This window comes from Rhizophagus irregularis, chromosome 6, assembly GCF_026210795.1.
Source record: "Rhizophagus irregularis chromosome 6, complete sequence".
NCBI classification, from domain to species: domain Eukaryota; kingdom Fungi; phylum Glomeromycota; class Glomeromycetes; order Glomerales; family Glomeraceae; genus Rhizophagus; species Rhizophagus irregularis.
This window is the reverse complement of record NC_089434.1, coordinates 1,203,942-1,348,120: the sequence shown is the minus strand read 5'-3', so window position 1 is coordinate 1,348,120 and position 144,179 is coordinate 1,203,942. Positions and strand designations below refer to the sequence as shown.

Here is a 144,179-nt window from a genome sequence, read left to right as displayed (position 1 = left end):
ATGTTGCGCAGAATAATCTCCCTTTTACTGAATTCCACCTTTACCTTTAGTCGCTACGAAACCTTTCAACTTCGTCCGTTCCACTCTTCAAGCCAAATTTACGAGCGTAATCTGAAACAGTAATACAGTATAAAGAAAGGTTTAATCTAATATCAGAGGTCTTTTTCGCTTTGCTTCATAAATCACGTAAATGCATGAAATTAATTCTAATTTGCTTATAAACTTACCAACCAGTAGCAAATTTAAAGAATTCGCAAGAACGGCGTAAACTTTTGGAGATTGGAAAGGTTTGGGAGAACTATAAACCATTTGAATGACGTGAACAGGACCATGGTATAAACTGCGGGGCTTTTTTCCTTTATTTTTACTTTGGATTATCAATTATTTTCTTGTTTAACAGAATTTCAGGCAATGCATATCTATCTTAAAAGAAATCAATGTCCTCAAAGCCACTACAAAGATCTCGTCTGTGGACCTTTTACGACGTACGACTGTGAGTTTTACTCAACAAAGTTGCTCTTAAAGGGAAATACATTAGGATTAGCAGGAACACGAGAAGTATGAAACTCATTGACTGGGCTTCATGATGACTTGGATAAGATGCCGGAGGTGCTCTGAAAAATATACCCCGCCACATTTACTTTAGTAAATCAGATAATCAAGTCATCGAAATCCGAAATCACCTGCTTGCAACTTAAATAATTTGTACTACAAGTTAGATCATGAAATTGACATTGGCGAAATAAAGAAGGTACATCGCGTACTTTTAAAAGATACGCCAAAGGAGAATGTTAAATTTATAGATGGTAGGATTCAACGTGCAGGAGAGTTTCGGTCAGAAGTAGTAAAGGCATGTGGTTTTATTTAACCATTTATCCAGTAGGTTCTAGTTTACTATTTCTTATTTACTGAGATTCTTTATAAATAATCAACTATGACTTACTCCGTCCATGTTCTTTATAGTATCAATTTGAAGTACCTGCATTGACGGAAAAGTTTATACAATTTCGCAATGAATGTACAAAAAATCCCGGTGTTCATCATCTTATAATTACATGTCATATACTTTCGGCCTCCCTTCACATTCATCCATTTATCAATGATAATGGACGTCTTGGTCGTTCAATTATGGCATTATATTTCATTCGCAACGGTTATCCGCCAGTTGTTTTCCAGAAAATTCAACGATTAGAATATGCATTGGCGTTATTTCAGTCACAAACAATGAAGGAACCAGCTCCATTATACAGTATGATATTGGAAAATGTCTTTAATATTTTAATGAATAATCAAAAGTAGTGCCTTCCATGAAAAATAATATATAGCTTAGGATCATAGAACATGAATAGATTACTATGCATGTAATTCGAACTTATAATTACTAATATTAAATATAAAATGTCTTAATAAAAGAGCAATCCAACAGTATAGACTGATCTAGAGCGAATAACAAACAATTCTTTGTACTAGTATAGAGTGATTGACATGTCGTAAGTTTTAACCTAAATTGGGGAATGACTAATATTTTTACGTATGTTGTATGATTTACCGAAAATCGAGGTAAGTGTCTCGACCTCGTCTACCAAATCAGTTTTAGAATCCGATTTCAAGCCTATTACTTACGAAACAAAACCAGATTCGGAATTAATTATCAAATCCGCATTTCACATACTTGCAACTTCGAAATAGCTTTAGAAGATATGATAATTATAGATATACTAAGCAAATGCCATTTATTGCTTGCAACAGAAATCATAGAAATTATGGAATGTCTGGTAAATGGCACAGAAATAGAAAGGAATATTGTCTTAGCTGTAGCTGTTCGAGCAATAAGTTAAGTAGCATATGCGATCATGTGAAATTGATCACCTGAAATGCGCAGAAAGATATCGAAAAAAAATATCATGCGCAGTAAGTACGTCACCACTGTATCATGTGATTGTATAACCGCAGTCATCTGCATTACCTATTAATAAATTGGCCGAGAGTGCGTCATGCATTTTTCAAAAGGTTTCAAAAGATATGCTGATACAAAAGATATGCTGATAAACCATTAAAAATTATATATGTAGCGCCTGCAGTGAAGTTATCGTTGCTGGAAGAGAATATACTTTTGCATCTGATATTTATAGTATTGCAATACCCTATGTGGGAAATTCATCTGGATACACCACCATTTACTAATCATGAACATGATTATAATCTTGCAATAAATATTATTGATGGTATTAGACCGGAAATTGTGTCAGGAACTCCTCTAGAATATAAAAATTTGATGAAGAAACGTTGGGATGCTTAATCCATCAAAAAGACTTGATATATTTGCACTTGGAAGTACAAGAAATGAATTAATGAAATTATTCCAATCAGAAATAAATAATTTAGAAATGAATAAAGTAGAAGAAAATTATGCGAGTAGCAGATTATTTACAAGTAAAATTCACAACTTTGAAAATCTACCTGAATCAAGAAATTCAACAAAAGGTATAAGTTGTATTAACGATTTAATATCCTTATTTATGATAAATTATTGATTTATCATTATATATTTTTTTTTTGAATTAAATTATAATAAAACAAGAAGGTATAAATTTATAGTTTTTGTCTTTTTTTCTCTTTTAATTATCATAATTTAATCTAAAGTAATTTATTTTTATATAATAGCATTTCGTATACCTTAACATTTTTGATGATACAAAGTATTTATTAATATTACATAGTGATGCGATCTTATTTTTTTTAAAGGGCCATCTGGATTCCAATCCGGATCCAGCTCATCCGGATGATAATCCAGATCAATGGATTCGGATCCATCTGGATTAATCCTGTCCAATTTTTAGGATTTATCTTTAATTACAGATCAAATTTTAACGGATGATCCTTGTACAGTATATCAAAATTTCCAATTTACTAAATATCATTTATAAATTAACTAATTATAATAAATATTAATAAGTTTACGTTATTTAAAAAAATAATGGTGTAGTTAGCCGAAAAATTCAGCCGAAGGCGCAGTAAATTTTCGGCTAACAACCCAGCCGAAAAAAATTCATGTTGATCTAGAATATTTTTTGAATATTTTATTGGTTCAACATCATCTATTTTCGGCTAGATATTTACGGCTAACTACATTATTATTTTAAAAAAGTGTAGTTAGCCGTAAATATGTAATTATTACAATAATAATAATTATACTTTTCTTGATAATATTAATTTATATAATACAGAATTGTCAATTATTAAATGTTATTGTTTGGTGTAAAATTGTTTCTTTAAAATGTTTAATTTTAATATTTGCTTGTAAATAATTTTTAAATTCTTTGGTTTTCTTTTTAAAAAATTAAATACCAGGTTTTATTTTTTTTTGATCGATTTGAATTAGTTCTAACAATTCTAATGATCTGCATGGTTAATTATAGCTATGGGAAAATTATATTATAGACGCGGAAAATTATATTATAGACGTGGAAAATTATATTATAGACGTGGAAAATTATATTATAGACGTGGAAAATTATATTATAGACGCAGTAAATTATATTATAGACACGGAAAATATTCAATAAAATGGATTTAAATATAATCAAAGATAATTTTTTTTTTTTAATAAACTTTTTTTCTTTGTTATCAAATTTGATAAATTTACTGGAATTCTTCACTTAATTATGGATTCTATTTCCACTAAACAACTTTTAACTAAAACTAGAAAATTCCTTGCCAAATCACCAAGTTTAAGTGAGATAATGTCTTATGGACAAAAGCATAAAAAAATTCAAATTTTATCTTGTGATCTTTCATATTTAGATGTTTATATATCTGAGGATATAGTTATAGATGAAGGTGCATGTTTATTACTATTACCAGATGAATTTAATGGTTATATATGTGCTGATACAACTGCTGATGGAAATTATAAATTTTGTTTGAACATTTATTATAGCTTAATAAAGTATAAATGATTATAAAATTTTATATATTTTATAAATTAAATAAGTTAAATATATTAAATATATATAAAATCATCACATTTTGATGTGCCTCCTTGTCTTGCTGGTTCGCTTTGGTCTCCTGGAATATTATATATTGGCGTTTCTTGCGCTTCTGATATTTCGGCTAACTACACTATTATTTAAAAAAAGTGTAGTTAGACGAAAATATTCAGCTGAAAATAGTAGATGTTGAACCAATAAAATATTCAATAAAATATTCTAGATCAACATGAATTTTTTTCGGCTGGGTGTTGTTAGCCGAAAATTTACTGCGCCTTCGGCTGAATTTTTCGGCTAACTACACCATTATTTTAAAAAATATTTTATTAGATTTAACAAAAAATAAAATAAAATAAATAATTAATAAACAAAATTTAAATTTTCTGTGATTCGTCCCATTCTTTTGCAAAAACTTCCATTGAACGAATATTCCTTTTTCAAAAACCCGCCAAATTTGTACCCAAATGCGTTCTTTTAACTGAAATTAGATTACTAACATGTGAAAATAATCTTGGTATACCAAAAAATTGTGAGAATTTTGCTCCTATTATTTGTTTTGCGAAAATTAAAAAATAATAAAAGGGAGTTACCAGTCATAACTTAATACTTATGGCTCAATGAGAAAATTTTCGAAATAGTGAAATCGTAAAATTAAGAAAAATTGATAATATATATTTATCTAGATCTACTACCGCTATTTGCCTAAAAACGTCAGGTACGGTTCAATACGGATTGAGGGGGATAAATTCGGGTTGACCGGATTATGGATCACGAACACTTACATTTTTATATAATTTTATTTAATAATTGATATTTGTTTTAATTTTGATTTTAACAGATCTAATAAGCAAAATAACAACATATCATCAAAAAAGAATTAATATTTTTAATGGTAATTTATTTAATTTTATTTATAATATAATAATATGTAAATGAATGAAATATTAAATCAAAATATTAAATTTTTAATTTTAGAATATAGTGGAAAGTTGTCAAAAGGATTTAAAAAGTTACAAATAAATTTAAATAGTAAGTAAATTAGTAAATAAATTATTCATTATGTCAATTTAATTTATTAAATCATGACTATAATTATAAAAATTTTAGACGATTAAAAAGAAATAATTCAACAACAAATAGAAAGGAAAAATATTGATATTAGTGATAGATAAAAATCTTATATAATAATAAAATATTTTTAATCCTATTTGTTTATCTTCTTATAGATGATGATGAAATATCTAATTCTCATTCAAATGAACGGGAAATTTCTGAAAGTAATTTTAAATTGCTTTATAAAATTAATTTTTATTTTTTATTTTATTAATTTATTCTTATTATTAATTTTTATTCTTTAGATGGATTTGGATCTTTTTTTTTTTTTGATAAATTAAATTAATAACGTTTATTATTAAATTTGAATTTTTATCTTATTTAGCAACAATAGACAAGTAATATATTATACATTATTCTTAGTTCTCCAATTACAACAATGACTACCGTAAATTATAGCTATTTTTAAAAGTAGTAATCATTGATTTTTATTACATATACTCTATGATATACTTTACAGTATATATAAAGGAAATCAAGAAATCTGAAAATCAGATCACTAATCAAAGTTAAACTTTTTTTGTCATCACAAGAAATGCACACAGTCATACTATTATATGTTGCAGCATATTAAAAATATTCATTTGTAAAAGTCATGAAATCTTCATAGAAATGGTTGTCTGAATTTTTATTCACCGTTTTGAGAAGGTTATAGCGACTATATTTGTTGGGTAATTTTTACTGTTATGAAGTTTTTTAAAAAAAAGAGGGAATCGGGAGTTCACGTGAATTTCCATGATATTGTAAAACTACACTTTTCGAAAGCAGCTATAAACAATTAAATATTGTTTTACGAATTTAAAATAAATTTTTATTGAGATAAACATTATAAATCATGACAGATTATATACTGTAATAACTATAAATAAATTGTAATATTATAATGTCACTACATTATATATATATATTAAACATAATTCTCAATGTAATAATTTCTTTATTCATTCATTCAATTTAATGCAATTTCATCAAATTATATATTTAATTCAAAACCTTTATTTGTAATCCATATTTGCAACTAAAAAAAAAAGAAATGATGATTTTACAAAAGTTCTTTTTTAACTTGTATATTGCTTCTTTAAAGAAATATAATAAAATTGAAAGATTTCTTATAATATCTAATATCCGTTATTATTTAATATGTTGTTTATTAAAATAGATTCGATTGAACAAAAAATTTAAAAAGCACCAACCATGTTTATATTGATTTTAATAATATTTTATAATAATTTTAATCTATTAATTATATATTGGATATAAAATCAAATAAATTGAGAAATACTGTTTATTTATTAAATATAGAAGTACATATTGCTAATAATTTATAATAATCAGAACAATCTGGTAGTATTTGATTAAAATTGCCGTCACGAAGATTCACGTGATTTTTCATCCCCGGTAAACGACTCTAGCAAAAAAAATGGTAACCGGATCTGTTGTCTTGATCCTTGATCCGCGCACATGATCCGAATGATAAAACTTTTTATTGAACTTTACGTCACACACCACCTTTCTTTCTTTTACGAAATATTTTTAATATTTTTCTAAAAATTGTTAACATGTCATATCAGCAATAAAATAAGGTTGTAAAGGGTGTCATTATACTAGAGAAAGCTGGGAATTTTTTAATGAAAAAGGAATTATTTTGAAAAATGTTGCAAATGCTAAAATAATATTACAAGATCACATTCAATAAAAAAAACAGAAAATCTGACGCGACAATTAGTTATGCAGGATTTAACAGAAACCATATACAATTCCTTAGTCTCTTATGAATAATACTAATGAACTTTATGAAGGAAAAAATACTGAACTAAGCATGAGTTTTATGAGTTTTGTATTGAGTTATCAACAGTGAGTTATTGAAAATATTTTAATTGTGAATTGGGCGTTATATAGTATCTCTTATATCAGAAGGTGATGGTTACATATGGGTTTACATATTAAATCAGAAAAAGGACACTCTACTTTTGACATAACATGTTTAATAATTTTATTTTTGTAATATATAAGAACAAACTATTAGCGAAAATCAAATCAAGTTAATTATATTTACAAATAAAATACGTGATCCATTATAGCGAAAGTAAAATGTAGTATCTTAATAATTTATTATGATAAATAATAAAATTAAAAATACATAAAATAACTTAACATTTTTTTGTCAATAAAAAAATGCATCACAATAAATTTTTAGTTAACAGACCAAAAAATTTTCAGGTTTAATTATACAACTTGTATTTGTTTTTACATATTTTTTATTCTAGGTAGCGTAAATTTAGTTAATACAGTCAAACCTTTATATAACGATATGTCGGGACATATATAAAATTTTTAGAAAATATCGTTATATCAAAGTTATACCGATATTTATATGTCCTCACATAGAGTGGGAAAATAAAATTTTATCGGTATATCGGTATATCGAGGTTAGACTGTATAAATTTGCATAACTATACTTTCATAGGTAAAATAGCTTTTTTTTAATCAATAAGTAAATAATAATATAATAATTACTGAAAATAATCGTCCGGATCATGTGTGTAATCTAGTAACGGCACTCCTTACTTAATTTTAGCCGAATGTCATAGTACGGGCCATTTCGTGAATTTTTTCCTGGGGTAGTCTGGCGTAAAATACTGCGCCTCAAGGTTAATTTATATGGGGGTATTGATCACCAATTTGCATTTACTAATTTATCTCGGAGTTTTTGGTTAGTGAACGAACTTAAAAAAAATAATTCTTTCTTGATTACATTATGTCCACTCTTCGATATGAGCTAATTCATACAACAAATACCAAAGCATTTACATTATTAGATACTAGTATTCACGATGATATACACAAACAACATGAGTTTATGCGACAAACAGTACTTGCTGATAAAATTCTTACAAATGATGAAAAAGCTTATGCGATAAGAAAATTAACTAAAAGTTATGATCGAAATAAAGTTATGGATAATGTTGGTACAAAAAGAATTTGTGAGAATTGCAGTCAAGAATGTTTAGCTACATTATATTGTGAATATTGTGTTCGAAATTATTTAGAAGAAAATTTTTCAAATTGGACATCTGGAAATGATGATATTGATAATTTAACACAAAAATGTCAAATGGAATCACTCACGCCAAGTAGAATAGTTGAATGGATCCCATATAGTAATTTAGAAAATATTAAATATTTAACAAAAGGTGGATTTTCTGAAATTTATACAGCAGGTTGGATTAATGGACATTATGATGAATGGGATATTAAGGAACAACAATTAATAAGATCTGGAGATGAAAATGTAATACTTAAAAGTCTAGAAAATGTTGGAAGTGCAAATAAAAGTTGGTTTGAAGAGGTCTGTATAATTTTATTATAAATCTATTTAAAAATTTAATGTATTTTATATAACTTAAAAATTTTAATTTCTATAGGCTAAATCACATTTAACTATAAGTAATAAATGGGCAGATATTGTTCGATGTTATGGATTGACACAAAATCCATCAAATGGAAATTATATGCTTGTAATGACAAAAAGGGATATAGATTTAAGAAATTATTTACAACAAAATCATAATCAACTTACATGGAAAGAAAGAATTAATATTGCTTCTGAAATAATTCTTGCACTTTTTTATATTCATTTTGAGAATGCAGTTCATAGAGATTTGCATTCTGGAAATATATTATATTTCCAAATTAATAATAATTGGTGCATTAGTGATCTTGGATTTTGTGGACCTGCTGATAAACCATCAAAAAGTATATATGGAAATCTTCCTTACATAGCGCCTGAAGTTATTGTTGGAAGAGAATATACTTTTGCATCTGATATTTATAGTATTGCAATGCTTATGTGGGAAATTTCATCTGGACAACCACCATTTATAAATTATGAACATGAAAATGATATTGTAATGAATATTATTAATGGTATACGACCAAAAATTGTGCCAGGAACTCCATTAGAATATAAAAATTTAATGGTACAATGTTGGGATGCTGATCCATTAAAAAGGCCTGATGTTAATGTACTTAATAAAAAAATGCAGAAAATTAATTTATATTATCAAAATATGCCAGATGAATTATTCCAATCAGAAATAAATAATTTAGAAATGAATAAAGTAGAAGAAAATTATGCGAGTAGCAGATTATTTACAAGTAAAATTCACAATTTTGAAAATCTACCCGAACCAAGAAATGCAACAGAAGGTATAAGTGTATAATATTTTATTAATGAACGTATTTATTTTAAAATACATTATTAATGTTCTCTTTTGTTTGAATTTATATTATAATAGAAGAACAAGAAGGTATAATTGATAATTTCTTGTCATATTTTAATTATTATAATAATTTAATTTTTAAATACTTTATTTTACTGCTAATAGCATTTCATAGTAAATTGTATGACTTTAACATTCCTAACAATAGTAAGTACTGCATTTATTAACGTTACCATTGTTTAATTTTTTTATAATAACATAGGTTTTAATTAAATTGGTATTTGTTTTTAGTTAATGATTTTAATGGATCAAATAATCAGTATAGTAAGAAGTTATCAAGTATAATTAATTAAAATGATTTGTTTAAAATAAAAATTTAAATATTAAGATCTATTTCTACACTCTTATTTTAGGTGATAGTGAAAAATTACCCAAAGAATTTATAAATTTGCAAATAAATTCAAATAGTAAGTGAATAAATGAATTTATTATAGCAATTTCATTTATTAAATAACGTGACTTTTATTTTAAAAATTATTATGACGAAAAAGAAATAATTCAACAACAAATGAAAAGGAAAAATATTGATAATGACGATAAGTAAAAAAAAAAATAATAATAAATAATTCTTTTGTCAATTAATTTAATGTGGCTTTTATTTAAAAAATTTAGATGATGAAAAAGAAATAATTCAACAAAAATCAAAAAGACAAAATATTGGTGATATTGACGGTAGGCGAAAATTTTGTAACAATAATTTCAATTTTATACTAATTTTTAATATTTCTTACAGATGATGACGATGTATATAATGATCCAAACCTTCATTCAAAAGAACAAGATGATCTGGAAATTCCTGATGGTAAGTTTTTAATACTTTAAAAAAATATTTATTATTTTTTTTTGTATTTATTTTTCAATAATTAGTATTTATCTATTCATTAGACGGATTTTAAATTTTCCTTTGGCAATAAGTTAACGATATCATTATTATATTTGAAGATTTTATCATTTATTTATATTTTATCTTGAATTATTTAAACACTAAGACTAGAGTAGTAAAATAATATTTTACAAGATTCTTAGTTTGTAATTTAAATAATTATATAATAAATCAATTCGAATTATTAAATATGTAAATTATCACAAAAAAGAAAATGTTTATATGTTATAACTAAATTTATCGTTTCTTTTTAATAAGAAAACCATGATAAGAGGAGATTCTTTAACGAGATTTCCCTTTACAAATTTTCATATACATAAGAAAAGTAATGGATCGATTTAAACTAACCCAAGATCCATTGATTTATCTGTAGAAAATGAAAATGAAAAAAGGAAAATTATTATTTGGTAAATTATATAATGAAAATAGATAATTCTTCGTAAGTTATATGTATATTTTTTTGATTATTTTTTTTAAATCGATCGTTGTTAGAAAAGGTTGGAAATATATTCTTATATTATATATATACACATTTTTTTTTTAATACTAAATTATTAATTATTGGAAACTGTACGTTAAATAATTATAAAATTATGTTTTTAATTAATTGATATATGAAAAGTTGAATCTTTTTTTGGATGATTTCTAAACATATTAAGAAAAGTTCGTCGAAACAATCTAATATCATGTGATAAACAATCAACAAAATTTAAAAGTTATTCACGTATCAAAAAATAAAAGCTAATTTTTTTCTAAAAATAATATTTATATTATTTCTGTTATTCGAGGAGAATTAGCTAATGCAACTATTACCAGAGCAACCAAATCGATTTTGGCGAATATCGGGCGTCAACTCGATCCAATTCAATTAAATTTGTGAATGCACTCATTGTTTGTTATTTCATTATTTATGAATTAAAATTTTTTAAACAAATTAAATAACTATGTGAGTGACTAGGTATCTTACTCGAATCATAAATCTCAAATCTTTCTGATGATCACGCTAAAATTAATGGATTTTATTAATTACAGTACTAAATTTGATGCTTACATGTAAATTAATTATCTAATCATACATTATTATCAATACAATAAAAGTAAATAAGTAATATACAATATATAATCAACTATAACTATGATTACAAAGGAGCCAAAGCGTAAACTTTATTATTCACCGCTTGACCTAAAAAATAAAATGAAAAATCAATAAATAATTTTTTTTTTTATGTTTAAAATTAAAATATCATATTAAATACAAATTTTACTTACCATAACCACTTCCAACATATACAACACCATTAACAATACTTGGACCACAATTAAGCGCTCCTATGGTTTGAAATTCGAATAAAGTTTCACCAGTTTCAGCGTTTAAAGCAAATAATGTACCATTAGTATCGTAACTTGGATAATAAACTACCCCATTAGAATATGATATTGGAGCTGTTCCGCCAGATTGTAATTTATTTGCTGTTTGCCATAATATTCCTCCTGTTGTAATATCAAGCGCCACAATTGCACCACTATATATTGTAGATGGACTACCTGGTGCAGGTTTATCCAATACATATTGCAGATTATTAGCATTTGCTTGTGATACAAAGTATCTTTTTCCATCAGTCCTATTTAAAAAGATTTTTTTTTTAAAAAAAAAAGGTTAAAACATTATTCTTTGAAAAAAAAAATTCAATGAAAGATAATTACGCGCAGCCAAATAGAGATCCGCCTTACAAAAAAAGTACATATTAATATTATTTCTTTTGGAATCAACGGCTTTATTTTACTTAATTTTAACTTACCACCCACGGCTCCGGGACCAGAATTAGTAGACCAAATAATTTCGCCAGTGGCAGCATTTAATGCCCATGTAATCCCTGATTTTGCAGTTGCAATAACAAGTTGAATGCATTCGCCAGACGAATAACATGTATTAACAAGTAAGGGCGCCTGACCAAAATCTAATTTTGTAAAAAAGAAAAAAAAAGATATTTTCGGTATCCCAAAATTTTAATTTTCAACATAATAAACATCAAATAAAATTTACCATAATCAGGTCCAGCCGGAGTTGGACAATTTTGTGGATTCGTTTGATTAAAAACACAGGCAACAGTCCAATTATCTAATCCTGCTGTTTTTCTTGACCATACTATTTCTCCTGTATCTATATTTAATGCAAGTATAGCATCAAAATGATTATTAGGATCATGACATTTCATCATATCTACACTATTCGTAGCATTTGCTACGCAATCTGCTACATAGCTCGGAGTCTTTAATAAATAAAAAAAAAAATATTAATAAGATAAATAAATTACATTGAATTTTATTTAATTTTTTTCAATCGTCATACCTCATAATTATTTCCGGTAGCAATATAAACCAATTTATTTACAGGATCAATTGCTGGTGCAGAACCCCAAACCGCATTTCCAGAATATAAATCAGATCTACCATTGTTATCAGGTAACATAAAAGTTTTCCAAATAATATTACCAGTTTTTAAATCTAACTTGACAAAACTTCCTCTAAAAGTACAACATTGATAATTTGGTATACTTGATGAAGCTGCTTCTTCTTTTGAAGAAACTCCAACATATACGCCACCATCATAAATTGTAGCAGATTGTGTTATAATTGCATGAGGATGATTATCAAGTAATGTACTCCAAACAAGTCTACCATCAAGATCAACAGCTACGATATAAGGATTTGAACCATTATCTGAAACTTGAGTTCCAAATACTAATAATTTTTCTACGGGATCTATTGCAATAGTTGTGCGACTTAAGACTCTCGGATCTGATGGTTGTGGTATATATGATAGTGATATATTATAAGCCCAATTAATTTGACCCGTTTGTGCATTTACCGAATATAAATTTCCTGACCAATCAGGAAAATAAATATTATTTTGAAAAGTAACAGGAGTAGCTGAAACTGAACTCCCTGTCTCAACAATAAACTTAACCTATAATACGACGTCATAAATTAAACATGAATAATTATTAATTTTTTTTTTATTAAAGCATGAAATTCTAACCTTTAAAGAACCGACATTAATTGGAGAAATTATTTCCTCTTCATCACCGTTACGATTATTATTTATACCAGTTCCACCGAAACTAAGCCAATCTTTGTAAGAAAATACATTTATGACATGATGAGTGAATAAAATTGAAAAGAAAAATATCGTACGAATAAGTTTCATTATGAAATTAAAATTTATTAAATTAAATTAATAAAATTGGAAGTTCCATACTTAAAAAAAAAATTAAATTTTTTTCTCTAAACCATTAGTAGATAAAACTACTTTAATAGGAATAAGATTTTTCTTTGAAAAGTTAAACAATGTAACAGATAACAAAACTTTTTTTTGTTACGCGATAAATAAATTGTAGATCGGTACTTAATTTTATCATACGTAAATATTATGTCACGAGGATATCAAATAAAGCCATTTTTGGTTAAACAAAGATATTGAATAGTGATTCGATAAATCGATGATTCTGATTATCGTCCGGTTTTTTTTTTGCTTAGATAATCCGTTGACTTTAAATTATCCGTTATAGTAATTAGTAAGGCCATAAAATGTTGTAAAAAAAAATTGATTTGTTTGATATTCATGTTGTATAATTTTTTTTTAAACCGAATATAAATTATTTATCCTTATTAAATATTGAGCAAATTATAAATACTTCAATAATTAAAACAACGGTGGACTTTGCAAAGTGGGTTTTTGTGATTAACATTGGAAATGATTGTGTTGTAGTCCAAAAAGCTTTTAAGTTACAATGCTGAACTGAAAAAAAAAATTTTTTATAAAAGAGAATGTATATTATTTAACAATAACTTTGTGGTGCTAATTATAAAAATATTTCGTTCTAATATTATATAAATATGATACATTGATACCACAGTAAACAATCACCAACCTTTTACTCCTTTATTTTTATTATATTCCATTCTATTGTAGCCGAGGTAAAATATCGTTCTCTACCACCGAACAAATTTAATCTAATGTAAGCTATATGTACCGTGAATTTATTGATTTCTAAATAACAAGGAATGAATTTGCTAACTAAAAATTAATTATTAATTATCGGTGCCACTGAATTGTATTCCATTATTCCATTTAAATCGCAAATATATTTTCAGCGTTTATCTTATCATTTTCCATAAGATTGCACTTCAGTTCAAGTAAAGACTTCAATTGATACGTCTCTTCTTTTTAGACTTGATACATTGACGTAAAATTTATTTTTAATAAGTTTAAGTTCATCAAAAAATAGCAAGAGGACCTGTCGCAAGCTGATTACAGCGGAGGCGAAGTCTATACTCTATAGTTGTCCGGAGCGAAGCGAAGGACTATATATGTTTACGCACTATGATGATCTATGGAAATAACGTGTAAATTTTCAATCACGTGAGTTTCTCTGTCCAGGAATTCCAAGGCGTTATGCTGCTAATCAGCAGAAAATTACCGGAATTCCAAGGCGTTATGCTGCTAATTAGTAGAATATCGCTACATCTTTATTTATTATACCTCGCTCCGGACTTACAACGGTTCCCGTTTCCTAGTCATATGAAGACTAAGTTCCATGCGTAGTTACTGCAGTTACATAAATCATAGAAGCATGCTAACCTGGAATTGTTTTTCAAGACGTATTGCATTCTTCTGTGTATAATGCTATATCCCCTGCAACTGTAATTTAAAACTTTTTGTTAACGCTCGCCTTATTCTTGAAAATTCTAACAATGTAAATTATTGTCAGACGAAGCCAAATTATATCTTAATATAAATTTTATAGATTTAGCAGAATACAATCATAAACAACAAACTCAAGTGTATTATTCTTCTGTAATGTTGAGATTCTTAAAAATATCTGATCTCCCTCTTGATGAATTAAAAATTAAAAGTAGGAGTACAAATTATACTTTTGTGAAATTTAAATCCATCAGAAAGACTTTGCAATATATAGTACTAGGCTAATTATTTGTAATCTTTAAGATAAAGTAATTAATGCAATTGTTAACAGATTCTCACATTAATTGGTAAACATATCTTTATATCTTGAATTACATTAAAGGGGTAGTATATTCCCATTATAATTTACCCTTTACTTTGAAGCAATTCAAATATTTAGTAACACATATGAAGAGTTTTCCATAAGTTCAATCTAATATTTAGGATTACAAATTTACAATATTTTTTATTTATTAATTTAATGTTTAATTATACTGTAACAAATGATGCATGTCAGGTTGAATATCAGTTATCAACTGACGCAAATTGACACTAGAGGCAATAATTTAATATAAATCAGAAATTTTTTTTATTCATATCACAATTTATTTCCGAGATATTTTTTTTTATACACACTTTATTAGTCAAACTCATTTGGCTGCTAGTTTCTTATATATAAAATTATAATACTTTACTAATAAGCTAAAAGATAAGTAAAGATAATCTGTTACTATTTGTTAAAGAATTAAACTTGGGTCTATATACTGTACTAACTTAGACTTTTCTAATAATACTTCTCTATTAACCATAATTTACACTCCTTACAACTACATAATGATTGATAAAATCCTTGTTTTAATTCGACACCACCTGGTAAGATAATTAGTTGATTTTTGGGGCTGAGCGAATATACTACCCAATGAAAGATATCCATTATAAATGTTCTGTTTATCATATTACTGATATCTATTCCCATCAGGGACTACTTTGACCATTTGCCATTTCTCTTTTGAGCATGCCTTATACTGTAAATAAATAATAAATGTATTTTCCAATTGGAATATTTTCAATCTTTTTATTATTTTTCATTAGATTTAAAGGTGTCACTGGTTTCTTTTGTTAAGCAGAAATAGATACTGAATGGATAAGAATTATGATTGTTATTATATTGACAAATTAGAAACAATGACCAGATTCATGTTTTTAGTCTCAGTTTGTTCTCTATTATAACTTCACGTATTATTAATTGTATTGGACATTTTACTTGTAATACTTACTATAAATATGTTATGTCTGATTTTATGGAAATGTATTTTCATTTTTCAACTTGTCTGATTGATACTCAACTGAAAAGATATCAGAAAGTTGAGTCAGATCACAAGGAAATGGCGATACTACGGGATCATCGATCAGAAGCAGCACAAATTCTTTAAAAAAATTTTATCCGTTATTTCTGTAAAAACTTCGTAAAAATGAGCCTTTCACGGAACCATTCACGGAAAATGTAAATAATTCGATAAAAAATTCCGTGATATAAGTGATATTAATTGAGCCTTTTACGGAAAAAAAGATGGAATGTAAGGCTTTTTTTATAAGGAAAATGAAATAACTTGAATTGAATATATTATAAGTGAATATATTCTGAAGTAAGGTATAATAATAAAGATTATATTATTAAAAAAAAAAGAAAAAAAATGATCTTTTTATATTATTTTTAATTGTAATACAAGATATCAAATATAGACGTAATAAACTTTTTCTTATATGATTTAGTTGTATTGTAAAGGATTTCAATATTGGATGTCTAATAAAAATATTGGTAATTAAAATCCCGCATATTCCTTTTATCACATCATGAGAAAAAAAAAACACTTTTGGCATGAGTCAATTGCAGATTTTTTATATACAACAAATAAGTATTAGTAGCGCTATTCGTCACTGCAGTATTCCTAATTGGAGAGGGATATCGGTCTTCGATATTATGTAATGTTTTAACTTTCTCATGAGTCAATTATATTATAAATAAGTAATAATTGGGGACCTGTCTAGCAAAACAAGGGGTTGAGACCAAAAAAATTTTTTTTGAGATTTTATTATAATTGTAATTTTTAGTAAAATTGACATATAATTATCATATAAACTTAAAAATTTTTTTTTGAGACCAAATCCCTTGTTTTGCTAGACCAGTCCCCAATTATGTTGTAATAAATGTATTTTCGTCATTCGTCAACAAACATGATACTGCGCCAAAATTTGTTGAGGCACGTGATGTTAAGCATGTGACGAGAATCACGAGATTAATACAGCTACGCAATACGCAGCACCTAATCGTATCAAAGATTTTCTCGGCGAATATCAAATGCCGATATATAGCAAGAAAAGTAAGATATTTGGAACATCTATAGGGCCAGTAAATTGATTAGCATCATGATGACATGTTTAAAGAAGACCTCCTTATACAACATAGATCACGCGATCAAATAAATAGGAATAGGAAATGTAGGATAAACGATCAGCGTTGGTAAATATTGTAAATATGTAAATATTACGAATCATTTTTATTGTATCTCTTTTCTATTCATGAAATTCATAAAATTGGAAATTTCTTCATGGCGTGGCTTATCTATTGATTAGTTTATTTAGTTAGATAACGAACGCATTATTTTAAATTCTTGCAGTAATGACTTTATTTCGCTCAAGTTTCAATGATACAAATTTGTTTTAAAAGAAATTTTATTGTGAAATTGTGAAATTGTGAAATTTTTTTTTTTTGAACATAATCTTTTTTTTTAAATTTTTACCAATAAATAAAAACAGAAGAATTATAAGAATCTAACGTGACGTACACACACTTTTTTTTTAAAAAAAAAGCTACGTAACCACATAATCACGTAACCACATAACTATACATAACTACATAACTTACTGTACATAACTACGTAACTAAATAACTAAATAACTATACATAATAAACTACATTAACTAATACATAAACTACATTAACTAATACATAATATTACATATAATCTAATATTTTTTATCGTATCATATTTTCTTAAAATCCCATTTTCTTTTTCTTTTTCTTTTTTTTCTTTTACGATAGAAAATAAGTTTTTTTAGTACAATAATGCTTACAAATTTGTCTACAAAAATAATGATCACAATCTTTACATCTTTCAGTAGTTTGTTGACACCTTCTACAAGAGAATACCTTACATTTATAACAAGATTTTTGAGGACATGAATTACAAATTAATGCATCAACATGACAAATATCACATTCTTTAATTATTCTATTTGAAGAATTTAAACATTTTTCTTCATTACAATAAAAAGTGTAACATTCTAAACATCCTTTATCTAAATCACAACTCATACAAAAATTATTTTGTATAAGACAGTTCCCACATTCCATAGTAAATGTTATATTTTCTCTACATTTCTTACAAAGATCTAAAAAAAAAGGGGGTGATTAATATTATATAAAAACAATTTTTTTGGGGGAGGGGTGTGAAATAATGATTAATGTTATAATGTTATATATATATATTTAAAAAAAAAATTTAACATACCGATATCAAGTTGAATAGAATTTTCAGTATTTAACGTTTTTAAGGCTCTACTAAGTTCCACATAAACAAATTTATAATAAGAAACTCCAGAATCAATATTTAGATTTTGAGACATAAGTGATCTCGTATCCATATCCTTACACCAAAGTACCCTTAATTTATTTAATTTTAATATAGGTTGAAAAGGTTCAAACCATGTTAAAGCGGTTCCTAATTCACGAAGGGATAAACAAGAACAACCTCTTAAACTTATTTCTTCTAAATTCGGAAAGCCATTAATTGATTCCCAGATAGAAGTACAATTTATACTTGTAAAATCTAAATTAATAGTATTAACAGCATCTAATAAATTATATTTTTTAAGCATATTAATTAAATTTTTAATACATTTATCATCAATTCTACGTAATTTTTGTGGAATTGATGAAATATATTGTAAATTACTTAAATATTCTTTTTCAATTCGTTTATGTTCCTCAGGAGTTGTAAAATGAATGTTTCGCCATAATGGAGGATACCGTTGAACGAATACGAGTCCTTTACATGATATTGCTAATGAACGTAAAGAATATATGTCTATATATCGACAAATATCAACTATTATTTCGTAAGGAAATGTGATAAAATGTGGTTTGGTATTTTCATTATTTTTGGTATTATCATCATTGTCGTTGTTGTCGTTGTTGTTGTTGTTGTTATTGTTGTCGTTGTCGTTGTTATTCATGTGTGACTAAAGTGATTGATATTCTTTTGTTTTTTGTAGGATAAAGAGAATTAGAAATCGATTTAAATTATAAATTATTTTCGATAATGCAATATATGTACAATAAATTTTTACCTATCCAATTAAATCAAGCGTCATAAGAAATATATATATATATTAGAAAACGGTTACAATAGTAACATACAAAAAAAAAAATAATAATAATAAATAAATATAAATATAAATATATATTTACCTTTTGTAAACAATGAAAGTAAAAAATCTGATAATAAACTCCCAAGTATTATAAAACGAACTAAAAAAAAAAAAAAAATTAAAATTTCCGTTTAATGGATTGCATTAATTTAAATTTTTTTTTTAAACTTTCTTAAATAAACCAATGGGATTTTTTTAAAAAAAAATGGGATTAAAAAAGGGGTAAAGAATCTACAAAAAAATTATTGGTTTATATCAGTTAAAATGAAAATTATTTATTATTTTTTTTTTATTTATTTATTTTTTTTTTAAAAAAAAATAAAAATAAAAATAAAAAAAACAAAAAAAAAAGATTAAAAGATATTAAATTAATGCCAAGTATTATATAATTTACCTTTTATGGAAATGGCGTGGGAATTAAAAAGATTGATTATGTTACAAAAAGAATATTCAAAATATTCAAAATAAAAAAAAAAAAAAAATCGACGTAGAAATCGCAAAAACAACACGTCTAAACAATAAAAAAAATGGGACAAGGGTATCTTTTATATTTAATGTAGTATCACGTAACACTCTTTTAACTCTTACTTGAGCAATTTCGTTATACGACAATAAAAAATTGCAGATTAATCGTCGCTGTAATCATGAGAGGATCGACTGTGTAAACTTGGCCGAACTAAATATAGACATTTTGCACCTCATTCATTCCGCTTATTTCCCATATTAAATATATTTTAATTTACAGTACGAATAACACGTGGTCTTCTTCAATAGAAATTGTGCTCAATATCAACACATGATATTAATTTAACTTTCTGTAACCCAGGGTGTAGAATCGGCAATCGAATTATATATTTAACAAAATATCCGAATAATAATATTATTTTAATGATTTGCATTGTTAAAGTATTTATTTGTTTCATATAATTGGTGGTTATAATCTTAATATTTGAAAATCACAAGCAAGTAATAAATGTTGTAAAAGTTGTAAATATGTAAATTATAGTAATCATATATAAAATATTTAGTATTTATGAATTAAAACGTTAAGTCCGACTTGTTATACAAAGCGATAAACGATATTACTTTCTCCACGAACAAATTCGGCGGCGCAGAAAAATTTTCTGCGTTTTTTAGATGTCTCTTTTTATGCAATGGATCTCAGTTAAATCGTTAAATTATTATTGAATATAAACTTGAATTAATTCCACGTATTCATGTAATAATGCAAATAAACTCGCTCACACGATATACGGTAATTATTTGAATCATTAAGCGTTAAAATTTAAATATTACGAAAATAACAATCGACATTTTGAGAAAATATTTTAACTTTCAGGATTATTCTTTATTATTATAATTATTTGTAACTTCTTTGTCATTCCTAATAAATTACTATTATTTTGTTTCAAGGTACAGTCATTCCTTGATATGACGAATTTTCTGTCTAAATACTTTCATAATACGAAGATTCGGTAATACTATAACGAAATATTCTATATATCATAACGAATAATCTGTATATCACTATAACGAATTATTATTATTACTTTAAATATTTTAAAAGATAATTAATATAATTAATATTGGTACAAAAGTAAATTACACGATTTTTAAAATTTTTAACATGAAATTTTATTATATCACTATATAAATTCTTTTAAAATAAAGTAGAATTTTATTTCGAGCAAATTTCTTTCTTTTGTGCTGCTGTAAGAAGTTTATGTTTCCTAGGGACTTCATTAAGTTGTTTATTACTGGGTTTTACATGTTGGGCTTTCGGTATTTTTAAAAAACAGCCAGAGTAAAAAACGACGTAAATAATATGAACGTATCCATTATTTATTAATTTTATGATGTGTGATTACGACATCGAGAAATGTTTTGTGATAAGTAGTCCTTTTATATAGTAAGATTCATTTCGCAAAATTCTTCGTTCATAAAATTTTAAAAAAATTCGTTATAAAAAATAATTCTTCAGTATATTTATTAAAAAACCAGAAAAAAATCAAGTTGGAGAAAAATAAAAGACCACACGAGAAACAAAGATACTTTTGGAAATCAATATATGAGAATTCAAATCAAAAGGAACATAAAATATATTGTTTAATGATAAATAGTTAAATCACTTAGTTTAGATTAACGTAATTTATAATTTTATAGAACTGGTTTTTTAGAAAATATAGAAAAGTACAAAAAAAAAGATGAAAATGTAGAAAGAACAAAAAATATTAAATAAGTTAAAAATGTAAAACGTATTGAAGGAATTTGTTAGTATAGAATTACTACGGTATAATTATTTGCGTTATTTTCAGGTTTTTACAGTTAGGTCATTTTTCACATTATGTCCGAAACACTGTATAGGATATGGTGATGGCAAATAGCACATCACTTTGATATATTGGACGAGTATATAATTAGTTGTCCAATTATATTCGGTCTAAGTATTTATGTAAAAGTTCATGTAGTAATGTAACATTTTATATTTTTATATAATAAAGAAATCTCTTTTTTAAAAAAATTCGGTATAAAAAAAATTCGTTATATAAAAATTATTTTATATACACAATTTAACTTTGTCGAAATTTAATCAGTAAAATTCTGTTTTTTTTCGTATATTAAAATCCGTACCACGTTCAAAATTCGCTATATTGTGTTATTCGTTATATCAAAATTCGCAATAAAAGAATAAATGAAATTAAAATAAATATTGCTTATTCTAATTTTAAATAAGTTTTTGCAAAAAAAATTACAAAATTACCTAACACTACTTATTTTTTTAATTCCGGCGGGTACTGGTCGTCGAATTATTATATGATTCCGCCATTCATTCCTATTCTATATAATAAAGATGATATAGAACAACGCGTATACCGCCCGTATACAAATTAAATAAATCGTTATAACGTTATAATATCCTGATACGTCATTTATAAACGTAGAGAAAATAATTAACGAAAAAATCAGATCTTCCAAATCCAATGAATTTTTGGTCAATGATAAAGGGGCTCTTAAATAAAATTAGTAGGGTTTATTTTTGTTAATTTCTTTTATTTATTTATTTTCTTTGTCAAAAAAAAGAGCGAGAAAGAAATACGTGAAAAAGAATATTTCGTTATATTTATTATGTATCTTGTGAGTCGTGACAATAACATAATCTGCCGCCGCAAGTTTTAACTAAGATAGTTTTTATTAAATACTGTATAAAGTTTATTGTTTTACATAGTAAAACAACATGGACGAATTTAAACGCAATAAAGTCGATACCAAAAACTTTACACCCAATTACCCAAACCTAATAAACTTTAATATTATACAATTTATTAACTATTAATATGTTTATTTTGAAATAATCTATAATTTACATCATTCAAACTTATGAATCATTCTGATAGCCGAACTTCGATGATTTCGTCATTAAGTGATACCAACGAGTAACGAAAAATGCGGTCATGTATTTTCAATGAAAATATTTATTTTATCAGTAGATTTAAAAATGAAAGTAATAAAATTATAATATCTAATTATATCCATTACGAATATATTTTAAAAAAATAATTTCTTAATCTTATTAAGATTTCTTTAGTAGTAATAAACTTGACGAACTTGGTATAACGATCATTCTTAAAAAAAATTGAAAATTTTGTTGAAATTAATTAAATTATAATTAAAAATTAAAAAAAAATTGCTCTAAGAAATAGAGTTCAAATGAAACTTAATGGAATGTTTGATTTTCAATAAAGTTTTAATGAAATTTATAATAAAAGTATTAAATAATTAATTGTATCCATTATAATTTATATTACATAACCCACGTGCCATATTTGCACAGCATAATTTCTTCTCTTATTATCCATCATAAAGATTTAAGCAATGAGTAATAACAAAATCCACAAGAAAATAAAAGAGGCCTTCAATAGAGGATTCAATAATTATGTTATATTATTTTCATCAGCTGCAGGTAAGTTTTTACTAACAGTTCCTAAACTGATTTTGAATACTGATAAACTAGCAAAAAATCAGAATAAACTGTACTTACGTATTCCACGTCTATTGTAAATGTTAAAGAATTTATGGTATTGTCGACAAAATGTTTGTAAATTTTTTTTATGGCTCCTTTGACCTGTAAATTTATTTGTGATCACAATATACTTTGTACTTTTCATTGAGTATATTATTCTATGTAGTTAAAATCAATTGAAAAAATGTATAATACAATAAGTATTAACCACGAGAAAAAAGGGATGTTCTTCATCTACTAGTTTTTAAAGCTTAAAATAATATTGTTATTTCGTCATTATCACGTAAATTATTTTTTGTTAACATACATTTTTATGGTAAAATATAAAGTAATATATTAAATTCAATAAATTATTTTTATATTGAACAATTTTGTACTTTTTTGTGCTTTTGTTATAGAGGAATCATACTACTTAAGAGTCGTAAGTTCTTGTAATTTATCAGTTTAATGATATAAAATAAAAAATATAAGAAGAAAAAAAATCATTAAAATAAAATTGATTTTTATTCTTTCATAGCAGTTTTTAAGTTCATCGCTTCTTTTTTTTATTACTATAACTAAATGACCTAAATTATTGTTAATTACTTGTAAATTAGCACCCATTTGCACTGTTCTAACTCCACTAACTCCAACACCGGCAAAGTCTAGGAATTTATTTCGTAGAAAAAATTATTCGTCGCATCTGCGCTATTACCGCTCTCTAATATATCTAGAGATGGTCAGTCGGTCCTGCGGTCTTTGATCGGTCCTGATCGGTCTTTAGGAAATTTTTGGAAAAGTAATAAGGCTGTGCTTCCAATTTTTTGTAGCACAACAGAACTGATTAAAGACCAAAAAGTGGTAAATTTTGGTCTCGATCTAATCACCCAACTTAGAGCTAGGCAGGTTTTTATTTTGCCAAAACCAGTATTTTTTGCTTTTTTCGGTCTTTTTCCAATTTCGCCTCTGCTGGTCTTAAAAAAAGAAGTATAAAGGCCAAATTTTGACATTTATTGGTCTTTAGCCATACTTGCTGCGCCTTAAAAATTCAAGGGTGCATTCCTTATAACTTTCCCAAAGACCGGGCAGGACCGTCCAGGACCGAAAGACCGACTGACCATCCTTAAATATATCACTTTACAGTCTTTACATAGTAACATCATAGTAACATAATTTTTGATTTTTTTGGCGCGATCGGTGCGCGATCACTAATTTGTTGGTTTATTTTTACATCTACAGAAAGTACTTCGCTCTCTCATTTTATATCTTTTTTGCCCTTTTATTTTATAAAAAAAAACTTCTCCCTTTTTCTTTGAAGTACTAAACTTTAAATCAACTATCCTTCTCCTTTTAGGTGCATTTGAACACTTTAATTTAGTATTTTTTTTTAAGAATACAGCAAAATTTTTTTACTATAATTTACTTTCACCTCTTTTCTCTCACTTATTTTTCTGACCTATTTATTTTAAAAGTACTTCTTTTTTTTTCTTTAAAAAAAAGATGTATTTCACTTTAGGGACATTAGGTACATTGCTTAGGATTTTTTTTAAAAAAACATTTCTTTTCTTTAGAAATATTTCATTTTGGAAGTTTGTTTTAGGATTCGACACTTCAACTTTGTATAGTATTAGTTGCTTTTTGATTTTTGATTCATTATTAAATAATAATTTTTTTTCAGAAATTTAAAAATTTATTATTATTATTTATTGTAAATCGTTTATGACTTATGAGTTAGTATTTCTGCAATGGTGTAATGGTAAAACACTGTTTTTTGTTAAATGTGTTGAAATATTTAATAATTTAATAAATTGTAATTTATATAAGAAAGAAACAAAAAAAAATTATAATAACCCTTTAAAGTCCTTTTTTATTTTGCAAAATTTTAATTTTTATTAAATGCGATGAATATTTTCTAAATGTTACACAAAATTAATGGAAGTTAGCCACACTTTGAATCAATCATATTCAAAAAAGGGGTGCAGTGAATAATTTTTACCGCATGGCGACCATGGCGTGGTGCATAAATTTACTCTATTTCGTAATTTCTGTAATTATATAAGTCAGTTTTTTTTATTCATTCTAAATAATTAATACGCTTAAGCCACTACGATCATTGCAGTCATTTTAAAAGGTTTATTTATTAGGTTTCACTTTATCCAAGAAATTATTATAATAACGTGACAATTTCATTTCATGATGTGTGTAATGTGTTTCACATGAGTGTAGATCCATGTTTGGAGCAAAAAGCATTTTGTGCAATACTAGGTAAGTTGCACTGCATTATAAGTTTTACGGATTATTTCGGATACAAAACTCCGTTCAGACTTTTTTTTCTCGTTATAATATTTTTTTTTTAGCCCTTCTTTCGGAGCTTTATTTTAAAAAAATTCCATGTCTGTCATTCGAAGAGAATTTGCTTACGCAGCAATTAATCGATCAATTGCATTAATAGACTATAATGTTCACACTGATATGCACAAACAATATGAATTTAAGAAACAAACAGTTCTTGCTGATAATTCTCTTACAGAAGATGAAAAAACTTATGCAATAAGATGGGTATCTAAAGATTATGATCGAGATAAAATTCTTTTTAATTCAGGAACAAAAAGAACTTGTGAAAATTGTAATCAAAAATGTTTAGCTACGTTATATTGTGAATTTTGTGTTAGAAATTATTTAAAAGCAAAATTTTCAAATTGGACATCTGGAAATGATGATATTGATAATTTAATCCAGAAATGTCAAATAGAATTAGCTAAACCAGATACGATAGTTGAATGGATTCCATATAATAATTTGCAAAATATCAGGTATCTAACAAAAGGTGGATTTTCTGAAATCTATACAGCAGTTTGGATTGATGGAAAATATGAAGAATGGGATTCTAAAAAAAAACAATTAATAAGATTTGGAGATCAAGATGTAATACTTAAAAGTTTAGAAAATGTTGAAAGTGCAAATCAAAGTTGGTTTGAAGAGGTTTGTAATTTAAATAAAATTTAGAAGAAGCTAATTGACCAGTTTATTTATTAAATCTTTACATTTTTATAGGCTAAATCACATTTAACTATAAGTAATAAATGTCCTGAAATTGTCCAATGTTATGGTATAACACAAAACATATCAAATGGAAATTATATGCTTGTGATGGATAAAATGAATATAAATTTAAGAGAATATTTGCAACAAAATCATAATAAGCTTACATGGAAACAAAAAATCAATATAACTTTTGAAATAGTTAGGGCACTTTATTTTATTCATTTTGAGAATTCAATTCATAGAGATTTACATTCAGGAAATATATTGTATTCACAACTTAATAGTTGTTGGCAAATTAGTGATCTTGGATTTTGTGGACCTGCTGATAAATCATCAAAATGTATATATGGAAATCTTCCTTACATAGCACCTGAAATTATTAATGGAAAAGAATATACTTTTAAATCTGATATTTATAGTATTGCAATGCTTATGTGGGAAATTGCATCACAAAAACCACCATTTATTAATCATAAACATGATTACAATCTTGCAATGAATATTATTAATGGTATTAGACCAAGAATAGTATCAGGAACTCCTGTTGAATATAAAAATTTAATAGAAGAATGTTGGGATGCTAATCCATCAAAAAGACCTGATACCAAGACACTTGCATTTAAAATACAAGAAATGAACTTATATTATCAAAGTATGACAGATGAATCAGAAATACATAATAATCTAGAATTTAATGAAGCAAATAATTTAGTAAATAGTACAAATAACATATTATTTACAAGTAAAATTCATCAATTTGAAAATCTACCTGAATCAAGAAATGCAACAGAAGGTATTGTATTTAATACATATTGCTTTTATTATTTAAATAAATAAGTAATAATAATAAAATCTCATTATTCATACTAAAATAAAAAGAGGAGCTAGAAGGTACAAATTTAATATATAAAATCTTTTTTATTTTTTCAGATTATTTGTACTCTTATCATTTTGACTTTTTTTAACTAAAGTATTTCATTTTTAAATAGCATTTCATAGTAAATCATATGATTTTAGTATTCCCGCTAATAGTAAGTATTTTTTTTTATTATACTATATTGTTAAATATTTAATTATTAATTTTACATTTTTTTTAGTTAATGATTTTAATAATAAATCAAGTAATCAGAATAATAGTAGAACATCAAAAATAAATAGCTTTTTTAAAGGTTGGTGAATTTATCCATATATTTCAATGATTTATTTTTTTTTATAATAATTGAATAAATAAACAATGAATTATATTTAAATTTTTTAGCCAATAGTAAAAAATTATCCAAAATATTTAAAAAGCTACAAGTAAAAGATGGTAAGTAAATAATCTAATATTATTATTTAGTGCAAAAATTCATTAAACAATAATTTATTTCAATTTAATATAAACAAAAAACAGTGCAACAAACAAAAGGTCCAAATGTTAATTTTAATGGTAAGACTGACAAATATACATTTTAATTGACCATTCTTATATTTTATTTTTTTAATTATTCTTATTTTGTTACTAAAGATGATGAAGATGAAGTATACAATAACCCAAATCTTCATTCTGAAGAACAAGATGAATTGGAAATTCCTAATGGTAAAAAATTCATTATTTTAAAATGTAAAAATATTTAATTTAATTTACTGATTTTTATTATTGTAAATATTTTTTTTTTTTTTTTTTTAGATATTTAGATACAATGTTACCATCTCTTATTACAACTATTTTTTTTTCTATCATTGTTAATGATTTATATTTTTTTTATATTTTTAAAAATTATTTAAACACTACTAAGATTAGAGTAATAAGATTTCTTACAAATTTCTTAGTTTGTAATTTAAATAATTCATATGCGTAAAATTACTAACGCTATATTTTAAATAAAATTTTATAAATTTATATTTATATTTGTCATTCAAAAATATTTTTTTCTTGATAATTTTTAAATGAAATCTATTAATTATTCCAAAAGTTAAAAATGTGTTTAAGAGGTGTATATATTTAAAAAGTTTATAAGATTGAAGTTACATTTATGTGCGCAATCCAACATATCAAAGATTTATTTGATATTTATCTTAGATTGCTAAATTAGGACAAAGATTTTAATTTTAAACAATTTATATTAAACTATTGAAGGGTTAACATCACAAGAATGCGCAGGGTGAAAAAAATAATTATGACTTATCGTACGGAGCGAAGCGAAGGACTATATATCATATATGTCTACGCATTATGAAAAATGGTCGACCACGTGAGTTTCTCTGTCCCTCATGTGACGTCATCCAATGAAATCGCAAATCTAAGTTTTTTCGCTCTGAACTTACGACGATTTCCGTTTCCTAGTCTATTTTTATTACAAGTAAAAGGCCATTTTTCAGGAGGAGGTAGATTTAAGTGCGAGATATTTTCATTAAGCAGGCGCTGTAAACGGAACATGAATGATGTATTTTAAATTTATATTATTTGATTTTGAAAATATTTTATACTTCTTTAAAGTAAGACATGTATTGACTCGAAGAATAAACATTCGAAGGCGTAGTTGAACATAGAAAATTAAGTATTATTCACATATAGTACATTCCATACATCAAAATAGGAAATACGATTTTATTAAATAAAAAGGCGTCTTTTACTTAACAAAAGTACCTCTATACCGAATGATCACAGTGGGTATGATTGATGGTGTTTCGTATATACGACTTAATTTTCTTGTACAACCACTGTTTTGTTTGTTTTACACGAAACACTTCACCCTCTCTAATTTATTTCTTTTCATTTCAAAAAAAAAAAAAACTACTCACTTTGTTTTTGAGGCAAACTTCAAAACACCCTTTCTCCTTTTAGACACATTAATATAGTATTTTCTATTAAGAATGCAGTAAAAATTTTTTTTTGCAACTTGTCCACTTTCACTTCTTTTTTTCTCACTTGTTTTTCTGGTTTATTATTTAAAAAAAACTTTATAATAATATTTTCTTTCTAGTTTCTTTACTGAAACTTGCAAAATCGGGACTGTGTAGTAGCTATGTAGCCGCTATATATATTAAAAAAAGTAGTAGGCGTATCGCTATTTTATGTTTAACGTAGGGTATCCATATGGAGCGAATATAGTTTAAGTGTAGCCTATGTAATGCAAAAATGTAGTTTAAATGTAGCTTATGTAATGCAAAAATGTAGTTTAGTTAATGTAATAATATTGCAAAAATGTAGTTTAAATGTAGCTTATGTAATGCAAAAATGTAGTTTAGTTAATGTAATAATATTGCAAAAATGTAGTTTATTTAATGCAAAAATATTGTTTATTTAAAGTAATATTACAGTTTACTCAAAGTTATAATACAGTTTCATTGTATTAATTATCTAAATCTATATTAAATCTATATTAAATCTATATTAAATCTATATTAAATATATTTTGTATCGATATTAATCTATGCTTCTAAAGTTTCGAATTCCTTTTTTCGAAACTATACTTGGATTTTGGTTTCCAAGCTGGAGCCAAAAAAAAAAAGGAAAAAAATTAAAAAAAAACTTAAGTTTTGAATTCCTTTATTCGAAACTTACCTATCTCACGCGAGCGTCTAACTAAGAGTCGATTTCACCAAGACCCGTGTCTAAGCCGCCTAAAAAAAGGAAAAAAAAAGAAATTAGCAACCGTTTTAAAAGACAAAATAAAGATGGAATAAAACAAAAAAACAATACTCCCACCGAAGTCCCGTGTCCAAAGAATTAAAAACCGTCTAAAAAGAAAAAAAAATCAGTTAGAAAATGTTCGTCAAAATAAAAATCAAGAAAAAAATGACAAACTTACTGAAATGAGAGACCATATGAACCGTCTAAAAGAAGAAAAAATCAAAGAAACATTAGTAAATGTTTCTCAAAGAATAGTTCAAAAAATAAACCTCTACCCCTCCGAATTATCACGCGTATGTTCCTTGTAGGCTGGTGTGAGATTGTAAGACTGAAAAAATAAAATAATTAATATAAAGTTACGAAATTAAAATAATAAATTTCTCATTCTTACAAAAATCAAACTACAATTGCCCAATTTATCGCCGTCACGTGGTTCAGTTGGCATAAATCTGGTATGATGCCTCTTTTGCAATATAATACTATATATTAAGGGATTAGTAAATTTAGAAATTGTAAAATAATAATGGTAACAACATGACATTAAAAAACTTACAATGTTAGTGTAGGTCCCGAATTTCTGTACACACTAGCAAAGACTTCTTTAAGTGCTTTTACTTCATAAGTTTTTACATGTTGAAATTGAGTTTCACCAACTCCATCACGATAAAACAAAAATTTTCTCGGTAAAACTTGATTTCTTTGATAAAAAACACAAAGTAAATCGATTACTACTCCTTTGAGATCTTCAATAATTTAATTTCGAGGATCCTTATTAACACTAAATCTTCCAGCGTATCTAGTAGCTTTTTGAATTCAATGAGGCACATACAGCTACAATACTTGGCCTATTATCACCTCTTCCGGAATGGAAAACATTAGCGCCGAGTATCATTGTCAGTTCTGAAGATACAAAATCAATTTGATCGTTGGTTAATATTACATTTTGTCCACCTAATTTTGCGTTCACTTTCAAAAAGATGTTTGAACAAATTTGATCGATTCCATTTTTTCTCGCTAATCGTTTGAGTAAAATACATTGAGTTGGAACACCCAATTGCGTGTCCCAATCCTTTTAATTTCTCCATATATTGGACTCATTGATCCCAAAATACATATAATGATATGTGGAGGATAATTTTTGTTAAACAAAGATTTGTGACAAGCAATATTCAACGCTGTAGTAATTTCACTTTGAGGATATGACGTAAGGATCATTCGGGATGTCTAAAGACTCTGTCTTCTAAAAAAAGAAAAAATAAAAACATTAGTATATGTTAAAGAAATATATAGAAACATAAACATTGTCGATTTTCTCACCAAAATCCCACGCGTTTGAAGGGTGAAACGAAGACAAAACCTAAAAAAGAAAGTTTAATAGTTTAGTACCAAAAACGACAAAAAAACCTATAAACAATAAAAAAACCCACCTTAATTTCCACAAAAGAGACATTGAAACATAAAAAGGAAATACCGAACCCTAAAAAAGAAAGATAACACTGAAGGGGTCACCGAAACCTAAAAAGAAGCCAAATCTACAAAAAAAAGAAAATCAAAAGTTAATGACGAATACGAAGAAATAAAAAATGAAAAAAATGGACGCTCACATCCATTTTCAAATAGGAATGGCAAAATCTAAAAGAGAAAAATGAACCGTTAAATAGAGTTCGTTAAAATAGAGTAATTTATAAAAAAAAATACCCACCAGAATCCCAATGTTAGAAACTGTTCGTTGGCAGTGCGGAGCTGATATGGAAGGTGCGGAATTTCAAGACGATATACAGAAACTGAAAGAATTTGGAGAAAGTAAAGGTAAAGATGATAGCACTGGCTACGGCGCCACCAGCTAATCAACTGGTAAACTTTTCTACACCGTAAACACCTTCTGATTGAGGTTAGCAAATATAGCGGCCAAGAAAAACAAAAACTGAATAACACCAGTTACTGAAGACGAGGTAGTGGATATGAGAGTGGGAGAGGACACAGACTCGGACTCAGATTTGGAAGGTGATAAGGCAGAAGCCTCGACCAAAACATCTCTAAAACAAGATAACATTGCGCAAAAATAAAGTACGTTACTGTACGTACGATACCAAGCGCATCTGAAGGTTTAAAAAAGATGAAAGAGAAATTAACCGAATTGGAGGAGATTTTTTCAACAACCTCCAACGATATGGAATGGGAAGTTATCAAAAAGAACAGGTATCAGAACTTGGACGAGATGTTTTGGCTTCTTTTTTTTTACATTAACTTACTTTGTGATGGGAGAGTTCGGATGTGATTGTTCTTTTTTATATATGTTCGTGCAATTGCATGGGTACATATTACATTAGTGTTGACCCCTTTGTACTATTTAGATAGAATAATGCTTTGCTGTAGAGTTGCGTAACCTTTCTAATATCTACTCATACAAAGAATAATAAAAAATGCAGTGCAATTGTTAAAAAAAAAAATTCTGTTTGTTAGAACAAAAATAATTAAAGAAAAAATTGAATACTTACCAAATTCATGTTTAAGGAGACTAGGGATGGCAACGGTCACGGTCATTAACCGGTTATGACCGGTCATGACCGTGACCGATATCGGTCGGTCAAAGACCTCTGACCGACCGTTTAACCGATCCTGAAAATGTTTGCGAAACATAATTTAATAAAAAATGTTTCGCAAACGTTTTTTTAATTATTTTAATAGAAAATGTTGCGAAAACGTTTTTTATTAAGTATTTCAAACGTTTTTTTATTAAATTACGTTTCGCAAACGTTTTCAGGATCGGTTAAACGGTCGGTTAACCGGTCGGTCAGACCGGTCGGTCAAACGGTCAGTCGGTCGGTCAAAGGTTCTTGACCGGTTATGACCGACCGATGACCGACCATGACCGACCATTGCCATCCCTAAAGGAGACCGAAAAAACCGCCTACAAAAAAGAAATGTTCAATTAGAACGTTTCTAATGAAAAATACATATCAGATATATAATTTGGGTTAAGCTCACCATTTCAAGAGTGTTTTAAGCTCCCAAACTAACTCCCGAACCTACAAAAAAAACAAAGGAAACATTAGTAAACGTTTCCTAAAAAGCAATTTTTTTAAAAAAAATGACTTTTTAAAAAAGTTTCAAAGCGAATGCTTCGAAACTTACCATTTTGTTTTTCTGAAAAAAGGGAAGGGAAAGGGCGGAAGAAAGGGGAAGAAGGGATAGAAGTAAGGGAGGTGAGGGGATGAAAGAAAAAAAAAATTAAGCTTTGCCAAAAAAAGCTTAATTTTTTTTTTCGGTATACCGCAGCTTCAGCTGCGATAATTATTAATTTAATATCACATGATGCACGTGATATATATTTTATATAAATATGAGACTTTTCCCAAAAAAATTTTTTTTTTATAAATAATATTTATGATTTATATATGGGCGGACCTATAGCAAAAGGTGGGGCTCGGGCAATCACTTGATTTTGAAAAAATCGCACTTTAATATTATTGGTTAATTAATAAATTATAATTTATTCCATCATTTTTAAAGATTTTTAAAATCAATTGTTTGCAAACTAGGGTAAAATAGGTAATACAAGACTATAAGTATCAAAATTTGCAATAAAAATTAAGATTTGTAATTTAATATTAAGATTTGTAATTATAAATACAATATAAAAAATTAGGATAAAAAAAGTATGAAAATTTAATTAGATATTAGATAAATTGAAAATTTCACAATTAAACTTTTTTTTCATTTTAAAAATCATCATATTATTGCCTCTACAGATAGAATCTATAATTTTTTTTGAAAATAATACATATTTTTAAAATTAAAAAATAATATTGAATTAAGATGATTTCATATTTCCTTCATATAGCAAATGAATTCAAGTTTCACAATGAAACTTATCACTTTTCCTTAATTTTTCTGTTGATATTCGCCGCTAAGAAAGAGTGATTGGTTACGATCGCGTTGGAACATATTTTTAAATAAAGTTTGATAAGGAATTTCAAATTTATTGTTTACATAATACTACCCAGACAACCTAAAAAAAATTAAACATTATTTAACGCTTTTATTAAAAAGGAAACAATTGAAGTTTCGCAATGAAACTTACCTATTATTAAATTATTTTCTCTCTAATCGATATCCCAGATCATGGTATAATGTCAATAGCGTCATCTGATTTTGAAGCAGGAGGGTTATCGATCCTAATTGCTTGCATGGCTTTTACAATATTCAGGTGATTTCCAATTGAAAAAGTATCAATCTGTTCGTGGATTTTACTAATAGCTGATCTATAGCCAGCGATAGTATTCCCCTATTGAAACTTACTTGTCTATAAAAAAAAGAAAAAGATCGAAACGTTAATAAACGTTTCATTAAAATAAATAATTCAAATAAGCCTTCACTCACCAAGTTCCCACACGTCTAAAGAAATCAAAAGAAATGGCCATCTAAAAAGAAAAAAAATCAAATGTTAGTAGATATTTCGCTACAGTAAAATAAAAATTTAAATAATTCCTCACCAGTTTCTAATGCATTAATGACCCATCCCATCTAAAGAAAAGAAAAAATTGAATTTTTTGTTTTCAATACACTTGTTGAAATAACTTGTAGTGCGTGTCTGATACTGAAATTAATCCGAAAGATGTCATCTTCGATATCTTTTTTCCTTTGCCGTTATTCTGTAAGTATTTTACGTCCAGAGATACTTAAAAAAGAAACGTCTAAAAAAAAAATGAAAATGAGCAGTTAGTAATGCTCGTTAATATAAAAAAATCTGAAATAACTTCTTTTTTTTGCTTACCGGTATCCAAGTTAAAAAAACACCTAAAAAAGAAAAAAAAATGAACATTTAGTATTCGTCAAAATAAAAAAAATTGAAACAAATTTTTCATGAAACTTACTGGTATCCCACATCAAAAAAAAATTCCTAAAAAAGAAAAAAAAAATGAACAATTAGCAATGTTCGTTAAAATAAACAAAAGAAAAAAAAAATTCTTACTTACCGGTACTTCACGTCCAGAAAGACTTGAAAACTGCCTAAAAAAAAGAAACAAAATAAACAGTTAATAGTGTTCATTAATATAAAAAATAAAAAAAAAATTTTTTCTTACTTAACGGTCCCACATTAAAAGAGACTCAAAAACCGCCTAAAAAAATAAAATGAAGTTAGTAATGCTTATTAATATAAAAAAAAAATTTTAAAAAAAATTTTTTTTTTATTTACCAGTCCTACGTCCAAAAAGACTCGAAAAACGCCTAAAAAAGGAAGAGAAATGAACAGTTAGTAAATATAAAAAAATGTTGAATTAATTTTTTTTTACTTACCGAAAGTCTCCATTCAAATACCTGAAAAACCGGATATCTAAAAAGAGGAAAAAGAAACAAAACACTAGTTAACATTTGCATAATGTTTCGTTGAAATAAACACATATACCACACACTTACATGTATGGAAAAAATGAGAGACTGGGAAGGGAGAGAGAGAAGAACGTGTATTTGAAAGAAAGATCGATAATCATTAATACTATATATGTGATACACGTGATACATAATCTCCCGATATTAAATTTACAATTTAATTTAAATCATAATTACAAAAATTCCTTAAAGATTTTATACTTAGGAATCTTTAAGTGAAACATTACTATTACAATAGAAGTGTAAGGGTATAAGGGTGAACTCTTTTATTTTAAATGAGGGAAATTCAAGTATGGGAACATGTGCTAAAATGGGGACTTGCTCAAAGTCCTGAACTTCCTTTTGATATTACAAATATTTCAAAAGAAGATTTCAAAACTTTAAAGAATAATGTACGTCAATGTATTCCATTCATCAGATTTCATAATTTGTCTTCTGAAGAATTTTCGGATAAAGTATTACCTTACAGAAAAATTTTACCAAAGGATTTATTATATGAAGACTTATTAAAATATTTTATGAATCCTAATAAAAAATCAAAACCTCGTATGACGACTGCTATAAATGAATTTATATTAATTCCAAAATTATTACAATTCAACATGCCGAATTAATTTCAAAATGGATTGATAGATTAGAAATTACAGATGAGATAGAAAAAGCGTACAAATTCCAATTGTTACTTTGTGGATCTCGTGATGGGTTTACACATAAAAAATTTCATAAATCTGTGATAATCGACTTCGTACTATAACAATTATCAAAGTGAACAATAGTAATGAAATTCTTGGAGAATATAATCTAATTGTGTGGGAATCTAATGAGTCTGATGAATCTGATGATGAATTAGATGAAGAAAATTTTGGTACTACTAAAGATAGCTTTATATTCTCTTTTGATAATAGTGTCGATGTTGAAAGTTATATTTTAAGTCGTGTAAAAAGTGAAAAATATGCCATAGTGATCTTGGCCCATCATTTGGTGTCCGTGATCTTGATTTATATATCAATCAGTATTACAATAGGGGAGAGTAAGTTTATTTTATCAATCAGTAAAACAGTGCTATTACAATAGAAGCGTAAGGGCGTAAGGGCGAACTTTTTGTTAATCAATTAGTTCGTTGATATTGTTTTGCTCATAAAATATGAAAAAATTGAAAAATGAAAAATTTCTTTTTCTTACATTTTGATTTTTTTAAAAAATTTCGAAAGATGATATTTTTCATTTTCTTTTACTGAAGTAGATATAAAATTTATTGTATAAAAGTTTATTTATTAAAATATATATAGAGAAGCTTATTTATTAACATATATGAAGTTTTATATATTAAAGTTTAAATTATTCGCCTAAATAAACTTAAACAAATAGACTTTTTCTTACATTAAGTTTAAAAATAAACTTTTATAAACTTTGTTTCTTGATAATAAAATTAGTAATAAAAAAAATAATTTTTTAAATTTCGTAACTCTTCCAATTTTATAAAAAAAAAAACTTTTTAAATTATTATTTATTTTTTTAAAATGACAAGAGTACGAAAAGAACAAAAAACTACCGTGCAAAATGAAGCAGAAGTCAAAAGTAAATATTTTTATATAAAATTGCAATATAATATTATTACAATTTTTTATTTAGTACTTTTTAATTTAATTAGAAGGTCGTGGAAAAAATGGTGGTGGACGAGGTCATGGACGAGGTTGTGGACGAGGTCGTGGTTCAACCCAAGTGCTAAAGACTGCTGCGGGTAATGTCTTCAGACTTTTTTTTAAAAAAATTAGTAATATCTTTTCTTATTTTAGTAATTTTTTCTCAATTTCCGATTTGCGTTTACTTTAATTAGGTGATCGTGTCCGGGATAATAAAAAACAAGCGAATAAATGTGACACTCCGATTCAAGAATATGAAGCTGAAGCTGGTAATTAATTTTTAAATTTACCATTATTTTATTTTTATAATAAATTTCAATATTGAATAATGTATATTATAATTAGATCATGATAGTGAAAAGCAACCTTCTAAATCAGACCTTAATGTCATTTCTATTTCTGACGATGAGTTAGAACCAGCATTTGATGATACACCCAATGATTTAAGCATTTCTGGGCCTTTCAAGTTAGATTATAGCACAATTGCGGATAATTCTAAAAAGATTTGTGAAGATGATCGTGAAATAGAAACAGAAAGTGCAACTGCAAGTCGATCGGCTAAAAGTATGAATAAAAAACGGGTTTTATCCATCAGTTCTACTAAAAATAAGCGTCAACGATCTCAAGGAAATATTACTGATTTGCTTGAAGTCTCGGAAAGTGATGATGATAAAGGTAATTGCAAACTAATCCTTATGTAGTAACTAATATTACTTATACTAATAAATTCAATTCACTGATGATTATAGAAGATAGAGGTGATAGTGATGAATCTGCCGGAAGCTTAGATGAGAAGTATAGTGAAAGATGGAGAAACCAACAAGACTTAACATTGCATGATACAAGAAAAGGTAATTATTTCCTAATTATTGTTTATTATTATTATTATTATGTTTATTACGAATACTAATATTTAACAATTTATATAAATATACTTTTAGACAAACCTAAAGCTTTAAATGGAATGAAAAATATTTTAGAAGTTTGCCAGTGGCTAATAGAAAGACCGGATGTATTAGTAATGGCAAATCAGATGTACAACGCTATGAATACATCGTTAGATTTGCTTCTTGTAAATAACATGATGATACCCACTGCACCAATATCAAAAGCCACTGCAGCTATATCTGCAAATGACGAAAAGGCACTTGCTCGGCTTTGGCATGAGGAAATTAAATGTCTTTTTCTCAGATGTAGGGCACCTCCAGATGATGCTATTGAAAGTCTCGTAAAGACAATATTTAATTATGACCTCTATAGTAATAATGCTGAAGAGGTCATTTGCCACTCTAAACGGACTCTAACAGATTTTCGCAGTAAACTTAATAAAAAGATTGATGCAAAGGTCCATGAATTCAGAGAAATACGAGTAAAAAAAGGAAAAACTACTGCGCCAGCAAGATCAGAAATTGAAGAGTTTATGACCTCCGAAGTTGTTGAGCAGATATTATATAGATATCTAACAGGCACTGACAAGACTAAGCTTAAAAAGTGCGGTACTTTGGAACGACTTGTTCTATTCGTCAGAGAAGCGTTTAAAATACACTATACTAAATACGATGTCAAAGCTATTAAGGAGCTTGATAACATTACGAAGAATTATAAAGTGCCAAGTAGATCCGGTAAAAACATTGCCATGAAGCTTTCATTAGAATATTGATTAATTTATTCTTTATTGTTTGAACTGCGTAATATTATAAAATATACACACGCCCATTTTATATATATTCTTTAACTACTATGTACATTCTTAAAAATTGAAACAATTGTATTTTATTCTTGAATGGGTTCCCACCTTGTTATGGTTGTGTCACCAGGGGCGCTATGTCAACGGAAACTTAGTACGTTGATCGCTTAAAAATCCGCGGCAATCCAATCATAACAAGAGGAATTAATATTTATATAAGATATTGTACTATTTGTGTATGTTATAATTAAATTACAATATTTTACAATTATACAATTAATAATTTATTATTGATAAAAAAAATTATGTAATCTATTAAAATTTTAATAATTAATAATAAAATGCGTTACTTAATGGTTTGTATACAACTTATCGCTTCTATATAACAGATATGAAGTGAAATGACAGAATCTATAATTACATGTTTTTTAAAAATAAAAATAATTGTATTTTCAAAAATTAAAACGTATTTTTCACAATTAAAAAACAATTAAAGTTTCATATTACCTCCATGTAGAAAATATAAAGTAGTGAGGTAGAAACTGGACAGTCTAAACGAAAAAAATGCCACTAGCGATCGACCCTATAGTCACGTGATGGTCACATGCTAGAAGCGTTAAAGTTGCTAAATCAGAGGTTTCAGCAAAGTTAAGAACATTGGATATATTGTTTAAAAAAACATTTCTTTAGAAATATTTTATTTTGGAAGTTTATTTTAGGATTCGACATTTCAACTTTGTATAGTACTAGTTGCTTTTGATTTTTAATTCATTATTAAATAATAATTTTTTTTCAGAAATTTAAAAATTCATTATTATTATTTATTATGAAACGTTTATAACTTAGTTCTGCAATGGTGTAATGGTAAAACACTGTTTTTTGTTAAGTGTGTTGAAATATTTAATAAATTTAATAAATTGTAATTTATATATTAAAGAAAGAAACAAAGAATAATTATAATAACCCTTTAAATTCCTTTTTATTTTACGAAATTTTAATTTTTATTAAATGCGATGAATATTTTCTAAATGTTACACAAAATTAATGGAAGTTAGCCACACTTTGAACCAATCATATTCAAAAAAGGAGTGCAGGGAATAATTTTACCGCATGGGCGTACTAGTACATAAATTTAATTTCTGTAATTATATAAGTCAGTTTCTTTTTATTCATTCTAAATAATTAATACGCTTAAGCCACTACGATCATTGCAGTCATTTTAAAAGATTGTCCTTTAGGTTTCGCTTTATCCAAGAAATCATTATAATCACGTGACAATTTCATTTCATGATGCATGTGATATGTTTCACACGAGTGTAGATCTATGTTTGGAGCAAAAAGCATTTTGTGCAATACTAGGTAAGTTGCACTGACTGCATTATAAGTTTGTGGATTATTTCGGATACAAAACTCCGTTCAGCCTTTTTTTCTTGTTATAATATTTTTTTTTAGCCCTTCTTTTGGAGCTTTATTTTAAAAAAATTCCATGTCTGTCATTCGAGAAGAATTTGTTTACGCAGTAATTAATCGATCAATTGCATTAATAGACTATAATGTTCACACTGATATACATAAACAATATGAATTTAAGAAACAGACAGTTCTTGCTGATAATTCTCTTACAGAAGATGAAAAAACTTATGCAATAAGATGGGTAACTAAAGATTATGATCGAGATAAAATTCTTTTTAATTCAGGAACAAAAAGAACTTGTGAAAATTGTAATCAAAAATGTTTAGCTACATTTTATTGTGAATTTTGTGTTAGAAATTATTTAAAAGCAAAATTTTCAAATTGGACATCTGGAAATGAAGATATTGATAATTTAATCCAGAAATGTCAAATGGAATTAGTTAGACCAGATACTATAATTGAATGGATTCCATATAATAGTTTACGAAATATTAAGTATCTAACAAAAGGTGGATTTTCTGAAATCTATACAGCAGTCTGGATTGATGGAAAATATGAAGAATGGGATTCTAAAAAAAAACAATTAATAAGATTTGGAGATCAAGATGTAATACTTAAAAGTTTAGAAAATGTTGAAAGTGCAAATCAAAGTTGGTTTGAAGAGGTTTGTAATTTAAATAAAATTTAGAAGAAGCTAATTGACCAGTTTATTTATTAATTCTTTACATTTTTATAGGCTAAATCACATTTAACTATAGGTAATAAATTTCCAGTAATTGTCCAATGTTATGGTTTAACACAAAATATATTAAATGGAAATTATATGCTTGTGATGGATAAAATGAATATAAATTTAAGAGAATATTTGCAACAAAATCATAATAAGCTTACATGGAAACAAAAAATCAATATAACTTTTGAAATAGTTAGGGCACTTTATTTTATTCATTTTGATAATGCATCAATTCATAGAGATTTACATTCAGGAAATATATTGTATTCACAACTTAATAGCCTATGGTATATTAGTGATCTTGGATTTTGTGGACCTGCTGATAAATCATCAAAATGTATATATGGAAATCTTCCTTACATAGCACCTGAAATTATTAATGGAAAAGAATATACTTTTAAATCTGATATTTATAGTATTGCAATGCTTATGTGGGAAATTTCATCACAACAACCACCATTTATTAATCATGAACATGATTACGATCTTGCAATGAATATTATTAATGGTATTAGACCAAGAATAGTATCAGGAACCCCTGTTGAATATAAAAATTTAATGGAAGAATGTTGGGATGCAGATCCATCAAAAAGACCAGATACTACTACACTTACAATAAAAGTAAGGGATATGAATTTATATTATCAAAGTATGACAGATGAATCAGAAATACATAATAATTTAGAATTTAGTGAAGCAAATAATTTAGTAAATAGTACAAATAGCAGATTATTTACAAGTAAAATTCATCAATTTGAACAAAGAAATGCAACAGAAGGTATTGTATTTATTACATATTGCTTTTATTATTTAAATAAATAAGTAATAATAATAAAATCTCATTGTTCATACTAAATTAAAAGAGGAGCTAGAAGGTACAAATTTAATATATAAATCTTTTTCATTTTTTCAGATTATTTGTACTCCTATCATTTTGACTTTTTTTTTAACTAAATATTTCATTTTAAATAGCATTTCATAGTAAATCGTATGATTTTAGTATTCCCGCTAATAGTAATATTTTTTAAGTTGTGAATTAGTTATATAGCTATATATATATTCAATTATTAATTTTACATTTTCTTTAGTTAATGATTTTAATAAACCAAGAAATCAGAGTAATAATAATACATCAAAATTACACAGTATATTTAAGGGTAACTTATATTTTGATAATTTTTTAATGACAATGCAATTAGGTAAATAAATAATAACATGTATTTTCAAATTTTAGCAAATAGTAAAAATTTATCCAAAACATTTGAAAAGTTGCCAATAAAAGATGGTAAGTGAATAAATAAGCTTATTTATTAGTGCAAATATTCATTATTTATTAAACATAATTTATTTTTAATTTAATATAAACAAGAAACAGTACAACAAACAAAAGGACCAAATGTTATTAGTAAGTAAATATATATACATTTTAATGATCAATTTCATATTATTCAATTATTCTTATTTTTGTTACTAAAAAGTGGTTATTTGAAATAATATATTAAATTAAAATCTATTTCTTACATTTTTAATTTAGGTGATAGTGAAAAATTACCCAAAGAATTTTTTAATTTGCAAATAAATTCAAATAGTAAGTAAATAAATGAATTCATTATATTAATTTCATTTATTAAATAACGTGATTTTATTTTAAAATTACTATGACGAAAAAGAAATAATTCAACAACAAATGAAAAGGAAAAATATTGATAGTGATGGTAAGCAAAAAATAAAAAAAAAATGAATGACTAGTTTTGTCATGTATTAATTTAATATGGCTTTTATTCAAAAATTTAGATGGTGAAAAAGAAGTGATTCAACAAAAAATGAAAAGACAAAATATTGGTGATATTGATGGTAGGCGGAAAATTTTGCAACGATTTCAATTTTATATTTATTTAATTCTATTTATTCATTCTTACAGATGATGATGAAATGTTTAATAATCCAAACCTTCATTCAGAAGAGCAAGATGAGCTGGAAATTCCCGATGGTAAGTTTTAATTGCTTTAAAAGAAATTTGCTATTACTTTTTTTTTGTTTTTACTAATTGGTATTTATTGTTATTTATCTATTCTTTAGATGGATTTTAAATTTTCCTTTGGAAATAAGTTAACGATATCATTATTATATTTCGAAAGATTTTATCATTTATTTATGCTTTATTTTGAATTATTTAAACACTAAGACTAGAGTAGTAAAAAAAATGTTTTACAAAATTCTTAGTTTGTAATTTAAATAATTATATAATAAATTTGAATTATTAAATATATGAATTATCACCAAAAAGAAAATATTTATGTTGTTACTAATTGGAGTTTATCGTCTTTTTAATTCCCTTTACAAATTTCGTACAAATTTCGTAAATACAAGTAAAGTAGTGGAATAATTTTATTACAGAGTTCAACTAACACAAGGTCTATTGACATCTGTTGAAAATGAAAATGAAAATAATTTAGTTATTTACTATGCTATCCATAAGTAAATGGGTTGGATAATAACTCTTTACGAATAGCATTGTATGATTGTAAATAACTAATTTATCATCCTGGACACATAGTTGATCAGTGTTCACCATATATATAAAAATAAACCTTTAGTTTTTACACAATTTTCTTAAAAATGGCAAGCAAAACTACATCAAAGTAAGAACGCCTTTTAAAGGGAAAGTCAGGTCACCCTTATAGATCCTTATAGATTTAAATAAGAGCGCACAAAGTGACTCTCAATCTTTATCTCAAAATATAACTCTTGATTTGGAGGGAATGGAATTCACACTTCATATTTCTAATTGTAATGTAGCTATAAATATTAGTAAAATTAAACATCTATTATAATAATAACGAATCAATAAAAAATTGATAAATTATACTCAATTAAACTATAACTACTAATAAATTATTATGCTGCATACCTAGTTTATAAATGGCAAAAAAATTCTGGATGCCCGTTAGTGGCCGGGGATAAGGGAAATTGTTATTTGATAAATTATACAATGAAAGTAGATAATTTTTTAAGTTGTAAATATACAGTATATATAAATTTATATTTTGATTTTTTTTAATCGATTGTTGTTAGAAAGGTTAGAATATTCTTATATTATATATATTAATTTAGAAAGTGATAATAATAAATTATTAATTAATAGAATTATTAATGGTTATAAAGTTATGTTTATTAATAAAAGAACTGAGATTATTATTTACCAAGATAACAAGATTAGTCACAATTTTATTACGTGATTTAATTTGGAAATTTTGATGATTATATTTTTTGAAACAAATAAATAATATCAATACTGAAGGTGAATTAGTAATACTAATAAAGAAAGAAATATAATCATTAATAAATGTTAACAAAGTATTAATTTGTTTTTCAAATTGTACCTTCGTGAATCCTTTCATCATTTTGATGTTTACGGGTAATCTTAATTTAATTTTATGCTATCATTATATAAAAAGTTGCATATTTTTTAGATGATATAAATGATTGTCCGGAGCGTAGCGAAAGACTATATAATTTTACGAAGGTCGATGACAATTAGTGTCACGTGGCGATTTCCAGTTGTCCGCATGCGTCATTTCTGATTGGTCTGCACAGAATGTGTATTGAAATTTCGTGCTACATCAAAAATAAACAAGTAAAAAGTTTATGATTACCTTTTTTTTTAGATTTCGGCTAGTAAGTATATTTTTCTTTTAAACGACTTTCTTATTTTTTTCCTAGGGTTTCTGGATTTCTTGTACATACCGGACTGGTAAGTTGTTTTTTATTTGTTTTGCTTTAAAGAAACGTTTTTAGCGTTTCATTTTTATTTTCTTTTATCTAGGAACACAGGTTTTTTGTACATGCCGGACTTTTAAAGGTAAATTGTGAGGGCTTTTCTTACTTGTTTAACCTTAAAGAAACGTTTCTAATGTTTCATTTTTCATTTTTATTTTTTTAGGGATGCCAGATTTTTTGTACAAATTAAATTTTTAAAGATATTTGGATTTTTGTACAAATCTTTCGCTCCGGACTTACAACGGTTTCCGTTTCCTAGTATACTAAAAATATATTTATTTATTATCTTTATGCATGAGATTAGATTATTCCGACAAATCTTTTTTTTTTAAAGATGAACTAATTTAAAAAGTTCGAAGTTATTGTTCCTATTTCATTTTTTGTATCAAATTAAAAACTAATATATTTTTTTTTTACAAAAAATAATTATATTATGTCTGTTATTTGATTGAAAAGAATTAGTTAATGCACAATTAACAGAGCCATTATTTTTACAAATGTCGATATTCACAATGATTTAACAAACACTTTGAATTTCAAAAACAGACAGTTCTTGCTGATAAAATTCTCACAAGCGACGCAATAAAATTATTAGTTATTTGGTTATGGTCGAGATAAAGCTAATTTTGATCCAGAAACAAGAAGAATTTGTAATGGCCATATTATATTATAAATCTCGTGTTTAAAATTATTTAAAAGAAAATTTTTCAAATTGGACATCCGGAAATGGCGAAATTGATTATTTAATTCAAGAAAATATCAAATGGAATCAACACACGCCTAGTAAAATAGTTGAATGGATCCTATTTAATATAATAATTTATAATACACGACAATAAGCCACGTCTTTTTATTGTTTCAAAAAAAATAGGCCATCGGGGACTTGTAGTTTAAGCTTGTTCTACTTTGATGTAGTCATGCCTAAAATTGTACTAGCATAGCTTTGTCATTATAATAAAAATAAATATAAAAATAAAATATAATAATTTACGAAATATCAAAATATTATTAACATAATGTGGCGTCTCTGAAATTTATACAGCAATTTGGGTTGATTGAAAAATGAAATTCTGAAAAAAAATTAATAACATTTAGAAAATGTTGAAAGTGTAAATTACCGTAAAGTTGGTTTAAAATAATAGCTAGCAAAAAAAAATTCAATCTTAAACATTTTTAGACTAAATCACATTTAACTAGACGTAATCCAAATATTATCCCATGTTATAGTTTAACAAATGGAAATTATATACTTGTATTGAGAATAATAGATATAGATTTTAAAAAAAAATATTTACAACAAAGTTATAATCATCTTACATGGAAATTACTTTTGAATCATTGGTAGGCACTTTATTTTATTAACAGTATTTTTAATTGATAATTTTAAAATGACGACTAAGTAAATAAATAATAACGTACTATATTTTTAAAATGTAAAAAATATTTTACTTCAAATACTAATTTTATTATTGTAAAATGTAAATATTTATTTTTTTTTTGTAGAAATTTAGATATGGGTGATTTTATAAAGTTATTGCTATTTTTGTAAACTTTCACTTCTCGTTACAACTAAATTTTTTCGTTGTTATAAAATATTTTATATTAGTATTTTACTAAATTATTTAAACACTAGAGTTAGAGTAGTAAGATTTCTTACGAATTTCTTATCTTGTAATTTAAATAATTCATACAGTATATCTGATATTAACCCCAATTTATATAAATTTATAAATTATATTCGTCGTTCTAAAAAAAAAAAAAGCTTTTTCAAAATTAAAATACGTTTATGTAAGATTGAATTTACATCTAATGTGGTCAATCCACAATCAAGGTTTATTGATACCTACTAAATCAGGACATCAAAGATTTACGGTATTAATAATTATTAATTTTAAAAACAATTCATATTAAAGATAAGAATGCGTGAAAAAAATACGAAAAATAATTAGGATTTTATATAGAACAAATTGAATTTTTATTACAAATAAAAGACCATTTTTCAGAAGGGAATAAATTAAGTTCAAGATATTTGAAAACAAAAATTTCACTAAGCGGCGTAATAAACAGATTATGAATGATGTGTTTAACTTTAATATTTGAAAATATTTTATACTTCATTATTATTTTCTCTTCGTCGAGTTAACTCGTCCAAACCTGAAAAGCATAGTGCAGGCAAGAATTACAATTAGTACAATTAATCACTCGTTTTTAAATACATGACTACAATCATGTGACGCTTATCCAATTAAATTGAATATTGTGGCGTAATACAGTACATTCCATAAATAGGTCTTTTACTTAATAATACCTTTATACTACAATGGGGTAGTTTATTCCAAAACAAAAAATTTGAGTTGCAAGATCATCATGGAGAAAGGATCTAATGTCGTATTAATTAAAGGAAAGCCAAACTCAAAAAATTAATTATATAACAATTTATTATATATATCGATTAAATTGATTGATTTGCTTTTTAGTTTTTTTTAGTTGAAATTTTAATGAATCAAATAGCCAAATATTTGAATGTAAATTTTATTTTAAGAGAAAAAAAAAATAAATAAATTCTTTTATTTAAGCAACAGATATTTAATACATTATATCACAACTTGTCCTAAAGTATTTAATAAGCTACGAATATACGAATAAAGGCAAGAAACTTCAGTTAATGTATATTATCAGGGTTAGAATATCACCGAACTGCGAAGTATGTCGGATGATATTTTAACACCCGTAAATATATTGCTTATTATCATGATGTCATGAACGATCAATATCCAGTTGCAAATTGGAAGAATACGTAAAAAAATGCAACAAAAAGTTAGTCTCGGTAATAAAAAGATTTGTTAACGATATATATTATAAAATAATTATATTCTTTCTAGATTGACATCAACCATAACCATACTTATGTGTTATGCAAGGGTGTTTTGATAAAATTTATTCGTTGATATGTTAGCAGGTCTGGGAAATTATATTTATTATATATTATTTTGTCACGTTATAGTTGACTATATATCCCGAAATTTTCGCAGGTCAGATTATATAGTTCATAAATATAATTGTCCGAAGTGGAGCGGAGTACATTTATATCTATGCAATGCTCGTCCGTCCGGATACGTAATCAATGGCCTGCATATATAGTAGACTTCATCCATCCCGTCCAGAACGTGTTCTATGTTAAGCACGAAATTTTCTTGCAGCACCAGCTTATCTTGAATTGGATTTTTTATTATGTGCATTTAAATATATTCTTCTTTTTGATTTTGTGAAATTATATATACATATCATACCTGACTCAAATTTTGTAAAAGGTATAGTTAGGAAAGCTTTGTAATACTTTCTTCCAACACATCATTTAAGATATGAATAGGAAGTCAATTAGGAAAAGACTAGTTTATGTTTCGTGTAGCTAATTTAGACTTTAAATTAAACCATTTTTAAGTAATTGAGCTTAGTAAATATATTAATTAATTAAGTTTAAGTTTAGTAAAATACATTATTTGATTGAGCTTAATAAAATATATAAATACTAGAATAAATGTTGTAGTCTATTTTGACGTTAGTTAATTTATCTAAGAAATAAAAATTAAATAAAAAAATAAAGAAATAAATAAATTTATTGTATATTGTTTCATTGTTTTCACTGTTGATTGTTAAAGAAACTTTTCTATTAATAGGGCCTAAACTCAAAACATGTTTATAATAATTTTCATAATCCATATAACTAAAAAAATTTGTCTGACGTTTGGATTATTTTCTCCGTATAAATAATTTGAATTGTGTAACTTAAAATCCCATGCCATATAATTAAAACCCGTGACATGCCTCCGCCTGATCTATTTATAGTCAAAAACTATTCATTCCAATAATACTAATACAATTAATTCAGTTAATGAAATTTTTACCTTAACTAATTTTTTTTTGTCCGATTTTTTTTTATATTATTTTTTTTTTTGCCTTTTTTAGACCGTATTGTTATTTTTTTTAAAAAAAAGAATTTTCGATCTTTTGGACCGAATTATTGTCCTTTTTTTTCGGAATTTTTTTCAATATTTTTTTTCGGATTCCTTTTTTTTAGAAATTTACCTTTTTTCTAACCGATTTCTTATTTATCCTTCTTATTTCCCCCAAAATTTTTTTTTATTTTTTTTTCTTTTTCTTTTTATTTTTTCTTTCTTTTTCCCTTTCGGTTTCTTTTTTCGACCGATTTTTCTCTTTGTCCCTCTTCCCAATTTTTTTTTCGGTTTTTTTCGAATTCTTTAAACCTTTTTCTTTTTTCGGGTTGGCTTTAGCTTTTTTTCCAATCCGAAAAAATTTTTTTCACTTTTTCTTTTTTCAGTTTAGCTTTTTTTTCCAACCGAATTTTTCACCATTTAGGTTTGGATCGGGTGATCGGATCGGTGCTGCAGGCAACGGTAAGCACCTTTTTTTTCGTTTCTTTTTTTCTTATTGGTAAATTTAGGATTTTTTTTTTACTACAAGATCATTTCCGCGAAATAATCGAAATAAATATATTTTTTCTTTATTTGAATCTATATAACTAAAATGAAATATATTTAATTAATATGACTATATAATAATACTTATTTAAATATTGTTTTTATATATAATGTTACTGTGATACTTTTTTTATGTAAAAATAAAAATACAATTTTCTACAAATATAACGTGTAATATTATTAATATTGTTAATACTAAAATCTATATGTCTTCTCCCCAGGAAATATTTGAAGGTGAAGCACCTGAACAACGTAAAAAGAGATTGCATAATGAAAAGCAAGCACATTATTACTATGAAAAGAGGCAAAAAAGACCAAACATATATTAACATAGAGCATCATAAACTGGGAAGGATGAATCAGATTTGCACTCAATTTTGGATAGACGAAAGAAACCATAATAGCAGCCAAACTTTTCCATCTTTCACAATGTGCTGTGCTGGTGGTAAAGTCAGTTTACCACCTCTACTTGAACCACCATCATATTTGCTAGATTTCTATACTACATCAAGTTCTAAATCAAGTTCATTTCGCAAAAATATAAGAGCCTATATTAAATTCTAATATGGTCAATTTTTTTTAAAATAAACTGCAATTAAATTTTTTATTGATTTTTTTTCCCGATAACAATGGGCACGCCGATTTTTTTTAAAAATTATATTTTTTTTGCCAACAGATTTTTTTTTTAATAATATTATTTTCTTTAATATTAGTAGTATTCTTATTTTAAATTATATTTTTTTTTAATCAATAACAATAGGGAGGAATCATCATTTCAAAATATTCAGCCACAACCATTTGGTATTGAAGTTGCATCGAATCTTTTTAATAAACTATTAGGCACTTAAGTCATTAATTAATATTTATACTATTTAACAAATAATAAAGAATAAGAATATTCCTGTTTATGTTTATAAAGCAAAATATCATATAAAAAATTGCATTTTAAATAAAAAGAAACATTTTTTATCGCTGACAGCACAATCTGCAGCCGATCTATTCCATAATTATTAGTGGGTCATGTGTATATTCGATGGGCGATGGCCAATCTGATCACTAATACAGTTCCAGTTAATGAAATTTTAATCGAATAGTTTTTTTTTTGCTAATTAACAAAGAAAAAATTTGTTTTACTAATCATGTTTCATTTTTGGCCATTCCCACCCACCCCTTCAATCTGCTGCCAGCAGATCGATTACCGTAGCTATCCGAATGTGGATTTTTTTCAGTTAGATTGGATCTTTTTTTGTTTAATAATATTGGATTTTTTTAATATTTAATATTTTTTTTTATTTTTAAAACCGAGATTTTAATTATTTTTCTTACAATTTTTTTAAAACTGAATTTTCAATATTTCTTATCCTGTTTTTTTCTCTTTATAATAATCTATACAAATATGTTTTTATGTAATTTTTTTACATTTTTTTTATGTACAGATATTATCGTTATTATTTATTTCGTTTTTTAGGCTTAGACCTAGATCAGTGATTGGACCTTTAACGTACAATTATTTTTTATTTTCTAGAATCCATAGAAACAATAAATTTCACTAAACTCAACCTAGGTACTCATTTACGTTAACTTGCTTTCTACATGGTTAATTTTACTAATAATATTAATAATTTACTTTAATAATTCGTTTTTATAGATAAAAACAACTATAGAAAAGGAAGAAAATTCACAGGTTAGACTGACGCACTTAACTGCATTTTAATAATTTTTTTTTCTTTTTTTTCGTTTTTTCACCTCTTAGGTTTTGAGCGGCGTATATATACAGTATATATTTATATATATATAGTATATACAATCAAAATAAAATATTTTTTTATTGAATAAATATACTTTGTTTGATTTTTTTAATTAGAATAAATAAATATATTTTTTTCTTACTTAAAATCAAAAAAACATATTAATATTATAAATCATAATTTATCTAACTAAAAAACAAAAATAGTATATTGATTTAAACTCATTTAATCCTGTTGAAACGCAACAGGTTGCGGCTACTATTTTTTTTTTTTTTTCCAATTTAATCTTTATTAATATTGTGATAATTATATAATACAACCTATCACAATTTAGACGCAACGCATCCGTTAATAAAGTAACTACTCTAAATTTACACAATAAAATAAAATAAACAAAAAAACAAAATAAACTATCTATCTAAAAAATTTTTCGCATTAAAGTGCGGCTAATATTTTACTAATATTTTACCAAAAAAATTGTTATATGTGATCGACAAATAATCGGCATGGTAATGTCCGCCCCACCCCATTGTAAGGAATTAAAAAAAATATAGAATGATCAAGTATCATATATGCATCGTGATACTGATTCATTTTGAAAGCGGAAATGAAACACCTGAACAACGTAGCACGCGTCAAGCTTATGATTGGGAAAGAAGATGAAAAAAAATGGAACCTGCTTCGGACCCTCTAATCCATCACTAGTTTATTATATTTTAATATACACAAATATTATCATTGATAATTTTTAAACATTGTGTATCTAATGTTTTACATATAAATCAAAATTTTTTTTGTTCACTAATATTTTAGATAATTTTCAATTAGTTCAAGTTGATCCCGTTGCAAACCAAAGGCTTAACCGGTTAATTAACCAGCTTATAATATGAAAAATATCAAATTTTTTTTTTGCTGAAAATTGTACCGATTTTTGATATATATGTATATATATTGATTTTACCAACACATTTAGTTGAAAGAAGATTATTTTCATCAATACCATTATTAATTAATAAATAGGAACAAATTCGGTATTAAAACTTCGAGTTTGGGAACACATGACTGAAATTACCAAGTCTCCGGGCCACATTAAGCAAATCTGACCAGAATTATGGATTTATGGTCAAAATAGTTTTAACCGGTTAACATAATAACATTAACCGGTTCCAACCTCTAATGAAATATACGATGTACAAAAAAATATGAGCCTTTTTTACATATTTCCCACATATTTTATGGAACATTTTTTGTATACTGTGCATTCTCTATGTAATCAATGTATGTTTTCTGAACATTCTTTTTTATAGCGTAAGGACCCGACGCCAGCAATAGCCAATAGGTCCTGGTAAAGTCCAGAAATTTATTTAGTAGAAAAAATTGACCTGTTTCTGGTCATCAACTGCATTCCTAATATATCACATGACATAGTAATAAATATAGCTATGTATATATGGCTTGGTTTTCTTGCACGACACTGATTTGTTTATTTTACACAAATTCATGAAGCACTTCTCCTTATTCAAAAAAAAAAAACTTCTCCCTTTTTTCGAAGTACACTTTAAACATCTACTTCTCCTTTTAGACGCATTAATATAGTATTATGTCTCACTTATTTCTTCTAGCCTATTATTTTAAAAGTACTTCTTCTTTTGTTTAAAAAGAAACTTCTTTTTTAGGAATATGGGGTACATTGTTTAGGATTCTTTTTTTGTTTAAACATTTCTTTTCTTTGGGAATATTTCATTTTGGAAGTTTGTTTTAGGATTCGACACTTAAACTTTGTATAGTATTAGTTGCTTTTGATTTTTGATTCATAATTTCATATTAAATAATAATAATTTTTTTCAAAAATTTATTATTATTTATTATAAAACGTTTATGACTTATGAGTTGGTTCCATAATAGTGTAATGGTTAAACTCTGTTTTCTGTTTAAATGTGTTGAAATATTTATTAATAAATTTAGTAAATTGTAATTTATATAAGAAAGAAGCAAAATAACCTTTCAAAGTCCTTTTTTATTTGCAAAATTTTAATTTATTAAACGCTATAGTTTAAGGAGTATTTTCTAAATGTTACACAAAATTAATGGAAGTTAAGCGACACTTTGTGACTTTGAATCAAGAAAAAGGGGTGCGGTGAATAATTTTTACCGCATGGGTGTGGTATTATAAATAATTAATACAAGCCACTACAATCATTGCAACCATTTTAAAAGATTTGTTCTTCATTTCATGATTGGTGTGATGTGTTTCACATGACTGTAGATCCATGTTAGCATTTTGTGCGAGTTGCACTATAAGTTTGCGGATCATTTCGGATACAAAACTCCGTTCAGCCTTTTTCTCGTTATAATTTTTTTATCTTTCCTTTCAGAGCTTCTTTTTTAAAAAAAAGTTCAATGCCTATTATTCGAAAAGAATTTGTTCACGCAGCAATTAATCGATCAATTGCATTAATAGATTATAAAGTTCACGATGATATACATAAGCAATATGAATTTAAGAAACAAACAGTTCTACTAGCTCTTAAAAATCATAATTTATATGTTGATGATTCCCTTACAAAAGATGAAAAAACTAAAGCAATAAGACTGTTAACTAGGGATTATGATCGAGATAAAGTTCTCAGTAATTCAGGAACAAAAAGAACTTGTGAAAATTGTAGACAAAATTGTTTAGCTACATTATATTGTGAAATTTGTGTTCGAAATTATTTAAAAGCAAAATTTTCAAATTGGGCGACTGGAAATGATGATATTGATAATTTAATCCAAAAATGTCAAATGGGAACACTCTTACCAAGTAGAATAGTTGAATGGATTCCATATAATGATTTACAAAATATTAAGTATTTAACAAAAGGTGGCTTTTCTGAAATTTATACTGCAAATTGGATTAATGGATGTTATAATGGATGGAATTCTAAAAAACAACAATTAATAAGATCTAGGGCTATTAAGATAATACTTAAAAGTTTAGAAAATGTTGAAAGTGCAAATCAAAGTTGGTTTGAAGAGGTTAGTATTAAAATGTGCTTAAAGAAGTTAATAATTATCAGGGTTTGTAATAATACCTGATGTTTAAATTTATAGGCTGAATCACATTTAACCATAAGTAGCAAACGTGCTGCAATTGTCCGAAGTTTTGGTTTAACACAAAACACATCAAATGGAAATTATATGCTTGTAATAGGTTTAATGGACTTAAATTTAAGAGAATTTTTACAACAGAATCATAATCAACTTACATGGAAGGAAAAAATCAATATTACTTTTGAAATAATTAGGGCACTTTATATTATTCATTTTGAAAATGCGATTCATAGAGATTTGCATTCAGGAAATATATTGTACTCACAAATTAGTGATGGATGGTTTATTAGTGATCTTGGATTTTGTGGACCTGCTGATAAATCATCAAAATGTATATATGGAAACCTTCCTTACATAGCACCAGAAGTTATTAATGGAAAAGAATATACTTTTAAATCTGATATTTATAGTATTGCAATGCTTATGTGGGAAATTTCATCACAACAACCACCATTTATTAATCATGAACATGATTACAATCTTGCAATGAATATTATTAATGGCATTAGACCAAGAATAGTACCAGGAATTCCTGTTGAATATAAAAATTTAATGGAAGAATGTTGGGATGCAGATCCATCAAAAAGACCTGATACTACTACACTTATAATAAGAATAAGAGAAATGAATTTTTATTATCAAAGTATGACAGATGAATCATTTCAACCAGAAACTTGTAATAATTTGGAGTTAAATGAAGCAAATAACATAACAAGTAATACAGATCACAGATCATTTACAAGTAAAATTCATCAATTTGAAAATCTACCTGAACCAAGAAATGCAACAGAAGGTATTGTTTTTGATACATATTGCTTTTATTATTTAAATAAATAAAATAACAATAAAGGACTTATTAGTGCAAAAGTTCATTAAGCATAATTTATTTTAACAAACAAAAGAACTAAATGTCAATTTTAATAGTAATTATTTTTTATATTACTTAATTTATTCTTTTTTTTGTTAATAAAGATGAAGAAGATGATGAAGTATATAATAACCCAAATCTTCATTCTGAAGAACAAGATGAATTGGAAATTCCTAATGGTAAAAAATTCATTATTTTAAAATGTAAAAAATATATAATTTAATTTGCTAATTTTTATTATTGTAAATATTTATTTTTTTTTTTTAGATATTTAGGTACAAATGATTTTATAAATTTGTTACCATCTCTTATTATAAATATTTTTTTTCAATCATTGTTAATGATTTATATTTATTTATATTTATTAAAATTATTTAACCACTAAGGATTAGAGTAGTAAGATTTATTACAAATTTCTTAAATATTCATGTGTAAAATTATTAACGCTATATTTTAAATAAAATTTTATAAATTTATATTTATATTTGTTATTCAAAAATATTTTTTTCTTGATAATTTTTGAATGAAATCTATTAATTATTCCAAAAATTAAAAACGCGTTAAGAATTTATAAGATTGAAGTTACATTTTGATGTACGCAATCCAACATATCAAGATTTATTAATTTTAAAACAATTTATATTAAACTATTGAAGGGAAACATCATAAGAATGCGCAAAATGAAAAAAAAATAATTACGACTTTATCTATTTTATTACAAGTAAAGGCCATTTTTCAGAAAGGAGTAAATTAAGTGCGAGATATTTTCATTAAGCAGGCGCAATAAACGGATCATGAATGATGATTTAAATTTATATTATTTGATTTGAAAATATTTTATACTTCATTATTATTTTCTCTTCATCCGTTCTCTTTAAAGACATGCATTGACTCGAAGAATAAACTCTTGAAGACGTAGTTGAACATAGAAAATTAAGTATTATTCACATACAGTACATTCCATACATTGAAATAGGAAATACGATTTTATTAAGTAAATAATTATGAAGTAAAGTCGTCTTTTGCTTAATAGAAGTACCTCTATATCGAAAGATCACAGTGGATATGATTGATGATGTTTATTCCAAAATAAAAAATTTTAAGTTTCAATAATCAAGGAGAAAGATCAATTAGTGTCGTGTAGACTAAAGAAAAGCTAAACACAAAAAATCAAGCGAATTTTAAGTCATTTTTTAAAAATTTTCTTAATAATTTATAATTTAAAATAATATTTGATAAAATTATTCTTGATGTTTCATTGTACAGTCAAAACTCGATATAATGACTAGTATGCGATATAACGAATTTCACGATAAAGCGATTTCTTAAGATTTTATCTTTATACTACTGTACATGAACATATAAAAATCGTTATATCAAACTTATAAATTTTGATATAACGATTTTTATTCATCGAACCGAAGGGTTCGTTATGTCGAGTTCTGACTGTATGGTATTAAATATTTTTGATGAAATGACTCTAATATTAGTGTAAGCTTAGCTGAACTAAATAATGCCATTCATCCATTTTACTTACAGCCAACAAATTATTTATACGAACAACACCGACGTGGCTGGCGTATGATTTTCTTAAACTGAAATTGTGTATTTCAATTTTCATCCTGAGATAATATCGACATATGATACTTTTTGTAACACAGGGAACGTAAATCTTGACGTAACTATTAACGCCGAATTTGAATTGAAGTGAATGAATTAAATAGTTATATTAATTTAATTTGCATTGTTACAAGAATTTGTTGTTTAGAAATTTAAACTTTCAGTCATTATAATATCCTGATACGTCATTTATAAACGTCTTTGAAAAATATTATCTTCCGAATCCAATAAATTTTGGTCAATTTTAAATTATTTACAAGGTTCCATTTTTGTTAATTTTTTCTTATTTTATTTGTCAAGAAAAAGAAATTTAAAGAAATAATATTATTGTATTGAATTACGTGAAAAACGAAATGTTTCATGTTTACGTAATAAAATATCAGTGATCTTTTTACAGTATACTATCTGAGGAAAGTTTGATTAAAAAATGGAAATCAGGTTAGAAGTCAATAATATCACAGAATACATAAAATCATTCATAAATTTCTTTAGTTCCGTAAAAATTAATTATTATTCATGTGTCACGTAAATTATTTCTTAACGAAGTTGTTTAAATATTTTTGCTCGATGTATTATGTCGAAAAATAAGAAAAAGTTAATTTGTCAGTAAGTATTAAATATTGCTATTAAGCTAAATCATCAATTATTAAAATCAGAGAAAGTAGAGATTTTGCAGTAATTATATAATAAATACGTTCCAAAGATGAGAATTTCATTCTCATAACAATTTATTAATGATGAAATTGGTTTTTAATGTAAAAACACGAAGTCTATTCAAAAATAATAATATATTCTTTACCTCTTCGCGCTGAATTTTAAAAGAATGTAAGGATTTTTTTAAATAGATATCATTAAAGGTTCTATTTCATTAATTGTTGTTTCTATTTTGTTAACTTGTATTTGATTAATAAATAAATAAAAAATAATGAAGTTTGATGTTAATAAGATTCTTTAATTTTGCCCATAAATCACAGGCATATTCACTCTATCAATCGCATGACTTCTATAACAACAAATCAAAATGTCTAAACGTACTAACCGTGGTAAATCAATAAACAGTAATATAAGACATCTGAATTAATCTTTATAGAATATAATTTTGAATAATCATCCGATCCTTTTCACTACCGCTATCATGATCTGCGTCTTCGGTGTTAAAGCTTAAATTCTGTAATAAAGTAATAACAGATAATTAGTTTTAAAGATTTTTGCGCGAAAAGGATGACAGGAAACATCACATATAACCTGTCACGTGATCATACGTGTACACAAAATACCATACAGATTTACACTGTTTATTACCAAATAAGGAAAGACCTAGACCGATCCACGCGTGATATTTAACAATACATATTATCCATACACGACATATTATCGTAACACCCGCAAGGAGGGAGAGAACATTTTGTGCGACACTGGGTAAGTTGCACCTACTTTAAATAAATTTCGCTCAGCCTATTATTTTTTGTTGTACAAACTTATTTTCTCGTTTCAATTTATAAAAATCAAATTTTTTATAAAAAATTCTCATGTCTGCTATTCGAAAGGAAATTGTTGATGCAGCAATCAATAAATCATATTCATTGATTAATTATAATGTTCACAATAACATACACAAAAAACACGAATTTATAAAACAAACAATTCTTTCTGATAATTCTCTCACAGAAGATGAAAAAACTTATGCAATAAATGTGATAGTTCAAAGTTATGATCGAGATAAAATTCGTAATAATTCAGGAACAAAAAGAACTTGTGAAAATTGTAAACAAAAATGTTTAGCTACGTTATATTGTGAAATTTGTGTTCGAAATTATTTAAAAGCAAAATTTTCAAATTGGACATCTAGAAATGTTAATATTGATAACCTAATCCAGGCATGTCAATCGGAAACACACCATCCACGAATGATAGTTGAATGGATTCCATATAATAATTTACAAAATATCAGATATCTAACAAAGGGTGGTTTCTCTGAAATTTATACAGCATTTTGGATTGATGGAAGATATAATGAATGGGATTGTAAGGTACAACAATTAAAAAGACTCGGGAGACAAAAAGTGATACTTAAAGAGTTAGAAAATGTTGAAAGTGCAAATAAAAGTTGGTTTGAAGAGGTTTTGTAATCCAAATAATGTATTTATTATTACAGTTACTAGTTTTATATATTAATAAATTTTTAAAACTTACATAGGCTATATCACATTTAACTACAAGCAGTAAAAACTCAGGAATTGTCCAATGTTTTGGTTTAACACAAAATATATCAAATGATAAGTATATGCTTGTAATGGAAATAATGGATATAAATTTGAGACAATATTTACAACAAAATCATAGTAAACTTACATGGAGAGAAAAAATCAATATTACTTTTAATATAATTAAGGCACTTTATTTTATTCATCTTGAAAATGCAATTCATAGAGATTTACATTCAGGAAATATATTGTATTTACAATTTAGTGATGAATGGTCTATTAGTGACCTTGGATTTTGTGGGCCAGCTGATAAATCATCAAAATGTATATATGGAAATCTTCCTTACATAGCACCAGAAGTTATTATTGGAAAGGAATATACTTTTAAATCTGATATTTATAGTATTGCAATGCTTATGTGGGAAATTTCATCTGGGCAACCACCATTTGTTAATCATGAACATGATTATAATCTTGTAATGAATATCATTAATGGTATTAGACCAAGAATAGTATCAGGAACTCCTGTTGAATATAAAAATTTAATGAAACAATGTTGGGATTCTGATCCATCAAAAAGACCTGACATATATCGATTTTGGGGAAAGATAAGTGAAATGAATTTATATTATCAAAGTAGTACATCGGAGGAATAACTTCAATCAGAAACATATAATAATGTGGAATTAAATGAAACAAATAGCTTGATAAGTACGAATAGTAGATTATTTACAAGTAAAATTCATCAATTTGAAAATCTACCTGAACCAAGAAATGCAACAGAAGGTATTATGTTTAGGGTATATTTTTTTATTACTTAATACATAAATAATAATAAATTTCACATTATTTTATATTAAAATAAAAATAGAGGAATTAGAAGGTAATATAAATTTATTAATCTAATATCTATAAATTTTTTAATTTTCAGATTATTTATACAATAATTCATTTTGATATTTTGACTAAATATTTTATTTTAAATAGCATTTCACAGTAATCCATATGATTTTAGTATTCCCACTAATAGTAAGTATTTTTCAAATTGTAAATTTATTATATAGTGATATATTATTCAATTATCAATTATACATTTTCTTTAGTTGATGATTTTAATAAATCAAGCAATCAGAGTAATAGTAATACACAGTATTTTTAAAGGTAACTAATAGATTTCGATAATTTTTTAATGACAATTAGATAAATAAATAATAATACTGTGTGTTTTCAAATTTAGCAAATAGCAAAAATTTATCCGAAACATTTGAAAAGTTGCAAATAAATGATGGTAAGTAAACAATCTAATATTATTTATTTAGCGCGAAATTCATTAAACATAATTTATATCAATTAATATAATAAGAAACAGTGCAAAAAACGAAAGGATCAATTGTTATTTATAATGGTAAGACTAGAAAATATACACATTTTAATGACTATTTTTAAATTTTTTTTTTAATTATTCTTATTTCGTTATTAAATATGATGAAGATGAAATAAACAATAACCCAAATCTTCATTCCGAAGAACAAGATGAATTGGAAATTCCTAATGGCAAAAAATTCATTATTTTAAAAAATGCGGGTATTGCTAAATATCACGGTGGATTTATTATGTAATGCCGGCCAGTGTTTTATTGGATTTTAATTCCGGCCAAAAGTACATCACCACTGGTGAGATTTAGCAATTTTCAATAATATTTAATTTACTAACTTTTATTATTATAAATATTTTTTTTTTTTAGATATTTAGATAAAATGGTTTTATAATATTGTTACCATCTCTCATTACAACTAATTTTTTTTTCATATTTTAATAAAATTATTTAAACACTAAAGATTAGTATAGTAAGGTTCCTTACAAATTTCTCAGTTTGTAATTTAAATAATTCATATATGTAAAATTATTAACTCTCAAAATTTATAAATTTATATTTTTATTCATTGTTTTAAGAAAAAATGTTTTTTCTTGATAATTTTCAAATGAAATCTATTAATTATTAATTAAAAATGCGTTTAAAAAGTATATATACTAAAATAATTTATAATATTGAAGTTACATTTTAATGTGCTCAATCCACAATTAAGATTTATTGATACTTATCTTGGTAAAAATAATTCATATTAAACTATTGAAGAGATGAATAACATCATAAAAATGTGCAAAACGAAAAATAATTACGACTTTATTTTATTTTATTACGAGTAAAAGGCCGTTCTCAGGAAGGAGTAAATTAAGTTCGAGATATTTGAACAAAAATCTCATTAAGCAGCGCAGTAAACAGATCATAAGTGATATATTTTAAATTTATATTACGATATTTAATGTGTGAAAATACTTTATACTTCATTATTATTTTCTCTTCATCCATTCACTTTAAAATGAAATATTTATTGACTCGAAGAATAAACACTCAAAGACTTAAATTACAGCTGATTTCATAATGTACGGAACAGTCGGGACAGTCGGGACACCCATCATTTTTACTCCATGCCGAGAGAAACTCGGTAAGATTCGGTATAACTCAGAATAAAATAAAAACTACACCACTGTGCTCGGACCAGTGCTCCGAATTTAACAATATGGTTTTACCTTATTATGAACTTTACCGAGTTTTACCGAATTACCGAGTCGTCTCTCGGTAACTATTAGGTGTCCCGTACATTATGAAATCAGCTGCCAAACCCTAAAAGCATATTAGTGTCAGCCGGCACTATTAGTCACGCGTGACTGGAATCATGTGACATTTATCCAATTAAATTAAAATAATGTGGGCTGAATGAATGGACATTAAAATTTTTATTAAAATTATATTTTATTTAAATTAAATTAAATTATTTTGAATGACCATATATTTTTCATCTTATTGTTTTGAAATAATAATGAATAGACATGTTGATTTACAATTGTTAAAAAATTTTGTCATCATTTAAATATTTTAGATATAGGCGAATTTTAAGTCATTTTTTTTTTAAAAAAAAAATTAAATTATTTGTGAAATTTTTATTTTTTTATTTTAAATTCAGGGCAAACGTTCTTAAAAATTTTCTTAGTTTGTAATTTAGGATAATATTTGGTAAAATTATTCAATTATTCTTGAGCAAAATTTTGATAAAATAACTCAAACGTCACAAGAGAATCGGACTATGTAAGCTTAGCCGAACTAAATAAATTTAGACATTTTGCGCCTCATTCTCATGATGCAGAAAATTTTTAAGTTGTTTTTATTATGATGTATAAATCTTTAATTTATTTAAGTTACCTGAATCACCTGATCTAAATTCTTATGAAAAAATTCTATTTGATGAAGAATTAACTACTCATATCAAAACTTCTATGTCAAACCATAAATGTTTCTTTGTAATGAGTACTGTACTCATAGTTCATATTATGAATATACTTCATACTAGTATTCTATCAGCTTGAAATATGTTGTTATTGTTGTAAATGGAATCAAGTACGTCAAAATAAACTTTAGAATCTATTTGAGGTAAGGAAATTTTAACAACTTTCTGCTCAGGTCCCTTCAACTTCTTCTCCTCTGCTATCTTTTTATTAATATCAGCGATTAACTAATAGAATCATTAGCAACATTCATTAATAAACAATACAGATATATTGCAGTCATCATATTGGAACTTTCCAAAAAAAGTGTGCGTGACAGTCAAAATTAAAACACAAAAATTTACTACTCATATCAACGTAATTTTTCGAAGATTCCATTGAGTTGTAGAGGTTAACGTAAATGATTTATTTTTAGCGGAAGTAGAAGTAAAATCTACGATATCTGACATTTGTGTTGTATACTATACGTTCGGTTACAGTAAAAAAAGGTATGTTACGTTCGGAAAATGTTGATGAAAAAATTATTTGTGGGCAATTGATGGTATATATGAAAAGTATGCAAATTGCACGAACAGCGCCAACACAACCTACTCTCATGATTATGCGATAAAAATCACCGCCATAAATGAAGATATATGTATATATATATATAATGAATGAAGATATATATATATATATAATGATGTAAAATCCTCGAGCCATTTGAGATTAATGTCGGTCAGCACTATAATTTTGGCCTACATTTATACTTTAATTTTTTTAAAATATAACCAAATGATTAAATGTCATGCATTAATTAATTTAAAAATTTAACTCGTGAACTGATGAATTGCAATAATGTAAATATATTATATTCAGAATTAATCATATTTGATCATAAATTTTTTTATCACACTTCCCACACATTTCACAATTCATACGAATGTTAACTACAATGAAATTATTTACTAGCAAAAAAAAAAAATGAATACCATTGATGAATAAAAAAAATTGGACGGACGCTTTTAGTTGTTTAGTATAGTCTTCTATTGAACTTTCTACGTTTTTCCTCATTATTACAATCAACAATTAAGTATTTGGCAGCTAAATATAAATGACATAATTATTTGTAAGGTTATAAAAAGAAATAATTAATAATATATACCTCCAGTTAATAACCCGTGTTCCTTTAAGATACTCATACAATGAATCGCTGCTTCCGCTATAAAATCAAATCGAGTATTAAAATATAACGTGAAAATGAATTACACAGTATTGAATTAATTTTGACATTTTAACGTAAATACTATAAATAGCAAGATCGCGAGATCTATTCACTTCCCACATATGAAGAATATTAATTCAAACGGAAATTATATATGTTGCGTTTCTACAAAAAAATGAAATATACTTTTTGCAATGGATACAACATATTACCATAAAGAAAAACAATTTTATTAATAATTACTAATTATAACTTTATTAGTAAAAAAAAGTAGAATATAAAATGTAAAAAAGAATAGAATATATAATGAAAAATAGAATATATAATGAAAAAAATAGAAAGTATAATTATAACATTAAAAATCGTTCACTCCATATAAAGATCTAGTATCTTTATCAATTACTCCTTCATCATAATATTCCTGTACAATTTCAATATGCTTTTGGGTAAAATGATGACATTTATGAAAATGTGTGACAAATTTAATTGGGTTTCTACCTCTCCAACCTTCAAAAAAATTTTTTAGATTATTAACTGAAAATCTCCAATCTTGATCAAAAGCAAATTCATCAAAATTTCTTGATGAATAATTTAATAAATAATTTAATATTTCATCACAAATAATTTCACGTTCATGATCATCATCATCATCTTCAAAATTTATAAAAATTTCTAATTTTCTTAATTTATTACAATTTAAGATAATTTCTTTCACACCACCTAAATTTTTCAAATAAGTATTAATACTTAATCTTTCAATATTTGGACAATTTTTAGCAATTACTTTGAATAATTTTATCTCATATAAAACTTCTTCCCCCAAAATTCATTCCATATATTAATTTCTTTAATGTTTTGAGAATTTTCAATTAACCTACAAACTCCATGAGGTGATAAATATTGTGTTTCGAGATATTGAAGTTTTGGAAAAGAAGCAATTAATAAATACTTTTTCCATTCTTGTATATCTTGTTCTGATGAATAACAGCGACGTTCAATTATAAGCTTTAATTGCTCTAAATTTATTAATGATAGCAAGAATTTTGGTGAGAGCATGACGTTCTCTAAAGTAAATCGTTTTAATGTAACTGCTTTTTTTTTCTATTGTTTCACTTAATTGTATACATTTCATTTCACTTTTTTCGTTATGTAAGTAAAGTGATTTGTAAAATTTTTTGATTATCAATAAATTTTATTAATCCTGGAATATATTTATCACAATTCCATAATTTCAAATTTTCAATATCTTGACAAATTTGTGCCATTCCTAATAAATTATCTGAAATCAAACTTTCATTACATGTAATATAAAGGGTACGGAGTTGAGAAAAGCAAGTTGATGCCCCAGGATATTGATATAAGGGTAATGTTGTATACCAACGAAAATATGTAATATTCTTACAATTATTAATAAATAATTTATAATATTCTTGTTCCAATATTTTATATTTTTCTTGATATTCATTAGAATTAATTACTTCTTTAATTAATCCAAACCCCATATCAATGATAAGATTTGATGAAATTTCGGAAGAAAAACTAATATAATTAAATAATGGTTTATTTGAAAAAGGAATTGAAATTGAAATAACATTATTTTCAATTAATAACTTTTTTAAAGATGTTGGTAATAAGTCAATTATTATATTATAAAATTTAATAAATTGTAAAATTTCATGATTTCCTATAATATAAGAAACTCTTTTTAAATTTCGATGATTAAGAAGAAACTCATGAGGTTTTTCCCATAATATTTGTACTCCTATAATACACTAAAATCTATTCACCAAAATATGAATATAAAGAATTTGGAACATATTTCAATTCAGTAAAAATAATCCTAAGACAATCTTCAACGAGATGTGACATATTTCAAAATCTTGAAATGTTGGGGGAAAAAAAGATATAATTCTCTATTTATTATTATTGTAAGCCACAGATTTGAGTCGCACAATTTGAGTCACACAATTTACACAATTCTAAGATCAAATTAAAGCTTAAACCTTTTTAATCTTTTTATAAGGAGTCTCGACTTATAAATGAAAAGTATGATCAAGATCAAATTGTGTCTATTTAAATACTTAATAATCTTAAATAAATGTGTTTTTTTTTTAATTAATTTTTCTAAAAAAAATATCCCATGTCGATATTGACGGTTACAAGTGTAATCAAGTATATTTTTTCACACTGTATACTATAAATTATAGAATTCGGCTAATATTTGGCTTATAGCAAGTTTGCATAATATGCATGTTTACCTTATGAAATAAAAAGTATACTGCAATTACATTGACTTAATATTTTAACATATATTTAATAACCCAGTATTGCCAAATAAGAATTTTTTTACGTTCAATAGTATATGGTAATTGTATTTAATCGCTCTATTGGTCATACAGTAGAGTTTCAGATAGTCATTGTTCAATAGTCTAAAAGGAGGTAAACACGTTCCTTCAAAATATTACTACTTTTAGTGAAGTCTAGTGGCTTATCTGATATATGACAATTGACGAATAAAAATATTTTAGATATAGGCGAATCTTAAATCTTAAAATCTTGAGAAATTAAATAGCAATAATTATTTATTTATTATATTTATATAATTTATTATAATCAAATTTGAGTATCCATAATGAATCATTCTCATGAAAGTGGAGTTCGGAGTATTCCGAGATATTTCCAAAAGACAAATGTAATAGAAATAATTGTTAAAATTTTACTATTGTAACATTAGTTCTTAATCGATCTTGATCAATATCGATAACGGAATAATCAGACTAAAGAAAAACAGGCGCCCTATTGGACGAATTAGTTTGTTATATTCGAACAATGATTTGTGCTTTCTTTGCTTTATAAACAATTATTAATAAATGACTTTCCATTGTCAAAATTTCAAAGGTCAGATCAATATTTTGTAGTTACTATTAAAGTAGAAATTTGAATTACACTTCATTAAAACCAATTAACAATCAGTAAAACATACGTGTTGTTACTTTATAGTATAACAATAACTTTATTTGTAGAACAAATCCAAATACGAAAGAAAATTTAAAACAATTTACATAAATCAAAGATGTAAATTAAGGCTATACTAAATTGATGTAGATAGTATGAAATAAAAAAAATTTAACATTGCTATCAAATATAACTGAAGATTTCACGATGTATAATAATGGGGAAAATAAAAATAAAAATAAAAATAATAAAAATATAGAAATAATGATCTCCATTGACCAGTTTAAATATGATTACTTTCAAACTCTCCCAAAGGTGTGCTGAGTCCTGTTACTTTTCCGACTTTAAGATCTAAGCCTGCAACATTAGCTTCTACACCATCGCTGCTAATTGATGCACCTGTATCAACACTTGCTTTAAGACCTTCAGCTTCAACTTTTATCAAATCAGTACATTTTCCTGTATCAACATTAAGTCCAGATATTGCTTTGAGTCCTCCAGCTTCAAATTTTATCAAATCAGTACATGTATTTATTTCAACACCAACTTTTTCAGACATCTTAATGAATTGTAAATATTAATAGAAGTATATTGTTCTTTGGTTATCTTTATAGAAGTTACTTTATATTAATATAGGAAATATTTAAAAACTTTATTAAAAATAGAAAGTAGGACGTTCAGACAGTGGAGGAGAAGCAACAATCGCAATATTTACAAGATTTAAAAGATAACAACTTGTAATTAAATAAACAAGAAAAAAGCACTAGATTTTCTGCTCTTGAAACGAATGCAGCATTTTAGTAATGAATCAGGGGTATAAATAGTTAAAATGTTGATTATAAACTGATTTACAACCAAACTTTGCATATCAGCAAAAATTTTCCCGTATATAGTTGTATAAAAAACTAATGGAGGAAAATTCGCTTTGCAATTGACTATTCGGTAACTTTATGAATATGTATATTTTTTCGATTCCGAAAAAGTAAAGAAATCATCTTAACTTTCATTCCCATATGAATTTTTAATTTTTTTTTATAGTAAAAAAAAATTGCTTCGATTATCATTTACAATCTAATTTGGCATATTGGGCATTTCTTACCTTACGCCTCTTACGCCTATCAAAATATTAGCACCTAATTTTATGTTTATATAATCGTATTAAAGTAGTAATCACTAAGTATTAATTTTATTGGTTCAAAATTTTCAAATAATAAATTACATATTCGATATTATTTTTAAAAAAAAAAAAATTTATATGGGTATATAAAATTTTTAATTTTATAGAGAAATTTTAGGGAGAATTTTGTAATTATTTTTTGATAATGAACCATTTGAACCATTTATGATAAAATTTTATGACGCGTAATTTGTGTCGCACAAAAGATTTAAAATTTCCCTCGTGTCGATCACTGATTTTTCATTTACAACCTGATTCGACATTATTATTATAATTATTCCTTTATGAGATTTTGGTATTAATTCTTTTAGTAAAATCTAACCTGGATAGATGCCAATTATGTTTTAAACCTTGATAAAAAGACCATTTACGACTTGTTTGGAAATTGTTACAATACACGTAATTGAGAACATCATGAAAAAAAAGTTGGTAATTTATAAACGAATTTGTCAATAAAATACACGAACTAAAATATATTTACTTCACTATCAAAAGTATTCTTTTTTTAAAAAAATATGAATTATTCATCCACTTGTACTACAACATGGTTTGTGTTATTTTCAAATAAACCAACTACGGGCTGTTAATAATTTTTTAACCGACTTTAACACTTTAGAGATCATATGCCAGTATTATCTGCTATCAATCAAGGATACTTGCCAAAATAAGTGATTAACATAGTACAACGAAGTAATTCAATCTCAGAATCAAGTTAAAAGTTGGACTGACATTCTAGTAACTTCGAACTAGAATTTACAATAATTTCGGCCAAAATAATGACGTGAGAAAATTCTGCGCAAGTTACTTAATTCATAAAATTCACATATTACATAATGCAATAAGTGTTGTATCTACATTTAATACACGTATCTTCTTAACTAAACTAAACTTTAATTAGTCTATTCATTAAAACTTTGCGTATAACAATACCTTTGTTAAGAAAACTTACTTCAACATCGATAATTTGTAATTCTGACAATTTTTTGTTTTTGAACTAAATGAAACCTTACATAAATTCGTCATTTATAGTTAAAAGTTTGCAGGAAAAATTTCCTGTATTTGTATATGAAGGTATACTAGCTCTCCTTATATGTATTTCAACCGAATCGTTCAATCAAATATTAACTCGCCCTGTAAAAAATCTGATCCGTGTTTTATCTTTCCATGTTTTTTCCGTGAATGTATCATTTTCACGGAATTTTTACGGAAGACATGGAGAAATAATGGAAATATTCGGATAAAAATTTTTTATAGGGTCGTATATTTAAATAAACTCGCTAAAAAATTATGAATTTACAATTGAGCCCCGATCTAGAGGCAGTTCCTCCAAGAATTTATTCTAAAATTATTTGTGCCAGTTCTTTTTTATTTAGTCTAAATGATTGATCCAGTTTACTACAATCATTTTACATGATGAAAAAAAAATGATGAAACTTTTCAAAAAAAAAATAAACGTGATAGACAAATGACAGATAACGTGACTAATATTTGTTATTGTGTCATGTTGATCATGAGATCTCGGTGAAACATTTTGTGCGACACTGAGTAAGTTGCACCAACTCTAAATAAATTCCGTTCAACCTATTTTTTTTTTTTTTTTTTTGTACTAATTTCAATTTATAAAAATCTTTCACTTTAAATCTTTTTAAAAAAAAATTCCATGTCTTCTATTCGAAAAGAAATTATTTATGCAGCAATTAGTAAATCACATGCATTGATAAATTATAGTGTCCACAATGATATACACAAACGGCATGAATTTAAGAAACAAACAGTTCTTGCTGATAATTCTCTTACAGAAGATGAAAAAACTTATGCAATAAGACGGTTAACTAAAGATTATGATCGAGATAAAATTCTTTTTAATTCAGGAACAAAAAGAACTTGTGAAAATTGTAATCAAAAATGTTTAGCTTCATTATATTGTGAATTTTGTGTTAGAAATTATTTAAAAGCAAAATTCTCAAATTGGACATCTGGAAATGATGATATTGATAATTTAATCCAAAAATGTCAAATGGAATTAGCTAGACCAGATGTGATAGTTGAATGGATTCCATATAATAATTTACAAAATATAAAGCATTTAACAAAAGGTGGTTTCTCTGAAATTTATAAAGCAGTTTTGATTAATGGAAAATATGAAGAATGGGATTCTAAAAAACAACAATTAGAAAGATTTGGTGATCAATACGTTGTCCTTAAAGAATTAAAAAATGTTGAAAATGCAAATCAAAAATGGTTTGAAGAGGTTTGTAATTTAAATATTTTAAAAGAAATAATAATTAATCAGTTTTTATAGTAACCGACTCTTTTAATTATAGGTTAAATCACATTTAACTATAAGTAATAAATGGCCAGATATTGTTCAATGTTATGGTTTAACACAAAACATATCAAATGGAAATTATATGCTTGTAATAGGTATAATGGATTTAAGTTTAAGAGAATATTTACAACAGAATCGTAATCAACTTACATGGAAACAAAAAATCAATATAACTTTTGAAATAGCCAGGGCACTTTATTTTATTCATAAAGAGAATGCAATTCATAGGGATTTGCATTCGGGAAATATATTGTATTCACAACTTAATAGCCATTGGTTTATTAGTGATCTTGGATTTTGTGGACCAGCTGATAAATCATCAACGAATATATATGGAAATCTTCCTTACATAGCACCAGAAGTTATTATTGGAAGAGAATATACTATTAAATCTGATATTTATAGTATTGCAATGCTTATGTGGGAAATTTCATCTGAACAACCACCATTTATAAATTATGAACATGATTACGGTATGGCGATGAATATTATTAATGGTATAAGGCCAAGAATAGTACCAGGAATTCCTGTAGAATATAAAGAATTAATGGAACAATGTTGGGATGCTGATCCATCAAAAAGGCCTAATACTTATACACTTTGGTATAGGATACAAGAAATGAATTTACGTTATCAAAGTACACCAGATGAATCATTTCAACCGGAAATTAATAATGAGCTACAGTTAACAAATAATATACATAGTAGATTATTTACAAGTAAGATTCATCACTTTAAAAATTTACCAGAACCAAGAAATGCAACAAAAGGTATTATATTTAATATGTATTATTTCTATTATTTAAAAATATATTACAATATTAATTAACGTTACTATTTTTTATATTAAATAATCAATAGAAGAATTAGAAGGTAATATAAACTTATCAACTTTTATATGAATCTTTTGATGCGGTCCGATTAAATTAAAATATTTTATTTTAAATAGCATTCTATAGTGGTAACAACCCAAATCTTCACTCTAAAGAACAAAATTATCTGGAAATTCCTGATGGTAAAAATTTGTTATTTTTAAAATACGAAAATATATTTCTTCAAATTACTAACTTATATTATTTATAAATATTTATTTAGATACAAATGAATTATAAATTATTTTTATTGTCAACTTTCATCAATTCAATCTCGTTATAATTAATTTATTTTTCGTTAATTATTATAAAAATATTTTAAATATTTTAATTTTTTTTTACTTGTATTTTATTTCAAATTATAAATTATTTAAACACTAAGATTAGAGTAGTAACTTTTCTTACAACAGTTCTTAGTTTGAATAATTCGATTTACTTTTATATATATAATAAATTATTAACTCTTTATTTTAAATAAAATTTAAAATTTTTATGTTTAAAAAAAAAAATGTTTTCTAATCATTTGAACGAATTCTTTCAATGATTGAAATTGAATTTGAGAGTAAAAACTACGTGTACTTAAAAAGAATTTGTTGAAATGTTATTTCAATATATTTGTTTTAATTCCACGTCAATATCCATTTTTAACATAACAGGTGTAATTCCAACATGAAATACCGCTTGAAAAGAAATAAGTTTATGAGATTATTTTTTTTTGATTACCACCTGATATAGTTTGAACATTTTGACCTGTGTAATAAATAAAATTGATAATAAATTAAGAATACTTTTTTGCAAGGAAATAGAATATAGATACGAGAATCCAAAATTTTATATTATTGCTAAATTCGTTTATATGGAAATTAATAGAGCGCTAAAAAATATTATGAAAGAAAAATAAATATCAGTATGTTTTCTTTAAGATCGTTAATGTTTTTATTTATTTTATTACCGGTATTATTATTTTTTATTTTATGTATAAGATATATAAATATAACATTTTCAAATTTTCAATCAAATGTGATGGACAAGAACCAGATAGATCATAGATGTATTCAACCAGATTGCAATATTCAGCGGTTCCAGATTAAAATCGATTGAAGAATCATTTGCGATAGTTTGTTTTAATTGACATAAATTAAAATTTTACAACTTTTTTTTTCAATTTTATCATGAATAAAATTTAAAATAGAAAAGATTCTTTATGCATTATAAAGTTTTTAACTGGTTATTTTGGATTTTAATCCAGTTAAGAAACTTGTCAACCGTATACGATCCATACAGTCAAAAAACATTGCCCCTCACGTCACTTAGATTTTAATATATAGCAATTTTGATATTAAATTTAGATATTAAATTAGACATTGTTATTTTTGTGTACGTATTGTTAAAAATGTAGATTCTAATGACGAAACTAACGAAGTTAAAAAAGTTTTCTATTAATTCATTTAAAATCAAAAAATCAAAATTTTTCATGAATATTCAAGTGATTAATCAATTACGATTAAAACTTTACAAAATTTTCATCATAACATTTCATTAAACCGCAGGTCAAAACGGATGTTCCTTAATCCTTATTTACTTGATTCTTTTTTTTTATAGTAATTACAAGAAGTATATTCAAATTCAATAAATTATTTTCACGTTGAACAGTTTTTGTGCATTTTTTATATTTTGTCTTTTTATTTTGTACAAATATCATTTAACTAAATTATTTTGAGAGTCGTGTAAATTTATTAATTTTTATCTTAATGAATAGTTTTTTTTCTTTGTGCATGTTTTTTATGAAAGAATAAATATTAATTACTAAGTTAATCGCTCATTTTTATTATAATGACCTAAATTATAGGTTATGCCTTACGGTGTCCAGTTCCGTCAATTTTAGCACAGTCATGTGAATTTGGGTCCGGATCATCAGGTCCAGTGATTCGCTTAAAATTACTTGGGTCCGATTGATTATACACGACTTTTTTTTTTTACTGTTCGCTTTATAATGAAAGTTATTAAAAAAATTTCATATTTAATGAAATAATGGTTTTAGTAATGATATAGTATAAATTGCTAGGAACCTCTTGTTTCAATAAATTAAGATGCAATTAATTTTTGTTAAAGTTTTTAACCATTTTATTGTATAAAAAATGTTTATTTAAATCTACAACTAATAATTATTAAATACAAAAAAAATAAATAAATAAAACATAAGATCGGTCATGAAAATTTAGTTCGGTCCGATTGACCAAAATCACAGGACTCGGCACAATACATTCAGTCGAAGTCTGATCAAAGTTTAAATTCGGTCTGCATCAAAATTTTCATGACTGTGCTAAAAATTGACATGACTGGACTCAGGAAGATCATCGGACCGGACTCAGTAAAGATATACTCTAAATTATCATTCATTACTTAACAGGTTAATAATTACAGGTCTTGGCAATTTATTTCGTAAGTTCTACAATTATTTACGTCTATTTTATTTCTTTTATTCGACCTAAGTAATCTAAGTGATTAACAAAAAACCACCACAAACATTTTAAAGAATTTTTTTTAAAAAAAATAAAATAAAATAATGAAACTAATGAATCTTCTTAGTACATAAGCCAAGAAATTGTTACTTTTTAAACATGAAAATAATGAATGAGACATGAGCATGTGTGTGTTGCCACCAATTCACGTTAAGTACAAGGTGGTAACAGAAAATAAAAGAATAGTTTATGATCAAAAGGTAATGGCTTGTGCGTTTAAAATGAGAATTTCAAAAATAAATTGAAAATGATGAAATTATGATATTGATGACTTAATACAAAATGTCAAATAGGACATGATAGTTGAATGGATTATGGATACCATGTCAAAATTCTCAAAGTATTCGTTAAAACCCAAAGAAACTTTAAAATTCTAAAAAAAAACTTATCTTTTTCTCTCCTCAATCTTGAAGAATATTTATAATGTAAAATTCTTAATGGACAATTTAATTAAGCGTTAAGCGTCAAATTTGACGATCAAATTTTGACTATGATATGCTGTGGCAGTTAGATCTACGTCCCACTCGTCCCAGTTCATCGACTATATAACAAAAATCTAACTAAATCTATAAATCTAAACTGAAAAAAAAACTCTTTCGGTCGATCTTTCTGACCAAACTTTTAACGGAAAAAAATATAGAAGAAAACACGCTTAAGAAAATATACGCAGCAAAAAATATACAAGACTTTACAGCGATAGGAATAGAAATAATGGGAACAAGCGAAGTAAACGCAAAGATTAACGCCTTTAAGGAAGACCAGACAAGGCATATTTTGTAGCATACTTTACAATATTATTCCGTCCGAAAAAATTTCAAAAAATTTCTTGAGAACAATAATTCTCCCTCTCACGCGGCCGCAGCAACAATTCGAAATCACGTGAGTTGGAAGTAAAAATATCCATTTCAAAAACGGACATGACCAATAAAAAACAATTAATAAAAACCACGAGGAGAAAATTATTAATTTGAAAAAAAATGATAATAATATCTTTCATATGGTTTGGACTTTTTGTCAAAGTTTAATTATTCCTTATGCGCTATGTGCCATAATCTTATGGCAAGATTAAAAAAAAATCTGCTGTACCTGATGTCTGATGAAAAGGAAAGATATTAAATTAACAATAGAGAACATATATGCAGTTGCAGAAGGAGAAGAAACAGCAACACACGTTGATTTTAAAGAAAGGTTCGGTGAAAATGAGGAACATAGCGAAGGAGAATTTACTGATGAAACGTATAGATCAGAATCTAGTGAGGAAGATGAAAATTCCGAGGAGGATTCAATATTATCAGAAATTTCTTTCAAACTTATAGTAAATCAAACAGTCCTGCAAAATGGGTCATTATTCAAAAAACAATTCTTAGAAATTTTTAAAAGAATTGAATAAATATATTCAGCAACAATTAGATCAATGGATCGAATTTGATGATTATATTACTACACATAAAACAAGAGTTTAGGTATTCAACTACCAGATGAAAAGAACCGGGAAAATTTTTACTGGAATATCAAAACTCAATTTCACGTAACAAGGAGATGATGGTGATCGCTACCGACAATTAAGTCTAATGAAAATGAGAATGTTAAAATTTATACAAGGTATATGGTATAATATTAATTATTTATAAATATATAATAATAATTTATGCTTATAATTACTTTATTTCAGGGAAATGGATAATATAACTAATACTACTGATGCTACTACCGATACTGCACGATCATCAAGAAAGAAAAGGGAAAGATCAAGTACTATTTCAAAAGAAATGTCTTTTTGATGAAAGGAGACAAATACAATGTTGTTAACTCAAAAAATTATTGTAATGAACATGATAGAACATCTTTGGTTCGGGAACCTGCCCTATATCAGTATCAACATGGCAAAATGGTGGATTGATAGCAAAAGAAATAAAAAATATTATGTACTTTACTATGAAATCAAAGAACCTGGAATCCCACTTGATGAGGCGTTAGAATTATATTCTGAATCAAGTTCGGATATATACCAGAAATAATATATCTGAAAGCATCTCAGGATAGAGAAGTAACAGTGAAAACATAACATAAAATTTTTATCATGTGAGATCGATGCGCAGTTGATATCAGAAGTGTGACGTAAGATTTGCATAAGTTCTCTTGACGAAGATAACTTGGCTAATCTCCATGATTCGCAAAGGGGTGGAAGATTAACGAAATGTTGAAATGCAGTACGTCATTAAATGGAGATCTCGGGACCGTTTGTTCTTGGAAATGTTACCTTTGATAACAAATTCAAAATAGAAAGATCTCAGCCATATACGCAAGGCAGTATGGATAGCACATACAGTACATCGAAGCACTTGCAAAAAATATTCTCAGTGCCCTTGCGGAAACACTGATATATCTATATTCTTCGTGTGAGAAGATATTTATATGAATGAATTCACTCCATACAAGAATTTACCCTAGTTTCATATGGACACATCTTTTACCAGAAGTGTCTTGAAAAGTATCTGGTGAGAGAGTGGAGAAACGATTTGTCCGAATAAGAAGTGTAACAAAGTTGTCAAAACTTTTCTTCCTCCAGATCTATTTAAGGGATCGCAAGACAAATTTTCAACTGCAGATGCCACCTCCAAGCCAGCGGACGAGGATGCTGATGTAACGCTCATAAATGAACTAGTCAGTAGGATTATTAGGCAGAGGAACAAAGTTTGTCTAAGACCACCGACTGACAAGACATCAAGATAAGCAATCAACTCTATTAAGATTTTAGTATTGCACCTGGCAATTCCAAAAACTTGTATAACTCACAAATCAAGTGCATATATGAGAAAATGTTAACGTACAGTTAGACCTCTATGTACCGATAATTGCCTGTACCGATAAATTTTCTATGTCCCGTTTCACAATTAATAAAAAAACCTCATTGTACCGATATCATATATAGTTTCATGATGTAACAATTGTAACATGTACCAATACTTTTGTTACGTAGTATAAAGATGTACCAATACTTTAGGTTACACTGTTATTAATTCGGGCCAACACTATAAATTTGGCCGAAGTTAACACATCTAAATCACATGACATTTTAATAGATTGAGTTTGCATAATTCTGGTAAGAATTGGATTTAGGCCTGCGTTATGATTCACTGATGACAGTATATGTATATGTAACGATAATTTGATATACCGATATATTTTCCCCAAAACAACAGTATCGGTCATAATCATGTATTTTTCCTAAAAAAATTTCCTAGTTCTTAGGAATTTAACACAATCCTAAATTACACCTGAGAATCACCCTTTTTGGAATGAAAACTGTGGCTTATTATTTTCAAATTAAGAGCATCACGTTGAATATTGGAAGAAAGTGAATATTGTCAGTATTTTCTTTTTATAAAAAAAAAACTATGAAACCTATAAATAATAATAACCATTGATATAATTGAATTATCATTATTGATAATTTAAAGTATATAAAATAAAAAAATTGTTTGACGCGACAATCGCGACATGATTTTATTTATTGAATCTTTACGTACAAGCCACAGTTTTCATTCCAAAAAGGGTGATTCTCAGGAGTAAAAAATTTAATTTAGGATTGTGTAAAATTCCTAAGAATTAGGAAATTTTTTTAGGAAAAATACATGATTATGTATCGGTCCGCCTGTAATAGGAAATCGTCTGCATCTACCGAAGAACCTTAATTTTTAATAGCTGATGATCGATTAATTTTTTCTATTTCTTCAACTTGTTAGTTAATTCTGTTTGAATTAATTATTTATTTAGATTCAATTAAAGAAATAAAAGAAAAAAAATTTACTAATTGGGAAGTTACGACATGAACTGGTGGAAAGAAGGTACCTAGTATGCTAAAAAAAAACTTATTGAAGAGTAATTAACTGATATTCCCGATCGTGATGTGAGTTTGGAAGAAATAAGTGAAAGTGCAATTAAGTATTTTTTGTAATTATTCAATAGATTGAAAGCGCCGAATCTAAAAATGAAGATTGCAGGTCAAGAACTTATTCCCTGCTACTTTGACTTTGGGGAAGCTATATTTAATCGAATACAAGAAGTTAAAACTCGTCCACGACAAAGATGGAGCTCAAGCTAATGAGGTAAAATAATTCGTTATTTTGCAGTGTATTTAGCAGAGTATTTAGCAATTTTCAATGATTTTTTATTAGACTTTTTCATTATTAGGAAAAAAAAATAAGAAAAGTAATTTAAAGAAATTAAAATTCAAGATATTTATAGGACTTAAATTCGCATTTTTTTTCATTTTGTATAGAGATTGTAATTTAATATGATACTGTAATAAATATTAACGAATTTAAAAATATATATATATATTACATTTAAAGGAATTGTACAATCAATAACTTATCTCCTAAATGAATGTTAACACTTGTTATTGACATTATTCTAAAAGTCACTTCTTACGGTAGTTGAAATAGAGCGATAAAACTAAAGATGAAAGCGAAACTATGAATTATTAAACTTCTTATCCACGGTGTTAATTTCATTGTTACTGATGAATTTATGAAATTCACTTAGTTTACTATAAGTTAGAAAAATATCTCATATAATTTATATCATTTTAGAATTTAGTAAATATGCGAATAAATAAATAAATACGTAAAGCAAGTTTAAATATAAAAGGATGTCAAATCCAAGTACTACATTTTTTTAAATAAATTCCTTTTTTTTTATTTAGATTAGTCTGAGGGGCAAAAGTAGTACCTTATTGTAAAATATATGATACGGGTCAAGTTAGCACCGTGTGGTGGTTCAAGAATGATACATTTGCGTCCGAGAGTTAAGTAATCTATTATCAACTTGCTTACTTGCGTATTATTTATTTATACAGTATATTAACAATTCGCGAGATTTACTATAAATTTATTTTAAATTGTTACAATATAGTGAGCTTTATACTATAATTTATATAAACACTGATTTGTTATACAAAATTTTTTTTTGGCATTATTTTATATTTTTATATGCAAAGAAAAAAATTCTCTTTTTATTTTCCATTATTGTACAGTTACTACAGTACAAATGATGTCTTCGCCTTCTTTCTGTTTCCTTTCTTGTTAATTTATACTTTCCATCATTAGTATCTTGCTTCTATGCTAAAATATTTAATAGTAGTTAGCCAATACTTAAAGATATTTATTTTCACTAGTATCTCAAATAAGTAAAATGATAAAGGTAAATGCATTAATTACATTGTTTTATACATTTACTCTGATAAAGTACTTCTATAATATTAAACGGACTATTCCGTAATACTATGGTAAATTCTCAAAATTCCTTGAGAATCTAGAAATACTTTCCGTATCTCCAACAAAAAGTTCAAACCTCTGATAACGCATAATTCAGAATAAATAAAATATGTACGTTCAAAATTTCATCATAGTATATCTTACTATTTATTATAAAGAAAAGTCAAAATGGAAAAATCAAGTTTTTAACTATTGCATGAGTTTCACTTTGTTTAATAAATAAAAATAAATTAATTAATGACAAAGTAACATAATAAAATTATAATATTTATTTATAGCTATGATTAACAATTAAACATGTCTAAAAATATTTTATTTCGTCAATTTTTAAAATCAATCTCATAACTTCGGGACAAATATAATCACGTGCAATCGGCCTTTTATTATTGTTGCGCAAGTAAAGTAATACAAAGAATAAAAACAATATATACAAATAATTACGTCATCATTAAGTATAAATATCAGTACCCCCCGTGGCTTATCCTCTTTAGGCCTTTTTTTACTTGTTGCGGTTCGCTCTTGAGAAAAAAAGTTAAAGTCTCATAATGACAGAAGATAGTGACAATACTGATAGTAATGAACATAATAATGAACGTACTGAAGAACCGAATATCGACCAAGACTTATATTTGGACGACTCTGACCATGCCTCTTGGACACCAAGTGGTCCTATAGCTGAACTCCCTTCAGAAGTCTTCAAAAAGAATTTGTTACCCACAGACTCGAGAAAATTTATTCTACAAAATGAACCCAAAAACAGAAATATCTCCTTTACACCACCTGATATGGACAGAAAGGTTTGGATTCATATGTCAAAAATTGCTAAAGATCATGACAAAGAAATCCGGCGTCTCCTTTACCGATTCTCAGCAGCTATACGTCCCATCGACAATAGCCTCAGACTTATTTATGCTTCAAAACCAGAAGACTCCGCTTCTCAGGAAACTAAAGATGCCTGGTTACAGTTGGAACAGACCACTCTTAACTCGCGAGCATTGGTTTTGGATGCATTATCGTTTGGTAACGAAATACGAAAAGAACAAGCCCTTAGGTCTATTTCTCCAGGATATCGGAAACAATCAGAAAGAGAAGAAGTATTTGGAGAGGAGTTACCAGAAATCATACGCAAAGAAAATGAAACCAACAAATTATTTAATGACGCAGCTTGGCAGAAACGCCGGGCTAATCAGTTTAGATCACCTCGCACACAAGCGTCTAACAATTTTAGGAATACATCTACGAATTCTTCTTCATATAAAGGGAAGTACAAGAATTCCTCTTATCAACATTACCAACACAAACAAGGCAATAACCAGTCAGGAAACCAGTCAAATGGCGGCTCTCAAAACCGCCAGAGTTCAGCTTAACAACCTCTATGGATATGGTGGCTGGAGGTCTTGGTTTGCATCAAGACCAATGGTCGGTAATGTTCAGGGAATGTTGGGCTACGTTTATTGTACACGAAGGATATATCCCGGAATGGTCTTCAACACCACCTTTAAGACGGACTCCTATTTCTCAAAGACGCTACGGAAGTACAGATTTGAACATGTTTTCTCACGAGATTTCAGAGCTATTAAAAATAAAAGCAATTCAAGAGATGGATCCAGAGGAGCCGTGTTTTGTCTCAAATCTTTTCATGGTTCCCAAGAAAGGTGGGAGTTTACGCCCTGTTATCGATCTAAGAAAATTAAATACATATGTCAAGTATTCGCATTTCAAGATGGAAGGGATAGACCTTGTAAAATCACTAGTGCGACGCGAAGATTTTATGGTTTCAATCGATCTCAACCAAGCCTTTTATCACGTTCCTGTGTTGACTGGATTAAGAAAGTTCTTTACCTTCGATTTCATGGGAAAACGATATTGTTTCAACTGTTTACCCTTTGGGTTTACAGCCAGTCCAAGGATATTTACAAAAATTCTGCGACCGATAATAAAGTTAGCATGAAGCAAAGGGATCCGAGTAGTGGCATACTTGGACAATATTCTGATAATTGCGTCAACCAAGGAACAGGCTCTGGCACACGCACAATTCATGATTTCCTCTCTTCAAAGTCTGGGCTTCACCATAAACGAGGAAAAATCTTCTTTAATACCTTCTCAAGTAGTCGATTATCTAGGATTTCGGATAGATTCCAAGTCCATGATGATAAAACTACCGAAACACAAGATCAAAGATTTAATACAAGAATGCAAAAAGACAAGCCAAAAGCCAGTAATTCCGGTTCGCAAATTAGCTTCTCTTATAGGGAAGATCACTGCAACAACGGACGCTGTGTTTCCAGCCAGATTGCATTCTCGCGCACTGCTAAGAGACAAGAACATTGGTCTGAAGATGCAAGGTTGGAATGGTATTATAGAACTTTCCCCAGAAAGCATCGCACAATTGGAATGGTGGATCAAGAACCTACCTCTATGGAACGGACGAAGTCTTATTCCAGAGGAACCAAAGACAATTCTATACACCGACGCTTCAACTTCCGGATGGGGCGTGTCCCGGGAGGATTATGTAATACATGGAAGATGGCTAAGAATGGAACAGCATCTTCACATCAACATTCTCGAGTTAAAAGCGATCTTGTTCGCTCTTCTAGCCTTCAAAGATTTAAAGGACCAACTGATTATGATACGCACAGACAATACAACATGCGTTGCTTACATAAATCATCAGGGAGGAACAACTTCTACTTTACTGTCAAAGATAGCGGAAGAGCTATGGACAGTTTGTCTGGAACGGAATGTTCACTTAAAAGCAGAACACATCCCAGGAATTCAGAATTCAATGGCGGATCGAGCTTCTCGAATGAAGATAGACAGATACGATTGGAAGTTGAAAACCAATTGGTTCAGGATGTTCAATCGAATTTGGGGACCACATCATATAGACCTCTTTGCAAATCACCACAATACACAACTGATGAGGTATTATTCTTGGACGCAGGATCTAGGAGCGGAGGCAGTGAATGCTTTTCATCAGAATTGGGCACGCATGAATTTGTGGGCCAACCCTCCATGGATACTTATTCTGAGAATATTAGCCAAAGTAATCAGAAACAAGGCCACGATAACGATATTAGTACCTTATTGGACATCAGCACCGTGGTTCCCACTGTTGTTAGACCTTTTGATTGCACCGCCGATTTTAATTCGTTCAACCAACATAACGGAAACAGACATGAGTCCTCATCAGCATCCTCTGAGGAACCCAAAATGGAGAATGTTAGGTTGCAGAATTTCAGGATTAGGTATCAAGAAAAAGGTTTTTCGGAAAAAGCTATTGAACTCCTATTGGCCTCATTGGACCAAAACTCTACAAGATCAATTTCCTCTAATCTCAGAGTATGGCTTCGTTGGTGTGAATCAAGGAATTTGGATCCCATTACTTGCGATTTAAATTCAATTTGTGAATTTTTTGATGATAAACTTAAGGATGGAAAAGCGGCTAATACTATCGCTGGATATCGTACAGCTATAAGTGAGGTTCACGAGCTAGTTGATGGACAATCTGTAGGATCTCACCCGGATATTTCTAGAGCTATTTTAGCTGTTCATAGATTAAATCCGCCTACGATTAAGCAAAATGATAATTTGGATATCTCATCATCACTCGAATATATTTTAAGTTTGGGTGATAACGATTCTATGTCTTTTCGACAACTAACGGTCAAGACTGCTTTTTTAGTAGCATTAGTAATGGCTAGCCGCCCTTCTGATATAGTTAGAATGGATTTGACGACATTGCAAACAACGGATAATAGTTATTCATTTGATTGCGTAGCTCCTAAGGAATATAATATTGCTTCGGCGCATTCAACAGCTACGACTAAGCGTAGAATTAAACGTATTTTTATAGGATCTTATTCAGATAACCTTTTACTTTATCCTTTCTCAACGTTAAAGGTTTTTTTAAGTAAAACGGAGCATTTCAGGGTGTCACCAAAACAAAAACGATCAATTTTTCTTATTACAAGACAGCCTTACTCTCCAGCAGCTATCGATACTATAGCTGGGTGGATAAAATCGGTTATTCAGATCTCATCTCCTGCTTCAACCGCTAAAGATGTTCGCGCTACATCAGCATCTTTGGCACAAAATGCAGGCATGGATTTATCAACAGTATTAGCGTTGGGAAATTGGACAAGTAACACCACTTTTCAAAGGTTTTACCAGAGGGGTGTACGCGTTATGTTAGAGAGGAATAATGTTTCTGGGCAAATTTTAAAGGAAGCCCTTTCTTGATTCCCTTTACTACTTTAGAAATTTTATGCATTTTATTTTTCTTTACAGACATTTATTAATATATAGGATTTTAGACTAGAAATATTTAGAACAATAGTTTAATTATTAATTATTAATTTTATTAATTTTATTAATTTTAATTTTACTCCGCAGTTGCACGTGATTATATTTGTCCCGAAGTTATGAGATTGATTTTAGCAAATGTACGAGTTTACGAAGTACATTTGTAAATCAATGAGTAACGTAGGGACAAATATAATCACGTGCCCGCCCTTACCCACCCATGACAACTAGAACAAAAAAGGCCTAAAGAGGATAAGCCACGGGGGTACTGATATTTATACTTAATGATGACGTAATTATTTGTATATATTGTTTTTATTCTTTGTATTACTTTACTTGCGCAACAATAATAAAAGGCCGATTGCACGTGATTATATTTGTCCCTACGTTACTCATTGATTTACAAATGTACTTCGTAAACTCGTACATTTGCTAAAATTTTTTTGTGTAATTGTAATTGTCATATGACAATCAGATCATACTAAAATTTGAATCTATAGTTACACCATTAATTTCTTTTTCTAACAATAAAAAATTTTTTCTTTTTAAACTTTTGTAATTAAATTACATTATGTCTACCATTCGATATGAATTAGTTTATGCAACAACTAGTAGAGCACATTCGTTAATTGATTATAGTATTCACACTGATATTCACAAACAATATGAATTTCAAAAACAATTTATTCTTGCTGATAAACTTCTTACAGATGATGAAAAAACTTTTGCAATGAAATATATAACTAAATCTTACGACCGAAATAAAATTCTTTTTAATACGGGAACAAAAAGAATTTGTGAAGATTGCAATCAAGAATGTTTAGCTACATCATATTGTGAATATTGTATTCGAAATTATTTAAAAGGAAAATTTTCACATTGGACATCTGGAAATGATGATATTGATAATTTAATACAGAAATGTCAAATGGAACTTTTACTCCAGATATGATAATTGAATGGATTCCATATAGTAATTTACAAAATATTAAATATCTTACAAAAGGTGGATTCTCCGAAATTTATACTGCAGGTTGGATTGGTGGAAATTATGATAAATGGGATTCTAAAAAACAACAATTAAAAAGAGTTGAAAACTTTGTAGTGTACTATGTAGTACTCAAAAAATTAGAAAATGTTGAAAGTGCAAATCAAAGTTGGTTTGAAGAGGTATATATTCTAAATTGTTTATTAAATTAAATAATTTTTGTATTGACAATAAAATTTTTAAATTCTTATAGGCTAAATCACATTTAACTATAAATAATAAATGGACAGTAATTGTCCGATGTTGCGGTTTAACACAAGATATATCAAGTGGAAATTACATGCTTGTAATGGTGAAAATGGATATGGATTTAAGAAAATATTTACAACAAAATAATGAACGACTCACATGGAAAGAAAGAATTAAAATTGCTTTTGAAATAATTAATGCACTTTATTTTATTCATTTTGAAAAAGCAATTCATAGAGATTTGCACTCTGGAAATATATTATTTTCACAATTTAATGATAGATGGCTTATTAGTGATCTTGGATTTTGTGGACCTGCTGATAAATCATCAAAAAGTATATATGGAAATCTTCCTTACATAGCACCCGAAGTTATTAATGGAAAAGGGTATACTTTTGCATCTGATATTTATAGTATTGCGATACTTATGTGGGAAATTTCATCTGGATATTCACCATTTATTGATTATAAGCATGATGATTATAATCTTGCAATGGATATAATTAATGGTATGAGACCGGAAATTATGTCAGATATTCCTTTAGAATATAAAAATTTAATGGTACAATGTTGGGATGCTGATCCATTAAAAAGACTTGATATAAAATTTCTTCGGGATAAAATAAGAGAAATTCATCTATCATATCAAAATATGTCAGATGAATTTTTCCAGTCAAAAGCAGTGAATAATTTTGAAACAAAAACTAGCACAAATTATACAAGCAGCAGATTATTTACGAGCAAAGTTCATCAATTTGAAAATTTACCCGAACCAAAAAATGCAACAGAAGGTATTATTTATTTAAGTTTTTTGTTTATTGATTAAGATATGATGATTGATGAGTTACTAATTTTTTTTTTTATTTAAATGATTATACACATTGTAGAAGAACAAGAAGGTTAGCTTTTTTATTGTTATTTTATTAACTATTATAATAATTTATAACCTATTTTTCTTATTTTTAAATAGCATTTCATAGTAAAACATATGATTTTAATATTCCTGATAATAGTAAGTATTTATTGAGATTTTTATTTGATGAAATAATTATTAAACAGATTTTCGTTTTTTTAGTTGAAGATTTTAATAATTCAAACGATCAGAAGATTAATAAAACATCAAAAATAAATAGTATTTTTAAAGGTAATTTATTTATATATTCAAAATTTTGAAATAATGATACAAATTTATCTCAATTTTAGGTGGTAGTAAAAGGTTATCTAAAGTATTTAAAAGGTTACAAATAAATTCAAATAATGGTAAGTAATATTATTCTAAATTTTAATCGTTTATTAAGAAATATTTGTTATATCTTACTGATTTATTTATTTAAAAATTCAGACATTCAAAATGATCATAAAAAAGAAACAACACAACAAAAGAAAGGATCAGTTAATGGTAAGTAAATTAATTTGCTATAAATTTTCATTTTATTTTTGCAATGTTTAAATTAAAAATTTTGTCCTTTTATAGACGATGACGAAATACATAATAATCCAAACCTTCATTCAGAAGATCAAGATGAATTTGAGATTCCCGATGGTTAGTTTCTTAATATTAATATTGTATAAATAATAATTTAATTGCTAATTTCTATAATTTCTATTATTTATATTTATTTATATATATATTTTTTAGATGGATTTTAAAATAATAATTATAAACAAGCGATATTGAATATTTTAGTTATTTTGAATTATTTAAACACTAAGGCTAGAGTAGTAAATATTTTTTGCGTTCCTTAGTTTGTAAATTAAATAATTTATATATATATACTATATATTATAGCTTACCAATAAATTTAAATCAATATTTTTCAACATGTAAATGAGAAGTTGACGCCTCACCACATTGATTTACGAAATAACTTTTTTATTGATAATAGGTTGTGACGTAATGGAAATTTAATTAATAGAGTCGAAACTATATATGAACTAATTAATATGTCGTTAATCAAATTGTGTTAATTTAAAGCTGTCCTGATTGCTGTGATAAAGTGATAAACAAGTTCAAAGTAACGAAGTATGTTTGGATTATTGTTGTCGTTATTACTTAAAAGCAGTGTTGGGGCTCAAGTTATTATTTAGAGTTGAAGATTTATATTATTTTTGTATACATGAAATCTAATAGCGCAAATTATTTGAATAATAATTCTCTTTTTGCTAAAGGAATGCTTGTTCCTTTAAGTAAGAGGATGTACCTAAAATATATTATCAGTTGGTCATTGTGAAACAATCTACGAGTTAATTTCGACGTGTTAAAAGAATTACTAGTTATACCCAACTTATTTCATAAATCATTAAATTAAAAAGGATTCTAACAAATCTGGGTTAATAGTATAGCTAATAAATATTTTTTATGATAAATTTATATGCAATCAAAAATTTCAAGAATAATTTTTAATGTTGTTCTATTTATATTGTAAATGGGATATCCTGTGACTTTACAAAGAAAAAATCGGTTTAAAAATATTGAATAATATTTATGATAACTTCTGCAACCTAATAATTCAAAATCAAATATTTCAATATTACATATTTATATTATTATATACCATATTTCTTCATTATATATATAAAAAGTAAATAAATTATCGCTATAAAATTAACAATTATTTTAATATCATCATCATTATTCGAAATTTAAAGAATTATATTTAATATTATTGTTCAATCGATTACTAAAAATATACGGGATTTTAACGCATTTATTCCTAATAACCAAACTATTCTTTATTCTTTCATCCAATATTATTAATTTTAAATTTTAAATTGATATATTTACATTCATATGTAAATAAAATCGACTATTTTTAAGACAAACGTGATTTTCATTTTAAATTAATTAATATAATATGAAAGGAATAATTTTTTTATAAACAAAAAAAAAAATTTTTTGTTTTTAAAAAACATTTTACCAGACTTTTCTGATAAAAAATTAATTTATACATCTTGTTATTGTGAAGAAAATATTTACCATTTATGTAAAGAATTAGATGATATAAAAAATAAATTTGTTGTTTTATATCAAATGAATATCTTACGGTAAAAAAAAAAGAAAATTTTATTTTATTTATTGATTTATTTTTTTTTTAATTGAAAATAAATTAAAATTTATAATAAAAAACTTTTTCAGGTCCCATTATGGAAACAACGTGCATCTAAATATTCAGATGGAATGATAATTTGGGTAAGGGTAATGGAAAAAAATAAATTCTTTTTTTTTTTAAAAGAAAAAATTAAATTTTTAATTAATTTAATTAATTTCACCTCATAATAGGATTATCATGTGATTTTGATAGTTAAGAAAAAGATTCGGAACAAAAGTATTTGAATTTGATATTTTGGATGTCACAAACCATCTCTTTTATTCTAAAAACATTTTTTTAATCAGGATAAATGTTTATGATCTTGACACAACACTTCCATTCCCATGTGATTTTTTCAACTTATACGCAAGAATCATTTAAAGTACTCAATATTCCACAATATAATAGGTAAGTAAATTTTAGAAATATATAATAAAAAGATTCAATTGTTGGTGAATTATCTATATACAGTATTAATTGATTTATCTTTTTATTTATAAAAAAATAATTGAATAAATAAATAATGAATCATATTTTAAATTTTAGCCAATTGTAAAAAGTTATCCCAAATGTTTAAAAATCTACTAGTAAAAGATGGTAAGTAAATAAGCTAATATTATTTATTAATGCAAATATTCATTAAACGTAATTTATTTCAATTAATATAAACAAGAAACAGTGCAACAAACAAAAGGATCAAATGTTAATTTTAATGGTAAGACTGACAATTATACACATTTTAATGGCCATTTTTTCACGCGTTCTCATGTAGTTAAAACACATGATCTGAAAGCATGTGTCATTTATCCAATTAAATTGAGAATACTTGAACAATGTGGCGTAGTCGAACATATCGAATAGGTAATATGAATATATGATTTTATTAAATAAAATTAAAATATCGATAACAAATAATTATTGAAGTAGATAGGCACTTTCATTTAAACAAAGTATCAATATACCGAAAAATCAAGTTAACTAAAGGAAAGCAAAATACTTCAAAAAGAGCTGAACGATAATATCAATAGCGTATCAATTAATAGATTTTTCGAAGATTTTAATAAACCAAATAGCTAAATGTTTGAAGGTAAATTTTTTTAAATTCTTTTTCTTTTCAAAAAAAAGTAATAGGAATTACTTATTAAAACTATGTAAGGTAGAATCAATACATGGAATTGTACACTTATCCTCGAAAATCATTACCTACTTTTAGTAATATAATTAATCGTAACACTATTTAACTCTTACTTGAACAGTTTCGTTGTACGATATTAAAAAATTGGGTGAATCGATATTTTACACCTCATTCATTACGCATGTCTCCCATTTAAAATAATTTTAAACAATTCTTTTATATGAGCAACGCGTGGCTTTTCTTTTGACTTTAACTTGCTGAGTGTGTAACTCAGGGTGTGAAAATTAAATATGTACATAAACTTTAATGTAGTTAGTATAAACTTTTTCTTCCATTAATATATTTTATCAATCTTTAGTCGAATATCTAATAAAACAGGAGAGAAACTGATCTTTAATAATACGTTAGAAAAGCACATTCTGAATTTACAATAATTACGTAAAAACTCGTTACGGGAATTAGAAGTTGTAAATAAATTATATTAATATATCATATATACTTTTGTACTAATTATATATTTCTAAAATCCAAAATTTTGAATATATTCTCAACATTATATGGTAGGATTCTGTGCATGTTATAACAATAATTACTGGAACGTGTCACTCCGTATCATCGAAAATATATTTGTCATATTTGTCCTACTCGGAATGCACTTGTTACAAAAATTCCTTCGTTGTCAATTGGCATATTGAATTGTTTTACATATTATGATGGTATTGACCTGCGGCGGAAAATATAACATTAAATAGTATGGAAATATGGACTTTCCTTCATGACATGTTCGAAAGTCTTGATGATACTTCTCTTTATAGAACTCCTTTTATTTTAATTAACGTGATAACACTATCGAATAAATTACCTTCAATATTGGCATTCAAATTTGCATTTGATAAAATAATTTAATAAACGAATTAAAGGGATTTATTATTTTTTACTTATTATATTTTTTTTTTAAAAAAAAAGAAAATTTGTCAAAATTCACAATAATACAGTATATATATCAAAGATTGTAATTAATCCTACGTATTTACGTAATAAACTCGCCACACGCGATATAATTATTCCTTTTTGGAAATTTATACGAAATTATGAATTTACAAGTAATATTTAATACCATTTATGATTATAATTATTTTGTAGTTCCTATAAATAAACATTTTATTACGCACCCAAAGTATCACTTTTATAATAAATAAATAAGTCTTGGCAAATTCCTCAAAAAAAAAAAAAAATTAATTTTCGTAGCATTTTATTTGTTTTTTTTTTTATCATAATTCTCTGGTTATTTGCCTATGGATTACCGGTTATCAAGATCATTATTTCACCATTTTAGAATTGTGATGATATATGGAACAACGCGTTAGGTATATCCCATATGCAATGTAAATAGCTTAAAATCTCAAAACTAGTCAATAATTATATTCTTATACGTCATTTATAAACGTGCTTGAAAAATAATCATTGAAAAATCTGATCTCAAAGTTAAAGGAATTTATTAAATATTTATGAGGATTTCTTACATCAACAGAAAATTATATAAAAGGAAATTCTGTGTTATTGCATAAGTATCACGTGGCAAATGTACAAAGTTTTAACCTAACAAAGTTTGTTGATATTATTAAAAGATAGGGCATGTGAGCCAGAAAGGAAGAGGGTTAGAATAAAGGGTTATCGTCCAAAAAAATAATTAGCCGTAATTATCATAGACGCCATGTATCACGGACGCAGTCCCGAGCTCTGTATTTATTTATTTATTTTGATTTATTTATTTATTTATTTTATTACTAAAAGAGTGTTAAAACCCAGGCTATTACAAATAGAAGAAAAAAAGAGTTCGAAAATACTTAAAGCTAATATATGTGTATAGACCTTTGTTCGTCATCCCCTACGGGACCCCACTCTTCGATCTGTACTCTTTGATAAAGTAGGACTACGCTAAAATATCAAATCAATCATTAAAAAAAAACGATCCGTATTTTTCTTTCAACCCGAAGGTCGCCAACCGTAAATACTGTCATGGTTGGATTGATTCACACTATTCTAAATTGTTTGTTTGTTAAAATCACCTGGTACAAATGTGTACAATATATTTATAAGAAAAGAAACTATATAAAAGGGTATTTTTGACTCAAAAAAGGTACTTGGCGTGTAAACTACGTAAATTATTGAACATTGAAGGACCTGCTCCTGGTGAGTCATCCGCTTCTGCAGGTGGGTTTAACCTTCGTTTGTATCTATTCTCTTGACTTGTGAAGAAATTATTAGGAACCATCGTAGGATTACGTTTATTAGGGCGTCGTTCAAGTTCCTTGGTATTATCGGAAAGTTCTGATTCTAGTACATATCTTTTACCATAAGTATCGGCTTTATAGCGTTCGTTAAATTCCTTGAGTTCATGATCGATATAGGCACGGTGATCCCTGTCAGATCCAAATTGTCGTAAATCAGACGTGAAATGTTTCATCTTAAAATCAAATTCTTCAGACTTGTTAAAAAGTCGATTAATTTCTCTAGTACGATCTATATGTCGTAAATATGTTGTCCCAAAATTTTTCTTGATGTGTATACTAGATTCTTCCTTGTCACGTTCGATTTTAGCGATGCGATCATGTTCGGCAGCTTGTTCTGCATAATATTCATATTGAGTTACTTGACCTGTAAGAATAGGTATCGGTATAGTACCTGATTGATGTAGATTGTGCATATAAGTGAACCATTCTCTTGATCCTGGAATAATAAAATTCCCAGTATTGTCATAGATCGGATCTTTAGGTATAATATTCCTATATTTGTGCGGAATGAACATATCAGGGAATGGACGATATGGTGCAACTGTATGATAGACTTCCTGTGAGTGCGGATTCGTAAACGTCATACTTGATATTAACTTTTTTTCCTTATCCTCTCGATCAATACGGTAAGGAGTAACAAAACCATAGTTTGGGTAGTCTAAACCATGAGTATATATCAAATGTTTGATCGGTTTGTTAATATATTGTGATGGAAGAAATAAGAATCTGTAGCGTCGTGCTGTGTTTAATTGATGACGTGTAGTATTACGTCGATTATGTTCAGGTTTGTTGAAGATACGTTTACAAAGGCGCGCAAACCGGGTTTCTTGTCGTTTTTTTGTTTTGTCATTATCACTATATTTAGGTGAGAAGTTATCTAAACGTTTCCTATACATATGTGTATTATTATGTTTAAGTACTGAACTAACATTACGAGCATGATAGGAAGAATCATAGGAAATGCCCAATCTATTTGAATAAATTTTCTTCTTTACTCGATTATTCCATCGTTGATGTAACAAGTTTCCATGTGATTGTTTAGAGTTTACTACACCACTAGCATTGATTATTCTAGTATCATTATTATCAATTCGAATATTGTGATATAAATTTGATTTGAAGAACGTGTGTTGATGCATAACACATGCTCGTCTACACTTTGACATAACAAAAGGTGCAGGAACCGCACAACTACTTGGACGTGGACCTATGCCAGGAGTGGGTGATAAATGATGACAGGGAATATATAATCCTAAATAAAAACGATATTTCTTATATGTAAAATTAAAAAAAGTACGAGTATGAATATTTCGTGACGTGTGAGAATTAGCACGTGATCGGATGATATCTTTTCGAGCCAATAATTTATCTCGAATAAAATTAAAATATTTTTGTTGAATACGTCGTGGAATTACTCTTTGTGAGGAAAAAAAATGCGTGAGCATACAGCTAATTCTGTATTTGTCATTCGGCGTTGTGCTTGTGTTATAATAACTAATTGGAGAACTTTTCACATGGTAATCATTTGTGTGAATCGTTAAATTAATTTCATTGGTGTCAAGGGGAAGATCATTTAACTCAAAAAAGTAACATCTTGATCGTCTGATTTCATAGATCTTGTTATATCCTGCCCGATTCGGGTTAGTCACGTGAAATTTTGAAAAAAAAATTTTCAAAGGTTTTTTATTCTCAAGCGTCTTGGAAGGAATTTTGCGAAGGCTGTTAGTCGAGTACGGGGGTATGTATTTAGGAGTAGAAGTCGGAAATGTATTATGTCGTATGTTATTATCACTTTTGTTGTGGTTGATAGGTGTAGAGACTGTATTGCTATTTGTAAAATGTGGGTACGAAATGGGGACGTCAAAGTCTATGTGTATAAAGTTAGAAGAGGTCATATTCTATATTTATATAATGTATATATTGAACAAAAAACCTCGCCTTATGCCCGAGGCGCCCTCTCAGGGCCTCTATCCCTTTAGTTTTCAACAGAAAACTGAAAAAATAACCAAAGCAAAATTGCTATATTTACTGCGGAAAATTAATAAAACGTAAAAAAGGGGAAAGAGTTTTCTTTATTTATTTTGATAAAAATTTTTTCTTGGCAAAAGTAATAATTGTTCACGAACATGTGATTTTTGATCACGGTTACACCTATGCGAATACATGTTCGATCTGCTTATTTTCCTGAATGAATGAAAGGATCCATAAGTTCTTCCTTGACATGTGACAGTTGTGACACACAATGTATGTAATCCACATTATTTGTTCCACGTTCAACAAATATTCATAGAAAATTTCTAGAGCCCGAACTTGACCACCAAAGTCACTAATGCAACGACGAAAAGTACCGCTCTAGATGTGATCTAGATCATGATTACGTTCAGAACGGGCAACAAAATTCGCTAATTTTCCGAACCTCCTGATCCTGAAGAAGGTGAATTGGTATATAACGGTATTTTTATTCTCTGACATTTCTTCAAGAGACCTTGAATTGTTCCAGCAAAGATCGGCACATAGAATATTCTGGAACCAGGCAACTTAATCCATCAACAGCACGCACAATTTCACGAACTGGATTGTTATGACCCTCTTATTGTGCAAAATGTTTAATTCATCAATTCCAAGGATGACAAGTTTAATAAAACTATTTTCATCCTTATCACTATTTATAACATCTTTGAGAACAATATATTGAGTACATTTCAATTTTGAGCTTTTTTACCGAACTACACTTCTCCAAGAATTCTCCATAGCCTAAAGTTCCGGAGATAAAATTTTCGTAGAGTATTTGCAACACAACCGATATTTGTCCTATAGATGTATCTTCCTCTGATGCTGGAGTACCGTTACCAAAGGTAACATTTATAGCATACATCCTATATTTGATCCTATCCAAGAGTTCATCGTCATTCGTATAATTTTCAGCATGCTCGCGTAATAAAGTTGGAATTTCTTGGAGGAATCGGCTCTTTCTAGTTCCTGGTCCATTTGCCAATAGAGAGATAGGGTGGATGTTTCGAACTTTCTTCTTACGGTTTTCAAATCTTTGGCACATCCCTTCAACCCTTCCCGTGCTCCATTACCATTAAATAATACTCTCATTGTTTCGTCTCTACCCTGTAAAGGAAACTTAGCACCATACGAATCCACTAATTGATAATATACATAAATTAGCAATCAGAAACAGAGGAGGCGACAACAGGTTGAAAACAAAAATATATCTTGGGTGTCGCGATTTCACTGGAACGCTTCAAAATTTTCATCCAGTTGTAAACTGAATCAGAATTACTCCAATCAGCATATATATGTGTGAATAGTGGCGGGTTAGGATACGTAACTAAAACCAACACTTAAGTAATTTAACTGCGGATACTGTACCTCGTGGAACGCCTTGCTGGAAGGGACCTCTTTAACGAGAAAAAAAGAGATCAAGACCAAATCGATATTTTGTTACTGCAAATTTCTTGTTCAAGAGTTAAAACGTTGGGAGATACTTACAGTGGCGACAATGACGGGGTTGATGGTGGCGATCTCTGCGAATTCATCATCTTCTTTATCTTGACTATCATCTTTCAATTCTTTAAAATATCTTCTAAACAGTGAATTAAATTCCATTTCTTCCCATTAAGTTCATTTTTAACATCGTCTTCAGTAGAAATATTTCGATCTTTAATATCACTCATCTTGACGTTATTCGTTTTCCAAAGAATCATATTGTCGGAATTAGCAACTTTTTTCTCTCTACAAAGATGATCCCTGAGAAGTAAACTGTTAATTTGGTTAAGAAGATTTTTTGTTGAACAAACTTGACGAACTTTCCAACTTCATCTTTGAAAATGGCAAGCGGAAATAAAATGTTATTGTTTCCTAGAAGTAAACAATTGTACGACTTTTCCATTTCGATTACCATATTGCTATAAAAGTGATAAAGTATTTAAGAGAAAGTTTAAGCGAACTTACAGTATAATAAAGTTTGAAGGTATATATATTTTATATACTTTTCTGAATACATCGTGAACTTTTGGTGGCTTATTATGACATAATACAGCAAAAAAATTAATAAGCATAGTAAAAAAAGTAATTTATCAGTACACGAAAAAAATGATTAGATTTTGATTCTCCAACGAATTCTCAAGGTATATATACTCGAACTCGTTCGCCAAACCCGAAAAATCATAGTGCAGGCAAGAATTTACAATTAGTGTCAGCGCCACTAGTAAGCATGTGACATTTATCCAATTAAATTGAGGAACAATATGGCGTAGTTGATTATTTTATTAAATAAAATAAAATATTTGATAACAAATAATTACTGAAGTAAAAGGCGTACTTTTATTTGATCAAAGCACTGTTATGATGCCAAAAAATCAAAAAATTACAAATTGCAAGCAAACCACAAAAAAATTATAATGTACCGTAAATTTTTATACATATCAAATAAATTGATTTTTTTGCTTTTTGATTGGATAATAAATCAAATAACCAATGTTTGAAGGTAATTTATTTTAAAAAATATAAATTCTTTTTAATTGAATATTTAAAGTAATAAAATAAACAAGTATTTAATATATTAGACCACAGCTTGTCAAGCATTTAACGAGCTACGAATAAATTCAATGAATGGCAAGTAACTTAATGTGTATTATTATTACAAGAATTTTTTTTATCTAAAATTATTTTAAATAGTTGTAATAATGATAAAACGCATACAGTATATATATATATATAATATATTATTCATCTTACTGTTATTTAGTAGATAAAGATGAAGTACATCACACACAGTGAAATTCAATAAACTGGATCTATCGGTTCCACTCACTAAAAATATCCAGTTTATCGGGATCTGGTATAGCGAAAAATTTTTGATGTATTGAAAATCTGTTATACTGAATTTTTAAAAATTTTTTCATGATAATAAAACTAATATATACTAATTTTAATTTTTTCATCTTAGTTTTAAGTCACAGAGGTCATGAAAATGAATATAAAATATTAATTGATCCCTACCCAGGTTTTATTTTAATCACGCAATATTTATTAAAATCGTGGTCAGTTATTTCGTACCAGCCCTAATTGAATATATAAGTAATATATAACTCCAGCCAGAATTAAATTTTAGGATTCTGGCCAAAATTAAGATTTACCGCATCACGTTACTTAAAATTTTATTGGTTAATGATCACGTGCTACGATATCGAGTGATTTGGTTCCAGCAAAAAAATCGAGACGTTTCGCCGAAGCCATTTCGCTGAAAATGATAGAAATGATATCGATTATCACTTTTATAAAAATATTAATCGCGCAATGAAAATAAAAAATTTTTTATTTATTTATTAAATTACATCAGGAACCTTAATAAAAAAAATACATAAAGACTATTGGATAAAACAAAAGGTTATCATTAATAGTTAAAAATTAAGCCGTGAAATCATTAATAATGAATGTTACGTGAATTTACTAGCGAAATAATATTAAAATAATACACAGTGAAATTCGATAAACCGGATCTTCGATAAACCGGATTTGGGCCTAAACCGGACTTTTTTGCTGGAACCAAATCACGTATATTAAATAGGTTCGATATACCGGAGTTTACTAGTAAAAGCTCGATATTCGCTATTACGGACCAATTTTCTAACCAGCTATAGTAAAAAATGATTCGATAAACCGGATCACGTGATTATCAACCAATAAAATTTAAGTAACGTGATGCGGTAAATCTTAATTTTGGCCGGAATTATAAAAATCTTAATTCCGGCTGAAGTTTTGTATTACTTATATATTTAATTAAAATATTTTATATTCATTTTCATGACCTCTATGACTTAAAACTAAGATGAAAAATTTAATTATAGTGTATATTAATTTTATTAGCATTAAAATTTTTTAAAAATTCTGTATAATAGATTTTCAATATATCGAAATTTTTTCGCTAAACCGGATATCCCGATAAACCGGATATTTTTAGTGGAACCGACAGATCCGGTTTATCGAATTTCACTGTGTATACAGATTTAGTTTATTTTATTTTTACGCAGTTTAATTTTGTATGTATTTTTTTTATTTTAGTATATACTGTAGTTTATTTGGTATAGAACTGGAAGATTAGCTATGATCGAAAGTGGTTTAATAGGTGTAAATAATTGTATGATATTTAGCATAAAAACAATAACTGATAAAATAAACAAATGTAATAAATAATGTCCATTCGGCGAAAACGTCCCTTCGGCGAAATGTCTTGATACCCAGAAGTTAGGATGATTATTATTTCACCTTTTTTCATCATAATAATACTATAATAATAGTATTCTTTAAGATTACTGTTTCACATAATATTACCCAGAGCAGTTTCATTTTTAAGAACATATCCATTCATGTTACTATGGTTTTTTATCGAATTTACGTCGCTTCAAACCAATATACTGTACTTGATAATATTTAACAAGCAAAGCACACTTGATCATTAATTCCCACAACATCCTATCGTCCGAGTGATGCACCAAAAAGATCATATGATTCTTCCCACTTTTTATTATTAATCACCTAATAAAAAATAAATTGGGTATATTTTAACACGTGATATACTATAAATGGCGTGCAAAATTTAAATTTTCTTTATTTATACCCAACAAAATAATTATGTTGCCCTCTTAAACAATTCAGGAACGTTGATACGTCTAATTCAAGCTAAAATTTTCAATGTTTCTTTTTCATAAAATAACTAAATAAGAACAATAAAGTAAAATTTAAAAAGTAAAAACGAGAACCTCAACAACAAAACAAAATTACAAAGTTTTGAATGATTAGATATTCGCTGACTTCACTCAAAAAAATTATTAATTAATAATATATAAAATTTTATTACGCACAAAGTAAGGTAATTTAAGTAATGAAGGAAATCTTCACCTTCCCTATTCTATTATTGATGAAATAATTGATAGGACGTTCTATGGTAAAAATTAAGGTATGATTAATTAATTAAACTCAATTAGTTATTGAAATAATTAAGCTTCAAAAGAAAATAAATGTCCACCTCGTTCCTTAATTTCCCTTATTAACTAACCAACATTAAATATCCAAATAGAAATACAGTAAAAGATTTAATAAATATTTCTTTATTCATCTCACTAACCTCTCTTTTGTATTAATTTGTTGATTGTCATCGCTGTCGCATACCCTATAATTATACTAAAATTCTCAATTCTTAACATTCTTAAATAAATGACTGCGATTCTTCATAAACTACTTTCACGTAGATGCTGAAGCATTGAACTTGGTGCCCACTTATGCTGCTTGTGCTACTTTGAATCGCTATCTCTATTATTCAAATTTTTGTTTAATATATTACCTTGTGGACTTCTATTGATTTCTGTTAGGAATTTGACTATAGTTGATAATTTTAAATTTTTGATTTCTTTCGTGCATATCGCTTCGCAAATTTCATAAGTTTCCTCTTCTTATGAACTCGATTCTTTATAGCCGCACGGAATTCATCTAAATCGATCCCTTTTCTGTTACGAGACGGTAACAAATAAAAGCAAACAACTTTTTTTCCATCAACAATATCTTATCTTTTCGTCCAAACAACTTAAATATTATTCGGATTAAGTTTCATTGAACTTACAGTTTCAATAATTCATTATATGAACAAGAACTTGGACATGTACAGAACATAGAAAGTGAAATGGACGACTTCATAAGAATTCTATTGAGGTAGCACACCATAGTCGGCTACCAATATAGTGAATAATACACGAATACTGTATAATTATTTTTAATGAAGATGTTATATATTGATATATCTTTGAATAAATAAAAATTTCTCTTTATTTTCGAAAATTTAATACAAACGAAAGAAATAAAAAGAATTTGCTAATATTTTTTTAAAAAAAAAATGAGATAAGGAAACGTTTAAAGTAAAATTTCAAATATAACCTATAATATATTGCACAAAAGACTTGTTCAATAAAACTATTAGACGCGTTAAAAATATAAAGAATGTACTGATAATTCTCTATTACAATTAAAAAATCAAAGTAGAGAAATATCCAATGAAAACTTAAAATAAACTTTCACATTTGATGGAAGAATCGTTTTTGTTAAGGGATTGATACGTCAAGTTAACTCATTTTTCTTATTTTACATCATTTAAAATAGTGGTTAATTATTTTATTATTATTTATTATTATATTATTACAAAGTAGTCAATTTTTTTTCCTATAATCGGATGGTGCTTTCAATGAACAATGTAAAATTTCAGCATTCTTTTCTGTGTCGGGAATAAAGTTTTCATATAATAATATTTAATTTTTCCTTTTTATTAGCTTAGTCATCAAGGGATAATATTTGCTTCTAAAAAAGCTTCCTGATCTTTATCAGGTATGAAATATGATTCTGCATGTGAAGATAAATTATTTTCTCGTGCACAACTTTAGTAGAAATGATACACAAACTATAAAAATGAATTATTACTTTATTTATTAATATCCATTTTCAATTAACTCGGTGTACCAACAATGATTTATTATTATTATTATTATTAATTTTCAATTTTATCAATAATCGCTAAATAAATATTTCATATAATAGGCGTTTTTCATTGTATATGTAATGTTTTAGCAATTGCCAGAGTCATAGATTTGATGATTACGTATATCACATGATAGTTTCTCATTTAAAATAAGCTAAGAAATGAATTATCGGCAAAAGTATGACATAACCCAATTCCAGGAGTTAATCGCAAAATAGATATATGAAAAAATCCGAATTTCAAAGAAATCATTGTAAAAAAAAAAACTTTTGAACAATATTTTTTAAAAATGTTTCGTGAATATGTACAATATTATACTTGGATACGTACTATAACACAATACTTATCAAATGGGTGAAATAAATAGCTTCATGTTCTTGATTTCTTTATTTATTAATACCCGTCTTTAAATTAATTCAATTGGCTCGCGTTTTGGGTGTATTACTCGCATTTTTTTTATTTATTGTTTAGTTTAATTAATTTATTATTATTATTATATCAATTATTATAATAAATTCTTTCACATTACGTGACTTTTACAATAGATGGCGTTTTTTTTTATTGTGATTCATTCTAATTACAAATCGCTTAATAAAGCTTTTCCTTATTTTTCTCTTCTCTTCTAATTCATTTTCAGCTAAATTTTACAAGGTTAATTTTATTTTTCGTATTAACAAATGTCTCTAATTAATAAAACGTAATCAATGTTAACAAGAAATTATGTATTCTTTACATAGTTAATATCTTTGTATTTTTTTGTTATAGTTATCATGTCAATACAAGTTACACGTGTAGGAAACCAAAACGAATTTAATATTACCTTGCCTCCTGTTATTACTTTCACAAGAGACCTTGAGAACGAAAATTGTAAAGAGTTTAATGCTATAATTGTCGGTTTGATCGAGATTAAAGGACAGGCGTTTAAAATTCCATCATCAATTGAAATAACGAGCGCAACAGTTCTTGGAACTGGAACTGATCTTGGATACATAAATCATGGAGACCAGGAACAAGAAATTTCTTTTAATGTGAACGTTCCGAATGTTGGAACTATTAACAACAGTCGCGTTAGACTTTACATGCAGTCTGGAACGATCATACGATTACAATACGATATCCAAATTGGAAACAATATTATTAATGGAGACGAAGTAATATTTAATTTTTAAGATAGTCCTATTTCCGCGTTGATTAAATTCCTTTGAGATACAATCTCAAATTTTAACGCCTATGGTGTGTCGGTTAATTATATTTTTTTTTGATTTCATTTTTTATAGTATACATCATATATTTATTACTATTTATCTTCGACAAAAAGTTGTAACAAATTATTTTTATGTAAAGTCTTATTATAATCGTTAAAAATAAATTTGATCTTATTATTTCTTAAAATATAAGAATGAATTATTATTAATTGACTAAGTTCTGGCAGAATCGACATAAGCAAATTTCTTTAACAAGTCAAGAAAATTTCGCTTAAAAGCAAAGAATAACATGTTAAATTTTCGTCAGTAGAAACTTTCGAAGAATTAACTCGTCTAACCAACACGATCTATGCCTTTAGTTATATCTTGTCGATTAAAAAGAAACTCATTCAATTTGTGACTATTATGACTACTATGGCAAGAATTACTCATTAAATTTTTCTGATAGTCATACAAGGGTATGTACAAACTCTATATTCGAATTTTATTGTTTATTCTTTGATCCTTCGAACGCTCTTTGATTAATCTAAATTAATTAATGGAATTTCTATTTAAATGAAACAGCCATAGGAATTATATCATTTTTTTCATTGTTTGATATTAACAAAGATTGTTCGAATTTGCATCATTAATGAGTATATGAATCAAAGGTAAATTTTTCTATAAATACTTATGTCCCAATGTAACTTATTAAATTATGCAATCAAGATTTAAGAAATAGATAAATCACAAATCTATAAAATGATGGAGGATGAACGCCAATAGCGTCTAGCGTCTTTATACCATTTTCTAGACAAAATTGGTCTTTATATTCGTGAATTTTTCTTTCCCTTATGAATTTCGCTCATAACAATATTTCTGGCTCATGCCAATCATTTCATTATATATCAGATTTTTTCCAATACATAGTTTCAAGATTAATAAATTTCTTAATTGCATTTTTCTAAATTCGTACTTCATTATTTTTTCAGAGCTTCAAATAACCCGATTACAAGAGACCAAAATCCAAATAAATGAAAAGGACGTACTTGTTCATCAACTTTTTACTAAGGCGTAAACAAGCTGGTAGTTTATTTTTTATATATGGCAAATTTTTTGTTTATTTTATTCATGAACAAACATTTCATTTCTAATTAAATTCACATTAATAAATACTTCTTATATTTTAAGTTTGGTTGATGATCGATACCAAACACTACTTAGACAGATCTCTCGCCTAGTAAGATTTACATCTTGTACGCGACCTAACAGGCGCGAAGGAAACCCTTCTCAAAGTACACCTGAATTTATAACATCAACATCAATTTCCTTCTCTTCTGATAAAAGGAATTGCTAAGTGACTATTCACAAAAGAATTATACCGATCAAGCGTAGGTTTTAACTTTAGGTAAATTTCAAATTCGATTAACGTAATCTTGATGATAAAATTTTGTAAAATTTTATTTTTAGAAGAAAAAATCTTTAATTCTATCTATAAATCAAAATTTTGTAGGTTAACAAAATAATGAATAGTTATCATAGTAACAAACGTTATCACAAATCGTGCGTTTATATAATATTCCTTTTTCTCCCGCCGTGAATATGACATGGTTGAAGTGTAAAAAAAAAATATGCTGACGAAGCAAAGTGAGTATTTTTTAATTCACTCATTAGTAAAAAAAAAATAATGATTCTAATAGTTCTTCGATCATTAAATTACCATAGAAATACTTTAAATTCAGCTGATCGTCAATATCAGATGTTCTAGCTAGTTTAGTAAAAAAAAGTTTCCCGGAAAAAATATTAGGCGGATTTATTTTCACATGACTTCGGATACTGATTTCCGGTTGTTATATTTATTATCAAACCTTCGTTAAATTAATCTCTCCTTTTTCTCCTTTTACTATGTATGTCACAATGTTGAACTAACAAAATAAAGCTTACAGAGGTATCATGTTTTTCAAAACTATGAAGAATATCTAAATGAAAAGAGTGTTGCCTTAAATGGCTCGCTCAAAAAATAAAAAAAAACTTGAGTTAGTGAGGATAATTATTAGAAGCCTTTTAATTCCTTTATATAAACCAATGAGTTTATGAAGGAGTAAATGAAGAAGTTAAACATGAATTTTTGTAATGAACTTTCATCCTTTCTTGAGAAAAGATGGATCGTCAAAAATTGAAATTGGTCATCACATTACTACATCTATCTCAGAAGGTGATGAATATTCATGGGTTTATCGGGACAAGAACCAAAAAAAGAGGTAAAATGTAATTTATTTTAATATACGTACGGTAGATGACTTTAATATTATTTTTTACATTACAGGTATAATGAATGGAAGTTATTCGCAAATTGGTTAATGTATTTTTCTTGTAAAATTCTCAAAATCACAAAATAAGCGTTCCATTAACTCAAGATTCAATTGTTGAAAATGATTTTATTATTTAAAGTGATGAAGAGAGAGATACATATGAAGTAGATTTGACTTATTTATATGGAATCTTGGACCAAGTATTTATAATTTTATATATAATGAGAATTTTGTATGTAGCTTTAATTGCTATTAATTTCTAGTTACATCTAAGGCCAAAGAGTTGTTAGAAGAATCACGTAACGAACCAAAGGGCTTTTATGGTTAAAAAATGTTCGTCCGAATTGAAAAAAATGAATATTGACATGGATACTAGAAAATAGAAGAATGATGGCAAAAACGTGGCAAAGTTTAATAATAATATAATGTATTAGGAAAAATAATTAAATTTTATAATTTAATAAAACATTTGAATATATTAAAAAATTGGAATCATAATTATAAATTATTTCTATTGCTTTATTATATGATTTTTATCGAAATACAAAAAAAAATTGCGAATCAAGTGTACGAAGTCACGTGTAATCTTTTCCGCGACGTGAGAATTAACGCAATATTTCGAATGAAAAAAAATCGCGCGCTCAATATATTAAGCTCATGCCGCAATCATGGACTATACGTTCCGGATTAACGTAACCGAAGAAAAGTTTATATATAGCCCAACCAATGCGACCAAATAATCGATTTCATCAATCAATATGTAAACTGAGTTGTCATACTATTAATAACGTGTGTTGTTGAAATGAAGGGTCAACGTTTGATTATTACGTCTCATCATATAAGGAAATATGTTGAGAAGGTTGAAAAATCACGGAATTTAGTTTGCTAAAAGTTCCAATAATTCAGATGTTTAACCCATGGTAAGATCTAAGCATGTCTTTTATAACAAACATATTCTATTTATTAATTATATTAAAGGTTCTTAACCCAACAACTAACGATCGTAAAGGTCTTGATTGGCATTATAACTCTGGAACAAACTAACTTTACAATTGACTAGATTTTTGTTCCATCTCTCAATTCCATGACTTCTTAACACACGATCCATTAAACGATAGTTCATTGTAGCCAAAAAGAATAGAGTAATTTTTTTAAAATGTGATAAAATTTGATCTGGTATGAATATAATAATTAATTTTCTCTTTTATTTAGATGCTGGAGCATCGAACTCAAGTGTTTCGTGTCCCACTTTGGCTCGCTTTCTCTATTACTTAGATTTCAAAATCTTGTAGACTCATGCTAAGAATTAGATAACGGTTGATAATTTTAATTTCTGTCCCTTTTTGAATTCTTTCGTGATTCTATCGCTTCATCAAATCTCACAAGTCTTCTCTTCTTATAAACAAAGTCAATCCAATCCTTAATAATCGTATAGAATTCATCCAATTCTTTATCTGTTATGGACGAGAACATGTAAAGGCAAATGAACTTTATCTTCGGTTCATCAACAGTATCTTTTTCTGTCGTTCAAAATACTCGAATTCATACAGTAAATTCATCAGATGAACAAGAGCTTGGTTATGTACGATACATGGAAAGTGAAATGAACGACTTCATAAGAATTTGATTGAGGTAGCACACCATTATGCACGTATGCAATGATTTTTTATTCTTTTTAATATTGTAAGTAAGAAGTCATATATCGAAATGTTTTCGAGAAAATAAAAATTTTTTCTTTTGAAAATCTTAGTGCAAAATAAAAACTAAAAAGAATTATTGCTAATATGAAAAAAAAGAGAGAGAAAAAGGAAAATTTCAAAAGTAAAATTTGAAATATTATATAACACCTCTTTATGTAATATATTGCGTTAATAAGTCGATTAGACGCGTTAAAATACTGATAATTCTCTATTACAATTAAAAATAAAATAAAATAGTGGAAACTAACGAAAAACATATTAACAAAAGCGATTCGTGCAGCTTTCGTGAAGTTGATTTGCAAATAATAATAAATATTAAATACGACCGTCAACAATAAAATATAGAAATAGTCATATTTATTTCTAGATTAATTCAGGAATTGGTACATAAAAGTAACTCACATTTTAGTGGTTATTTATTTTACTATTATTATTCAAAATTTTCCCTTTTTTGATCAATAATTCTTTTTTTCATGTTATGTGATCTTAAAATTCTATAATAGGAATGGTGCTTTCATTGAACAATGTAAATATTTCAGTATTCTTTAAACTTCGTAATTGTGTTTAATAGTGAATAGACCATTTAACTTTTCTTTTTTGCTATTAGCTTGGTCATCAAGGGATAATATTTGCTTCTAAAAGCTTCCTGAGCTTTATGAAAAATTTTGACAAAATCAGAAAAAAGTTAAATATTGATGTCACATATGGAATATGGTTATGCATGCGATGATAAATTATTTTCTCGTGTACAACTTTGTTGAAATGATTACACAAACTATAAAATTAATTGTTTATCAATTTATAGTGTATTAAGTATTATTGTTAATCTTTCAAATTTTTATTTCTTTTTTGATCACTATTAGCTAAAAAAAATTCTATCTTTAATAATAAAGATGGCGTTTTTAATTGTATACGTAATGTTTTAGCGATTGACAAAGTCAAAAGATATGATGATAGTATCAAATGATAGTTTTTCCCCAAACAATTACGTGTTTCTTCATTTACAATAAAGAAATATCGGCTAAAATATGGCATAATACATTTCCAGGGACCTATTACAAGTTAATCGCGAAATAAGTTATATGAAAAGTCCGAATTTTAGAGAAAGTCATTATAAAATCCTTGGAACAATATTTTAAAAAAGTGATTTTGTACAATATTATACCCGGGTACGGGTACGACGGTATCATAATGGTACAATACTTATCAAATAGTGAAATATCTTCACGATCTTGACTTCTTTATTTATTAATACCCGTCTCTAAATTAATTCAATTGGCACGCGTTTTTATGCATATTTTCTTTATTAATTGTTTAATTTAATTAATTTATGTTACAATTTATTATTAAGATCGATAATTATAATTGCTCTCTTACTTATGTGACTTTTACAATAAAGATGGCGTTTTTTATGTGCTTATTCTAATTATCAATAAATACAGAGCTTTTCCTTAACCTCTTCTGATTCATTATCGCCTGAGATAAATTTTACGAGGTTAATTATTTTCGTATCATATTATGATATGTTTTAATAAATAAAAACGTAATTAATGTTAACAAGAAATTTATGTATTCCCTTTATATAGTCGATATCTATCATGTCGAAAGTATTCAATATTACTATTACACCAACTGACACACCAAAATTAAAAGAACTTGGTGGTGATACTAAAGGATTCACTATCACCATCTTAAATTTAATCGAGTTAAGTGGCAAAGTGTTTCAAGATACGAGATATGAAATGGTTGCAACCGACGTTGTGTCTAAAACCAACCTCGGTAATATTAATGGAAAATTGGATGATACCATCATTCTAAACTTTAATGCACCGAACGCCGCCGGAACCTTTTTAGAAGGTAAAGTCATCTTTTACCTGTGGGAGGAAAAGGCATTATATTTAAAATATGAGCTGAAAGGCATAATTGAAATTAAAGATGAAGTGCAATTATTTTATCTTTGAAGGATTGTTGGATTAATTATATTTTAAGTTTCATTTATACTTCATATATGTATTACTTTTCTGTTAATCTTCAAAAAATTGTATTAAATTATTTTTTTGTAACGTCTAATTTGTTATAAATAAAATTGGTCATATCAGATATTTATTTCTTAAAAATTATTAATTCGTTTGTTACACCTTTAGTTAACAAAGACACATGTTTATATTTCCGGTTTATCAACAACTTTTTAACTTTTATAGACTATTATGACCCAATTTTTCAGGTGCTAGTCATATAAGGTACGTGTTTGAATTTTATTATTCACTTCTGATTCTTCCAACGCTCTTTAATTTCAGTATAGTCAATTGATGCAAGAATCTCTACTTCAAATGAAACGATCATAGGAACTATTACCAGTATACTTCTTTTTTTCACTGTTTGTTATTAACCAAAATTTGTTTGAATTTGCATCATTAACGAAACTGTACCACGAACAAAATCTAGGTAAGGCACTTCTATAAATACTGTCAATGTAATTTTTTATTAATCTTAGATCGTGCAATCAAGATTCAAGAAATCGAGGAAAATCACATATCAGGCTGAACGCGTACCTAATCCTAATAATATTTTCCAGATATAACGGGTTTTATATCTACGAACCTACTCTTTCTTATCAATTTCACCCATAATAGTGTATTTCGAAATTCCTGATTCATGCTCAGCCCACTTCAATCATTTCGCGACCGGTAAAGTAAATTAGATTTCCTCTGTATATAAAGATTAATAAATAAATTTCTTAAATTCCTTTTTTCTAATCTCAATCTTTCATTAATTTATAGAGCTCTAAAAATCAAAGTCCTAATAAATGAACAAAGTAAACCATTTGATAAGCAAAGCGATGTAGTTGATCTTTTTTAGTTAATTTTTCGTTTTATTTATTTATTGATAAATATAAAAATGTTTATTTTATAATATAACTATTTCAATCAATTAATAAAAACTTCATATACTTTTAGGATTGGTATACTTATGATTGAGACGAATGAAGATACCAAACACTACTTAGACAGGGCTCTCCCCTAGTACACCTTGCGTGCGACCTAACAGGTACGAAGTCAACCTTCTCAAAGCACATCTGAATTTATATCAAAAATTTTTTTTTTTCTTCTAATAAGAGACTATATGCAGTTATTATAACGATCAAGCGTAGACTTTAACTGTTAAGTAAAATTATTTGTTAATTCGCTTTTCTTTAAGTGTTTTAAGTGTGAAATTTTATTAAACGAAATTTTGTAAATCACAGATTTAAATTAATCAATCAAAATTTTATTAGGTTATCAAAATAACGAATCGGTTTCATTTCAACATAACCACGTTCCAAACTTCTAATCATGCGTTTATAATATTCCCCTTTTAGTGAAGTGAGTTTTTTTAATTTACTCGTTAGTATGAGAATGATATTGCAAATAGACAAATTTACCATGTGATGAAAAATTCGCATTAATAGTTTTTTTAATCATTTACTTAGAACGGTATAGTGAAATTACCATAGAAACACGTTAAAAAAATCAGTCGATGAAATATCATATGATTTAGCGCAGTTTTGTAGATTAATATTACTTGTATATGTATCATACATTTTTTGAAAAAAAGTCTAGATTAGAAACATAATCTAAAAAATGTATTTATTCTTTCAACTTTGTTAATGTTTGGTGGTATTAATCAAGAAAATTTATCATCATATTCAACAAGCGGCAAAGTATTACCAATTTTTGCTTGAACCAGGTAATGGCTTCAAAAATTGTATTTGTCGTTATAGCCTGTTTAGTTGAATTTATCAATTTTTGAATTAACTTTTTCTTTTTGTATTAGTTCCTATTCATATTGATCATTTGTACTAAAAATAATACTTTATAATAAAAAGGAATGTTATTTAAACGAAAGGATGATATTGATTATATATCTCATTTATAAACGTATATATTATAGATTGTTAAGTAATTATTCATTCTGAATAATTAAATCCGCTTTTATAGGCTGAATAAACGAATCATGAATAGATAAAATCAGTTACGTTATCTTGATTTCATGTGAAAAAAAAATATTATTTTTTTGTTAATAAAATAATTATGACGAAAAAAAAATATGATATATAAATTTATTTCAAAAGAAATTATCATAGAAATATAACAAAAAAAATTTATTGACATAATTTGAAAAAGTTAAATGTAAAAAGCAATAAATAAATCTTTTTTTATAAAACTACAAATCATAAAACTACAAAGTAAACGTTTTTTGATCGACATAAAAACAAGAATTAGCATTACTTTTAAAGATCGACATATAAAGTAAACATATCATTTTTCTTAACGTTCATTTTCTTATGCAAAAAAAAAAAATTTACCTTCAAGGCATAAATCTTGATAACAAAAAACTAATTGTTTCATTGCTGTGATTGCTGCGTTTATGTCACAGTAGTGAAAATTCATAGATTTGGTTTTTTTTTAAAAAAAATTGTTTATTTCAACTTATTTACAAAGTCGTTTTTAACGTTAAATTACAAAATTAAAGTAAATAATAAATAAATAAAAGATTTTTAATATATATAAAAGATAATTGTTATTGCAAAGTAATTTTAAAAACCTTATTTACAATTCATCCCTAAATACCGTAAATAAAATAAATAAATAAAAATTGTTAACGAATTAAAATATTTTTGTCAAAGAATAAAAAATTCTTTAACGTCAGGAATTTCAAATTACCCTAGGATTTAAATTGGGATTATAATATATTTATTATTATTTAAACATTTATTAATTATTGTAACAAAAAATTTAAATAATTATTTTACGTACCATAAGTATCAAAATGATGTTTCTTTATATTTTATTGTAGCATTATTTTTTCGCCATTATAATCATTTTGAGCCATTAATCATGAATAATTATCCGACTACCATTCTTTGAATTTATTTGTAGCCTGTTAATTATATTACCAAATATTCATTATTCATCGGTCGGTAATAAAAAATAATTTTTTTTTCGTATATTACGACGGAAGCAAAATTACTGTACCTTCAAAAGTCTGATTAACTTAATTTGTTGACTAGAAATAAAAAAAAAATCAATTAATTATTGAATAATACACTATATCGTTATCATAAATACTTACTATTATTTGGAATTTCAAAGTCGTACGGTTTACTGTGGAACGCTACGTTAAATTAAAGATATTGTAAAAATTGCTTATAATTAAATTAAAAACAATAAAAGCAGAAATTGTCAATTTATACCTTCTTGCTCTTCTATTGTCATTTAATTAAAAAAGAAAATATTTTATTAAAAGATTTTAACCAAGTATATATAGTTAACAAATACCTTCTGTCGCATTTTTTGGTTCAAATAAATTTTCGAATTGATAAATTTTACTTGTAGACAATAGGCTGTTTGCATAATTTGTTTCTGTTGTCTCAAAATCACTTGTTATAATTATTTCTATATCATCATTTGCTTCAAATTCATTTGTATTTTGATACGATAAATTAATTTCATCTATTTTTTTTAAAATCGTATAAATATCAGGCCTTTTTAATGGATCAGAATCCCAACACTGTTTCATTAAACTTTTATATTCTAAGGGAGTTCCTAATACATTCTTTGGCCTAATACCATTAACAATATTCATTGCAAGGTCATAATTATGTTCATAACCAATAAATGGTCGTTGTCCAGATGAAATTTCCCACATAAGCATTGCAATACTATAAATATCAGATGCTTTCGTAGTCTGTTTTCCAATAATAACTTCAGGCGCTATATAAGGAAGATTTCCATATGTACTTTTTAATGGTTTATTAACGGGTCCACAAAATCCAAGATCACTAATACAAAATCGTTGATTTAATTTTGAATACAATATATTTCCAGAATGTAAGTCTCTATGAATTGCATTTTCCAAATGAATTCTATAAAGTGCATTAATTATGTCACTAGTAATTTGAATTCTTTTTTTCCACGTAAGTTGTTTATGATTTTTTTGTAAATATTTTCTTAAATCAATAGCCATTTCTAACATTACAAGCATATAATTTTCATCTGAAGGATCTTGTGTTATGCCGTAACATTGAACTATCGATGCCCATTTATTGCTTATGGTTAAATGCGATTTCGCCTATAAAAAAAAGTAATATTTTTTTAAATATAAATATTATATGTGCTGTAATTAATTTTAGATCACAAACCTCATCAAACCAATCTTTACTTGAATTTTCAATATTTCCTAATCCCTTAAGTACGATTTCTTGCGTTCCAAATCTCTTTAATTGCTTTTGTTTAGGATTCCATTCGAAATAATGTCCATCAATCCAAATTGCTGTATATATTTCAGAACATCCACCTTTTGTTAGATATTTAATATTTTGAAAGTTTTCATACGGAATCCATTCAACTATCATGTCCGGTCTAAGCGTTTCTATTTGACATTTTCGTATTAAATTATCAATATCATAATTTCCAGATGACCATTTGAAAAATTTGCCTCTAGATAATCTCGAACACAAAATTCACAATATGTTGTAGCTAAACATTCTTGTTTACAATTTTCACAAATTCTTTTTGTTCCTGAATTATAAAGAATTTTGTGTCTATCATAATTTTTATTTAATATTTTTATCGCTTCAGTTTTTTCATCATTTGTAAGAGAATCATCAGTAAGAACTTGTTGTTTTCTAAATTCATATTGTTTATGTATATCATTATGAATATTATAATCCACTGATTTATATTACTAATTGTCGTATAAACTAATTCATTTCGAATATCGGACATTGATGCAATTTTTTTTTTTTCGTAGTATATAAAATTAAAATTGAATTGGAACATTATATAATATTTTTCATGTGTAACGGTCTATACGCCAAAAAATTAATTTTTTTACACTATTAATTATCCGGTTCGCGGAAAAGACTATCTCCTTTTTTCTGTGTCCTTTCACAAAAATCACCACTATTTCCTTTTTTTAATTGTCCCCTGAACGAAATCAAGATTATCACGTAACACTAAAACTTTAATGTTAAGAAGTTAATTTGGTTATTCGTTATTTTTTTTTTTTTTTTGAATAGTGTCGAAATGAACTATAACTACGATTGAAATAGTTGATCTGTGTCGAATTTTATTTACAAAAGTATTTATTAAATATTTCTAATGGTGTTTTTTAATAATCCTTAGTTAATATCATCCTAACCGCACCGTCACAGTCGTCACACCGTGAACTTTTCTTGTTTGTCACACAATTGTGTGTCTCATCAATTATCACGAGATATCATGAGATAATCGATCTGCTCAAAATTTTTATTCAGGATGCAAAAAAAAGGACATATAGTAAAAATTAGGATTTATTAGGAAATCATCAAATACAAAATTAATTAAACACTAAAAAATAATTATCCAAAGCATTGATAAAAAAATGTATACGCATTGCTCATTAAATCCATTTAATAAAAAAAATTATATAAGAATGTACCTTCAATCATCCTGTATAAATACAAATAGTAATATAATAATACAAAATTAAAAATTCTTAATTCTTTCCCAGAAACACTTCCTTAATTATCTTACTGATCTTACCATAATTTTTGCGCTATTCACCATATTATGTATAAGCTCGAGCTAGAAAAAATGAGAAGATGAGATTGTAAAGATGCGAAGTCTTATTTCTTTTCAATATGGATGTGTACATATGAAAAACTTCATCTTTCCGCCACCATTTAACTAGTAAAAAAATATGTCCGCATTGTGCTACTTACATTGCAGCAGTTACACACTTGGATGATGGTCCAACGAAGATTATGTATTAAAAGTTATGGAATTCATCCTTGTGGATCAAAATCTTGTTTCGGCATTGGTCAAGTGATCTTTTACGAGGGAAATTTGTCGCTTGTGGCAGTGTACGTATTTGATATGTTTTGTCGTTGTGCCTTGATTTGCAATTAAATGTCATTGATTGTTTTTTTATAATCAGACCAATTCTACATCGATTAAAGGTAAACCTAGGTTTTGACATTTCTGTGGTTGATTTAAACGTTGTATCACTACCAGGACCGTCAGAAGCTTAAGCAGCCAATCAATCATTGGTTTTGCATGAAATGAATCTGGATGATAAAGAACAGGGTGAATTTGGTTTGAGATTAGAGATAATACGAACTTCAAATATTCTTACAAATAAGATGGACATGATAAATTAAAATATGAGATCAGCCACCACCGTGTTGATAGATTTGCTGTCCTGTCCTGGACGAAACTAATAGCGTAGAGGAAGGGAGCATCGCCTGGAAAACACTTTCTGGTACTTGACGGTTATACTGATTCTAACTTACAGGAACGTATCCATTACACAATAATCGGCCAATATCCCATGACGAACAACTAACAGGAATCAAAGTAGATCACATGGAACATCACCGAGACATCACTAAGAGACCGTGGAACATTAATCGCATATTGGATCTACTGCTTTTTCATGAGCTTTGGAGTCGAACCCGATCCATGCATATTAGCACCATTCCTAATAATAAAACCCAACAAGAGCCATCGGATGAATAAATAACTTTTTTTTATCGTTAAAATTTGAAAAAGGCTGAAATCATCTTATATTAAAACATTACCTCCTCATGAGTGTTCTCTTATATAGAGAAACATATTTTCATCTCCTTTTTTTTAGCTCATAGTTAATTAGTTATCGATTTTCGACTTCTAAAATATCAATAAACCCATGATCTTTAAACGATTCACTAAATTATCCGAATGACCATCCGTGAAAAATCCGCTACCGATATTTTAAAGCACATCAAGAATTGACGTAATTCTTAATGTAATTGATTATGTGTTATAATGTCTGGGCTTTGCGGTCCGGCTAATGTAACAGAAGAAAGACCGTAAACAATGTGCCAAATAATCGATTTCATCATCATATGAACTGAAATTGTTAAATTTGGAAATAATTAGCCAGTACGCCTCGAATTTTTAATCATCATGTTGAGAGAATATGCTGTAGCTGATGAATTTTCAATTAAGAAGATTGAAAATTGCGGAATCTAGGTTCCAATGATTCAATTGTTAATCCATGACAGGATCTTTAAACTCAAGTTCTTATAACAACAAATGACACACCTCATAAATTAACGACCATAAAGATTTGAACTTTATAAAACCATTGAGGTTTCATTGAATTTGCAAAACTTTTTCTCTCACTTTCCAGCTCTGACTTCTGAGGAACGAGTTCTTCTTAAATGAGTCTTTTAATGGATAGTTGTTAAGTAACGCATCTTTCACGTGGTGATGTAGTATTGAACATTTTGTGCTGCTTGTACCACTTTGACACACTTTTTTTTATTACTCAGAGATTTTCGTCTATTATGATGTCTCATGGATTTGCTAAGAAAATTGGTCCCGATTAATAAACTTTAATTTTATGATTTCTTTCGCGATTTCACAGATCTCTTTACTAACAACATGAGCAAATTCAATCCAACTCTTTAAAACGCATAGAACTTACCTCAAAGTATCTTATAAAACAGATAAAGCAAACTGCTTTTCATTTCGTCCATACGATTTGGATTAAGCTTTAATTTTCAATTTTAATGAAATCGTCGCACGAACAAGAGCTTGAGATGGCATATATAATCGGCTCACAAATATAATAAGAATATAATAATCTTTGATCTTTTTCAAAATTTTGAAATATTCAAGATAAGTAATCCATAGGCAATATATTAAAATAATTTCGAGAAAATTAAGAAAAATTTTCACTTATTTTTAGTGCAAGCGAAAATAACGAAAATACATATTATATTAAATGGGAAGGAAAATGATAAGAATAAAATTTTGAGTATAACATCTCCCTTATATATAAATACCTTACACAACAGACTTTTGTTAACGTTAAAGATAGGGATGTGCCGATAATTCTCATCATCTACATTTAATTTCTTCCCTTTTTGATAACTCGCTAAGCGATTTCCCCCTTTTAAAATTCCATAATAGGGATGAGCCGGATGGCGCTTTTACTGTATTATGTAATATTTCTCCTAATTCTCAACTTCACGAAATAAAGTCTAATAATAGACACATAAACAGTAACGAAAATTATATTAAATTTGGTGTTGTTATCACGTAAAGGATTTACTTCAGAGTAATTATTTTCTCATGTACCATGTACTGTACGACTCTTTCATTATTCATTACACAATCGAAATGATACACAAACTGCAAGTGAATTGTTATTTTATTTATTTATATCATCTCTAGATCCAATTCAATTGACGTGCATGTATCAGTGTTACCAGGGTCATCTATTAATTAAAAATTTCTCATATTATGCAACTTTCAAAATAGGGATGGCGTCTTTCATTATGCTTAGGAATTTATCAACTTCATAGAATGAAATAAAGTCTTATAAAATGTAACTCTTAACTTTCCCATTAAATCGTCAAGTAAGGGATAATATTTGCCTTTTAGAAGTCTCTGGATCTTAATTATATCATTGATAATATTATTCCCGAGTCCCAATTTGATAAATACACCATCATTTGAGACGATACAAACTACGAAATCTATAGTAACTACTTTAGTATAGTACATTTCCCGGGAACTATTCAAGTTGATCGCAAAGAATAAAAAAATATCTGAATTTCATTCATTATAAAAAATGGAATTTGTACAATATACCTGAGTACCTTTAAGGTACTTATCAAATAAGTGAAGTACCTCCGCAATCTTGATTTCTTTATTTATTGATACCCATTCTAGATCAATTGATCTAATTGGCTCTCGTATTGGTGTATCACATAATCTATAAATATAATTTATATTACCGAATATTTTATTATTGATCAGTAATCCGCTAATCAATTCTCTCACGTTATGTGACCTTCATAATAGGAATGGCGTTTTTTTTTTATTGTGCTCATTCTAATTACCAATCAGTTAATAATTATTATCTTCGAGTTCATTATTCGCCCTAGGATAAAAATTTCAAGGTTCATTTTTTTTTCCAGAAATATTATAGAATATTCCAAATAAATATAATATTAACAAGAGAATTTTATGTTCTTTTACATAGTTTCGACATATATTGTACTAGTTTTTTTTGCTATAATCATGTCCACACAAATTAATCGTGGAGAGAACGAGAATGAGTTTAACATAACCATGTCGCCAGTTATTTCTAATCCAAAAGACCTTAATGATAAGAACTGTAAAGAGTTCAATATAATAATTATCGGCTTTATCGAGTTTAAAGGAAAGGTATTTCAAGTTCCACCGTCAGTTGAAATGAGTGTAACTGATCTTGGAACCGGAACTAAACTTGGACACGTAAATGGAGACCTGGAACTAGAACAAGAAATTTTTTTGAACGTGAACGTACCGAATGCTGGAACCTTTATAGAGGGATACGTAAGACTTTATATGCAAGCTGGGATGATAGTACGATTAAAATACGATATCAAAGGTGCCGTCAAAATTAATGGAGATGAATTATTATTTAGCTTTTAAGATAGTAGCTTTATTTTAGACGTATTGATTAAATAATTTGAAGCTTAAATGAAAAAATGATGATAAATAATTATTGTCTTACAGCTTTGAGGAAGAGAGACAATTCCAGAGTACTTTTGTCGTTTGACGTTCACGGTGTGTCAGTTTAACACAGGTTTTATTTATCTGTACACATAAATATGTATATAATTGTTTATTTAGAACTAAAAATTGTAACAAATTATTTTTATGTAGTCTTATTGTTAGAAATAAATTGAACGTTATAAATGAATCATTAATTCATTGAGTAAAACTTTCAATTAATATATAGGAGATACAAGCCTATAAGGCTCAGTAATTTTGCCACTATTATGACAAAATTAATCACTCAATTTTCAGGCGCCAGTGTTTTTTAAACGTTAAAGAACAACTAATAAGATAAGGTACGTGTTAGTATCGGATTCTGTATATTCGAATTTATTATTTATTCTTAATTCTCCAAATGCTCTTTAATTTGGCGTTGTTCATAAGTAATTGTTAAATCAATTAACGCAAGAATTTTACTTCAAACGAAATAATGAAGCCACTAGTATATCTCATTTTCGATGCTTGACATTATCTGAGACCGTTTGGGTTTGCATCTTTGTACCACGAACCAAATATAGGTAAAACTTTTCCATAAATACTCTATAAATAAATCTTCATTTATCTAAGCTCATTGTGTCTCAATGTTTCTTTCTTTTTGAACATAGATCATATCATCAAGAAATCAAAACCCTTAAAACCATTAGGCTGAATGCGAGCTACGTAAGTATTACAAAATCTTAAGAGTTAATTCTTAATAGTCTCTTTATTTCATTTTCTAGATGGAGTGGTTCTCGTGACTGTGAATTCTTTAATTTTACTATAATAGTAACTGCTGACTCGTGCTCATGTCATCCATATCAATCAATCAATTCATGATCGAGCTATATCATTGAAATGTTTTTCAGTAAGCTAGATTTCCTGGTATATAAAGAGTCTCAAGATAATTCTTAATTACCTTATTCCAAACTCAATCTACATTTCAGAGCTTCAAACAACCCGAATTTAAATAAATGACGAGAACAATATACTGATTATATTGGCACCTACTGAACAAGGAAACGTAGTATTTGCTCGTCAACACATAAACTAATCATATGTTAATCGACATGATGGTAGTTTATCTTTTTTTAAATGGCTTATTTTTCGTTTTATTTATTTGTTGACAAAATGTTATAACGTTTCATTTTCTAATAATACTATTACAAATTATTTGAATAAAATTCTTTTATTTTTTAGGTTTTGTTAAGAAGCCTCGAGATGATTGAGATTGGCGATAGCTTGTTTTACGACCCCAAATACCCTAAACAGGACTTCCGCCTAGTAAGATATACGTTCTTGTCCTCTCTCTTTCCCTTTTAAAGGAAATATTTGATATGTCTTATTGCCTACCCTAATTCGCATATATCTCAAATTCTTTTTAATATAAAAAAGAATTGTTAAGAGGCTATATACATAAAAGATGATAACGATCTAGTGCTATAGCTGTTAGGTAGATTTCATATCAATCAACATGATCTTAACTGTTTTTGTTCGTGTATTGTGAAACTAATTTCTTTTTTTTTTTATTAGAGTAAAAAATTTTTGTGCTAATTATGTAAGACAAATTTTGTAAATCTTACAGATTACAATTATATTTGATAAGGTCGAATCTGGTGACAATGGCTAATGGGATTTTGTTAGGTTCAAATAGCGAATCGCTTTCATCTTATCATGGCATTTCTGACATAATGTATGTGAATTGTGAAATTTTCTTTATTTTCAAAATTATTTAAATTTTCTCATTAAACTTACTAAGCTTTTAGTTCCTTCGCGAGAGAAATTATTTGATAACAATAATTATATACTATTTTATAATGTATCTTCTGATTTAAAAAGAATGCGTGCGTGATTATGACAAGCGTGGTGTTGAGATAGTTAGAATTAAGCTGACATGATGAAATGAGTATTTTTATACATTTGCTCATTAAGTATGGAGAGTTATATGTGTAAAATGAGGTAAATTTTTCATGGAAAAAAATCTTCGCATAGCAATTTTTTTTTCTTTTATTAACAGGTTTTGATCATTTATTAGCAATTATTGAGAAATTACCATAGAAATACGGTAAAATTAGCTTACTACGTTTGAACAAGTGATCATCAGTTAAACGTTTTTAGTAAAGTCGCTTACATCGATCGTAGTTATGTTAGTAGTAAGATCAAATATCATGTGATTTCACACGTTAGTTTGTGTATACTTAAAAATTATAATATTATATCATCAGATATATTAAAAAAGTTTGACAAATAATAATTTTTATTTTTCTTCCAATTTTATTTATTAATAAACCAATCAAAAGGTTATTATTTTCATATTTTTAGTTGTTAAGTAGGATGGGTCAATATTGTTCAGGTATTATCTATATAACAAAGAACGGTTTATTAAAAATTGTATTTCGGTCTTTCTCGTTGAGACATCAGATTTTGACCTTTCCCGTATTGATTTTCCATTTATGTTGACATCCTAGTTATTTCACGGGGAATTGTGATTTTCACGGCTGCGCCGTGAAAATCAGTGACTCCGTGAAATAACTGATTTATCCCACGGTATCCATACTATAAAGCCCTTTAATATACTTATTTTGACTATAATTCTAATAATGATAGACTTTTTATTCCAATATTGATAGACTTTTTACCCATCTTTTCAAATAAACATCACCCGTGAGAATACCAAGAAAAAAAAAATCACAAATTTTAACTAGGAACGTGGGATAATAAAAAGATATGTTATGGATGATAATGATCAAACATCTCATAACATCTCATATATTTTATATATATACACCATATATATACACCACCATATATATACTATAGAAGTTTAGTAATCACTCATTTTGTATATTTGAGTGCTGGGAGGTTGAGGTTTGAAAATGGGTTATATATACGATCATAAAAGGTAAATCAGTTACGTTATCTTAATTTCGTGTGAAAAAAAAATTTTTTTTTTTGTTAATAAAATAATAATGACGAAAAAAAAATATGAAATATAAATTTATTTCAAAAGAAATCATCATAGAAATATAGTAAAAAATACATGTCGTACCTTGAAAAGTTAAAAAGTTGATGCAAAAAAACAAAAAATGAAACTTTATTATAGACTATAAGTTATTAAAACTACAAAGTATTATTTTTTTTGATCGACATAAAAACAATAATTAACTTATTACTTTGATCGACATAAAAACAGAATCATTATATAATTTTTTTTCTTAACATAATTTTCGTCATTTTCTTAATACTTTTGTAAAAATTACAAAATAATACCTTCAATTATGAAAAAGTTGTATTGCAGTATGTTGTGTTATTGTTATCATTTAACAACGTTTAAAAATTTAAAAATAATATTTTACGGTTTACATAATATTTTTTATTACAAATTGGTATTATCTTTTTTTTTTGCGATAAAAATTTACTGATATTTACGTTACCTTTACAACTTTAATATTGACAAAAGTCATTGTTCAAAAACCGAACTAAGCAGTAAATTTAATTAGCAATCGTCACAATAATTAAACTAAGTTATCGAATGGTATTTATTGGATTATTAGATGGAGGAAGAGAGACATATCAATAGGAATTAATGCTACTAATCGACTGAACAATAACAATTGATATTATCGATATAGAGAACAAATACATATTAGGAATTATTTCCCAAAAAAAATTTTTTTTTAACAAATAGATTATACTGCAATAGTTAAGAATATTATTTCATGGTAAAGTTTTTGTTTCGATCAGATGTAGAAATGAATGTAAAACAATAAAAAGTGAGATAAGCGAAGCTCTTTTTGATTGTCATGAAAGAATAAAGTAGTTATCATAAAGTCTTCCTTTACTCGTCGATCTCTAATATGAATTTATTCTAGGGTATTTGTACGATTCAAATAGTTTTTCTCGCTCGAAGTGGTCTTTGTTAATTACGCGACAACATTCCTAGTACTCTGAAAGTTCTTCAATGCGTCTATCACCATGATCGTCAGCATATAACGCCCTAATCCTATTAATTTCAACATTATTTTTAAATCGCAAGCAATTTCTTCTTGCGTCAAAACCACTCTTTAAATGTAGAAGATACTGTAAATTAAGTTTCTTGTTCCTAAATAATTGAATAATTGGCAAATTAAATCAAATTAAATCGTATATTCATTAAGTTAAATCAATCTATATCTTATTTTTGCCCTTACATACCCAATATTATACCTTCGAACTTACTGTATGCAGACTGTCAACAAAAATCGTCGACACGTACGCGAAGAATTAATGGCGCGCCATCACCATCACAACTAACCATCACAAAGAATAAATTTAGAAATGAAGGATAATTGGTGCTTCAGATTTCGCCGTATCGATATCGAAGAATTAATATTTCATCAACGTGATAAATAATGTTTAGTTAAAGCTATTTTCTATCGACAAGTGACACACGTTAGACGTTGATCTTGAGTAACACACATATTTCTACGTCTTTCTCGCAGCTTTCCAATTGTAATGATATTTACAGAATTAAATCCTGAGGGAAAAGTTCTCTGCAGATCTCCTGATCACAGTTTTCACGGGTATATCGCTTTAATGGTTCCTCAATATCTTTCAATGAAGTTCAATTAATATTGAAATTTGGAGTAAAAATTACATTTATGACTGCTAAAAAAAATCAAATCGTAAGGAAGGAATTTGGCAGTGTATAGAAATTTGCTCTAGTCATGTCATCAATCTTATCTTTACATATTTGACAATATGCATAAAATCCTTCTCTCCACAATTCATATAAATTACTGTAATAGTTGTTGCACTATTTCGGGTTCATCTTTTTCATTCACTATCGGTCGCTTTTGATGTTTTGTTTACCATCAGGTTTTAACCTTATTTTACTTCCCACCAACGCATCAGATTTAATAGAACATGATCAGGGCTAAAATCCGTAAATAATCCAATACAATTCGAAGACACTGCATCAAAACTTTTGTCTTATTCGACCAATAAGATGTTCACTTGTTCAATAATCATTTTGATTTTTTCTAAATTGAAGACGAATTTTTGGTATATTACGATGATCAAAAACTCGTTCATCATTTTTCATATTAAAAAATTTTCTCGTCATTCCACAAGTTCATGATCATAATTCATGATCATGGTATATTAAATAAAATATCAATAATATATAGCAATGCTATTTTAATTCGCTTTGTTTCTATGACTGAAAGTAGCGTTCTGCAACTCTCAAAGATAATTATTATTTTTTTTTACTCTTGAAGTGATTGAACCGAATCAAGAACTTTCAATGGGGTGATTTGCTCCACCTTGTTTTCCTGCTGCATCATCTTCATAATTAAACAGATGGTTTTTTTCTTGTATACACTTGGAGTTCAACCTAATAAGTTGCCCGATTACGAGTTACACGAGTACGGTATGGTAAATGCAGCTATCTCGCTTTTATTTTTCAAATATAAATGATTCAACCATTCGAAATGGTTCCTTTCTTTTAAGATTTTTTTTTGTGCGCAAAATTCTTCCTTTCGATCTCTAGATTGGGCTTTAGAGATCTTGTTTCCCCACTGTTCATACTAAATAAATTATCTAGAAGTTATACTGGACTTGTATCATTATTTATCGTCGAGAAAACTTCGTAATTAATGCAGTTCCTTTTGCAGCAAACAGCAAACATTGGAGAAGGCAATAGCCATATGATATAGTATGGAAGCGTAAGCACATACTCTAATTGTCATAAAATGTTGGCTTATATTCACTAGTCAAAAAGTTTTCCTAATTGTGTATTTTTTCGTCTATATTAATTCAAGAAGTTACTTATTACTTTTTCAAAAAAAGCATTTCTTTTGGCATGCCAACTTTCCGCTCACTACCATTCTCGTTTCCCCATTCTTCTCTTTTTACAAATAGATTATATCTTTTTTTCATCTGCCGTTGTTGTCCCTTTTTTATAAACTAATTTTCGTTTTGGAAGGTCGTGGAATTATAAAAAAAAAATATTCACATGAAAATCACAGTGTTTATATAAGTATTTTTAACCAATCAACGTCAAGAATTCCCTATCATATTGTGTAATGTATGGTTTAACGTACATTAAGATTATACGCCAATATTAGTGTGGCGTCTATCAAGCCAAATAAATTCATTTTAAAAACTCGGAGTGCTTGATCTCGAATTATTTCTAAGCTAAAATTAACATATAGAATTGTAGTCATGCACAAATACTGACTAATCACTATAATCTTCAGGATTCATACTAGTTATGAAATATGAAAAATTATTATCTAAATACATAATTGATAAAACAACAAATTCATCTAGCTTAGTTACAATTTAGGTAAAGCTTATTTTTAATATTATAGACCCTTTTTATAGCGAATTTTGATATAAATAATTCCACAATACAACGTGTGGACGTGTGGTACCGATTTTAACATAAGAAAAAGTTATAACCGAATATCACTAATTAAATGTGGTATACCATTCAACAAAGTAATTTTTATAACCCGAATATAACAAAATAGCTAAATTTTTGTTTTAAACGAATTTTTTTTGTTTAGTATAACGAAGATTTATTATTGCAAGATAAATGATGTTGATTTTCATGAAATTTTTCTCAAATAGGCAAATTTACTATTTTTACAAATGTTGTTTGGTTTTTATTTTACTGCATTACATCAAATTTCATAATATCGAATAATTCGCTATCGCATTAACGTCGTTATATCGAGGACCGACTTTCTTATGTAAAATTATTCGTGTGAAACAAAAAAAATAATAACCGTACTGTAATTAGTAATTATTATTACCCCAATACCCCTTATCGTAAGAAATACAATTGTATTACACCCCTGCATCAGGAGAAATATCCCCCCATATAGCCCATTGTTAAGAACGACCACTAGTTATTTAAAATCAAACATTACGAGAATTTTCTCCATTTATCAGTTATTGTACATCCGGTTTGTGCAAAAACTTTTTAATTATCCGTTGGTCGTTACCGTAATTATATGTTGATTTTTAATTTTTTAAGAAAAAATAAGTTTTTAAGAAAATTTCAAAAATTTCATCATGTCTGCTGCAGATATCGCAGTTACTAGAGCATTTGAATTAATTGATGATAACATTTACGATGATATACATAATCGATATGAATTTGTAAAACAAAAAATTCTTTCTGATAATTCCCTTAAAAAAAAGGATAAAACTGAAGCAATAAGAATTTTAAATGAAACTTATGATTCAAGTAAAATTAGTGTTAATTCAGGAACAAAGAGAATATGTAAAAATTGTAACCAAGAATGTTTGGCTACACTTTATTGTGAATATTGTGTTCGAAACTATTTAAAAGCAAAATTTTCAAGCTGGGCATCTGGAAACAATAACATTGATATTTTAATACAGAAATGTCAAATGGAAACACTTCTTCCACGTAATATAATTGAATGGGTTCCATACAATAAACTTTATAATATTAAATTCTTAACAAAAGGAGGATTCTCTGAAATTTATAGAGCGCGCTGGTTTAGTGGAAGCTATGATAAGTGGAATTCTAAAAAACAAAAGTTAAAAAGATTTGGAATAGAAAAAGTTATACTTAAAACATTAGGAAATTTTGAAAATGAAAATCAAAGATGGTTTGAAGAGGTTTGTAAATAAGTCTACTTGTTTAAAAAAGTAATAGTAAAAGATTATTAATATTTTATATTATCATAAACATTGTTTTAGGCTAAGTCACATTTAACTATAAGTAATAAATGGGAAGATAGTATTGTTCGATGTTATGGTTTAACACAAAATCCATCAAATGGAAATTATATGCTTGTAATAAAAAAAATGGACATGGATTTAAGAAAATATTTACAACGAAATTATAAACAACTTACATGGAAAAAAAGAATTTTCATTGCTTTTAAAATAATTGATGCACTTGATAGAATTCATGGAGAGAATAAAATCCATAGAGATTTACATTCCAAAAATATATTATATGATCACTATTTTCAAAATATCTGCATTAGTGATCTTGGATTTTGTGGTCCAGCAAGTAGACCACTAAAAAGTATATATGGAAATCTTCCTTATATAGCACCAGAGGTTATTATTGAAGGAGAATATACTTTTAAATCCGATGTTTATAGTGTCGCAATGCTTATGTGGGAAATTTCATCAAGTCAACCACCGTTTATTAATTATGAACATAATTACGATCTTGCAATGAATATAGTTAATGGTATTAGACCAAAGATTGTACCAGGAACACCTTTAGAATATAAAAATTTAATAGAACAATGTTGGGATTCGGATCCATTAAAAAGACCTGACATTATAACTCTTTGGAGTGAAATAAAAAAAATTAATGTTTCATATCAAAATACATCAAATAAATTAGCAACAAATAACTTCTTCAGAATAAATAGAACAAATAGCTTAAAATCAAAAGAATTAAGTTATACAAGTAGTGAATTGTATACGAGTAAACTTCATCAGTTTGAAAATTTACCAGAACCAAGAAATGCAACAGAAGGTATTTTTAGATACATTATTTAATTTTTTTTTTAACTCATTATATTAATAGAAACTTTTCTTTTTTCTTCAAATAATAATAGAAGAACTAGAAGGTATAATTAACATTTATTAATTTCTTCATTACAAAATATTAAGAATATTATTTAAATTAAAACAATTTTAGGAATTATAATAACCTTGTATTTAACTATTTTTTACAATATCTTAATTTTTCATAGCATTTCACAGTAAACCATATGATTTTGAAATCCCTGATAATAGTAAGTTTATAACAATAATACAATTTTTTTTAAGTATATAAAAATTAATTAGTTGTTGATTATTTTTTTTTTAGTCGAAGATTTTAGTAAATAGTCAGACTTCAAAAAGTATAATAATTTTATTCGTAATAAATGGAAAAATTTCTTTTCATAATTGAAATAGACAAACGAATAACAAATTTTTAATAATTTTAGGTAGCTCCAAAGTATTTAACATTGACAAGCTTCAAAGCATGGTATGTATGATCGTTAATACTAATTGGTAAATAAAATAATTATTTAAATTTTTATAAAATAAAAATATTTTTTATTTTTGTTTTTTTATAGTAGATAATGGCAAATTTTTATTCAAGAATAAGAAAACCGAATTTAATCACTATTTAATCGCTTTTTTACATAATTATTTATTAGATAAGAAAGAATTACTATAAATTAAAATTAAATATCGCAACATATAATTATTTAGATACAAAGAATTAGCATTGCAACATAATACGAAAAAAATTATAAATTCAAATTATTATTTATCAGTTTTTTATAATTTATTTATTCTTTGCTATTTATATATTTCATTTTACTATTTATATGTTCTAGTATTTTATTTTAAACATTTTATTTACAATTTCTTTTTAGTTTGTAAATTTAATAAATTGCTGCAATTTGTTTTGTGATTATATTGAGATAAACATATTTTTAAATAAATATATTTTAATGTTCGGGCAAAACTGATTTGCAATTGGCGAAACGTTTCGCCAATTTTTTAGTTTCGCGCTTCCCTTGTGAAACTAAAAGTGTCACGTGAAGGATTTTAATTGGTGGCTAAATTTATGTATTTACTTGTGATTCTCACGAAAGAGTAAGACATGTTTATACATAACGCAATAAATATTTCTCATTATTTATGTAGCTAGAATTTATACAGAAGAAATAAATATCGTGTTTTGAGCAAATTTAACAATAAAAGTTTATAATATAATAAATAAATAGAAAAAAATCAAATATTGTTATAATAAAGAGACGCAAATGCTTATTCTCTTTCGACAGTTAATCGTCACTTTTTCAATAATGTCTATAAAAGATTTTACCTTTTTAACACTTAGCTTCCCAAATGTGCCTTCTAGGCTATAACTATACGTCAAAAAAAAAAAACTAAAGCCAATGATACTATAAAAATTGAAAAACTTGCGATTTGGTTGTTTTGTAGTGCTAACATATACTGTATACTATGTATCACAAAAAATAAAAATACTATGTTTTGCCAAGCCACGAAAGTTACGAAAGTTAGCTTCGCCAGTCTTGGAAGTTTCGCTAAGGATTTAGTTTCGATTTCGTCCAAAACACTAAAATATAAATCAATTTGCACGAGATAATCCATTTAAATATGTATCATATCGTAATCACAACATATACACTACTGGAAGTCAAATTTTAGGAAAGAAAGATGCTTCAGATTAGTCGTATATCAAAAGAAACGATCTTCATTATTATATTAACGCTTCAAAAGTATTTGTTCGGTTATTTATTTTTTTTGGTAAAATTAAGAATTTTTTATTTATTTTTTTTTATTTCAATCTAAATAAGCATAACGTAGTACGTTACAGATCAATGATATATTAAAATACTTAATATATCATAAAGTCTATCCAATCCCCAGTAAGTATCATGAAATTTATAATAAAAAATCGGGCATATAGTAACTAACAAAATTATTAATTGGTTTAAGAAAAAAGTTTATTATAATCCAAAATTGGTTTATCCCAAATTAAATCCTATCGAGTTCTGAATTGTTACATTTGCACAAAATTCTGACTTTAGCAATGAAATTACTTTTAAGTGAACTAAAAATTTGTGAGAAGGTAAAATGGAAAGTATCAATAATACGGAATAAAGCACAGTCATTACTATTAAATTATTATTAAATTTAAAGAAGAATGTTACAGACAAGTTTATTTTGCAAATATTATTATTAATACAATAATATTATTATAAGAAAAAAATATGAAAAATTAGATGAATAAAAATTTAATAATTTAATAATTTTTTTTTTTAAAAAAAGTCTTTGAAGTGTAAATATTTGAGACAAATAACATATAAGTTTCACCATCTAATTTTTTTCAACTTTTTTTTTTCAAACGTGGATTTTCCTTTTTTTAATTAAAAGTAGAGTGCTACGGAGATGAGTGGTGTAGGGGTCAAGGAAATGTGTAGTGTATGGTCCCCTATGTGACAGTTTACATAGGTGATAAATAACACGATGGGCCAAACACGTGATTTTGAGTGGCCGAAATGCTATTCATCACCTGCGTATGGTTCACACCCCTTATTTTACACACCGTTACACACTGCTAAATATCACCATACACGTTGACCCTACACCACTGGTATTTGTCTTACCGATAAAGAGTGACTTACCGATAAAAGTATTGCAATAATTTTTCTATATCGTACAGCAGTCGCATGTAGGGATGGGCAAAATGCGGAAATTTCATTTTATCACGCGCATGATGCGCATGATGCGCATCATGCGCATCATGCACATGATACACATAGTACTGTTATACAGAAAAAAAAAAATACGATTTCTTTACAAAAAAATAAAATTTTTTATTATTTATTTTACTGAATTATTAACAAGATACATCAGAGTCATCAGCTTCATTATCATTAAAACTCTCTTCGTTTTCACTACTACTATTTACATCTTCATCATAATCACTTTCTTCATTTTCGCCTGAACTTTGAATTTCGTCATCTACAACTCCCCCGTCTAACGAAGTATTTTTATCAAACCCGTTTGTAAACCCTTTCCATTCTGGCGTTTCTCGTGGCATTTGTAATCTATAATTGCTATAAATATACACTAATTTAAAGACACGATCAGCTCTCAACCGGTTTCGTTTTTTATCATGAATGTATGCAAATGCTGACCAATTTCTTTCAGACGCAGCAGATGATGTTGGAATAGATAAAACCTTTTTTGCTACTTGAGTAAGTTCAGGTGCAGAATCACTAAAATTTCCACTCCACCAAGTTATAGGATCAACATTATCAGAAGTTTCCCAAGCAAGTTTATTCGCAAAAACTCCAGTTTTTCTCCTATAATTCAAGATTTGTGTCCAAATAATTACTGCATTATCCGAATAATATTTTTGGATAAACTGCGAAATTCTATCCATTGAATTAGAAGTAAGATGGCAACCATGGAATGATGGATCAAGCAGATGCGCAACTTCCATAACAGGGTGGTAAATACTTTCCCACCTTTTTTTGATAATATTTTTAATACTCGTATTATTTCCGTTTATATCAAAAACATAAACTTGAGAAATTAAATTTGATTAGTAATAATTTAGATTATATTTACCAAAGAAAAAAATGATATTTTACCTGATGATTCTAATTGATTGTAATACCAATCTAATACTTTAGATAAAAAAGGTGTATCCGATTCAAACATAGAAATTCCAATAACAAGTTCGTTGAGAACTTTGAGTAAATTATCAACATCTTTCCAAAACCCATCATTTAATACAATACTTCTCATATCATCATCAATTCTAACAGTTTGATTACGTGATAATTCTGTTACCGTTAATTCAATAGCAAGCTGATTTACTTGAAGTGAATTAAGGCAAATAGCTGATGATCCCCAACGTGTTTTTACAGGTAATTTAAGTGAAATTTGCTTATCATAACTGGATCTTTGATATCGTTTCAGAACTGCAGCTGGAATTTGATGTGATTTGAAATATTTAACGATTTTCTTTCCATTTTTTATAGTACTATCCGCCCAAGGGAGTTTCATAATATCACCAATTAGAAGATTTAAGGAATGAGCTACACAGCCAAGGAAAACTATGTTTGGATATTTAATAGCCAAAAGTTTCCATGCTTTCTTCATTGAAGATGCGTTATCAGTAATAATTGCTGAAAGTTTGGAATGATCAATCTGTGATATAACTTTATCAATGTCGGCTGCAATATTTTCTCCTGTTTGTTTGATTTCACCAGTTTGATGAGCAGAGAAAAATACTGGTCTTGGCGTGGTAATTAAATAATTTGTCCAATGTTCTTGCAACATATTTGACCTAAAAATATTTATACAAGATATTTATAATGAATATATAAATAATAGTTAAAAAAAATATATCACCTACCATCCATCAGAAATCAAACAAATATAATCAGTTGATTTAATCAAATTATTTATTTCATCTTTTGTATCCTCATATACCGTGTCAAGTAATGTTGTTGATAAAGCTTTTCGTGAGGGCAATTTAAAACAAGGACGAAGTTTTTGAAAAAGAATTTTAATTGGTTCTAGTTCAGATAATGATAAGAATAATCCACATCGGTAAACTGCTTGTGCAAATAATAGTTCAGCTTCATTTTGTTCTGCTGAAGTTATTTTGTCAACAAAATTATTTATTGATTTTTGCGGTTGTTTCTTAATAGTAACAATATTATTTTGCTCTGTTGGTAAATGGGAATTAATACGTTGTTTTGCACTAAGTTTAAAATCTGGCCCAAAAAATCCTTGGAGAACTGTTATACTTGCACTTGAACAGGTTTTTAAATGTGCAATACATTTGTTAGCAGCAGCATTTAGTTCATGATTACAGTATTTGCATTGTGCACGGGCTTGCCGAAAACCAGCCACATGTCCAAGTTTATTAAAGTGAGCCCAAATAGGGCTAGTTGGAGGCATTTTTGAACTGATTGAACGAAGAAAAAAATTTTTTTTTGTGAAAGATCTAATGTAATACAAATTTATTATAAATTCCATTTTTGTTAATTTATAATTTTGGCCGGAGTTAGGGTGTAAAGTTTACCAGAATTACAACTTATAATTTATTACAAAATTTATCATGCGCATAATGCGCATTATGCGCAATGCATAATAGCAACACATAATGCGCATGGCACATCTCTAGTCGCATGTGACTTGAACATTTATATTTATATTGTTGCATCGGAGTTATATGACTTTTTTAGTATTTATTTATTTTAAAAAAAAAGAAAATTTTGTAAGAAAATTTCATCATGTCTGCCTCTATTAATTCTGCTTTTGTTGTAGCTAATAGAGCAGCTAGCTTGAATGATGATGACATACACGAAAAATATGAATTTGTGAAACAAAAAATTCTTGACGATAATTCTCTTACAAAAAAAGAAAAAACTAAAGCAATAAGTATTTTAAATAATTCTTATGATATAGCAAAAGTTAGGTATAATTCAGGAACAAAAAGAATTTGTGAAAGTTGTAATCAAGAATGTTTGGCTACATTTTATTGTGAATATTGTGTTCAAAACTATTTAAAAGAAAATTTTCCATATTGGACGTCTGGAAATATTAGTGTTGACGTATTAATAATGAAATCATGCCAAATGAAAACTCTTTTTCCATATGGGATAATTGAATGGATTCCGTACGAAAAGCTTCAAAATATTAAATTTTTAACAAAAGGTGGATATTCTGAAATTTATACAGCAAATTGGATTAATGGAGGATATGTTGGGTGGCATACTAAAAAACAACAGTTAAAAAAACTTGGAAAAAGACAGAAAGTTATACTTAAAACATTAGGAAATGTTGGAAGTGAAAATAAAAGATGGTTTGATGAGGTTTGCAATCTAAATGTATTTAAAAGAAGTGATAATTAAACAATTAATATGTTAATACAAAATATTAAAATTTTTTAGGCTAAAATACATTTAACTATAAGTAATAAAAGCCTAGCTATAGTTCAATGTTACGGCTTAACACAAAATACATCAGATGGAAATTATATGCTTGTAATAAGAAAAATGGATATGGATTTAAGAAAATATTTACAACAAAATCACAATCAACTTACATGGGAAGAAAGGATTCAAATTACTTATGATATAATTTATTCACTTGATGACATTCATAGAGAAAAAGCAATTCATAGAGATTTGCATTCTAAGAATATATTATATAGTTACTATTATCAAATGTTTTACATTAGTGATCTTGGATTTTGTGGTCCAGCAAAGAAACCACCTAAAAGTATATATGGAAATCTTCCTTATATATATAGCACCTGAGGTTATTAATGGAAAAGAATATACTTTTAAATCCGATATTTATAGTGTCGCAATGCTTATGTGGGAAATTTCATCCGGGCGACCACCATTTATTAATTACGAACATGATTACGATCTTGCAATGAATATAATTAATGGTATTAGACCAAAAATTGTACCGGGAACTCCTTTAGAATATAAAAATTTAATAGAACAATGTTGGGATGTTGATCCATTAAAAAGACCTGATGTTTATACTCTTAAGAATGAAATAAAAAAAATTAATATTTCATACCAAAATAATCCAAGTAAATTAGTAGCAAATAATAATTTAAAAATAAATAAGTCAAATAGCTTGAAATCAAAAGATACAAATAGTGCATTATACACGAGTCAACTTCATCAATTTGAAAACTTATCTGAACCAAGAAATGCAACAGAAGGTATTGTAAAATACATTAATTAATATCTTTTTGTCTTAATAATATATTAATATGATATAATATTTCTTTTAATAATAATAGAAGAACTAGAAGGTATAATTGAAAATTTTCTATTTTGAAAATTTTAATTGTAATAGTCTCGAAATTTCATAGGTTGTATATCCTATTAAATAATTTTTTTACGATATCTTTAATTTTAACAGCATTTCACAGTAAATCCTATGATTTTGAAATCCCTGATAATAGTAAGTAATTATTAAATTTATAACAACGAATAATATATTTAAATATATATTTTTTTAAATTAATTTGCTGATAATTTTTTTATTTAGTCGAAGATTTTAATAAATCAAGTAGTCGTACTTTTAAAAGTATAATAATTTTATTCTTAATACATGAGTATTTTTTTTTTTATAATAGAAATAGCGATAGACAAATGAATAACAAAATTTTAATAATTTTAGATATCTCCAAAGTATTTGACATTGAAAAGCTTCAAAGCATGGTATGTATGATCGTTATTCATCAGTTACTACAGAATTTTTATTAATTATAAATTTTTTTCAGATATCCAAAATAACGAAGAAATAATACAACAACAAAATATATAGGAGCGTCATTTTAATACTGATTGGTAAGTAAAATAATTAAATTTTTATAAAATAAAATTATTTTTTATTTACTTATAGATAATGACAAAATTCTAATTTCTATTCAAAAATAATAAGAAAACCGAATTTAATCGTTAAAAAATTTTTTTTTGCATAATTATTTATTAGATACGAAAGAATTATAGATTAATAATAATATTTCAACATATAATTATTTAGATACGAAGGAATTATAAATTCAGATCAACATTTCAATATTACTATTTATTATAAAGTTTTTTTACAATTTATTTTTTTTATTACTTTATTTTATTATTTTTTACCATTTATATTTCAGCCGTTCTTACAATTTTCTTAATATGTAATTAAAATAAAATTGTCGTAGCTGTTCTGTGACTATGTTGAGATAAATAAAGTCAAATTGCACGATATGCTTCAGATTAATCATATTGACATTCATTAATATGATGTAATGATTATTAGATTATTTTTCTTTATTTTAATCTAATCATAACGTAGTATGTTATTAAATGTTACAGATCGATCAATGATATCATACTTAAATATTAGTATGCCTACATATGATGTCACACAATTTACCATGGGACTTCAATAACGAAAATGACCAAACAATTTTTAAATGAGCCTCTTAATAGATAATCAAATTCAATAATCAGGATCGGCAAAGTTGCATCATCAATATTCTCAAGGACAGTTTAAGATTAGTATACAAAAATATTTCAGAAAAATAAACAAAAAAAAAAGTAAATGCTTTAATTTTACGAAATCGTGAAAGACGGCTTTTCTTTTCGATAACTTCTTATAATATTTCTTGAGTTCCTTTTTTATCAATGGGACGCCTGCTGCTTCTACCCTCTTTTTTTGCTGCTTAAGGTCTTGAAAGGCGATCCTGCAACGTACGCACATATATATTTGAAATTGAAATACTGTACGTCCTTGATTATTTAATCCAGTTTTGTACCTTTCATCCATCACCAACTTTTTAAATTTATTTTGCTTTCCACCTTAAATTTTTATTTCTTTGTTTTTTTCAGGTCGAAGGTTAACACTAGTATCACATTTTAATTGGTGTATATATACTATATATTGTTTATATATAAAGCTAAAATAAATTTCATGATTAAAATCATTAATTTTGTAAATAATATTGATATACAGTCAACTCTCTATAAATGCACTACTTATAAGTGCATTCCCTTCTTAAATGCACACTTTGATTCAGTCCCAAGTATATATGACCTCTAATTATTTACTCTTTATAAATGCACACCCTTTGTAATCGCACGCTTTTATCCAGTCCCAAGGGGGGTGCATTTATAGAGAGTTGACTGTATGTTGTTTCAAACATTTATTTAACCGTCAATTATGATTTTATTGAATATTTAGGTTGATTTATGATTCGACTGCGTAATATCACGAAATTTATAATAAAAAATCGGGCATATAGTAACTAACAAAATTATTAATTGCGAACGATTGGTTTAAGAAAAAAAGTTAGTTATAATTCAAAATTGGTTTATCCCAAATTAAAATCGTATCGAGTTCTGGACTTTATGGAATTGTTACCTTTGCACAAAATTCTGACTTTTAGAAAAATTTGTGTGTAAAGGTAAAATGGAAAGTGTCAATAATACGGAATAAAGCATAGTCATTGTTACTAAATTGTTATTAAATTTAAAGAAGAATGTTACAGACAAGTTTATTTTGCAATATTATCATCAATACAATAATTATATTATTATAAGAGAAAAAAATATGAAAAATTAGATGATAAAAAATTTAATAATTTAATGATTTTTTTTTTAAAAAAAAATTTCTTTGAAGTGTAAATAATTGAGACAAATAATATATAAGTTTCATCATCTAATTTTTTTTCAACTTTTTCTTTTTCAAACGTGGATTTTCCTTTTTTTTAAAACAAAAGTATTGCAATAATTTTTCTCATATCGTACAGCAGTCGCATGTGACTTGAATATTTATATTTATCATCAGGAAATTGATTTGCACACCCTGAAAATGCACATTAATTGCATATTTAATATATATAATGTATTTTTCATACAATATATTGTAAAAAAAATGCGTTGATTTTTATATAAATTTGTACAAAGAATTATACATATAATATTGTTAATTATATTGCATAAATTTTGAGAAATTTAACTATTTGTGCAATATTGAATACCCTGAGAATTTTGTGATGATATGGTTGCACCGGCTCTTTTTAGCTATTTATTTATTTATTTTTTTTAAAAAAAAAATAAATTTTATAAGAAAATTTCGTCATGTCTTCCTCTATTGATTCTGCTTTTGTTGCAGTTAATAGAGCATATGATTTAATTGATGTTAATATTTGCGACAATATACATAAACAACATGAATTTATGAAACAAAAAATTCTTGAAGATAATTCTCTTACAAAAAAAGAAAAAACTAAAGCAACAAAAATTTTAAATGGCTCTTATGATAGGGATAAGATTGATTTTAATTCAGGAACAAAAAGAATTTGCGAAAGTTGTAATCAAGAATGTTTTGCTACATTTTATTGTGAATGTTGTATTCGAAATCATCTAAGAGTAAAATTTTCAAATTGGACGTCTGGAAATGCTGATATTAATAATTTAATCCAAAAATGTCAAATGGGGACACGAATTCCATTTAAAGTAATTGAATGGATTCCATATAATAGAATTAAAAACATTAAATTTTTAACAAAAGGTGGATACTCTGAAATTTATACAGCAGTTTGGATTGATGGAAGTTGCGATAAGTGGGATTCTAAAAAACAACAGTTTAAAAGATTTGGAAGAGTAAATGTTATACTTAAAACATTAGGAAATGTTGAAAGTGAAAATCAAAGATGGTTTGAAGAGGTTTGCAATCTAAATATATTTAAAGGAGTGATAATTAAACAATTAATATATTAATATAAAATATTAAAATTTTTAGGCTAAATCACATTTAACTATAAGCAATAAAAGGCCATCGATAGTTCAATGTTACGGGTTAACACGAAATACATCAAATGGAAATTATATGCTTGTAATAAGAAAAATGGATATGGATTTAAGAAAATATTTGCAACAAAATCATAATCAACTTACATGGAAAGAAAGGATTCAAATTACTTATGAAATAATTTTTGCACTTAATGATATCCATATAGAGAATGCAATTCATAGAGATTTGCATTCTAAGAATATATTACATAGTCACTATGTTCAAAGGTTTTACATTAGTGATTTTGGATTTTGTGGTCCAGCAAATAGACCATCAAAAAGTATATATGGAAATCTTCCTTATATAGCACCTGAGGTCATTAATGGAAAAGAATATACTTTTAAATCTGATATTTATAGTGTTGCAATGCTTATGTGGGAAATTTCATCAGGTCAACCACCGTTTATTAATTACGAACATGATTACGATCTTGCAATGAATATAATTAATGGTATTAGACCAAAAATTGTACCGGGAACTCCTTTAGAATATAAAAATTTAATAAAACAATGTTGGGATGCTGATCCATTGAAAAGACCTGATGTTTATACTCTGAAGAATGAAATAAAAAAAATTAATATTTTATACCAAAATAATCCAAGTAAATTAGTGGCAAATAATAATTTAAAAATAAATAAATCAAATAGCTTAAAATCAAAAGATACAAATAGTACATTGTATACGAGTAAACTTCATCAATTTGAAACCTTACCTGAACCAAGAAATGCAACAGAAGGTATTGTTAAATACATTAATTAAAATCTTTTTGTCTTAATAATATATTAATATAATATTTTATTTAATAATAATAGAAGAACTAGAAGGTATAATTGAAAATTTTCTATTTTGAAAATATTTTAATTGTAATAGTCTCGAAATTTCATAGGTTGTATATCGAGTATTAAATAATTTTTTTTATGATATCTTTAATTTTTAACAGCATTTCACAGTACACCATATGATTTTGAAATCCCTGATAATAGTAAGTAATTATTAAATTTATAACAATAATATATCTAATGTATTTTTTAAAAAATTAATTGGTTGATAATTTTTTTTATTTAGTCGAAGATTTTAATAAATCAAGTAGCCAGACTTTTAAAAGTATTATAATTTTATTCGTAATGCGTGAAAAATTTTTTTTTTTCATAATTGAAATAGACAAATGAATAACAAATTTTCATTAATTTTAGATAGCTTCAATGTATTTAACATTGAAAAGCTTCAAAGCATGGTATGTATGATCGTTATTCATCGGCAGTTACAAAAATTATATTAATTATGAATATTTTTTTTTCAGATGTCCAAATTAACGAAAAAATAATACTACAACAGAGAGTCATTTTGATATGATTTGTAAGTAAAATAATTATTTAAATTTTTTTACAAAATAAAATTATTTTTTATTTATAATCGCTAAAAGTTTTTTTACATAATTATTTATTAGATACGAAAGAATTATAGATTAAAAATAACATTGAAACATACTAATTAAAAGGATTGATTATAAATTCAAATCAACATTGCAGTATTATTTATTATGCAGTTTTATATAATTTATTTTTTTTATTCTTTGTTATTTATATACTTTATTTTATTATTTTTTACTATTTATATTACTTAAAACATTAAAATTGCTGATAAATAAAAGTCAATTTGCACGAGATGCTTCAGATTTAGTCATATACCAAAGAATTGACATTCATTAATACGATGTAATTATTAAATTATTTTTATTTTAATAGTAATCATAACGTGGTACGTACAGATATAATTAAATATCACTACGAATTAGTAAGGCTGCCTCGTCTACATATGATGTCACGCGCATTTTACCACAGGACTTTAATAACGAAAATGACCAAACAAATTTAAATGAGCCTCTTAATAAATAATCAAACCAAAGTTCAATCAGGATCGGCAAAGTTGCAAAGATTAGTAGTACACAGATAGAAAAATCTTTCAGAAAAATAAACTAAAAAAAAGTAAATGCTTTAATTTTATGAAATCGTGAAAGATGACTTTTCTTTTCGGTAACTTCTTGTAATGTTTCTTTTATTAATGGGCGCCTGCTGCTTCCTCTTTTTTTGCTGCTTAAGGTCTTGAAAGGCGATCCCGCAACGTACGCACATATATATTTGAACTTGAAATACTGTACATCCTTGACTATTTAATCCAGTTCATCCATCACCAACTTTTTAAATTTATTTTACTAGTACTTGCTTAGATTTAAATGTAGCATGATTAGAACTATTATCAAAAGTCAAAAAAATTCAAATCACCTTAGTTTTTTATTTCTTTGTTTTTTTCAGCAGGTCGAAGATTAATACTTAAAGATTTAAATCCGCCGTATACTATCACATTTTAATTGATGTATATATATAGTTATATATAAAGCTAAAATAAATTTCATAATTAAAATCATTAAATTTGTAAATAATATTGATATATGTTGTTTCAAACATTTATTTTTAACCGTCAATTATGATTTTATTTAAAATTTAGGTTGAATTATGATTCGACTGCGTAATATCACGAAATTTATAATAAAAAATCGGCATATATTAAACAAAATTATTAATTACAAACGATTGGTTTAAGAAAAAAGTTTGTTATAATTCAAAATTGGTTTATCCCAAATTAAAATCGTATCGAGTTCTGGACTTTATGAAATTGTTACTTTTGCACAAATTTCTGACTTTAGTAATGATATTACTTTTACATCACTAAATTTTTAGGGTATTCAATATTGCACAAATACTTAAATTTCTCAAAATTTATGCAACATAGTTAACAATATTATATATGTAATTTTTTGTACAATTTTTTACAATATACCACATAGAAAATTACTCAATATACTGTACATATTATATATATTAAATATGCAAATAATGTGCATTTTCAGGGTGTGCAAATCAGTTTTTTCATGCACGAAATTTTGCATATTTTCTACACATAAAAAATTTCCTGATGTAAGCGAACTAAAAATTTGTGTGAAGGTAAAGTGGAAAGTGTCAATAATACGGAATAAAGCATAGTCATTGCTATTATTAAATTTAAGAAGAATGTTACAGACAAGTTTATTTTGCAAATATTATTATTAACGAATACAATAATAAAATTATATGAAAAAAAATATGAAAAAATAGATGAATAAGAATTTAATAATTTAATAATTTTTTTTTTTTAAAAAAAAAAGAAGTGCAAATATTTGAACAAATAATACAAATAATATATATATAAGTTTCATCATCTAATTTTTTTTCTTTTTCAAACGTGGATTTTCCTTAAAGTATTGCAAGAATTTTTCTCCAATAAAATTCGTCAATCATATCAGGACCCGAGCAATATATAAATAGGTCATAGGAAATTGGAAAAATTTTACTATTAGCTCTACGCATTTTTTCAGGGCCGGAATTATGATAATGTTGGTCGGTTACTAAAATAAGTAATAAAAATCTGACCAACATTATCAAAAATTACTATCTAAAAAAGGAAAGATTTTCATGGTTATTTTGGCCTTTTCTACGCATTTTTTCCTATAACCTATTTCAGTATTGTTCGAGGTCCTATCACAGTCTCATCATGTGACTCAAACATTTATATTTATATGGTTACACCGGAGTTATATGACTTTTTTTAGCTATTATTTTTTTTTTAAAAAAAAAAATTTTGTAAGAAAATTTCACCATGTCTGCCTCTGTTAATTCTGCTTTTGTTGTAGCTAATAGAGCAGCTAATTTGAATGTTGATAATATACACGAAAAATATGAATTTGTGAAAAAAAAAATTCTTGACGATAATTCTCTTACAAAAAAAGAAAAAACTGAAGCAATAAAAATTTTAAATAATTCTTACGACATAGCAAAGGTTGATCTTAATTCAGGAACAAAAAGAATTTGCGAAAGTTGTAATCAAGAATGTTTGGCTACATTTTATTGTGAATATTGTATTCGAATTCATCTAAGAGTAAAATTTTCGAATTGGACGTCTGGAAATGCTGATATTGATAATTTAATCCAAAAATGTCAAATGGAAACACTTGTGCCAACTATAATAATTGAATGGATTCCATATAATAGAATTGAGAATATTAAATTTTTAACAAAAGGTGGATATTCTAAAATTTATACAGCAGTTTGGATTGATGGAGGTTACAATGAGTGGGATTCTAAAAAACAACAGTTAAAAAGATTTGGAAGAGAAAATGTTATACTTAAAACATTAGGAAATGTTGAAAGTGAAAATCAAAGGTGGTTTGAAGAGGTTTGCAATCTAAATATATTTTTAAAGAAGTGATAATTAAACAATTAATATGTTAATACAAAATATTGAAATTTTTTAGGCTAAATCACATTTTACTATAAGTAACAAATGGTCATCTACAGTTCGATGTTACGGTTTAACACAAAATATATTAGATGGAAATTATATGCTTGTTATAAGAAAAATGGATATGGATTTAAGAAAATATTTACAACAAAATCATAATCAACTTACATGGAAAGAAAGGATTCAAATTACTTATGAAATAATTATTGCACTTAGTAGAATTCATGGAGAAAATGCAATTCATAGAGATTTGCATTCTAAGAATATATTACATAGTCACTATTATCAAAGGTTTTACATCAGTGATCTTGGATTTTGTGGTCCAGCAAATAGACCATCAAAAAGTATATATGGAAATCTTCCTTATATAGCACCCGAGATTATTAATGGAAAAGGATATACTTTTAAATCTGATATTTATAGTTTTGCAATGCTTATGTGGGAAATTTCATCAGGTCAACCACCGTTTATTAATTACGAACATGATTACGATCTTGCAATGAAAATAATTAATGGTATTAGACCAAAAATTGTACCGGGAACCCCTTTAGAATATAAAAAGTTAATAGAACAATGTTGGGACGCTGATCCATCAAAAAGACTTGATATTTATACTCTTTGGAATGAAATTAGAAATATTAATATTTCATACCAAAATAATCCAAGTAAATTAGCAGCAAATAATAATTTAAAAATAAATAAATCAAATACTAGCTTAAAATCAAAAGATACAAATAGTGCATTGTATACGAGTAAACTTCATCAATTTGAAAACTTACCTGAACCAAGAAATGCAACAGAAGGTATTGTTAATTACATTATTTAAATTTTTTTTGTCTTAATAATATATTAATAGAATATTTTTTTTTAAATAATAATAGAAGAACTAGAAGGTATAATTGAAAATTTTCTATTTTGAAAAATTTTAATTGTAATAGTCTCGAAATTTCATGGCTTGTATATCGACTATTAAATAATTTTTTTACGATATCTTTAATTTTTTAACAGCACTTCACAGTAAATCCCATGATCTTGAAATCCCTGATAATAGTAAGTAATTATTAAATTTATAATAAATAATATATTTAATATATTTTTTTAAATTAATTGGTTGATAATTTTTTTTTATTTAGTCGAAGCTTTTAATAAATCAAGTAGTCGGACTTTTAAAAGTATTATAATTTTATTCGTAATACGTGAAATTTTTTTTTTTCATAATTGAAATAGAAAAACGAATAACAAATTTTTAATAATTTTAGGAAGCTCCAAAATATTTAACATTAAAAAGCTTCAAAGCATGGTATGTATGATCGTTGTTCATCTTACAAAAATTTTATTAATTATGAATATTTTTTTTTCAAATTAACGAAGAAATAATACATACTAGAAGCGTCATTTTGATATGATTGGTAAGTAAAATAATTATTTTACAAAATAAAATTATTTTTTATTTACTTGTTGTAGATAATGACAAAATTCTAATTTCTATTCAAAAATAATAAGACGAATTTAATCGCTAAAAAAATTTTTTTTTATATAATATTTATTAGATACGAAAGAATTATAACTAAATTCAGATCAACATTGCAATATTATTTATTATAGAGTTTTTATTTTTTTTATTATTTGCTTTTTATATACTTTATTTTATTATTTTTTACCATTTATATTTTAGCCGTTCTTACAATTTTCTTAATATGTAATTTAAAATAAAATTGCCGAAGCTGTTTTGTGACTATATTGAGATAAATAAAAGTCAATTTGAACGAGATGCTTTAGATTAATCATATTGACATTCATTAATATGATGTAATGATTATTACTAGATTATTTTTCTTTATTTTAATCTAATCATAACACTATGATCATAACGTAGTATGTTACAGATCGATCAATGATATACTTAAATATCACTACGAATTAGTACGCCTACATATGATGTCACGCGCAATTTACCACGGGAAATAACGAAAATGACCAAACAATTTTTAAATGACCTCTTAATAGATAATCAACCAAAATTCAATCATGATCGGCAAAGTTGCATCATCAAAGATTAGTACACGTCATTAGCTCTTCCGTTCTTATTTCATTTTACCGCCAGGAAATCTTTCAGAAAAATAAACAAAAAAAAAGTAAATGCTTTAATTTTACGAAATCGGGAAAGACGATTTTCTTTTCGATAACTTCTTATAATATTTCTTGGGTTTCTTTTTTTATCAATGGGACGCCTGTTGCTTCTACCCTCTTTTTTTGCTGCTTAAGGAACGCACATATATATTTGAAATTGAAATACTGTACATCCTTGACTATTTAATCCAGTTCTGTAGTCTGTATCTTTCCATCACCAATTTTTTTAAATTTATTTTACTTGCTACTAACGTATTAGATTTAAATGTGGCATGATTAGAACTATTATCAAAAAGTCAAAAAATTCAAATCACCTTAGTTTTTTTACTTCTTTGTTTTTTTCAGATCGAAGATTAACACTTAAAGTTAATAATGGATTTAGATCCGCAGGATATCACATTTTAATTGGTGTCAGTATATATATTGTTTATATATAAAGCTAAAATAAATTTCCAATAAAATTCGTCAATCATATCGTACAGACTACAGAGTACATCAATCGCATGTGACTTGAACATTTATACTTATATGGTTGCACCGGGCTTTTTTTAGCTATTTATTTTTTTTTTTAAAAAAAAAATAAATTTTATTAGAAAACTTCGTCATGACTACCTCTATTGATTCTACTTTTGTTGCAGTTAATAGAGCATTTGATTTAATTGATGATAATATTTACGACAATATACATAAACAACATGAATTTGTGAAACAAAAAATTCTTGGAGATAATTCTCTTACAAAAAAAGAAAAAACTGAAGCAATAAGGATTTTAATTAATTCTTATGATAGAACAAAAGTTAGTTCTAATTCAGGAATAAAAAGAATTTGTGAAAGTTGTAATCAAGAATGTTTGGCTACATCTTATTGTGAATATTGTGTTCGAAATCATATGAGAGTAAAATTTTCAAATTGGACGTCTGGAAATGCTGATATTGATGATTTAATCCAAAAATGTCAAATGGAAACACTTTTGCCAAATACGATAATTGAATGGATTCCATATAATAGAATTAAAAATATTAAATTTTTAACAAAAGGTGGATACTCTGAAATTTATACAGCAGTTTGGATTGATGGATGTTACGATAATTGGGATTCTAAAAAACAACAGTTAAAAAGATTTGGAAGACATAATGTTATACTTAAAACATTAGGAAATGTTGAAAGTGAAAATCAAAGATGGTTTGAAGAGGTTTGCAATCTAAATGTATTTACTATTTAAAGAAGTGATAATTAAACAATTAATATCATGTTAATACAAATTTTAAAATTTTTTAGGCTAAATCACATTTGACTATAAGTAATAGAAGGCCATCTATAGTTCAATGTTACGGTTTAACACAAAATACATTAGATGGAAATTATATGTTTGTATTAAGAAAAATGAATATAGATTTAAGAAAATATTTGCAACAAAATCATAATCAACTTACGTGGGAAGAAAGGATTCAAATTACTCATGAAATAATTCTTGCACTTGATAGAATCCATAGAGAAAATGCAATTCATAGAGATTTACATTCTAAGAATATATTACATAGTCGCTATGTTCAAAGGTTTTACATTAGTGATCTTGGATTTTGTGGTCCAGCAAATAGGCCATCAAAAAGTATATATGGAAATCTTCCTTATATAGCACCTGAGGTCATTAATGGAAAAGAATATACTTTTAAGTCTGATATTTATAGTGCTGCAATGCTTATGTGGGAAATTTCATCAGGTCAACCACCGTTTATTAATTACGAACATGATTACGATCTTGCAATGAATATAATTGATGGTATTAGACCAAAAATTGTACCGGGAACTCCTTTAGAATATAAAAATTTAATAGAACAATGTTGGAATGCTGATCCATTAAAAAGACCTGATGCTTATACTCTGCTGGATGAAATAAAAAAAATTAATATTTTATACCAAAATAATCCAAGTAAATTAGCAGCAAATAATAATTTAAAAATAAATAAATCAAATAGCTTAAATTCAAAAGATACAAATAGTGCATTGTATACGAGTAAACTTCATCAATTTGAAAACTTACCTGAACCAAGAAATGCAACAGAAGGTATTGTTAATTACATTAATTAAAATCTTGTCTTAATAATATATTAATATAATATTTCTTTTAATAATAATAGAAGAACTAGAAGGTATAATTGAAAATTTTTTATTTTGAAAAATTTTAATTGTAATAATCTCGAAATTTCATAGATTGTAACATATCGACTATTAAATAATTTTTTTTTACGATATCTTTAATTTTTAACAGCATTTCACAGTAAATCCTATGATTTTGAAATCCCTGATAATAGTAAGTAATTATTTTAAAATTTATAACAATAATATATCTAATATGTTTTTTTTAAAATTAATTGGTTAATTTTTTTTTATTTAGTCGAAGATTTTGATAAATCAAGTAGTCGAACTTTTAAAAGTATTATAATTTTATTCGTAATACGTGAAAAAATTTTTTTTTCATAATTGAAATAGACAAACGAATAACAAATTTTTAATAATTTTAGGTAGTTCTAAAGTATTTAATATTGAAAAGCTTCAAAGCATGGTATGTATGATCGTTATTCATCAGTTACAAAAATTTTATTAATTATGAATACTTTTTTTCAGATGTGCAAATTAACGAAGAAATAATACTACAACAAAATATATAGAAGCGTCATTTTGATATGATTGGTAAGTAAAATAATTATTACAAAATAAAATTATTTTTTATTTACTTGTTTTAGATAATGACAAAATTCTAATCGCTAAAAAATTTTTTTTTACATAATTACTATTTAATATTTATTAGATATAACATTGCAACATACTAATTAAAAGGATTGATTATAAATTCAAATCAACATTGCAATATTATTATTATGCAGTTTTATATAAT

At 26.7% G+C, this 144,179-nt stretch overlaps 26 protein-coding genes across 26 annotated transcripts; 17 read left to right on the top strand and 9 right to left on the bottom strand.

Annotated features, from left to right (window-relative positions):
- Positions 1-411: 411 nt before the first annotated feature.
- OCT59_026045 (uncharacterized protein) lies at positions 412-1,299 on the top strand (the record flags this gene model as incomplete). Its single annotated transcript, XM_066142902.1, has 3 exons — positions 412-558; positions 716-841; positions 964-1,299. The coding sequence occupies 3 exons, from the start codon at positions 412-414 to the stop codon at positions 1,297-1,299; spliced, it is 609 nt and encodes a 202-aa protein (XP_065992474.1).
- A 2,366-nt stretch (positions 1,300-3,665) lies between these two features.
- OCT59_026044 (uncharacterized protein) lies at positions 3,666-3,959 on the top strand (the record flags this gene model as incomplete). The annotated part of the gene is made up of 1 exon (XM_066142901.1): positions 3,666-3,959. One exon carries the CDS (start codon positions 3,666-3,668, stop codon positions 3,957-3,959), a length of 294 nt encoding a protein of 97 aa, XP_065992473.1.
- Positions 3,960-9,214: 5,255 nt separating this feature from the next.
- On the top strand, positions 9,215-10,470 carry OCT59_026043 (uncharacterized protein; the record flags this gene model as incomplete). Its single annotated transcript, XM_066142900.1, has 9 exons — positions 9,215-9,311; positions 9,401-9,412; positions 9,491-9,532; positions 9,617-9,649; positions 9,739-9,792; positions 9,877-9,925; positions 10,035-10,057; positions 10,119-10,187; positions 10,271-10,470. The coding sequence occupies 9 exons, from the start codon at positions 9,215-9,217 to the stop codon at positions 10,279-10,281; spliced, it is 390 nt and encodes a 129-aa protein (XP_065992472.1). The 3' UTR covers positions 10,282-10,470.
- A 791-nt stretch (positions 10,471-11,261) lies between these two features.
- On the bottom strand, positions 11,262-13,476 carry OCT59_026042 (uncharacterized protein; the record flags this gene model as incomplete). The annotated part of the gene is made up of 7 exons (XM_025316252.2): positions 11,262-11,451; positions 11,538-11,890; positions 11,973-11,994; positions 12,068-12,226; positions 12,313-12,538; positions 12,619-13,236; positions 13,309-13,476. The coding sequence occupies 7 exons, from the start codon at positions 13,474-13,476 to the stop codon at positions 11,408-11,410; spliced, it is 1,590 nt and encodes a 529-aa protein (XP_025180947.1). The 3' UTR covers positions 11,262-11,407.
- Positions 13,477-13,698: 222 nt separating this feature from the next.
- On the top strand, positions 13,699-14,672 carry OCT59_026041 (uncharacterized protein; the record flags this gene model as incomplete). The annotated part of the gene is made up of 5 exons (XM_066142899.1): positions 13,699-13,731; positions 13,950-13,996; positions 14,186-14,287; positions 14,424-14,465; positions 14,558-14,672. 5 exons carry the CDS (start codon positions 13,699-13,701, stop codon positions 14,670-14,672), a joined length of 339 nt encoding a protein of 112 aa, XP_065992471.1.
- A 3,471-nt stretch (positions 14,673-18,143) lies between these two features.
- On the bottom strand, positions 18,144-19,811 carry OCT59_026040 (uncharacterized protein; the record flags this gene model as incomplete). The annotated part of the gene is made up of 4 exons (XM_066142898.1): positions 19,544-19,811; positions 18,585-19,331; positions 18,224-18,465; positions 18,144-18,155 (listed from the first exon to the last, which is right to left on the bottom strand). Exons 2-4 carry the CDS (start codon positions 19,306-19,308, stop codon positions 18,144-18,146), a joined length of 978 nt encoding a protein of 325 aa, XP_065992470.1. The 5' UTR covers positions 19,309-19,331; positions 19,544-19,811.
- A 7,391-nt stretch (positions 19,812-27,202) lies between these two features.
- Positions 27,203-28,225, top strand: OCT59_026039 (uncharacterized protein; the record flags this gene model as incomplete). The annotated part of the gene is made up of 8 exons (XM_025308358.2): positions 27,203-27,341; positions 27,428-27,439; positions 27,538-27,579; positions 27,646-27,717; positions 27,807-27,857; positions 27,942-27,977; positions 28,056-28,127; positions 28,218-28,225. 8 exons carry the CDS (start codon positions 27,203-27,205, stop codon positions 28,223-28,225), a joined length of 432 nt encoding a protein of 143 aa, XP_025180950.2.
- Positions 28,226-31,876: 3,651 nt separating this feature from the next.
- Positions 31,877-32,230, top strand: OCT59_026038 (uncharacterized protein; the record flags this gene model as incomplete). The annotated part of the gene is made up of 2 exons (XM_066142897.1): positions 31,877-31,973; positions 32,112-32,230. The coding sequence occupies 2 exons, from the start codon at positions 31,877-31,879 to the stop codon at positions 32,228-32,230; spliced, it is 216 nt and encodes a 71-aa protein (XP_065992469.1).
- A 4,848-nt stretch (positions 32,231-37,078) lies between these two features.
- Positions 37,079-38,861, top strand: OCT59_026037 (uncharacterized protein; the record flags this gene model as incomplete). The annotated part of the gene is made up of 6 exons (XM_066142896.1): positions 37,079-37,136; positions 37,210-37,299; positions 37,396-37,470; positions 37,547-37,876; positions 37,951-38,052; positions 38,143-38,861. The coding sequence occupies 6 exons, from the start codon at positions 37,079-37,081 to the stop codon at positions 38,859-38,861; spliced, it is 1,374 nt and encodes a 457-aa protein (XP_065992468.1).
- A 2,824-nt stretch (positions 38,862-41,685) lies between these two features.
- OCT59_026036 (uncharacterized protein) lies at positions 41,686-43,124 on the top strand (the record flags this gene model as incomplete). The annotated part of the gene is made up of 11 exons (XM_066142895.1): positions 41,686-41,812; positions 41,898-41,909; positions 42,007-42,048; positions 42,123-42,191; positions 42,269-42,319; positions 42,404-42,439; positions 42,569-42,622; positions 42,705-42,749; positions 42,829-42,888; positions 42,956-43,024; positions 43,114-43,124. 11 exons carry the CDS (start codon positions 41,686-41,688, stop codon positions 43,122-43,124), a joined length of 576 nt encoding a protein of 191 aa, XP_065992467.1.
- A 6,483-nt stretch (positions 43,125-49,607) lies between these two features.
- On the top strand, positions 49,608-49,877 carry OCT59_026035 (uncharacterized protein; the record flags this gene model as incomplete). Its single annotated transcript, XM_066142894.1, has 1 exon — positions 49,608-49,877. The coding sequence occupies one exon, from the start codon at positions 49,608-49,610 to the stop codon at positions 49,875-49,877; it is 270 nt and encodes an 89-aa protein (XP_065992466.1).
- A 9,974-nt stretch (positions 49,878-59,851) lies between these two features.
- Positions 59,852-60,465, top strand: OCT59_026034 (uncharacterized protein; the record flags this gene model as incomplete). Its single annotated transcript, XM_066142893.1, has 5 exons — positions 59,852-59,875; positions 59,950-60,007; positions 60,084-60,134; positions 60,216-60,251; positions 60,338-60,465. The coding sequence occupies 5 exons, from the start codon at positions 59,852-59,854 to the stop codon at positions 60,463-60,465; spliced, it is 297 nt and encodes a 98-aa protein (XP_065992465.1).
- Positions 60,466-63,750: 3,285 nt separating this feature from the next.
- On the bottom strand, positions 63,751-64,451 carry OCT59_026033 (uncharacterized protein; the record flags this gene model as incomplete). The annotated part of the gene is made up of 2 exons (XM_066142892.1): positions 63,751-64,115; positions 64,274-64,451. The coding sequence occupies 2 exons, from the start codon at positions 64,449-64,451 to the stop codon at positions 63,751-63,753; spliced, it is 543 nt and encodes a 180-aa protein (XP_065992464.1).
- Positions 64,452-64,540: 89 nt separating this feature from the next.
- Positions 64,541-65,264, bottom strand: OCT59_026032 (uncharacterized protein; the record flags this gene model as incomplete). The annotated part of the gene is made up of 2 exons (XM_025316759.2): positions 64,541-65,079; positions 65,183-65,264. The coding sequence occupies 2 exons, from the start codon at positions 65,262-65,264 to the stop codon at positions 64,541-64,543; spliced, it is 621 nt and encodes a 206-aa protein (XP_025179868.2).
- A 1,114-nt stretch (positions 65,265-66,378) lies between these two features.
- OCT59_026031 (uncharacterized protein) lies at positions 66,379-67,139 on the bottom strand. Its single transcript, XM_025316758.2, has one exon. The coding sequence runs from the start codon at positions 66,907-66,909 to the stop codon at positions 66,634-66,636; it is 276 nt and encodes a 91-aa protein (XP_025179867.1). The 5' UTR covers positions 66,910-67,139; the 3' UTR covers positions 66,379-66,633.
- A 7,207-nt stretch (positions 67,140-74,346) lies between these two features.
- On the top strand, positions 74,347-74,640 carry OCT59_026030 (uncharacterized protein; the record flags this gene model as incomplete). Its single annotated transcript, XM_066142891.1, has 1 exon — positions 74,347-74,640. One exon carries the CDS (start codon positions 74,347-74,349, stop codon positions 74,638-74,640), a length of 294 nt encoding a protein of 97 aa, XP_065992463.1.
- Positions 74,641-79,074: 4,434 nt separating this feature from the next.
- On the top strand, positions 79,075-79,896 carry OCT59_026029 (uncharacterized protein; the record flags this gene model as incomplete). The annotated part of the gene is made up of 1 exon (XM_066142890.1): positions 79,075-79,896. The coding sequence occupies one exon, from the start codon at positions 79,075-79,077 to the stop codon at positions 79,894-79,896; it is 822 nt and encodes a 273-aa protein (XP_065992462.1).
- Positions 79,897-84,939: 5,043 nt separating this feature from the next.
- Positions 84,940-85,721, top strand: OCT59_026028 (uncharacterized protein; the record flags this gene model as incomplete). Its single annotated transcript, XM_066142889.1, has 7 exons — positions 84,940-84,970; positions 85,042-85,083; positions 85,147-85,215; positions 85,275-85,331; positions 85,414-85,470; positions 85,546-85,614; positions 85,711-85,721. The coding sequence occupies 7 exons, from the start codon at positions 84,940-84,942 to the stop codon at positions 85,719-85,721; spliced, it is 336 nt and encodes a 111-aa protein (XP_065992461.1).
- Positions 85,722-90,426: 4,705 nt separating this feature from the next.
- OCT59_026027 (uncharacterized protein) lies at positions 90,427-91,755 on the bottom strand (the record flags this gene model as incomplete). The annotated part of the gene is made up of 1 exon (XM_066142888.1): positions 90,427-91,755. The coding sequence occupies one exon, from the start codon at positions 91,753-91,755 to the stop codon at positions 90,427-90,429; it is 1,329 nt and encodes a 442-aa protein (XP_065992460.1).
- Positions 91,756-93,251: 1,496 nt separating this feature from the next.
- Positions 93,252-93,644, bottom strand: OCT59_026026 (uncharacterized protein; the record flags this gene model as incomplete). The annotated part of the gene is made up of 1 exon (XM_066142887.1): positions 93,252-93,644. One exon carries the CDS (start codon positions 93,642-93,644, stop codon positions 93,252-93,254), a length of 393 nt encoding a protein of 130 aa, XP_065992459.1.
- A 517-nt stretch (positions 93,645-94,161) lies between these two features.
- On the bottom strand, positions 94,162-94,499 carry OCT59_026025 (uncharacterized protein; the record flags this gene model as incomplete). The annotated part of the gene is made up of 2 exons (XM_066142886.1): positions 94,162-94,345; positions 94,405-94,499. The coding sequence occupies 2 exons, from the start codon at positions 94,497-94,499 to the stop codon at positions 94,162-94,164; spliced, it is 279 nt and encodes a 92-aa protein (XP_065992458.1).
- A 2,632-nt stretch (positions 94,500-97,131) lies between these two features.
- Positions 97,132-98,317, bottom strand: OCT59_026024 (uncharacterized protein; the record flags this gene model as incomplete). The annotated part of the gene is made up of 5 exons (XM_066142885.1): positions 97,132-97,135; positions 97,218-97,279; positions 97,499-97,539; positions 97,941-97,976; positions 98,260-98,317. 5 exons carry the CDS (start codon positions 98,315-98,317, stop codon positions 97,132-97,134), a joined length of 201 nt encoding a protein of 66 aa, XP_065992457.1.
- Positions 98,318-99,892: 1,575 nt separating this feature from the next.
- On the top strand, positions 99,893-100,503 carry OCT59_026023 (uncharacterized protein; the record flags this gene model as incomplete). Its single annotated transcript, XM_025308460.2, has 1 exon — positions 99,893-100,503. One exon carries the CDS (start codon positions 99,893-99,895, stop codon positions 100,289-100,291), a length of 399 nt encoding a protein of 132 aa, XP_025179859.2. The 3' UTR covers positions 100,292-100,503.
- Positions 100,504-105,796: 5,293 nt separating this feature from the next.
- OCT59_026022 (uncharacterized protein) lies at positions 105,797-106,432 on the top strand. Its single transcript, XM_066142884.1, has 2 exons — positions 105,797-105,813; positions 105,905-106,432. Exon 2 carries the CDS (start codon positions 105,917-105,919, stop codon positions 106,277-106,279), a length of 363 nt encoding a protein of 120 aa, XP_065992456.1. The 5' UTR covers positions 105,797-105,813; positions 105,905-105,916; the 3' UTR covers positions 106,280-106,432.
- An 8,982-nt stretch (positions 106,433-115,414) lies between these two features.
- On the top strand, positions 115,415-115,810 carry OCT59_026021 (uncharacterized protein; the record flags this gene model as incomplete). The annotated part of the gene is made up of 1 exon (XM_025325722.1): positions 115,415-115,810. The coding sequence occupies one exon, from the start codon at positions 115,415-115,417 to the stop codon at positions 115,808-115,810; it is 396 nt and encodes a 131-aa protein (XP_025179856.1).
- A 56-nt stretch (positions 115,811-115,866) lies between these two features.
- On the top strand, positions 115,867-116,617 carry OCT59_026020 (uncharacterized protein; the record flags this gene model as incomplete). Its single annotated transcript, XM_066142883.1, has 3 exons — positions 115,867-115,945; positions 116,346-116,454; positions 116,542-116,617. 3 exons carry the CDS (start codon positions 115,867-115,869, stop codon positions 116,615-116,617), a joined length of 264 nt encoding a protein of 87 aa, XP_065992455.1.
- Positions 116,618-144,179: the final 27,562 nt, after the last annotated feature.

Bases quoted from the DNA above. Each gene is read 5' to 3' on its own strand.
- OCT59_026031 (XM_025316758.2), bottom strand. From the start codon at position 66,909: ATGTCTGAAAAAGTTGGTGTTGAAATAAATACATGTACTGATTTGATA.
- OCT59_026022 (XM_066142884.1), top strand. From the start codon at position 105,917: ATGTCGAAAGTATTCAATATTACTATTACACCAACTGACACACCAAAA.